Source organism: Poecile atricapillus, chromosome 4 (genome assembly GCF_030490865.1).
Source record: "Poecile atricapillus isolate bPoeAtr1 chromosome 4, bPoeAtr1.hap1, whole genome shotgun sequence".
Taxonomy (NCBI): domain Eukaryota; kingdom Metazoa; phylum Chordata; class Aves; order Passeriformes; family Paridae; genus Poecile; species Poecile atricapillus.
In genome coordinates, this window is record NC_081252.1 from 4,729,843 (window position 1) to 4,874,021 (window position 144,179).

At 41.7% G+C, this 144,179-nt stretch overlaps 1 long non-coding RNA gene across 1 annotated transcript; it reads right to left on the bottom strand.

Moving 5' to 3' along the window:
* Window positions 1-48,100: 48,100 nt before the first annotated feature.
* LOC131578411 (uncharacterized) lies at window positions 48,101-73,475 on the bottom strand. The gene is made up of 3 exons (XR_009277485.1): window positions 73,352-73,475; window positions 73,061-73,107; window positions 48,101-48,304 (listed from the first exon to the last, which is right to left on the bottom strand). It is a non-coding gene; the product is annotated as an uncharacterized LOC131578411 (long non-coding RNA).
* Window positions 73,476-144,179: the final 70,704 nt, after the last annotated feature.

Here is a 144,179-nt window from a genome sequence, read left to right on the forward strand (position 1 = left end):
TATTCCCTGCAGTATTTTAATATCTCAAGACAGACAAAGGGATCTCCAGAACTTTCTGAATTGATTCAGAACCAGGTGACAATACACATTTTATCCTCAAAACAGCACACTAAAGGAAGGATTTCCCATTTCTGAGTGACCCTGGAGCAGGACTCGGTGCCTTGTTGCATCCATTTGACACCAGGCACCTGGATGGACTCCAGAGCCACACGGTGGGGTTATTTACCATGTGTTGTACAGGTGCTGAGTCTAAACTATCTGATGATCTTAAGCCCAGAAAATCTCTTCCTCCACATAATCCTCGTGACCTTTTCCTCTGTCACTCATTTATCTGACTGGGACATGGCTGGCATGTGGCTGATTTTATGGATGGCTCGCTGCATGTCCTGGGATCAGCCTTAATGTGCTGTAATTCTTTATGCAGTCATTAAAGCACGATTAGAGACCTCAGTCTTGGGCTTTATACGGTCATTGGAGGAGTTTTACAGAGGTTATTACCGTGTTGCTCTGTCTCAAACTACTCAGCAAGAGCGAGGCAGCAATTACAAGAAAGGACTACTTAGCATCCAGCCTGTACACAGGGAGGTGGGGAGAGAGGTTTCACAGACATAATTCACCCATCCACCAGAGCACAATAAAACACCTTCTTTATTTCTGATTTTATTGGTTCTGTCTGCTCTCATCTGGTGCCTGAGCATTTTATCTGTTCAGGCTGCTTTTTTTCTAATGCAGTAAAAAGAGCAGACAGGATTCTGCCCTTTATTTAAAATGTTTTGCCACATTTAGAGGTAAATCACAGCCACTTTCCTGCATTGTATATTTTCAGACTTAGCGGAGAGAGAAATGTTTTGACAGCAAGCGTGCTCTACAGGGTCCAACCATGGTCAGAGAGGAAAAGTCTCTTCCTACCTCCCAACTTCTCTTTGCTCTGATAGAAACCTGCCCCTCTCTCCACATCTCTGGGGGTCAAGCACCCACATTCCTTCATGCATAGTGCAGGAAAAAAAGGAGAGGAAAGATCTGGCTCCCAGTCCCTCCACAAACAGAGTTTTCTCGCTGAATTCCTCATGTAAATGACTCAGAGATCTTTACTTTCAAGCAGATCTGTCTTTTCAGAAACAAGCTGACACTCTGGGCACCAAAACAGATCACAGGAACTACAACAAAAAGCAGTGTTCTGCCAAAGCTGCAGGCAGGAGTCTGTCAGGGAGAATGATGGAGCCACAAGAGTGCTGTTCTAACAGGCAAAGGGGGAAGGAGGAAAGAGTGAAAAGTGTAAGAAACTGGAAGAGACTTCAGGGGACACGACGCTGTTTAATGGGGCAGAAACTGAGAGACAAGTGAACTGCAGTGTGGGGTGATTTGCATTTTTCCAAGATGATTTGTAGAAGGTGAAAAGTTGCAGATGAAATGCTTTGATTTGCCTTTATCTCACTCTGCCTGTGCACTTGTGTTGTTCATTTCATGCAATAACCCCTACTAAACAGTCAGAGGCTGCAGCATCATTTTGTTGACCTTAAATTAAGGCAGAAAGCTGCAGTTTTGGAATTTGAAGTTTGTAGTATCTAATTGGCTAAAGGGCAAAAGAAGGAAGTAAAGATGAATGACAACTTTTCATATCAGATGAAAAATCAAGGCTCATGCATCAGGGAACTTCAAAACAATTAGTTTCATATCATTTCAGCCTAGGTCTCAATCCTAAAAGTGCATTAAAATGACACTCTCTAAGTCTCATTCCGTGGAGCTTAGATGAGCCTCAGATTTTAGGTGTTCCCAGGATGGGAGTTACAGGAATTGATTTCTTTGCAATGTGAAGTGCCTAAAATAGGAAACAGTGGCAGTTTGGGGGCCTCTTGCTGCTTTCTTCCCTTTTTATTCCTTTCTATCCAACATGGCAGAAATGCCATCTAAGTGAGTAGCAGGAAGGCAACCTACATTGTTAGCAAGTGAGGGGAAAAAAAAAGGTTAATCTTTCAGGCTTTGGAGGAGCTGATAGCAGGAGAAAAACTGTGCCTGCAATACAAAGCCAAAAGTTATCAACTATCCTGAGAGATGTTTTCACAAATCAACAAAGAACATAAACTAGGGGAAAAAAACAAAAGGAAGCATTGCTCTGGTCTTTGTCCCTAAGATGAGAAACTGAAAAGCTGTGAGTATAAAGCAGGTATGAGCTGGTTGTCAGTGGAATGTCAGCTTCCAGCAGAACAGGAATAACTCAGGAGTCTGGAGATGAGTCTCTGCTGCCTTGCACAGTGTTTTAATCAAAGCCCTGAAGGAGCAGTTCCCAGCCAGCCACAAAGCACCACGTCAGGCCGTGCAGAAAGAGGACTGCAGCACAACTGGGGCTTCACCAGATCTGTCTGAGATCTAGAACTGGTACTAGGTGAGGCTCAACTTGAAGAATTTTCTTAGTTCCTTCTTTTGTCCTCTCACCCCAAATACAGCTTGTATTTTGCTTCAGCATGCTTCTGTAAATCCTCAGAGGATCCATCTTGGAAGCACTTCCAGGATGGAAATGCTCTGACCTTTAGATGTTGACAGATGAGGTGCATATTCTCCTGTTCTGTATTTATTGACAATAAGGGCAGCTCTTCCTTTTTTTATTTTTTTTTTTTTTTGTGAACAATGTAACTTTTACATATTTGTATGACTTCATTGTATAGCTGCCCTCCTGTAACATATTCTATATGTGCCAATTCTTTTACTCCAGGGATGTAAATGCAGTACCACATATTGATGAACACACTGTACCATTTAAACCACTGTCTGCACCATCACCCTTCAGAAATGAGACCTGCACAGCACTCTGCAATTCAATCAAATGAAAAAGGCCATGAATTTATCCACAGAGGCAGCATGGCTGATAAAGCAGCTCCTGTCTCCTGTGCTCAGAGGTGATTCCTGTTCCAGACCAGCTCTGTGCTGGACCTGCCTTTTGCAGATGTTGTGGGGCTGCTGCCACATGATGTGTGGTGGCTTTGTACGGGGGAGTCTCCTCCAGTGAGGATTGCACAGCACCACCAGTCATCCCAGTTAGCACTTGGATGAAATGGAGAACTGAACTCCAGAGGCAGGAACCAATTCTACTCTATTCCATTGCTTGAAATGTTTTCCTTAGAGTGTGTTCAGGGGAGGAGGGGAGATAGACTTTTTACCTTTCTGGTTTTGTCTCTTTCCATGGTGTATCATATCCACCCTTGCCATAGCTGAGCTAGTAGGTCTGTGCTTTCTGAGAGGAATTCAACAGGAAAACGTTCCATCTTTTGTCCCCCGGGAAGAAGCAGCAGTTTTTGGGGCAATCTGTCTTCAAATGCTTCTGTAAAATTTTCCTTTTAGTTCTTGATCCTGCTCAGACACATCAGAGCGATACAAAACCCTCTGAGTAACGTCACCAGCCTCAGCAGAATGTCTAAACTCTCTAAACTCCAACTTTGCGTTATCACACCATAATTACATTAAAATGATGAACATAACGATGGCAGGTTCGAGGTCATTGGCTTTCAATCTTCCTGCTTAGGGCTGACCATAGCATTTGTCTGGATTTTCTTGTCTCAGGGACCGATCACTCCACGTTTCCTTAAGGGACCGAGCGCTTGCTCTCCACAGCTCCTTGGAGCTGAAGGTGCTTGCCCACACTGAGTGAGACTCTGTGATGTTTCTATTTGCAGATGTGCTGCTGTGATGGAAATTTCTGTTCCAGCACACTTCCACACCAAGAGAAACAGAGGAAAAAGAAAAGAGAAAGGAGTTAAAAGCCAGAAGGCATCATTTAAATGCCAGTGTGGCAACCAAAGAGGTAAGGGAATGAAACACCGACAGAGGGAGGAGAGGAAGGTCACTGTCCCCAGGGACAGCAACGCCAGATGGCCACAAGCACAAATCAAGAATTCCACAGACAGGAGTTTTACTCTCACCCTTTGATTTTTTTTTTTCAGCATCATTTGCATTGCCGTTTATTTTCATGGCCATTGGGAGGTTGGCAAAGGGCCAGATTGCCCTGAAGGGAGGACATGTTAATGTAATACGTGCAGGGGGCTGTTCTGAGCTATTGTCAGCACTAAACCTGCTCAGAGCAGCTCTCTTTGCTGGGGTGACAGCAGCAATGAAAGATCCACCTGAGGATCTCTTCCACCTGAGATGCAAATACCCTCTCCTTCCCTCGTGCAGTCCTAAAGCTTGCACATACATTTCCTGCATGGGGGCTGGACACTGCTTCCACTTGGATTTAATTGCATTTCCCTGCTGGGTGGAAACTTCCAGTGGCCAAGGGAGAATATTCTGGCTTTAAATAAGAAGAGACATTTCTTAGTAACAACCATTGACTATTGCACATCTCTCCTGGCAAAAATAAAAGAACTGACCTGAATGGTGATTGCCAGGGAATATTCCCAGCTTTACATTTGAGACACTTGCCTTTCCAGCCCCTTTTGCCTCCCTACAGGAAAGCTGATGTTGCACAAAGAAGAGTCAGGTAAATTGCTGTTCCTGTTAGTTCTGTGTAACTGGAGCACCAGTATCCCACATTCTGGGTAACTTCACAACCTTTGGAGTTTCCCTTCCGCTGCATTGCATTTGTTTTCTGGATGTACTCAGTTTTGCTGGCACAGGACACAAAAATTATAAAAGGAAGTTTATGATAGAAGAGCAGGAAACAAATGACACTTGTGCATTTGTCATTGATCCTTGAAAAATTAGCTGAGCCCCAGACTTGCTTTTGGATTTCTCTCTGCTTCTTGCACTCATGTGTTAGGGTGTTCCCAAAGAATCCTAAAGAAACAAATTCTCTGGTTTGCCTCCTATTCATGGAAAGGGCAAAGATGAAGTATCAGATTCAGTTGCTTAAAAATCTGATAAACCTGTAGGAGAAAGATGTTTTCTGCTGCACTGTTTGTCATAAACAAAATTAAGATTTAAAAAAAGCCCCACAACCTTAACAGCCTTTTCCAGAAATGAGGCAGATGCAGCAATCTTGAAGCAGTCATTGCTTCAGTCTTTCTGTAACTCTGAAGACAACAAAATTAACACAGAAACCAGAGCTCTCACACACCCTACAGCCAACAGCTCCCAAAATTATTAAAACCCTTATTGATTCAGTTTATTGCAGATGCTGTCCTGAAGCAGAAAAGGTGATTCTGCACTTCCTTAGTCCTTTTCCCTTGGACTGAGGTTTGGTTTGGCCTTGTGTGGTCCCGCTGAAGAGCAACAGAGAGCAGTGACAAGGCTTCCTTAAGCCTGGGATCATAAAATCTTGTTGTTTGGGCAGAGACAAATCCCCCCCTGGCTACAGCCTCCTGTCAGCTCCAGGGGACAGGACCAGGTCTCCCCTGAGTCTCACTGAGTACTTGGTTTATGCAAAACATTTGGGCTCGTTCCGTTTGCTGAGAAGAAGAGCCAAAGATGACAAACCTTGGGCACCGTCCCCTCCTCACCCCAAAGTGCCCCCCAGGATGGCCTGTGGCTCATCAAGTAACATTTCTGCAATCAGGCATTGCCAAAAGTGTTTCCAGCAACACATTCCATCACTTCTTGTCACTTGTTATTCAGTGCAAGCATGAAAATGCCTGAGATAGACAATGAAAGGCAATACATAAAATCCAAGACAAGCGATCATAAATGGCCCTGCTGAGAAAGCAGATGCCAAGGAACTGAATGGAGGTGGAAGGTCACTCCTGACACATGAAATAGAACAGCCAGAGCAGATCCTGATGTCACCGTGATACTGAGATAGAAAAATCACCTGCTTCAAATCATTGAAAAGGAGAACAAGAAGCAGGAGGACAGGTGGGTAGGTGTGTTGTTAACTCTGTTAAACACAGTTTAAAAACCCCCAAAATGCAGTAGTTATTAACCAGATATTTGAGGAGCCACAGCCACAGATCTCTGCAGAACATTTACAAAGTGCTTGACAAATGGAAAGCTGGATCTTTTTCAGCAAGTGCCATGGGTGCTGTGCACCCAGACCTGCAGCACCAGGGCCATCCATCTGCCTCAGGAGTCCTGCTTTCATCCTTGGAGTGTGCATCCTTCCATCCTCCAGTGTGCACCGGCACTTCAGATTGAGGTAAGGACAGCATTTAATAGGGGAAAAAGAACAGGAGCTACTACCTCCATTAAATATTGGCACCACCATGGGACACATTCACTTGAAGACGAGCACAAAGGGATTCCAACACAATTGTCCCCGTACAGAACACAAACCAAGCTTCTCCTGCTGCTCTGGGCGGTCCCTAAACACAAGAAGGAGCTGTGGGTTTTCTCCATCGCTGCTGGTGCAGCTGAAGAAGTTCCTTAAGCCTTTCCCGTTTCCCTGAGTTGCCTCTGATTTCCATCACCTCCAAATGGGCATCTGTGGCACTATGAGAAAGAGCAGCATTTTCCTTGGGAAACAGCCAGAAAAGAAGCAGAGCAGGTCCCAGACTGGGGGCTGCCCCTTCCCGGGGATTATGTGTCAGCTCTGTTAGAATTGCTAATTCTTTAGGCACCTCCTTGGCTTTGAGGAGTGGATGGGGGGAGATGGAAAGCCAAGGCCTGGGCTGAAGGCCGTGCCCGAGGTGTGCCCAGCTCCCTGCACACCTTTTCCCCCCAGGTGCAGAGCAGGTGCAGACGCTGCCCATGGAAGGCAAGGAGAGCTGGGAGCCAAGAGAGGAGCGGTTTCTCCCGGAACACCGGGAGCCGTTCCATGGCAGCAGCTCATTCCCAGCCCCTGCCCCACTCTCTGCTCCCAAAGGTCACCAGGAGCTCGCCCAAGGCACGGGGGGCTGGCCAGGGCTTTCCCACCTGGGCCGAGTGCCACAGGAGGGGCCCCTGCAGGATTTCTGTCTTGCTCGGCTTCCAGCAGCTCAGACTGGCTCCTGCATCCAGCAGGGATTGCCTGGGCATTTGCTTGGGGTTTTTGGTTTGTTGCTTTGGCTTTTAGTTATTTGGAGAGTGCTTTGAGGGTCACTTTTGCTGCTTCATCAGCTTTACCCCCTGCCCAGCTGCCTGTTGTGTGCATGGAAGGGTTCAATCTGCATTTCGCTTCTTCTGCACCCCTACTTTATTATTTTAGGCTCTTTCTTTTACTTTTTCTCTTTTCCTTTTTACTGTTTTTCCCCCTTTCTTTCCCCTTTTAAAAATATTTTTTTTTTGTCAATTTTTCTCTTTTTTTTCTTTTTTTTCTCTTCTCCTGGGGCAGCTGCACAGCCGGGGCCACTCCTGGCTGTTAGAGAAGCCGGGAGCTGACTGCTCCACGGGATTTGTTTGCTCCCAGCTCTGCGGCTCGGGGCTCTCTCTCATCGTGTTTTATCAAATAAAGTTGGTGTGGCATTCCTGGCTTTGACGATGGTGTTTTATTGGGATGTGCCAAGCCTGGATTCCCCGGGAAGCAGCAGGACGGGTTTGCCTGTGCCTAAGGACAGCCCCGGAGCCGCGCAGTGCAGAGAGAAGCCGTTCCTAAGCCACTGCTGATGATCATAACCAAGTTGAAATTAGAAGAAATGACAAGTCCCAGCTGAAACCGATGCAAAAGCAAGTTTGGATTGATTTTCAGACCCTCCTGCTTCATCTGCTTTGCCTTAGGAGCCGGGGAAATGGCTCTGATTCCCCTCCCGATGCTGCTGCTGCTGGTGCGGAGCTGCCGGCCGGGCTTCAGGGATGCTGCGGCTCCCAGAGTCAGCCGGCGCTGCCTTTGGGGGCTCGGAGCTGAGCCCCAGTCCTGCAGCTGTGCCTCACAGAGACCCTTGGCTGTGTTTTGGGAGCTCAGAACCAGACTCACCCCATCAGTTTTGGGCTTCACAAAGGGCGGCGAGTGCCGCGTTTGAGGGGCTCAAAATTCAGGCTCAGAGCTTAAAACCAGAGACCGAATCCTGCGTTTTGGACTCTGAAACCGGGCTCGTGTCCGGGCTGGATTTGGGGTTCAGGCACAGTGACTGAGCCCTGGTTTCGGGGTTTCGGTCCGAGCAAGCGAGTCCAGGCTTCAGAGACCAAGTGCCGCCGATTGACTCTCAAAGCCAGGCTGCGCTGGCCAAGTGCAGACAGCGATGAACCGAGCTGAGATTTGGGGATGTGAAAGCCCGGTCCCTCCGAGAGATCTGGGCTCACAGAGAGCAAGTTCTGCATTTCAGGGGCTCGAGGCAGAGAGCAAGTCCCGCGTTCTGGGGATTTGGCTTCACAGAGCCTCGTGTTCGGGGGGCTTGAAGTAAACGCCAGCTGCGGTGCTTTGGTGTTCAGAGCGGGCTCGTTCGGGCAGCGTCAGTCGCAGCCGCTCAGCTCTAAGGGCCGCCTTTGGCCCGGCCCCACGGAGAGCTCGGAGCCGGCGACTCGGAGCTGCCTCTGGGGCCGGCGGCGGAGCCGCGTTTGGGGCTGAGAGCGGAGCCCGAACGCCGCGTTCGGGGCCAGGGGCAGAGCCCGGCCCGGCGCGTCGGGCTCCGCTCGGGGCCCCGGGGGCTGCCCCGGCACCGGCAGAGCCCCGGCTCCCCGCGGCCGGAGCGGGACCGTGCCCGGGGCCCCGAGCGGCCGGAGCGGGAGCCGGGCGCGAACCTCCGGCTCCCGGCCCGGCCCCGCCGCAGCGCCCCGGGCTCGGAGCGGCCCCGCCGAGAGCGCCCGGGCCGGGCCGGGGCCCGCACAGCGCCGAGCGGGGATCCCGAGCGAGACCCCCGGGACAGCGGCACCCGCGGGGCGGGACAGGGGCGGGATGGGACAGGGATGAGATGGGGGCGGGACAGGGACGGGACGGGACAGGGGAGGGATAGGGACAGGCACGGGATGGGACAGGGGCGGGACCGGGGCGGGTCGGGATGGGACAGGGGCGGGCCAAGGGCCGGGGCGGGGCCGGGCAGGTGCTCGGGGTTTGGGGCGGGCGGGGCCGGGCTCAGGTGCGCGGGGCGGGGCCGGGCAGGTGCGCGGGGCCCCAGGGCGGCTGCGCGGGGCGGGGCCGAGGGGATTTAAGGCCCGGAAGTCGCTCCCGGCGCCATTTGCTCCCCAGCGCTCGGAGGTGCCGGCACGGGCCGGGCCGGGCTCCCCGGCGGGGCCCAGGTGAGGCGCGGGAGCCTCCGCTTCCCGCCCCTGCTTCTCTCTTCCCCTTCTTTCCTCCCTCCCTTCCTTTCTCCCGCTCACCTCCGTCTCCTCCCTCCTCTCCGCAAACCCCCCTTTCCTCTCCCCCGCTGCTCTTCTCTTCCTCCCCTGCACCTGGGTCCTGTCTCTCCTCCCTACACAGCCCGACCCTCCAGTGTATCCCTCCTCCTCCCCCCGCTCCTCCTCCCCCCGCTCCTTCTCCCCCCGCTCCTTCTCCCCTCGCTCCGTCTCCCCTCCTGAGCTCCCCTTCCCTCCTCTCCCTGCCCCATCCTGCGCACCCCGACCGCCCCCGGCCCTCCTTCCTCCCCTCTCCTTCCCCCGGGCACCCAGCCCGAGCGCCCCCCATTCCCGCTCGGCCTTTCCCAGCTGCACCTCCCTCTCGTGCTTCCCTACAAACGCCGAGCCCGCTTCTGTTCCTCTTTCCCCTTCTCCCTCCGCTCTGTGCCCCCGCTGAGCTCCGCTCCTGCTCCCTTCTGCCTCCCTCCCTGTGCGCTGTCTCTCGGCCCTGTCCCTCTGTGTCCCCGTGTCCCCTTCTCCCCTTGGTCTCTGTTTGCCCTTTGCAGAGAAGCCGCGAGGTTCGGGGCGCCGGATAATAAAGCCCCGAGGGCCGGAGCCGGCGCCCCCGGCGGGAATCCCCACACGGGGCCGGAGCCCGCGGTGCGGGTCCCCCCACGCACAACACCGCCCCACACTGCCGGGTGTCCCCACATCACACTGGGGGCTGAGGGGGGCCGGGGCTGGGAGGGGGGCTCAGGGTGGGCCCCTCCTCCGGAGGGGTCCTGGGGTGGGGTAGCGAGGGTTGGGGGGCCGGGGGGGTTTGGGAAGGGCCCCCTCGTTAGGAGGGGGTCCAGGGTGGGGGGTGCGGGGGGGTTTAGGGTGGGCCCCCTCCTCTGGAGGGGGTCCTGGGGGGGAGGGTTTGGGAAGGGCCCCCTCGTTAGGAGGGGGTCCCGGGTGGGGGGTGGGTCAGGGGGGGCCCCTCCGGAGGAGGGGTCCCGGGGAGGGGCGGGGGGCGGGGCCCCCTCCGGAGGGGGGGGTCCGGGGTGGGAGGGGCTGGGGGTTCCGCCCCCCTAAGCCCCTCCCACCCCGGCCCCTCCCCTCCGGGCGGGGCCCGGCCCGGCCCCTCCCCAGGACCCCTCCTCCGGACAGGGGCCCTGGGGGGGGGGAGGGGGGTGGGTGGGGGGGGCAGCAGGCCGGGTCACGTCACTCTGAACCGTAATCGCACATTTGTGTCAAACGACCGCACTCCCCCTCCTATTCCCCCCCCACCCACCCTCCCCCCCAGGGCCCCTGTCCGGAGGAGGGGTCCCGGGGAGGGGCCGGGCCGGGCCCCGCCCGGAGGGGAGGGGCCGGGGTGGGAGGGGCTTAGGGGGGCGGAACCCCCAGCCCCTCCCACCCCGGACCCCCCCCTCCGGAGGGGGCCCCGCCCCCCGCCCCTCCCCGGGACCCCTCCTCCGGAGGGGCCCCCCCTGACCCACCCCCCACCCGGGACCCCCTCCTAACGAGGGGGCCCTTCCCAAACCCTCCCCCCCAGGACCCCCTCCAGAGGAGGGGGCCCACCCTAAACCCCCCCGCACCCCCCACCCTGGACCCCCTCCTAACGAGGGGGCCCTTCCCAAACCCCCCCGGCCCCCCAACCCTCGCTACCCCACCCCAGGACCCCTCCGGAGGAGGGGCCCACCCTGAGCCCCCCTCCCAGCCCCGGCCCCCCTCAGCCCCCAGTGTGATGTGGGGACACCCGGCAGTGTGGGGCGGTGTTGTGCGTGGGGGGACCCGCACCGCGGGCTCCGGCCCCGTGTGGGGATTCCCGCCGGGGGCGCCGGCTCCGGCCCTCGGGGCTTTATTATCCGGCGCCCCGAACCTCGCGGCTTCTCTGCAAAGGGCAAACAGAGACCAAGGGGAGAAGGGGACACGGGGACACAGAGGGACAGGGCCGAGAGACAGCGCACAGGGAGGGAGGCAGAAGGGAGCAGGAGCGGAGCTCAGCGGGGGCACAGAGCGGAGGGAGAAGGGGAAAGAGGAACAGAAGCGGGCTCGGCGTTTGTAGGGAAGCACGAGAGGGAGGTGCAGCTGGGAAAGGCCGAGCGGGAATGGGGGGCGCTCGGGCTGGGTGCCCGGGGGAAGGAGAGGGGAGGAAGGAGGGCCGGGGGCGGTCGGGGTGCGCAGGATGGGGCAGGGAGAGGAGGGAAGGGGAGCTCAGGAGGGGAGAAGGAGCGGGCGGAGGAGGAGGGGGAAGGAGGAGGGATACACTGGAGGGTCGGGCTGTGTAGGGAGGAGAGACAGGACCCAGGTGCAGGGGAGGAAGAGAAGAGCAGCGGGGGAGAGGAAAGGGGGGTTTGCGGAGAGGAGGGAGGAGACGGAGGTGAGCGGGAGAAAGGAAGGGAGGAAAGAAGGGGAAGAGAGAAGCAGGGGCGGGAAGCCGAGGCTCCCGCGCCTCACCTGGGCCCCGCCGGGGAGCCCGGCCCGGCCCGTGCCGGCACCTCCGAGCGCTGGGGAGCAAATGGCGCCGGGAGCGACTTCCGGGCCTTAAATCCCCTCGGCCCCGCCCCGCGCAGCCGCCCTGGGGCCCCGCGCACCTGCCCGGCCCCGCCCCGCGCACCTGAGCCCGGCCCCGCCCCGCGCACCTGAGCCCGGCCCCGCCCCCCCGCCCTTCCCGCGCGGGGCCGCCCCCGGCTGCGGAAACAGGGAAATAACCAGGGGAATAACCACGGAAATAAAGAGGGAAATAACCAGGGAAATAAAGAGGGAAATAACCAGGGAAATAACCGGGGAAATAACCAGGGAGATAACAGGGAAACAGGGAAAGCTGTAGGCGGACAGAACATAAACACCCTGCGGCGCTTGGGCCCCGCCGAGAGCCCCACGGGTGTCCCGCTGCGGGAGGAGCCTCAGCCGGAGCTCGGCCGCTGCTCTCAGCCCCGAAGCCGCCCCCTGAGCCCGGGGCCGAGCCCGGACAGCGCCGGGCCGGGGCTCCGTGTTCCGAGCGCTCGCTCGCAGGATTTGGGCTCCGTCCCTGAGCCCCAAAATGCAGCATTTGGGCTCCGTGCTCACGGCCCGGGCGAGTCTCGTTTTGCACTCCCAGAACACGGGGCTCAAGGCGCTGTTCCACAGCCCTCGGCCCGGCCACACCCATGACTTGGTCCCTGAGCCCTCCACACCTTCACCCCCACCAAAAAAACACACAGGATTCAAGAGTCCGGTTCTGAGACCAGAAAAATGCTCAATTTATTAATCTCAGTTCACAGAGTTGTGGATTTCACTGTGGACATCCCCACAGGTGCTGACAGGGAACGGAGCTCTCACCCATCTGATTCTGCCCTGAGAACTGCTTCAGACCAGCAAAAAAACACAGGTGGGATAAAAAGGTTGGAAGGCTCCCCTGGAGCGAAGGCATAAAATTTATTTTCTATCCACCTTACCTTATTATCCTAACAATGTAACATCATATTATCAAAATATTTAAAGATTGGTGGAACAATTTAGCTCCTCCAGACAACTCTTTGCCGTGTGCAAGGTAAGAACTGGAAGAGTTGCTTAGAAAGCTGCTGAGCTGAGCAGAGGTGGAAGGAGAGGAGGAAAAGGCCGGTTCCCATCCTCATGTCCAGGCAGGGATGAGGCCAAGCCTGCAGGCACGGAGCCTGCTGGAATCCCTGGCAGCAGGCACAGCCGCTCCCGGGAAGCTGCGCTCCCGTTGCACAAAGCCATCCCCCGCCTGCGCAACCTGCAGGGAAAGCCCCGGGATCAGAGCCGGGAGACTCAGCTGGAGCCCGGCTGCGGCTCAGCTGGGCCAGGTTCCGATTATCCAGCGGCACCGGGAGGCGCTTTCAGGCCCGAGCCCTTCCCTCGGTCCGCAATGAAAGCCGGCTGAGCGCCTGCCCCGAGCCTGCTGAGCTCAGAGGAAGGCTCTGATTGTGCCCGATTGGGATCAGGAGCCCACTCCTGCCTGGCTGAGCAGCTCCAGCTGCCTCCTGCGGCACTGAGGAACAGCTCCCCCGGCAGGCCGGGCGTGGCTCCCAAACCTCTGCCGGAGCTGCAGCGCTTCCCTTTATTCCACAGCCGCTGCTGATGCCTGGGATGTGTCGGGAGCAAGGCAGATTGTCCAGTGAGGGATGCTCCGGCCCGGCTGCCGGGCGGCTCAGGCAGATTACCTCCATCGCTAAGGAATTTCCCACATCCCAACCAGTCCAGCTGGCAGGAATGATGAACTGGAGGATTTGACAATAGAAATATTGTTCGGGCATTGTCTCACCAGGTGTGGGCACTGTAACAATCTGATCTCACGGGAACAAACAGTTGTGATTTAAGGGAAGGGTTTTGGTGTGACAGGAAGAGCTGCCTGAATCCCAGGATCCCTGGCCATAGTTCCCACTACAAAATTGTTTTGAACAGAACAATTTGAACTGAGACTGCTGAGCATCACTGAGCAGCAAAGGACACATTCAGCAATCCCCATTACCTGGCAGAAATCACTGCTGGCCATGGCCTGAGCCCTGGGGTGAGAGTGCCAATGGTAACAGCAGCTACAGCCACCCTGATAACCCCAGGAATGTGAGAAGCCGCTTCTTCCCGTGGCTGGGAGAATCTTTGTGCATCTCCAGGTTCCACCCTCAGCACTCACTTGGCCTCTACAGATATTCTTCATTCCTTACACCTTCCTCACAAGGCATCCCCACCAGTTCCATCTCCTGCCTGCTGGGCAATGCTGCCCCTCCTCATCTCAAAGGTGAGAGCGAGGAACTCTGCCAGTGCCCTTCACTGAGCTCCTCTCACATCATCTCTCCCTCCTTTCATTTCCTTGCCAGCAAGGAGAAAGATTAAAAGGGGAAGGAAAGTGTGTTATGATCTCTGCAAGGCTAGAAAGTGGCCTGAAGAGACATATTTTGGATTAACTCTGGCTGTTTAAAACCAAAGTCTATTAGGATTTTGTAAAAACAAAAAAAACCAAAAAAAAAAAACCAAAAAAAAAAAAAGAGAGAGAGATTATTAAAGCCATTTCTAGAGTCAGATTAAGGTCTGTTCCCCACAGTTTCAGCTTTTGGCACCTCTGTAAGCAGCACGAAACACAGGCTGCGAGTAACTGAGACAGACTGCACAGAAGAGGACTCGGAATTCATTGCCCCATCCAAACCACTTGAAGTGACTTGGACAAGGACAGGAATTCCCTTCGGGCTGTTGGTGCTGCCCAGTTCCCGGCAGGGTGCCTTGCTCTGCCCCCATCTGCGCCTCTGCTGCTCGGCGGGCACGGCCGAGGGGCTGCCGGACCGCGCTGGGCTCGCTCCCGGCAAGCGAAACCTCGTGGAATCGCTCGGAAGATGCCCTCGCCTATTTCCCATTTGTCTCCTCTCCAGAGAAGCCCCGGCTGCTCCCGCAGGGTCCCGCCCGTCGCTCGGAGCCAGCGGAGCCGAGGCCCCGCTCCCCGGGCGCTCCCGTTCCCGCCGGGATGAGGCAGCCCAGGGCTCCCGGGGAGCGCCCGGGGGAGGAAGCCGGGCTCCGGTGTCCTGCAGCCTCCGGGCCAGCTCCGCTGCCAGGGAGAGGAGCGGCTCCCAGTGCCTCTGGCACCGCTGGGATCCAGTCACGGGCTGTGCTGGTGCCACCTCTCCATCGGGGACTCTCAACCTCGCCCAGCGCTTTCGGAGCCTCCGCGCTGCGGCTTCGGGCACGGCTCTGACCGGAACGCTCTGAACGCTCTTGGAAAGGAAATCACTGCAGTTCATGGTTTGTTTGCTTTAGCGTTATTTATCGAGTTAATTTTTTCTGTGTATCAGTATTAGACTGAGCCTTTACAGAGTCAGATGGAATTTTTTACAGGATGATGTGTCACACCACCCCTGAGCTGGGCTCAGCTTTGAGCAGCCTGCAGGGCAGCACTGCCAAGAGCCAAGGCAATCATTTCTTTGTAGGCAGCCCAAGCCCATTTAATGTTTCACCGTTTGACCCAGGGTTCTTAAGGGATTTTTTTCCAACCTAAATGATTCTGTGATTGCATATTCCCAAACTCAGAGGAATCCAGACAAACAGACATATTGTAGAGGAAGTACCTTTTAGGAGCGTTTAGGTAAATTACAATTATTTTCCCCCCAACAGATGGACTATTTTCTGCTCAGTATAAAAGATGTGTTTTCCAGCACAAAAGCTGTAATTCACCTGCCATCTTCTAGCACCCTAAACCAGAGCAGTAAGAGGCAGCCACAAGAAGCATGGAAAAACAGACAGGCACAGACTGCCCCTGCCCAGCCCAGGGACGAGTCCAGAGCTGGCTCCTGAGAGAGAGCAGGAGAGTTCAAGGCTAAAATCACCTGACTGTGAGGACTGGCCTGGTCTCTCCCAGGCTACAGTTCCCTTCTTACTGGGAATTTACTGGGCCATGGCAGAGGATTCTGTTTAGTGAGTATTGGCTCCTTTTCCTCCCCTGCCCATGAATGTCTGATGGATTGTTTGGCATTCCTGAGCTGCCTGCACCAGCAGCAGTCTGAGGTGCCACGTTCAGTGGGTTCAGGACCTCTCATTTCTCAAACTTCAGCTGCTGAACCCAAGCTCTTCAGCTGGGAGAAACAGGGAGCCACTGCTCCTGGAGATGTTCCTCATCAAGAGTTGTGGGCCACTTATCCTTCCTGTTCCTTATCCCAATCCACCCTGTTCTCACTCTTTGTATCCATACCAATCTTACTATGCCAAACATTCCAGCTAAAGCTGCAGTGCCACTGTGGACATACATGGAATAAACTGAGTTAGCTCAGGGTTTTTTCAAAATATTTAAAAACTCCTTTTTCTGTTTTTCAGCTCCAGAAACAGAGATGAGAAAAACACAAAGTACCTCTTTTGGAGCTCTCTGGACAGTGAGGTCCTGTGAAACCAGTTCTGCCTGGAGGGACCTTTGCAGATTTAATTCTGCAGTCAGGTTCATCGATGGAGTAGCGCTAAGTGACAGGAAAACCTGGCACCCCCTGATCCCCCTGCACTCCTCAGCTATGACAGCGACCACTCTGACACTGTTTCAGAGGAAGCTTCAGCTGAGCTTTTGACAGACTCAGGAATGCTTGTGGTGAATCTCCCCAGTCACTTCTCAGGAGCATCTCTCAGGCTCAGTTGATGAAGAGCACATTAACCTGTCCCGCCTGTCGCTCTCCTCAGCACCGACACTCGCGGTTGGCAGATGTTGCTGCCAAGGAGCAGCTTTGACCTTTAAGGCAGGAATATGGAAGGTGGTGTCAAAATGAATCAGAAGCTCAAGGTAGATGTGATCATCCAGCATTTCCAAGACTGGAGAGAGGGAGTTCACTCCTAATGCCCCCCAGGAGACCCCGTTCTCTAGAAACAGCAGCGGCAAACACCAAGGAATCCCCGCTTTACTCAAATCCACTGTGGCGGGTTTAGCAATAAAACAATAAAACAGCGAGTGGTGCAGACAAAGCCCTCTCCACTGGCAAAAGGACCTGAGCTTCTGCAGCTCTGTCACCTCAGCCTTGGAAGATTCCAGCCTTGGCACTGAGGACTGCTGTGCCTTGCTGAGTTTGTAAGGTGGGTTACAAGAGCTGACACGGAAAAGCTCTGCTTGCTGTGGATAGCACTGAGCTCAACACACCTCAGATTGAATCTCTCATTTTATACATGAAACAGCACTTGCTATTACCTCATTATGTGGTGCTTGGTAAAGGCATGGGTTTGAAAATTCTCTTACAGAGTATTTCTAGAAAAGAATCTATGAGTGATTGAAATGCCAGTGGTTTTTATTTCATATCATAACCCATCATGATGAAATGGAATGATAGAAGGCCTGGCTTTCTCTATCTGACTAATTGCACCCATCTTCCAAATCTGCTGAATGATCATTTATTGTTCCCTACTTCGGATGATCAAGCATTTTATGGATAAAGCTCATACAGCAGTGGTTCAGAATCATAGAGAAATTCAGTGTCAAATCTGGAAATTGAATAGGTGTCCCACAAACAGCAATCACAGCCATCATCCAGCCAAACCATGCCCCCAGGACAACCCTCTACTCAGGAATAAAATAGGAGCCCCAGACCTGGAGAGGGTCAGCCCTCAGCCCAGGACTAGCTGCGAATTCCTGTAATGGAACACAAAACCACAGGGATTGATTTTCACCTACACCCAAATTCACAGCTCTTGGGAAAGCCTGAGCTACTGACAAATAATTTCAACTTCTGGCACTGATGAACACTGCATCACAAAAGTGCACAACCACCCCCATTTCTCTGTCTGCTGCCCCTGCTCTGACACTGGGCCAGAAGACACAGGATGGAGTTTTCTGAGCAGGAAAGGCCATCAACCAGAGGATGTCCCTGCATCCTGAGAGTGTCAGAGAGCTGAGATGGAGATCATCACTGCACCATTGTGGCACTTATTTAGAGACAGGTCACCTTTGCCTGCTCCAACTGCGTGGGTCACAGCACCACTCCTACTTGCTCCAAACCTGGCAGCAGAGCTCACAACAGCTGGAAGAGAAACCTGCCCCTTCCCTGCCTACCTGGATTCCTCCCATGAAGTGCTGCAACAGCAGGGTCCTAGGCCCATGCTTTTTGAACCTTTGCTAGCCGCAGCTTTTTCAAAAATAAATTAGAACACAGCATTATTCTCCTTCCAAATCTGTAGCTACAAAATATTTCTGCTGTAGGAAGCAGCGGCACCAAACTCAAACACTGACCCAGCAGCCACCGGAGTTAAGGGCAAAGTGACGGCAGCAGGAAGGAAAAGGAGCACCAAGAGTTTTTAAGGACAAACATGGCAAAGTTTCACCCTTTACACGTCTGCCCTGGCCTGTGCCATGTTACCGGATACATCCCTGCTCCCGGAGGTGCAGGAAAGGATCAGCGGAAGCAGCCGGAGCTCCGGCAGTGCCAGGACTGCCCTGGGCAGAGGGCAGAGAGCCGTGCCCAGGCTGTCCCCACGCTCTTCACCCGCTGCTCCCGGGGCTGCCCGCAGCGAACCCAACCGGGCTGAGCCACAAATGAAACAAAACCCGAGCGCTCGGATTGCTCCCTGTCCTGCCAGAGCCCCTTCTGCTCTTTGTCACAAGGCAAGGCCCCAAGTCACCCCCTTCTGTTCACCTCTCCATCACTCGGTCAGAAAAAGAACATTTATGTTTGCAGCTTTCAATAAGTTTCCTTCTTCAATTTATTTCTTCAGATCTGGCACAAACCCCCTCAATAGAATAAATAATTCTAATTGGCTTCCTAACAGAGGATTTAGCTGGACTTTTCCTAATAAATCCAAACAGTTTCAGCACAAGATGTGCACGGTCATTTTTCTTTTCTATCCCTTGCTTCATGACTCAACTCTTCACTTTATTGTACTCAATTTTATATTTCAGATTTTAAGCTGAAGAAAAATCCTTCTCTCTGAAGAAGATTTTCTCATCAATTGAGCCATATATATTTTTAATAGGGATATCAAACCCAGCCTGACGGAACAAACACCTTGAGACACCTTCTGGACATGAATGTCTCTTTAAAAATATTAAAGCTCTAAAGGTTGAATTCTTTGCAGGTTTAACTGAACTGAAAGAATAAGAGACTTTGCAATGGGATGAAATGATGACTCAGGTCTCTAGGACATAATCAGTTTTATAGGATCTCTCCAGCAGCCCCCATCCATAGGGGTTTGCACTCCTGTTCTCCCATTTAACAGAGGAAATAGATACACTTAAAAAGGGTTACCAAAACCCTTTTACCTTTAACCTATTAACAAAAGCTAAACGAGATACTTGGGAAAATCCTAATGCAAAGAAACATTCTGAGTGTAGCATTTTCCTATTGAATAAGCCCTTATTTTCTTAGCCAGATTGCTGTGGTGGAATCTGGCCTTTAACAGAGATTTTTAACACTGATATTGTGGGATGGGACGAGAGGACCTTTGTTTCCAGCTGCCTGTGCTGGTTTCTGTTCACCCCAGACTGACACCAAATAAACACGGTGCTGGGTTTCCATATAAATTAATGTAGTAGAAAGGTACCTGTGATTCCTTCAGAAAGAGCCCCCTACAACAACACAAAATTTCTTCCCAAGCCAAGGGAAGTTTATTTCCCTCTGGTAATTTTACTGTGTGTGTGTGCGAGGTGGAAATAGAGAACTGTGAAAAGGCTCATTTTAGCAGGGATAACAGCTCACAGAAGTTATTCTGAGGCCTGGGCCGGAATGAATCACATTCCCACGTGTGTGTGCTGCCTGGCAGCAATCAATGCTTCCTCTTAGCAAGGGCACTCTGGGGGATGGAGAAATCAGAGCTGTGAAAAACCCAGCAAATCCTGCCTGACAGCTTCTCCAGGCAAACCGCCCTGCCGGGCACCGGGAGCACGCTGGGATGTTGGGCCATTCCACAGGGGCTCCTTTGGGATCCCTGGGCATCCCAAAACCCCATAACCCACTGCCCACCCCGGCCCCCAGTGCACTGACCTGGCTGGGAAGCAGGAGAGATGCTGGGATGGCAGAGAGCTGGGAAGCAGGGGAGATGTTGGGATGGCAGAGAGCTGGGAAGCAGGGGAGATGCTGGGATGGCAGAACTGGGAAGCAGGGGAGATGCTGGGATGGCAGAGCTGGGAAGCAGGAGAGATGCTGGGATGGCAGAGCTGGGAAGCAGGGGAGATGTTGGGATGGCAGAGCTGGGAAGCAGGAGAGATGCTGGGATGGCAGAACTGGGAAGCAGGGGAGATGCTGGGATGGCAGAGCTGGGAAGCAGGGGAGATGTTGGGATGGCAGAGCTGGGAAGCAGGGGAGATGTTGGGATGGCAGAGCTGGGAAGCAGGAGAGATGCTGGGATGGCAGAGAGCTGGGAAGCAGGGGAGATGTTGGGATGGCAGAGCTGGGAAGCAGGGGAGATGTTGGGATGGCAGAGCTGGGAAGCAGGGGAGATGTTGGGATGGCAGAGCTGGGAAGCAGGGGAGATGTTGGGATGGCAGAGCTGGGAAGCAGGGGAGATGCTGGGATGGCAGAGCAGGAGTCCAGAGGAGGATGAGGTACAGGTGCTGCACAAACAGGCTGGCACTGTCCAACACAAACCCAAAAATGGGAAGACCAATAAGAAAAGCTCATTTGAATGGAAGATAAGCAAAGCCTGGTATTCCAAGAGGAACAAACCCCACTCTATTTCCCCATCCTATTAAGATTTCTCTCTGTGATCCAGCTCAGCCCTGTTCCCTACTTGACACCAGTCCTGCTGCAGGTATTCCCTGGAGTGTCCCCAGCACGGAGCACGTGGAATGTGTGCAGGGGGAATGTGTGCAGGGGGAATGGGAGCAGGGGGAATGTGTGCAGGGGGAATGTGTGCAGGGGGAATGGGGGCAGGGGGAATGGGGGCAGGGGGAATGGGGGCAGGGGGAACGGGGGCAGGGGAATGGGGACAGGGGGAACGGGGACAGGGGAATGGGGGCAGGGGGAATGGGGGCAGGGGGAACGGGGACAGGGGAATGGGGGCAGGGGGAATGGGGGCAGGGGGAACGGGGACAGGGGAATGGGGGCAGGGGGAATGGGGGCAGGGGGAATGGGGACAGGGGGAATGGGGGCAGGGGGAATGGGGACAGGGGGAATGGGGGCAGGGGGAATGGGGGCAGGGGGAACGGGGGCAGGGGGAACGGGGGCAGGGGGAATGGGGACGGGGGAATGGGGGCGGGGGAATGGGGACAGGGGGAATGGGGGCAGGGGGAATGGGGGCAGGGGGAATGGGGGCAGGGGGAATGGGGACAGGGGGAATGGGGGCAGGCTGAGGGAGCCCCATTAGTGGTGGTGTTTAATGGGCCCCTTTTAAAACAGCCCCACCTCTCTGAGTCCAGCAGTGCCCTGCTCAACACTAATCCTGCCCAGAGTGGTGAATGTTCCTGCAGGCCACAGCCCGTGGCCATTGCATCTCCAGGCTGCAGTAGCCCCTGGGGAGCAGGGGAGAATTGCTGTTTCTGTCTGGGAAATGCTCCCTCCTGGAAGGGGAAAAGCAGCATTCCCTTGCCCACCATGGCACCTGTCCCTCTGTCTGTCAGCACTGACAGTGGCCCTGCTGTGGCTCGGGAAGGAGCAGAGGGGAGGATGGAAGGTGCTGCTCCAGTCTGGTGCCCAGAGCTCCTGAACTGCCTCTGGTCCTTCTCAGGAGAAATGATGGGATGTAAATTCAGGGTCTGATGCAGCCCTGTCCAACTTCACGGGATTGGAGCTGATTGAGCAAACCAAGGGGAAATCTCTGCAGTCAGAGGGTTGATACCAGCAGGAAAGAAAGAACTGAATGAAATTGAAAAATTACATATTTAACCAGTAGCTGGATGCTAATAACAGTTTTAGGCCAACACTGAATTCTGTCTGGGGCCATTAATTACAGGAGTCAAGCTGCTGATCTGAGTGGGAGTGAGGGGTTTGCAAACCACGGACAGCACAGGAAGGATCCCTCCCACCAGCAGCCTGTTCAGTGCCCTTGTGAAGGGTTTGCACAGAAAATCCACTGCAGAACGGGACTGGAGGCAGCAGGAAACACCCAGCTTTTATCCAGGGAGCCTCCTCTGTTTCCTGTGCTGCGGAGCACGAGGCAACACTGCTTTATGTGTAAAGATAAAAAGGAGCAACTGAAGGACAGGGAGTTGCAGGAGCACAAGGAAACCCACAATTCCAAAGGCAAACTTGCCTTGTTTTCACTCTCCAGACTAAAAGGACAAGTCTGTGTTTGCTCCATCCCCTCAGAAGTGCCAGCCCTGGCTCTGCTGAACAGGATCCAGCCAGTATTGATCCTGCTCTGAGAACAACGCAGCTGAACACCAGGTGGGTGACACACAGCCCAAAACAAGGAGCAATATTGAAGCTGGAATAGCAAAGCTGAGCCCTAAGTGAGGTTCAATTCCTGCCATGGAATCACCAGGGTTTATGGGCTCAGAGCTCTCCTTGTCTGGCAGAAGAGGTCACAGAGAGCCCCAGAACTGAAGGAGCCATGGAGGTGCCTCAGCTCGAGGTGGATGCACTGCCAGGCTCTCTCTGGTGCCAGACAGGAGTTTGGGAAGGGCTCCAACACTTCCTGCCATTACCAACCCCACAGCAAGGGCATCCCTGTTTCTCCTAAAACACACATAATCCCTTTCCCAGAGCTCCATGGGAACTCACCATGGGTCACTCTCAGTGCCTGCTCTCACTGCCATGTTCTGCTTTGCTCCTGGAATTCCCAGCCCAGAAATGTCTCCGTGCCCCTCCACTGCCAGGGAGGGTGTCCCTGCCTGAGATTTCCACTGCCTCTCCTATTCCAGGTTTCCCGGTTCTTCCTTTTTCCCACTTCTGTGTGCAGACCGGTTCCTCAGAATTTACAAAAGCAAAAAGTCCTTTTCCCTGTTGCTAAATGCAGCTTGACACCACCCAGTGACCCTGTTAGCCCAGCTCAGCCCTAGAGAACACATCTCAGTGATGCTACAGACAAATCACAGCAAACAGAAGCAGCTTTGAGCTCTGCAGTCATCGTAGCCCACAGTCATAATTATGTGAAATGAATAAATAAAGCTGGATTAAGTGATGATCTCTGTGCCAGAGAGGGGCACCAACAGTTACCAAAAGGAATCAGAAATGAGCTTGAGGAAAATCCTGGGCATCTTAACTTATGTTCCTTGTGGTTTTTGTGATACAGAATGTCATTATTATTTTTCATTTACCATCATGTTGATAAGCACCTCCAAACTGCACATGAAATTTCCAGCAGGATTTCCATGGCAGAGCTTTGCTCTCTATCCCATGCTCAGGGCTCCACTGGATCCACAGAGAGGCTGGGAAAGAAGGAGGAGCTTCCTTTGCTGAACGAGCCTGGAGGCTCAGGAGAGACTTTGAAACGGTGGACAGCGAAGGAAGAGGGACTTTATTAGAGCACGGTGTGGGATGCACAGGGCATTAAAGTATTGCTGCAGTTGGGGTCAGGCAAGAAAAGGCCAGAGAGTTCTTCAGGAATTGTAACAAACAAACAAATAAATCTCTTGGAAGCACAGAAAGAGATAGACCTTAGACATATCATGACTTAACCCCAGTCAACAACTAAATCTCACCCAGCCCCTCATTCATTCCCCCTCAGTGGGATGGGGGAACTAATTAGGAAAGTGAAAGTGAGTGCACTGCTCAGCAATAACCAAGTCAGCCCTGAATTATCACCACTGTTTTCAGCACAGATCTAAACCACAGCCCTGTGCCAGCTCCTATGAAGAGAGCGAACTCTTTCCCAGCCAAAACCTGCACACCTATCAAAAGCATCTTCACTCAGAACAGCAGATTTGATGTGTCCAGATCAAGTATTTTGATTTTATGTTGACTTACAGAAAAATATGGCCCAAGAAATCTTTGGCTTCACAAACATCCTTTCCCTCACCTCCCTACAAAGGGAAATGTATTAGATGTGAATTTAGCTATAAATATTTTAGTTGTTAAGATTTTAGTTCCTGCTACAGCTCTTGCTGTAATGCTAACTTTAGCATAATACTTCAGCTTCAACAGATTTTTAAAACACAGGAGGTCTTAACACAGGGTTTGCTACAAGGAGTGACTTTGGGATTATCTGTACACTTCACAAATTCTTGTCAAAATTCAAATTGTCAGATGAAATATGTGTTCTTGCCCCTGAAATGTCCATATGGAGTGGTGGGGGGAAATCAATTACTACACCACACTTAGTGCCAGATAGATGAAACACACTGGAATAACTACACACAAAGAACAAGAATAAATGTGGGCAATTCCTACAAGTTACTGCAAGCAAATATTGCTACATTTTCATAATCTCTCGATGAAGGATGTGCACACATCCCAGCAGAGTTTTCCATCTCTGGATCACTGGCTGCAGGCGAACAAGGACCAGCTGTCTCAATATTCTACCTCTCCTAGTTTATTTTGTGTCTTTAAACCAGGAACACAGTGTCAAAAATGTCACATATCTGACAAATCCAGAGGCTGATGCAGTGGATGTGTTAATTTTTCTGGGTATTCAGCTCACAGGCCATAAAGCACACCCTGGTTGTGTTTCACAGTTTCTCTCCAAGAGCCAATCAACCCTTCCTCATAAACAAAACAAACCAAAACATTTAAACATGCTACAATCTTTGTCTTTCTCACAAATCCCTCGATTTCTCACTTTTATCCACAATTTCTCCCCCTCATTTTCCAGCTTATGCAGCTTGGATTCAAAAGCCCTTCCAGAAAACATGAATAAAAGAGTAACAGATATTTCAGAATAAACATTGACTGTCACGTCTCTTCAAAGCCTTTTCTGAATTTCTGTCCATCCCACCAACACCTGCAGAATTCCTTGCAGACCTTCCAAGCTGCTATCTTTTTCTAGCCTCTCTAACCAGTATCCCATTTAACTGCTGTGGTCCCACCACCCAAAGGGGAATGACAGCGTCTCTGGTGACACCCAAGGCACATCCTGACATTTCTCTAAGCATGGCCAAGCTGCAGAGGAATAATTCACAAGGATGAAAATATTCCCTATTGTAAATGCCAAAGCAGCCTGGGCTGCTTTTCACTTTGCATTTCCCAGGGAAGCACTTGCACAGAGGATGAGGCATCTGTGAACCCTCGCCCCTTGTTTCTGCCGGGGAGGGGCCGCCCACCCTTCGCAGGTCCAGTCCCCGCCTGCTTCCACTCCCTGCCCGAGCCAGCCCGGGCTGCTCCCAGTTCACAGCACTGCCCGCAACGCCAGACTAAGGAAACGCCTTTCCCACTCTCCTGGAACAGGCACCAGCTGGCACCCATGGGAAGCACACAGCGATGCCTCCTACTTGCCATTACTCAAATGCCACATCTTTATTTAAAGAGGAAAAACCCACCAAGCTCATCCCCCAGAATGTTACACCCACACTTCTTTCAAACACGGCAAAACCATGTGTGCCTTCCTCTGAGAAGTTCATGGCTATCACTTTCTGATTTTCCAGCTTTTATGTCCAGAATAATTTATTGGGGAAGGAGAAGCTGCTCTCCCTTTTTAGCCCCTCTCTGTGCTCTGTGTACGAGCCTTTCTCACCTCCTCAGCCACCTCGCTGAGCCTGGAAATGTCCCTGCTGCTGCTGCTTCCTTGGCAGAGCTGCTGTCTGACAACAAAACCAGGCCAGGATTGCCTTTAATCAAAATGCCATCAAATGCTTAAAGTCTGTAATAAGAACATTCTGTCACTCAGTTTTGTATCTAAGATTTTCAATTGATGGCATATTTAAGAAGATGACATGAGAAGAGAATGCAGTCAGAAGCAATCACCATTTGTGTTTCAGAACTCCCAGGTTCTCCACCACTTTCCATCACTTTGGTAAATGCCGTTCCTCACCACCTGTCAAGCACCTGGCACTTTTTTAAAACCAGGCAAATTATTAAGGAGACTTAACAAGGTCTTCAGGACATACCTGTCAGTCTCTTTTTTTCCTTTTTAAATATCAGGAGCTGTTTTAATTTACTACATTTTCCATGTAGGTGGCAGTTTTCTTCCCAGCTACACCAGGCAAAATCCCTGGGTTCCCTGAACTGCAGGGTAAATTGTGTGAAAAGTGCCTCAGCACCACATATAACTAAGTTTAGGATATGGCAAGGTGAGAGCTTGAGGCTGATTGAAAAAAAATACAGATGCTGAGATTTGCTTCAATCACTGAAGTGTAACTGGAAACTTCTCATGTTCAGGAAAACTTACATCTGAATTTTCCAGTTAGCTTTCAAGTCATTTAAAAAAAAATAAATAAAAAAAAAAGCAGTTTGATGCTCTAATAATTCCAAACATATGGAAAGTTTGCCAGCTGGCCTTCAAGAGAAGCTGCAAGCACTTGGGCAATACCTTTCCTCATAATTTTAATTAAAGGCATCTCTTAGAGCATACCTTAAGGGAAGAAACCTTTAAGAAGCTGGATCCTTCACACCAGAGCAAGGCTTGGTTTGAGATTTGCTGTGTGGAAAAGCTGTGGAAAAGGCGGCTGTTGTGCCAACAGTGCTCTGAATAAACTGCTTTTGGTCTCTTGTGGAAGAAAGTTCTCCTAAATTACATAATTAGTCTCTTTGAGGAAAGAAAGTACAAGACCTAAACACACTTTGAGAATAACCTTCAGAACCTGGTTCTTCCTTTACAGCTCACACAATACAAATATAAATGAGCATAAATGAATTTAAGTATTTTTTGCTGTAAATAGGTCAGTCCCTTCCCAGGGACAACATGTCACAGGCTAAGGGTACTCCTACACCTAAAAAACACTTGTGATTTATTAAACATGCAAAAGGGGCAGGAAGGAAAATTGATGAATACAAACTAATAAGGCCAAAAGAACCTGGAGAAAAACCCAATAGTTGCATTGTGGGTAAAAATAATGTTTCTTCCAAGACAGCAGAATAAATTCTAAGGGATAATGCAGCAATACATTTTTGTTCTGACAGGCATCCCCTTGCCCTGATAATGTGCACATATGGCAAAAAAACAGAACTCACAATCCTTACAAATTTATAAAATGGAAACATTGATTGCACTAGAAAAATGCATTAATGACAAACTGCACCTGCATTATTTTATTAATAATGTTTAATGCCCAACAGAATGTAGTTTTGGAACCGATAGATTGCTGGATTGTTATCTACCTTAATTTCTTTTCAATAAATTAAACCCCACCAATCTGCTATCAACACCCTTATAGGTACAGGGAAGGCATTTGATTTATAATGTTTCTAAAGAGATGGCACTGTGATGAATTACCACTTCACAAGATTAGGAGATTATTAGGTTGCGGGCTCTATTTTCTACTTCACTTTTAAAGCTATGATTCCAAGTTGAAAACCCTGTAGATGTTGCTGATTTTACAAGAAAGGTGATGTGTGGTGATACTGAAAGTCATGTTTCTCTCTTTCTAGGCATGGGCACAATGGGAGTATTTTGGCAGCCTGCACCAAAACCTTGGGAGAAGCAATGCCAGGTACAAGACTGTCCTTAATCCAGGCCAGCAAATTGTATTTATGGCAAGGCAGGGGCTGGATTTTAACATGAGGATGGTGCAGGGAGACAAGAAAGGAGAGAGGATGAATAGATGTGCATCACTGCCATTCATTTTCAAAAACCCACTGAAGAATGCCTGTATGTGCAGAAATGTGTGGCCATGGCTTTGTGTATTAGGAAGAAATAGGTGGAAAGGATTTTAACCATCAGCCTGGGTGGTTCTTTTTCAGAAACCACATCCATTCCCATAGTTTGATTCAGTATGTTCAATAACAGAGATTTCTAAGACTATTTTTTTTAAGCACACATTGCAGTGCTTGTGTGCAAAGTATGCGCTAACACGAAGATGTTATCTGCAAGTTTGCTGGAAGTAAGTACTTCAAATCTGGAGTTTGTAATATCAAATGTTAAAAGAGTAGTGAATTAAAAGACTGAATGCCACTTTTCAAGCTGCCAGTACCCTTCAGAAATTAATTTTTAATATCTCTAATGGCATGTTTTCCTATGGATTACTAAAACAATAGCCAAGGGGAACCATTATTATCAACATGAGTCCAGGGCATCAGACAGCTAATTAACAGCAGATCACTCTTCTCCCAACTCCATGTTTTTTTTTAAATGTGAAGATCTCCATAATTGAATGTCATGCAAAATATTATGCAAAGCATCCAGCTTTTCTCCCAAGATCAGCAGGAGCCGAGTGCCATAGGAAAGGATGTGCCAGTACAGAGATGGAGGAGCTCTAATGTTTACTCATCGAAAGGCTACAAATGCAAATCACAGTAGGACTCAGAATGGAGCCTGGGGGAATGCAAGAATAACATAAGCCCAGCTGGAATGAAAAATCCTCTGGAGCAACAAATTCAATATGCCAGGAAAAAAAAACTAGGTCTGAATCGAATAAAGTCTTGCAAGCAGGCTGGCAAACACAGCAGCAAAAGTTATGCTCAGAGATGCAAAGCAAAATAAAAAGGGGGATTACCATGATGGATCTGGAGACCTGAAACACATTAATTAATTGCATTCTCCCAAATTAAAACAAGGATGCTGCCATCCCTAAACTCCTGCATGGAACCAAGTGTCTCAACCTTCTGTTGTCCACACACAATCAAGCTTTCTCTGTGTCTTCCTAATGAAATATGTGTAATATCCAATTACCAATCAGTTGCCAATTAAAACACTATTTCCCAATAATATGATCCCGCTAACAGAATTTCCATGCAGCCCTTGGCACCCTGCTTTATGAGCAGCTCTGCCATCCATCAGTTCCTGTGCTGTCAGGTCCAGGGATGTGCCGAGCAGATGGCCAAGGATGCTGCCTGAATTCCAACTCCTGGTTTCCACACAGGCCGAGGTGGAGGGGGTGGCGACAAACATTCCCAAAATGGAACACAATTAAAATTGACCCACCAGGTGTCACTGTTGCTCCAGAGAAATTCAGCAGCCAAGGGATTTTTCTGGGCATAAACTGAGATGGGAGTGAGGGACTGACTCCAGTGGGGAAGCACCAACAGGAGCTCTGGTTACTCTTCCTCTCTTTCCCAAACTCTACACGTTTAAACTGTACACCTTCAAAGAGAAATCCAACAGCACCACCTACCCAAATGCCACCAGTTGCTCCTTCCTTCTGCCAGTTGTTCCCTGCTTGCTGTCCTGCTGCCTCCTGCCGAATCCCTGTGTTGGATGGAATCAGATCTGCCCTTGCTCCAGCTGGTGGAGCTGGCAAAGTGAAGGCAGCTGATCTCAGCTGCTTTCAGACCCCACTTTCAGCTGCCTCGGGGAACCAGAGAGTAAAGCTTACAGGAAACAAATGCACTGCTGATCACAGCACACAACAATGACCACGGGCTTCCTTGGGCCTGGCTGCCTCATTCCACTGAAATATTTACAGTAAAAAAAAAATACTTTAGTAAAACCCTCCAGAACATGTAATTTCAGAGCATGATTGGCTGTATTCAAGCATACATATTCCCAGTTTTAACCAAAAAAGGGATTCATAGCATCTGCCCTGTATGGAAACACACCTACTGCGAACATTCCAACATTTGTAGGAGCAAAGATTCAGACTAAGCCAGAGCACATCCTCACAGTATCAGTGTCAGGCTTCCCTGAACAGCTGTCCAGGGATTAACTGTGCCAGTTGGTTTTTCCCAAGCTCTGAGAGAAGAGAGGTCAGTGGCTCCTCTGTGTGCTGGATGATTCCACTGGAGCTTCTCAGCACAGCTGCTATAGGGTGGATGTCCAGCTATGCCCATTAGTGCTGCATGTGTGGATCAAAGGAGAAATAACAGTTCCTTGGGAACACTGAGTTTCCACTGGGATGAAGACACTGGCATTCTTAAAAGGAAAAATTTGTAGTCTTCATGTTAAACCAGCCTCAAAAGAAACCACATCTGCACCGTTTTGCACCTTTCTCATCTTTCACCCTTCAGGACCCCTCATGATACTGGGATTTCTGGACATAGAAATGCCAAGGCTCTGTGATTTCCAACACCCCCAAAAGCCAGTCACACTCTCCTTTGCTATGGAATTAATCCCTTGCTATGGAACTGCCAAGGATTTTGAAGAACTGGAAACAGAGTGAGCAGAAACCTGTTCTCTCTCATGAGGCCCCTTGTGGCCCTGGCTGTATCTCTTCTGTTTTGGGATGGAGAGGATGGCCTAAGCACCTCCGTGTTACAGGGCTCCCATATAAAGGGGCATTGCTGCTGTGTGGCTGAAAGAATCAGAAGAATTTGCTCCCCTCAGAAGGAACCCAAATTTCTAGTGCAGAGTTCTGCTAGCTGCTATTTCTTCGAGTAAGACCTTCACAGAGCTAATCCAGAGAACCACAAGCTGCAGAAACACTGGGGTTTAGGCCATGTGCTGCAAAGGCACCCCTGGGTTTGCTGTAAGCCCCCAAATCACACCAAAACTGCAGAACAAATGGACAATGATGTGTAAGGTAGAGCAGTTTCAGTGTGCCCTGAACTCTTTCTCTGTTTTAATCTGAATGCATGAAAAGCTCTCCAGAATCAAGGCAGTGTCTGTGCCCAGATATTTGTGCATTTACGGGGCACATCAGACTTCCACTAAATAAATTCTGGGATCTCTCCTGGACTCGAGAGTTCCTGCAGCTCCTTCCCACAGTGCCAATGGATCACAGCTCTGTCGAGCAGGGAACTGGAGCCCAGACTGTCAGGACATCATTTATCCAGTGTGGACATGAAGATAAAGCTGCCCACTGCTCCCTGCCAAGTGTCCCAGTCACATCCTATGCCAGGAATTCTGTTTCCCTACAGCAGTTACAGCTTCCATCCATTGTCCCCTGCCACTCATTGTCCCCTGTGCCTGCAGAAGTGGCCTGAGGCTGCAGGGGCTGTGCTCAGCCAGGGTCCTGGGCACCTCTGCCACTATGGACAGGCAAGGAAAGGAGGAGGAAAGGAGCCAGTGCAGGAGTCATGTTTGGAGCTTGCCTGGACAGATGGATTAGTGCTTGCTCAAAGCCCGGCTCCTGAGCTGTTAATAGCCTCAGCCTCTGCCAGTGTTAGTCACAGAAATGCTGCTCACAAAACGGGGCCATTTCCCTTGCTGAGCTGGGAAGAACAGCCCCTCTAGACTGGGAATATCTTTCTCCTGCCTGATTGTCTCAGGGCTGTCTGAACACAGTAAAAACAGCTTTGGAACACACATCTGGCCTCTGGACTGAACAGTAACAAACCTAATACTAATTAATTTTGCTTTAAAGACTACCCAACTATTGCTCTACATTTGTAAGCACTTCCTATAAATATTCCCAATACTAGATGAATATGGAGGATGTTTAAAAAATGGGTTGCTCCACTTGAATATGTTAGGTTATGCTTTCTGTAGACAAAAGAACCACTAAATAGTGAGCTTGCCCAGAAGATTGACCTGCTATATTAAAAAACACAAAAGCCACTTGAGTTACCTCAAAGACATGGGAACCTTCTCTTTCCTAAAGGGAAGAATGACCCATGGATACTGCAGCAGGAATTGCTTTTCTCCTGTTCATTATCCAGGGGAGGCCTTTCCCTATCATGGTACAGAATCATTCCATTCTGTTTCAGAGTTAATTTTCCTCCAGGTGCTCTCCAGAGTGCCTGACATTAATTATTTGTGATAGTTAACACTTACTGAACAGTACTGTAATTTACCTCCCAGCCATGGGGAAAGGGAGCCAATACCTCAGGTAAACACAAAGGGATTTTTCCCCTATGGAAAACCAGCTGTGCAATGTGTGAATCACTGATTTCACCAAGGGCTGGCTGCTGCACACCAGCACTGACCCAGGCAGGAGCTGAGAGGAGCAAAAATCCATCTCCTGCCTCAGGTTGGGCTGAGATCTGACACAAGGAGCCAGCACAAATCAGTCCCACTTTGTATCTGCTTCCTCCTGTGACTCTCCAGGTGTCAGCGAGGTCACAAATCTTCTCACATCCTAAATATTTTTATTATGTCCAACTCATAGCAATGTAGCAATGAAATACAGTTTCACTGAAACTTTGAGTCAGGCCTTCCCTGACAGCAGTGATCTCCTCATGCACAAATAATTAAAAATAATGAAATGTCGGGCTCTATTTTCTCAGAACCCCTCACATTTACTCATTTTTCATTAAAGCTTTCTCCAGCCCCTTACATTCCTTGTGTTTCTCTTGGAATAACTGCTGTAGATTTGACAGGGGCCTGGACATGAAAGAAGCTCAGCTCTTGAGGAATGGCTATCCTAAATCATAGCAAAAATCTGCCCAGAACACTGCTTCTGGAAACAGGTAATAGCCAGGTATAAGGGATATGGATCAAGCACAGAGCCAGAATTGTTTTCTGTGCCCACCCAGCAGCTAAGAGATTTCACAGTGCAAAGATGTGATCTTTGAATCTAGGAGATGAGGAAATGGATATTCCCTTCAAGTATTTGTGTGATCTCTTTGTCACCCTTATGAAACCACAGAGGGAAAGAAAGTGGACACGGAGTTCCTGCTTGAGCAGGAGGGAAGAGCCAGAGCTCTGGTGGGGCAGTGTCCTGGGCACAGGCATTGAGTGGGGACAGGAGCACATGCAGGAGTCAGGGATGGAGGAAATGGGCTTCAGCTCCAAGCCAACATCTCGTTTGTCACTTTTTTATTCCATTGGTGGTAGATAAAATGAACCAAAGTTAATCACTCCAGTGGTACACATTAAAAAGAATAATGGATTGCTGTTTATAACCAATCCCTTCAGCTGAGCCAGGTTTGCTGATACCAATTTTAAAAAAAGTTTATTACAACTTGATTTCTGAGTTGTTACTAATGACCCACAATGTCCTTAGGTGAGAATACTTGTTATTCATAGTGCAAGCAGAGTTTAATCCCAGGTATGAAATGATAATTGATGAGCAAGTAAGTCCTCAGGATATAAAAACACAATTTATCCTGGATTCATCACAATGAACTACCTGAGAACAGTTCACTGCAATGTTTTTAAGATGTAATACTCTTTGAATTTGGTTTACTGCACTTTTCTGAATTGAAAAACGCACTTCCTTGTCATCCTGCCAGTATTTAGGTACCTGAAAAATAAGTTACTTAAACTTAAGTAACTTCAACCCACTCATATATATCTTTTCACAATAAATATATTTTCTAAAACACTCTAACACATTGGTATCATTTCATGTGGAATTTTCCTGTCATTCTCTTTGGCAGCAGTGGGGCTGTTACTGAGTGCAGTAAAGGCAGCCCCAGTTGTTCTCTGCTTTCCCAAGAACCAAATCATCTCTCCTGATTTCCTTCCTGGGCCCAAGCAGGTTTTGGTGGGATGGCATTTATTTTGATTAAACAGTGAGCAGACACAGCTCAGAAGTGCAAGTATCTCAAATTACTCACAAATAACTCTAGGAGGGTCTCTGCAAAAAGAGCTCAATAATGAATTAAAACTGCATTATCATTCCCAGTGCCTTATATGTGGTATCCACACCCACATTACAAATTGGCATCACAACTTCCTGACCATCAGCAGGAACTAACGATTCCCTGTGAGTTTCTCTGCCCAGAAATGTTACAACCAGACATTCTTAAAAACAAACAAGTGGGAGTTCAGTGGTGGTCACACAGACATTGCTCATGGCTTGGTTTAAAACACACAAAACCCCCCAACTAAACAAAACCAACAAAACCAAAAAACCCCAAACCCACAAAAACAACCCCAAACCTACAAACAAACTGAATTGTGTTTAAATTGGAGCTGCTCATACCAATGTAAACCCAGAGAAGTGTCAGGAAAGTCAAAACCCACCAGAATTCCAGCTTTAGTCTGGAACAGAAACAGCAAGGGCCTTTCATCTCACTTCAATTTCAGAGTCCCAGCACTTGCTCAGTATCTTACTTGGGATGCACCTAAACAATCTGAATCCTCAAATAACACCATTACCTGGCCAATAAAATGGAATTTTTGTAGATTGTTTAGGATCTCCAGAGAATGCACGGCAGGGGGAGGGTGGGTGAAGCCTTGTGAGTGGAAATACAAAGTGAAATTGGAATTGAGGCGTTTTGGGAACATTGCTGAGCTGAATGGCAGTTCAAAGAACCCTCACTAAGCGAAGGATAAAAGCTCCAAAACAGCTTTATTTTAGGCTTGGCTGCACAGAGAAGTGTGTGCTAATAAACTGAATCATCAAAATTAAACTGTTTCCATGTTCATTTCTTCAGCATTAATACCTGTAACCAGGGTTTCATCACATTCATTAAAGCCTGTGCTCTGATGTTGCACAGGATGAGTTTGGAGGAACTCTGTTTTCTCTCTGTAGATTTGGGCTACCTGCTTTTCTACAGGGAAAGATTTTCTCTCCCAGAACAGCAGCTTTCCACAATGATGGGTTTTAATTAGGGACAGCTTCATGCTCAGTATTTAAACTGCAGGGGAAACGTTCTGAGAGGACACTGAGGAATCCAGGCACATAATGCCATTAGCTGAAATACCAAAGGACATCAGTGGTGTTCTGGAACAGTAGGGGAAGTCTGCTCATTTCCCAGTATGCACCGATCTGCTCTTCCAGGTAACATTACACAGATTTGCATTGTTCTTATCTCAAACTCAAATAACTCCCGAAACCACAAAGCAAACAATTCTGGGGGTGCATTTACGTTAGCTTGATGGAGAGGAATGAAAAATGTATGCTCGAGTCAGTGCATCACAGTGTTCAGTTTGTACTGGTGCCATTTCCAGTTCTGCTGCTACAAGCTATTAAAAATGCTTTTAAAAAAAACTGGCCCAAACCAAAATAAAAATAAATATACCATAAGGCTGTAAGGCTGTAACCCCACTCCTGAGACCCAAGCATGGCCGTGCTTGATGTGGGAAGTGCTGATGAGGGAAAGAAACTCCACACATGTGTGTAAATGGTCCTCTGGGGCAGTGCAACAAAGTGCCTTCATTACACTTGTATGATAAATATCTCCCTTGCACCGCTGCAATTATCAACGGGCTTGATTAAGGGACTGATTTGAATGCAAACAGCATAACTGAGAAAAGAGGAATGGATATGGCCAATGCAGCCTTTCTGTGCTTTACAAATAGATGGCAGCATAGGGAAATGCCACTGGTCACAACTTATTATTTTGCCATTCTTCTTCAAATGAAAAAAAAAAGAAGATTTTCTTTTGTTGCATACAGAGTTTATACAATTTTCCAATATATGTGAGGGCTTTTAGAACAGCCTTCAGAAAGTTTTAAATGGGTCATTTTATTTAGTGCATCCATAAAGTCATGATCTATATTGGTTGGGATGTGGAAAAAATGGTAATGAACATTTAGCCAGAAGCCCTTTTCTGAACAACAATAAACAAAAAGGTTATTGGATTATTACTTCAGTTTTCTGTCACTTTCTAGTGAGTGGGGATAACAATGAAACAAAGAGCTGGAACTTTTTGAACTACTGAGATTTAATTTCTGGAGCATTCAAAGGATATTAAACTTTACACTGAATGTACATATCAATTATCTGGGACATCTCTCCTTTATTTACTACAGTTCCAGCCCTGTATTGACTAGAATCAATAACAATTAGCATGTCTTTAGTGCATTTCATTTTCAAATTGCCCTAAGGCATAGTACCTTTGAGAGATGAGTAAATGAGGGCATTTCATTACCCCTCACCTTAAAGGTGGAGAAACTGAAAAGTGAGGCAAGCATTTATGAATTGTTAGGCTCATGTGAAAGAAATTTCAGAATTGGGTCTAGCTTCAGTTAAGATACATGAACCTTGCATGGGCAGCTTAAAAACAGGTAATGTCCTTAACTGTTTATCCCTGTGCACTGCAGGGCTTGGGAGGAAATAAAAACTGCCACAAGAAGTGCATAGCGAGGAGTTAATAAACAAAAGAAAACATAACACCTCTCACATTTCATTGTGAGTGCACCTTGCAAAGGGTAGTCCCTAACCTATTCCTGTGAGCAAACTAACTGATGAATTTGGTTCATGTACAGGCAAATAACAAAGCTAATACAATTACTGAAATGGCATCTATCTTGCATCCTAGAATTGCTGATGAAGGATGAGTGACACTCTTTGAAAGGTAAGAATATTAATAGTGCTGCCTTCATTTGTTCTGGAACACCAGGGAAGTCTGCTCATTTCCCAGTATGCACCGATCTGCTCTTCCAGGTAACGTTACACAGATTTGCATTGTTCTTATCTCAAACTCAAATAACTCCTGAAACCACAAAGCAAACAATTCTGGGGATGCATTTACGTTAGCTTGATGGAGAGGAATGAAAAATGTGTGCTCGAGTCAGTGCATCACAGTGTTCAGTTTGTACTGGTGCCATTTCCAGTTCTGCTGCTACTTGTAGCACCTTTACATACTGACAAATAAATCTCTGATTTATTATATCTCTGATTTATATTAAAATGCCACCATTTTAGGTCTGTAGCTAACCAAAAGATAAACAGATTAAAAAAAAAAAAAATTAGAAAAACACTTGTCATGTAGTTTGAAAGCAAAAAAGCCCACAAAACTAAGACTCCATAATTATTAACCAATAATTTAGGTATTCTGAAAGGCTCAAACCCTTTGTGGCAATTCCAGTCAGAAAGAGAACCACGTGACCAATGCCAAACACAAAAACCACATCAGTGTCATTGCAACACCAAAGGACAGGAAAAGCCTTTCTGCACTATGAAATGGCTACTTCAGGGCCCTGCTAGAAAATCTTCAGGCCATTTAGAAACTAAATTATGGCCACTGAAGCATTGTAACTCTTCCACTGAACAAAAAGCACAGCTCTCCAGTTATATTTTTTACACATTAAAAAAAAAAGGCTACAGAGATAGAAGTCTTTTTGAAAAAATGCCTCATCTGAAATTCCATAAAAAACATGTGAATTATAGAAATGTGGTAAAAGAACAGCAGGATCTTCATGCATCCCAAGACAGCAGCAATCATGATGCATGCTTGGAATACCTGAATTTCTGTCCATACTTCAAAAAACAGTTAAAGAGATGTGAGTTGACGATCCAGCAAAACAAATTAAGCTCATGACAAAATGTATTTTTCCCATTTTGAACTGCCTGAAGAATTCTGGCATCTCTAGAAACTGAAATGCAGAAACAATTCCCTTCTGAAGAGCTGAAAAAGATGTACTTACTCAAAATTCATCAAGTCCAGTGAGTTCCTGGCCTCCAAGGAGGACACAGTGAATGTCAGCCCCATAATTCATTTGATCAGACTCTTAAAAACTGCCTTGTCCCATGAGTCCCCAGTTTCCAGAAACAACCTTTGCCAGCTAGACGTAGCTACTGATGTGTAAATCAAGTGTACAGACAGCCAAGGCTGCTCCTGGTGAGCAACCACTGCAAACAAACACTCCCTCAACACTCAGTGATGAGAGGGAGGCACAGCGTAGTAGTAACATGGTCTCTAAGAATTCAGCTGAAAGAAATGCATCCATATTCTCTACTTTACAATAGACTCAAGTATTCATTGAAGTGGCAACTGGAATCCAGATCTTTCCCGTGTCTCAGCAGACCTTTTTGACTGCAGGCACTCATTCCCACTATCCTAATAAATGTTCACGTATTTTACATAACCTGGGGTGGGCTCACTGAAAACAGAGCCAAACAACCCTCTGAAAACCTATCTACCTATTTCTGACAGGGTTTCCCATCTCCAAAGGTGTTAAGAGCAACATGGGGAGGACAAATGACACAACTGTGCACCCATATCCTGACAGAGAGCTCTAACTGGAAACTTTTGAGCTCAAAAAATGCCACTATTACCTGAAGTCAGTGATGCCTCAGCAAAAGCTTGCTTGATTTTCTGTAAGAAAGCTGCCAAGCATTAAAATAAGCTGATTTATGTTCTGAGTTTTGTGCCTGTGCAATATTCAGGTTGATTTAACCAATCAATAATCAAACCAGCCCTAGAGAGTCAGTAGTTACTGATTATCTCCCAGCTGGCAAATGAATTCCTGAGACAAGACGGAGCTGTGAAGAGCAACTGGGTCCTAATGTGGTAGGAGGGAACAGAAAAGATGAGACCAAATCAAACTCACATCGCTTCTATGATATAGAGTGCCTGAAATCTCGCTGCCCAAATAAATGAGGCAGCAAAATAATAAGTAGAGGAGCTCTTAATTGGCTCACTTAACCAGCTATTTAAAAAGAAATCCAGCTTGATGGACCTAATGTTGATTTTTCAAGCCAGAACCCTTGATTGTTATGATTAATACAACTCTACCCAGGTTTCCCAGGCCGTTTATTACCATGGAGCAGGGATAAAACTGAGCAAGGGGAATGCAAATTATAGTGGTAAGAACCCTTTACAGCATAGAGCTTTGCAGATAGAGGTCAACTCCCCACCCTTCATGCAACATCAACAGCAATGGCAATACATCAGCTCAACTCCCAGCAGCAGCTGAAAAATACAGATACACCAAACAATTCCACTGCCTTGAGCTACGTGAAATCCAATTCAAACAACAAGGAGATGAGAAGATTTGAAACTCTAATGGTTTCACTTTGGGGTCCAACTCAGCCTGAAAAGATATGCAAGAATGCCTTGTCACCATCTACCCCCCAGTTACGCTGGTGCCAGGACACAGCATAAGCAGCCTCAAACTGGACTGCATTTTCCGTTCTCTTTAATGTGGGGCTGGTGCATAAATGTACGGATCAGATGCCCCTTTCCTTCTCTTTAGACAGAGGCTTCTTTCCTCACTTTCTTCTCTTTTTTTCTCCTTTTGCCACCTTTAATCATTTGAAGACTCAGAGTTTAAACTATAAATTATTTATCATGTGCACATTCAGAAGGATAAAGATGCTTTGGGTAACTCTTGAATAATTCCAGTCATGTTTTTAAGGGGAACACTTCAGGTATGGCAGCAGCCACCAATACCCAGGTGCTCTGCTCCTGCTGCTGTTTTATCTCATCCTGATCTCCAGTTGCCCTAAACAGGCTCCACTTACCCTAGGTTCCCTTTTGTCTGCTTCATTTGCAGAAGTGTTTCAGATGAATAAATAATACAGAGGACGAGGTAAATGCACACAGGCAAAGTTGACAGCTGCCAAGCTTCCACCACCACCACATATTAATGTTCTCATCTCTTCATCCATCTTCTTAATGTGTTACTGACGTTTGTACTGAATGTGTTAAGCACAGATGTGAAAAGGCCACTGCAGGGAAGGCAAAGAAATATTCAAATGCTAAGCAGCTATGTAAAACCTGCAAATCCTATGTTCTACGTTCAACTTAGGCTTTCAATTCATAAGACAGAGAGGAAAAAAATTAAAAACTGAGAATCCAAAAATATAACTAGCATTGCCTGCTAAGCTCTTAGCTGAAACACTGGCCTAATGCTGTCATTAACAATATGAGTGACATTTGTTATAAGAGTGATAAAGTAATTTAATTACTAAGGAGAGCTTTGGAAATGTGTGAGCTGCCTTGAAAAGATGTGGCATTCGATGACAGGGTGCTCTCACCACAGGGTTGTAGATGCAGCTGGATGGTTTAGAAACCCAGATTTGGATCTGGAGATCATCAATCACACTTTAAACTTATTTAACAACATAAGAAATATTCAGAGAGATAGATTAGGCTATTTTAAAAATAGATTACACACTTCTAGGACTTTTGTGTGTGTGCAGATGGACTGTTAGTAATATATTGAGCTTTCTCTGCCTCTCTGTCCATCACAAGCACTCCTCTGTGTGTCACACACATCTAAAGGAAACAGCTGAGAGGAGCAATTTTTAATGCACCAAGGATCAGGCACACAAGAAGGATGCAGGTACCCTGCAAACACACAGTTTACTGAGGCAAAATTTACAATTATTCCCATCCTGTCTGGTTTCATACACCTTCCCTGTGCCAAAGTGGGCACTGACACCACTGGGACAGCTGCTGTTGGAGGCTCAGACCCTGCTGCAGAACTGTATCCTCCAATGCATTCTACCTCTCTTTCCATTGCTCTCTGAGGAAGAAAAATAGGAAACATATTTGGGGAAAATGGGTGACTTGCAAAGAGAAATTTAAAAAATAGCTGGATGGTTCCACAGAAAGATTTTCTGACCACTTCTCCACGCACACTAACCACACATCAGGTATCAACCTTCCTGAAGGCCCAGAAGGAGCATTTGTCAATGAAGCTCTTCCTATCCACGTTTTTCCAATGTTTATGGCACTTTCATGTGTACTGGACATGATGTGATGTCGGTGCAGCATTTTCCCTCCCGATGTCTTTGTGATATTATTAATGACAAGAACTGTGCTGTGTGCATAGTAACAGCTTTTCAAAGGCAAATAACCCAGCTGCTGGGCCTGATTTTTGTTTCATAAAGGGCATCAGCTAGTGACTAATTATAAAATAAATATAATGAAGGACAGCCCAAGGTATCTGGCTTTGGAAAAGCTATTATGATGAAGGTAAAATGTCCATGTTCCCACGGTGAACTGTGTTAAGCAGACACAAAGTGGGGAGTATATCTTCAAAGGAACACGTGCTTAAGGTGATGGCTGACCTCCCTGGTCCCCCAAATCCTCCCCATATTGTCCACTTAAACCTCTGGAAGCTGCAACTCGATAAACTCCCAGAGTTTCCTAAAGCTGTAGCTTCCTTTTTAATTAATGTAAAGACTTTTAGCACTGTTACAAGCTTTAGGTACACAAAATATGTCCTCACGAATCTCGGGTTCCAGAATTGAGGCTTTTCAGCAATTAAACACCCACATACCTACAAACAACCTCTGCATACCTGTCCTGTGTCTCTGCTCCCCTTGCCAGCCCCCAGACCACTACCTTTGAGTGAGGATGGGTGACTTTAAGTGACTTTTCACTGGTAAAATCACAAAAATCTGCACTGAGTTTTGACAGACTTTTCCCAATGGTTCCAGTCCATTCCCCTCTCCCCTCAGTTGGCTTCCCCAGCTAAGAGCCTGGAATAAGGAGGCCTGGAGAGCCAGTATGAAAACAGCCACAGCCAACAGGATTTCAAAATCCTACAGCTGGAAATGGGATGAAAAAAGGTTTTATCTTAGCAAATCTCTTCTGATTTATTCTTTTGTGCCAGCAGATTAACACACCAAGAAGTGCCAGCCCTATTTTAACACAAGGTGCTATTGCACTGTGCCTTAAGCTGCCACATAAAATAAACTTAGAAGGTGATTCATGGATCATATTAATTAATTTAGAAAAAAAAGGGGAGAGAAAAAAATAATACATTTACCTCATTGGTTAATGGCATAAGGAAGTAGTTGCATAGAGAAGAAAAACTGATGGAAAGAAGATAAACTCATGCCACACTTCAGATTGGAAGCAAAGTTGTGGTTCATGAAAATGACAGAAATGAAGCAATGCATTGAGATTTACCTTGAGTAATGGGCATTACCTATCACCACCAAATGGCTTCATGTAAAAAGCTCAGTACAGAATCAACTTCCTGTATTTTGATTTTTCCTCTGACTGTGAAAACAGCTTAAAATAATCAAGTGCAGAAATTTCTGTGGAGTATTCACTCCATTTATGTTTTCCATGGGAATCCCAGGCACTTATGTGTTTCTTTAATTATATAAAAAAAAAATTAAAAAAAATTAAAAATAAAAATAAATTATTAAAAATAAAAAAAATATTTAAAAAATAAAAAAATGTTTCTTTAATATCATCTAATATTGGCCATTACCCTGATATTTAGAGGAAATTATCTGGGTTCATTTCTGGCTCCATCTGGCTCCATCAGGATCAGGAGGTGGCTACCAGCTCTGTGTGGGTACAGCCCCTGAGGGTATCCATAGTCCAGCATCTCCCAGCAGCCCACCGATGAACTGCAGAGCATCACCCCTGGTGCCTGGATTTGGACACAATAATCCATTCTCTATCTTTTCCATACCACTAAAGCTACCGTCTAGCACCTTTCTTATCATCTCACCAGTTATCTGGAAGCTATTTCAAACAATATCCTTTTTTAGCCACCTTATTCTGTTGGTTCACCTTTTAATTCTTGATCTAAAGTCCACAGAAATCACTGCAATTGTGGTGAGCTTTTTCTGGCGTGCTCAGGCCTAGTTATAGTTTCTCTAATGAAATGTTATTTGCCAGTGTCACTTTGAGTTAAGCACGTACCAAAACCAATTCCAAGTTCTTAAACTTCCTAAAGGTTCTCTGTTTTGCTTCTATTCTTAAGGCAGTTTTCATCTAACTACTGCAGTGTATTACTGAAGCTAATGGTTTAGCAGGCTGCAAGGATTGCAAGGATGAATGGGCTCTATCTATAGATAATAAGAGCCTCCAGTGTTAACTCTTAGCTTATCATTACATAGCTTGAGAAAGAATATAAAATCTCTTACTACAGAACTGGAGTTTCTAGGTAACAAGGGTTTGAAAGAAATTCATCCTCCTCAAAGGTGAATCTGTAATTGCCCACTGCAGAATTTCTGTAGCTCTTCCCAAATAATCTAATTCTGGTCATCACCAGTGATCTTGTAGTCTGAACCCATTTTCTTGCTCACCTCTTTCTCTTTGTTGTATTCACAACCTGCTTGCCTTTTTTTTTTTGTTCTGCTGCCATGCAGGTTCACTTTTCAAATTTCATTTGAAAGTATTCTGAAATGCAGATTTCCTTATCTCATTACTCTTCATATCAGATACAAATATATGATTTAGTCTGGAGCCATACAAGTCAAAGGAGTAATTTCCCTCATAATTTATTCATGGCCTTCTCAAAGTGGGGCTGTAGTAATTAACTAATAGGTCAGAACATTCTGATCTATGTATCATATTGTAAAGGGTTACTCTTGCTGGTTTTACTTCTGACTTCATTTTTTTCCTTAATCCCAATTTTCAGGAGCTGTAAATATTTCTTAATTATTATGGTGTTCCCTCCTCAGTCTCTGCTGTTCAGTTTGACTCACCAGTGATCATAGCACAACCTGAATGTGACTTAGCATTTTCAAGACAAAACCAGAATATGGAAACCCTCTGAGTTCTCCCCAAAGTTCAGTAAATTCCAGAAAAACCTAATCAATACTTGAAGTGGTCTCCAAAACAAAAATGTGGTTCTTTTTTAAGGTACATTAATACTGGACAGACTTGCAAAAATGGTTAGTGATGTTGTTCTCTTTTATGTGCCTGTGATTTTACTGTGCAGCTTGAATAACAGAGCAGCAGCTTGCTCCATCTCTTTATTCTGTCAGGCTGGAGTTAAAAGTGCTGGCTACAGGATGACATATCCTAGAGAAAGGGAAAGAAAGGTGGGATTTGTGGCAGCTCCACAGATCCCTGACAAAAGAGGAAATGGGAGGAAACATGGGAGGAATGAGCAGTGAGTGATATCCACGTTCTGGCATGGCTAGGAAGGGGGAAAGGGCACGTCCACAGGGACCCTGGAGCTGAGCAGAACTGAAAGCACAAACAGCTTTAAACACGGATGAGAGAAGACAACTTGAGAAGAGAAAAAACAACAGCTCAGACACAGCCTCGAGCAGCCCTGGCTCCAGGAACACAAGGGTGTGCTCCTGGGGTTTGGGCAATGTGCCACTGCCCTGCCCCATGGTCTCAGTGTTACTGAGGCTGTGAACACCACCAGGGCACCACACAAAAAGCTCTGCTGTGGGGCCCCTCAGCATAGAACAGTTCTCTCACAGCGAATGCAAAAATTTTACTCACTCCCACAAGTTTGGGGAAGCATGTAAAATTTACACACTTAAAAACACAACTGTAGTAAATTGTAAATTTACACACTTAAAATTTTAGTCTTACAAAACTAGTAAGCCCTATTTCCCTCTCCAAATTCAGCTTGCAGAAAGCCAAATGTCATGTGTTGCATCAGTGGGGTCCCATTTCTTAATTTAAAAAACAGAATAAAAATTATGGGTTGCCGGCGTGAGCCTTGGAAGCACTCCTGAGGTTTTCCTGCCATGGCTGCCATGCTGAACGTCGCTGCAGCTGATATTCATTATTTCCTTATTTAACCTGAGAAATAATTAGCTATCATATGTCCTTCCATGGACACATCCAGAATGGAGTCATAATGTAGTCCATAAATAAAAATAGCAATAGTTCACCAGCATGATAGTTTGACATTCTACAAATGAAGAGAAAAGGACAAACAACCTAAAAAGGCTTTTTGATTATTTTTAAACTGTAATTAATTACATGTGTAAATAGATTAGCAGCAGCAACAGCTCTGGACAAGCAATTAGACAGCTAATTATAGGGAAAATGCAACTGAAGGCTCCAACAGATGACCACCCGTCTGCTCCACATCCCAGGTGTTCAAGAACTCTCAGGTTTGTTTAGCTTTATAAAAAACATCTATTCATGTAACTCAGACACAGCCATGAAATGCAATATACAGAAGTAAAAGAGAAGCTCAGCTCTCTCAGTTTCCTTTTCCTTTGTCCTGCCACTGCTGTCAGCCCAAGGAACAGCTCTTGTACCCACCAAACACAACAGATAGAAACTAGCACGTGAGTTTTGCTCCCTTTCTCCCATTATAAAACCACTTTCCTGTTGGAAAAAAATTTGTATGATCCTTTACATGGGAACATGCCATTTTTTTCCTGGATTACTGCAGCTCTTTTAAGATCTGCTGGGTTTCCTCACTAAATACAATATTTGAGAAGGGATGTTTTGCAGTAATTTATTCCCTCAGGAGAAGTTTACAGCAACTAAACTAATTAGGCATGAGTCTAAGTAAACATGAAAATGCTGATATGCTTCCAAGCGCCTGCTCCTACTTAATTATGTTTTGTTTTATATTTATCTCTCAGCCTGTATGAAAGTCTCCCATGTGACAGGAGCACTTCATTTCCTTCCCACGTTCAATGCCAGCTTCCACAGCTCCTGTCCCACTTAGGAGGGGAGAGGCTGCCCCAGTCTGTGCCCAACACACAGAGACAAGAGGATGTGGACTGAGAGCTGTCCAATAATGGCTGTGCAGCTGCTTCCAGCCCAGCTCTGTCTCAATCACCCCAGCAGCTGAAGCACTCCTGGTGCTGGGGTTATGTGACACAGCTCAGGTCAGCACAGCCGGCCTAAGGAGAGACCCCAAACGCAGCTACACGGCCAGACCTGAGAGGCTGATCCCAGGGAAGGGGTGGCCAAGAGCCGAGGATGAGGTGTGGAGCAGCAGCAGGAAAGCTTTAACACCAGCTCCAGGATCCCAAATGGCAGCCTGGCAGCAGCGGCACTGCGCTCTCCAGCCCGACACCCCAGAGAGGCTCTCTGGCCATCGCTGGCTCCTTGGCAAAGCCCCTGGGCGAGCAGCAGACCCCGCCGGCCGCGTTTCCCTCCCTCAGAAGGGCAGGAGAGACACGGGCACAGCACAGACAGGGGAGGAACCCGCTGGAGCCACACGGGAGAGGCTCCCGGAGCTCCCTCCGGCTGCCCTGGGACACGGCCGGCTCAGCGGGAGCGGCGGAACCGAGGAACAGCTTGGAATCGGCCCAGAGCGGCTCCAGGGCGCTTTCCAAGGCACCCCCCGGCCTAAGGCCTGGAGTCAGAATGGAAAAGCTCGGCCGGGATGGTGGGAAGGAGCAGCTCTCGCACGAGTGGAACAGGGCAGAGCTGACAAAGGCATTCCCACAATAACCAGGAATGCTCTTCCCTGCCTCTGCTGTGCCAGCTCAGCGCATCTGCCCAGGGCCCTCCGTCCTCCCTCAGCTTTAGGAACACCTTCCCACCTCCTCCAGGGGCCGGGAAACACCTCCCAGCCCCGCTGAGAATCCCTCCATCCCTCCCTCATCCTTCTCCCTGGCTCTCCCAGCAGCTCCCAGCCAGCGCCTCAGGAACTCGGGGGCTCCTGGTTCCTGCAGACACCTGCAGACCTGGCTGTATCCCATGGCTCTGGAACAACATCCAGAACTACCTCCACAATTCTTATTTCATTTTAAGAAAATGCCACAGAGTTCTCTGCATCAACAAGTGAAACCGGAATTCTGTAACTCAGAAATCCCAGCTCTGCTAGCTCACATTTTTTAGAGTTTTACACACAAACAGAAAAGCATCACTTAGCTGAATACCTCTAAAGATCTCTTTTATAAAGATATGTAACACCAAGTCAAGAAATGCAGCAGCAAAAGAAAATAAAAATTCATTTTTGTTGGTTATTTTCCTTTCAATTGTATTTAAAAGCCCACAAAGGTGTTCCTGCGGACTTGAAAACAGTGGATTTCTTACCTAAAAGATGTGCAGAGTCACAAATTAGGTGCCTTCCTCCTTTTCAAAGTCGTCCTTGATACTTGGATTCTTTGACAGGTTTCCAGTTCATTTTAAAAATAACTCCTTACCTGTGTTCACCTCTTTTTGCCAATTATTAGCTGGCACTAATTACAGGTCCCACTGTAGATAACCTTGAATCCCAAAGGATTTAAGATTTCACTCTGTGAGTATAATTTCTTTAGGGAAAAATGATCTCTCCTTTTTTCTACCTTCTGATCATGTTCTCAGAACAACACCCAAATACCAAAATCATTTTCACAAGTGAATGGCCTCTTTTTCCAGCCTGTGATTCTCAGCCTTGCCACGAGAAATGGTGGCTCACAACCACTGGCTCTCAGCAGGCACCACTGTTTGTAAAACACTGACATACTAAAGGCAGAGCAAGAGTTTACACAATAAAGCTTAATTTAAAATTTCCCTTCTTAAAATCTAAATGTTATCTGGAAACAGCTGGTTTAAAGATTAATGTCAGTTCTGGATAAATAAAAAGATCTCTTGATATTTTCAACAAGAGAATGCTATTTTTTAGTCTGGCTCTCTTATAGTTTATATTGGCTGTTTATTGCAGATTTAGGGCTGGGAGACATTTTGGCAATTAAAGCCTGAGATATTTTCTAGCTACCCAGGATCTAAAGTTCACAAGTTACCATCAGCTTCAGCTCCCCTCAAATTCCCCCATACCAAATAGGATAATTATAATAATAATACTGAAAGTTTCATAAGAGCTTTTTTCCTACTGCAAAATAGTCATTCTATAGATCACACAAAACCATCAGAATTATTACAAACCAGAAAAACTCCAACAAGTTTTGAAGTTTGGGCATTTTTACAATTGCTTCTTTTCTCAGCTGTTGCCCATCTATAACTAACAGCTATAAAAATATCTTTAAAGAACGTAGCACATACCCGGTCACGCTGTCACAGGCCCAGCGTCAGCAGGAGACAGAGGCAGAGGATGAGGAACTCTGGGGTGGGACATTATTGGTCCTTTGCACCTTCACCCCTTGTGTCTGTCCAAAGCACTTTGATCCAAAGCATTGTGATCAGTTTTCCAGTCACATTTCAGTGACAAATATAAATAAAATAACAAAACATACAAAGTCGGTGGCATTTCAGGAACAGTCTTTGGCCGCGGCTCCCGCCTTCCCCCTCACACACACACGGCGTCTGTTTAACGCTTGCTGATGATTCAGGCAGAAAGCACTGAGTCAATTCACATTTAATGACTTCTTTAAGGATAGTTTTACCACTTTTCGAGCTATAAACTCAACTATACATGTTTTTTCTCCACACTCCACGAGGAAATTTCTGCTCTGGAGCCGGACTGTAACACGTCCCACAGCTGACGAGGCTGCGGCAATGGCGGCACTCCTGAGGCGGCACCAGTCGGGCTCACTCATGATTTAAAGAGCAGCCGAGGTTCTCACAGAAGCCTGGGACCCCCAGCCCCACAGCAATGAGGTTTTCCAGGGAGCAGCCTGGGAGCAGCGCTGCCAGGGACGGCAGCTCCCGCAGGCGGATCCATTTTCATACCGACACCGGAGGCGCTTCTGCCCTCACGGCTGAGGCGGCTCTGATCCGGCCCGAGGGTTTCAATTCTTTCCAGCCACACCAGCTCCCACCGCCTCGGAACCCAAGCTTCCAGCACTGAAATAGGAAGGTCTGGAAAATTTCTCCATCGAGACCAGCAAGTTTTTGGTGGAAAACACGAGATAATGAGCAGTTTCACAGATCCACCTCTGCCTACCGGGGTGAGCCCTCAGCAGCACCCGTCAGGCCTCAGAGCCACCCAGCCCCTCAAAGAGCAGAACCAGCTTTTTTATGCCCCTGAAACAAGTTTTTAAAAGTTCTTTTTCTCCAAAACTTGGCATTTTATAAATCATCCACGAGTCTGAAGTAGACGGCAGCATGTGTGGGCCTTCCATATACCAGCATTTGCTCACTGTGTTTGGACTGACACTTTCAGTGCTTTTTTTTTTTTATTTAAAAAAAAAAATCCTAATTAAAAGTCGCACAGAGAAGCTGTCAAGTTAAATTTATGACAAAGGTAGCTGCTTCTGCAGGTCGGTTTTCAAATCCATGGCTTGAAATATGACTGACAGAGTGACACAAGCTGACAAGAAAAGAGCTCCTTTGGAAGAACTTTTAAAAATCAGTATTTTTATAATTGATCTGAAGTTCGGGAAATGGGAAGACAAAGACGCTTTGCTGGTTTTCCATGCTTTTAGAGGCCGTGTTTCAGAAAATTAGTTCCTCAGGAAAATGTCTTCTAAGGGCAGCATTTAAGGATAAGTTTAAGTCCCACAGAGATTTCAGCAACACTGAAGGCTGAGTACAGATTTAAATGCTGTTAAAAGGGTTGATTTTTCTGGCAGGCTTTCAGAATCCACTGAAGGGAATATACATTTAAAAAGGGCTTCACACCCCTAAGCTGTGCCAATGTTGCCAGCAATAATAAAGTGCTGGTATGCAGGCATTTTTGAACCACAAAGTTCCAAAATTTCTTCTTAGCTGAAATTTGCTCTTTTTTTCTTTTTTTTTTTTTTGTCTGAAATCTTCTTTCCAGTACTCATTTTAACTGAAGTTAGTAGATTAGCTTATTTTATCAGCTGCTGGAGATCCACCTTTGACTGTAATTAAGTTCAGGTCAGGTCCTGAAAAAAAAGGACAGGTTATTTCAATAAATGTATTTAAAAAGTTTTCATGTTTTAAAAGTAATCTATAACGATGATTTAAATGTATATTCAACCACTTCTTTATATAATTATTCTAAACAGAAAATCTGGTTTTCCTTGTTTTCAAGAGAAATCACTGAGGCTGAAGAATTGTCTTAAAGAAATCAGAGCTGCTCTTTAAACAATGTCTTTGCATTTAGCAATTGGTTTATTGTCTTTTTTTTTTCTTATGCATTTCTTTAAAAACTGGCTGAAAATCCATTCTACTTCCAAAGCTTCTATTTTCAGAATTTTCCTTAACTTTAATCAACACATATGTTTTCTCCAAAGCCTTTCAGAAAACTCCATAGCAATCAGAACTTTAATTCAAAATGAAAAAAAAACAAAACAAAACCAGGTATATAGAAAATGGTAGAACAGATGAAGGAAGAAAATAAACCCTGACAAAATGCAGGTTCTTTCCACTATTACTTTAACATGGCAAGAAGTTTTTATTTTTCCCAGTGACCCAAGGAAAGGTCTCAGGAACGCTGGATCCTCAAGCACAACCTGGTGCTGCTGGAGAATTGTTTTTAAATCCTGCTGCTAAATGTGTTCAACAGATGTGACTGATGCAGCAAGGTGCACAGTGAACTCTTTTGATAGTGTAACAGAAGGGAAAAAACCAGAGGAATGGTAGCAACAAAAGCTTACAAAAGCCCATGGATCACTGAGAATGGTGATCATCTTGGCCTTGGGGGCAAGAGGATGTGCTCGTTTGGGAGCTTTCCCAGAATAGAAATAATTGGCTCTTTTCTCAAAGACAAGATGCCTTGTTCCATCGACTGGAATGGTGAAATGTTCCAGGTACCTGGACAAGAGTGGAAGAGAAATATGGATTAAAAAGTAGAGCTATTCTAATCCCTGAATTATTAACTATAAATATTTCTATTTAGTATACATAGGTTATATCTCCAGGATATATTTATATGCCTGTAAATGGTGAACATAACTGAAATTAGATGTAAGATATAAAACCATGAGGGCTGTGTTTATAGATAAAGCTTCAGTCAAATCTAAGTTGCTGGTGTTGTGACTATTTTATAGCAGAGTAAGGTGAAAAGCAGATATCTGGGTTTCCACTTCAGTCTGTGCTTCCTCCCAGGAGAGCCCAGAGTAACCAATTCATTTATCAGAGCAAAAAGTACCTGAAATTTTAGTATTTCCTTCATATTGATTCCTGCTCACTGATGAGCTTTATAGGGCCCTGATTTACCTCACATTCAGTTAATATCATCTGTTCATTTATGGCCTACACCCAGAGTAGTTTATAACTTCACATATGGATAGTGACAGAACCAGTGATAAAATGAGATATTTATGAAGCTTAAGAACTAATTATTGGAGACTGGGCTGGCTGAAAGATGCCTTTTATCTGCAGGGTATTGCAGATAGACAAGTCTCATCTGTTAAGCTTCAAAACTCAAGCTAGGGGTTCCAAGCACAAACTAAGTTTGGTTTTCCCACACCAAAAAAAAAAAAAAAAAAAAGAAATATAGGTGCATGAAGGCCTGTTGTTCCTAAGAAGTAAAAAGCATCTCTGGATGCTGCAGTGGTCTGCTTTGTTTATTTAAGAATTCCTTCTTCCTGCTTGACTTGTGACAAGAAATTGCTGTTGAGGCAGTTCCTTTGATTGAAATTCTCAAGCTAATCCCAGCTCCATTTTGTCTAATGTTTGTCATGAAATAAACACTACTGGTATCTGAAACAGAGCCATGAACAGCAGTGCTTATTAGATTAAACCAGCACCTTTATTTAAGCACCCTTTTTAGCATTATTAGCTGAATAGTAAATTGAGTATTTATACAACATCCAAAAAAAAATGTGGATTACACATTTCTCAAAAAAATCTGCACCCATCTTGAAACCATTACAACCTATGAACTGTGTAGTTGATAAAAAAATGAAGTTAAGGCAGCCTGGTGGTGTAAGTGCCTGACAAATGTTCTTTCTCAAGCACCTTTTCCAAAATGGGCAAGAGTTACATGAAACCAAAGGGATTTGCAGTGTTCCTGATAGAGGCTGCTATCAATTTGTAATCCTCAAATTCCAAAATACTGAGGGTGGAGACAGCACATAAACACGGCCTCAAGCATCTTGTATCCATGGATTTTCCCAGCTGTGAAGAATGGGTCACTAGGAACCAGCACCTTTTGAAATTAAAACCAAAAAGGCAAAACAAACCGGCCTACACAAACAAGGACCGCAAGTTTGTCTTGTTTTTCCTTAAATTTAAGTGTTCTGACAGTCATGAAAGTAAATCTGTGGTCTGAGCAGACCATCTGTGTCAAAGTTTTACTCCTAATTAACATAGATAAGATCTTAAATTTCTAATTTTTATTTTCATTATTTATTTTCATATCTCATTTACAGGAGTGGAATATTTTAATCTTGGAAATATTGAATTGGGTGTTGAATATCATACATTATTCTAAGAGAGGCTTTATCAGAACATAAGTTTTAGAGTAAATTTGGCTTATTCTTATCAAAACATGCACGCTGTTGAAGAAATTCCTCCTCCAGTAATCTAAAAAAGGCTGATAACTTTGTATCTCCATGTCTTTGGCACACCTTCTGTAAAAAGGGGGTAAAAATGCTTCCCAGGGGCTGCTCTGGTGTCAGCTAATCAGACACATGAGGCACATTTACGTAAGTGGTTTTCATGATGTGATGATAATAAGGGAAGTCATGGATTATAATGCATTTCATTTCACTATTCACTTTATTGAGTCCCAGTTAATGGATTTATTTCTCTTCACATGTGTTATCTTAGTACTTCACAATACAGTATGAGCTCTGGATTTAATTAATAATTTAATTAATATTCCCTTTTCACAGGATTGTTAAGAAAAATATAAATACAAGATCTAGGAGCTGATCATGAGATACCAGAATGAGGCCACTTCCTGAGTAAAGCATTCCTCGTTGCCTTTTGTTTCATTCTTTTGCTCACTTAATTAGTTTCATTCCCTTTTGTGCATTTCAACCCACTGTAAAATTACTGTACACTTATGATATTTTCTACAGAATAAATTAATATCACCAAAATCCAAGTGGGGATAAATTAAGTATGCCCTCAAACAGCTAGTATCAGCTATTTCCTAATTTTTGAGGCACTGACTGCTGATATGGGTTTAATTGAATCCATTTGGATAATATGTACATTCTTGTACATAGACATGCTTTTCTGAATTATCTTAATATGTGTTATACCAACTTATGACTATGTCTACAGGGAAAATACATTACTAAAGTTGTTATTTAATAATTAATCAGATATTAATCACAGTTTTTTTGTGTTTCCAGCCAACTCAGGCATTAATGTTTTTTCAATATTTACCAAGAAATGACGTTTTTATATAGAAATAAATTTTTCCAGTAGATGGAAGTGTTGAAAATGCATACAGACAAAAGCCCTTTATGCGTCACCATTCTACTCAATCATTCTCTCTTCATTTTTGCATTGCAAAAAAATCTCTTGCCTTGATGAGCACTTTAAATATATATATGTATTGAAACCTCTCAGTGTTGTTAGCACCAAGTACCTCATATACTGGTGCTTGTGTGCTGCACAAAAAGCAGCATTGTAAAAGCTGGAAATAACCTTCCAATTGTCTCAAACAGACATTAATCACTTTGTTTAATATTGTTATTTGTACTTGATACAAGACCAGCCAAGACCCAGTGCACAGCCAAGAAACAGAGAAAGATGGATGCCCGTGATAAATATTAACCAACACATTTTTAGGCTATAAACTCATTTTGTAGCCTTCTCTTCCTGAAGGATTTATTCTCTAACTTAGGAACTCTATACATCCTGTCCCATAATGGTTCTCCTTTCAGACAGCTGTTGTCTCATCTCATGATATCTCTTCCCAAGCTTCTTCCTGAATCTCATCCAGGACAATGCCCATAATGACATCAGTATTTCAGAAGATTTTTGCAAGTTCTCTGAAACAGCTAATTAATCTCTTTTTTTTTTTTTTTCCCCCCCTGAAAATTTCAGCAGCATACAAAACCATGTGGTGAGCTAGGGATCACAGTGAAAACAGATGTCATGTCTGGAGCTGACCTTTTTGGTAAATAAATTACAGGGAAAGAGCCACCCTTCCAAGGCTGGTGGCATTACCCTGCTGTCCCCATATGCCCCTGTGTACTCAGCTTTTTGCACAGTAGAAATGAAAAAGCAGCAAGAATACACAGGATTTTTTTTTTTTTTTTTTTACAATAGGATTTTTCAATACACAGGATTTTCAACCTGAGTTTTCATTTTGCTTTGCCCCTTCCTGTTTACTTCTTTCTTTCTGCATTTGGAATTCTCACTTTTTAGCTTGTATCTGAATTCTCCAAAAGCTTTCCAGAGGATACCAAGAAAGTTAAAACTGAATTCTCTTTCTCTAAATTTCTGAATGATTTCTGTTCCCAAACCTTAGCACCATTGGAGAGCAATTTTGTTCATAAACAAAAATCTTTTTTTCCTATATAGGTGGCATCAACCAAAAACTGTGTTACCTTGTCTACGTGTTACCTTCATTGCTTCTCAGTACAACATAAAGTAAATTTTCCTGAAGCTTGTAATTAGAGAATTTAATAAAATTTAATAGAACTCTGCATAGAAAATTCATAAAGCTTATATAATAAAATGAATTCAGGAGTATCTAATTCTATCTGATGCTTTTTAGGTTTCTAAATGAGACACTTGTTTTGGAGTTTCTCAGTAAGATGAAATACACATCTCTGTCACGTCCAGACTTCAAGCAGACAGGAGATTTGCTCATTTGGATTTTTCTCATCACATTTGGAAGGATATGCTCCGGTGAAAATGAATGAGGTTTAAGATCCCAAGCCAGTTCTAGTTTGAAGGTCACTGCCCACATTTATCACCTCTTAAAGGCCTTCCCAGAATCCATAGAAGAAAAGCTTTTCTAGATGTTTGCTGAGAAGAATAGAGTAAATTATAACTTGATACAAGTCAGCAGCTTCCCAGATGGCTTACCATAATATTTAAATCATTGCAGCAAGCCTCTCCTTCCCCTCAGAAGGAAAAACAATCACATGGAATAAAATGAAGAACTTAAGCGTATGTTGAAAATGACTTTTTGTTTTTGGTGAGATTTTACTAAGAAACAAACATTTAACTTCACTCATAACTGGGGAACTTGAAGTGTGCTATTAATCATCTTCTCCTGGTAAGATTGCTTTCCTCAAGTACTGCCTCAGGACCACAAATCCCTTAGACAAAACACTGCAAGTGCAAAAGAACTGCTCCAAATGGATCATTCAAATAAATATCCAGCTTGAGAACTAAACTTGAAAGCTCACCTATATCCTGTAAATAAATGCATTTTCAGATATAACAGAGGTGGCCTTTCAAACGAGAGGTGCGTGCATAAAGCAATAATTGCAGAGCATAGCACTCTAATATGCTTTGTGAAGTCAAAGCTAGCAAGTTATCAAGAGACTGAAGCTTCCTGTTCTCTACCCCATGAGCCCAGAGGAATAAGATGCATTCAGTTTACTTTATTAAGAAAGGTTATTAAACCAATCAATCCAGGGACTAGGACTTCTATGAATCAAAACCAAGCATTGGTCCTGCATGTTGCAACCTGCTGTATGTCCTTTAAATTAACTTTTAAATCACAGAAGTGCCCTATCTTGAATCTGGTCTCCAGAGCACAGCTGTATGAAAGAATTGGGGTAGTTTTTAAGTAAAACCTGCACAAAAGGAAAAATAGATGGTAACCAACTGGATTTTGGCACAGGCAACTTTCTCTCCATCGAGTTTGCTCAGAAGAATCACAGTGGAGCACAAAAGGATGCATCACAAACTCCCAGCACATTGACTGACTGGAAACTACATTTTGAAAGACTGGCCACTATATCCACTAAACTTTTCTTACTCCTACCTGGACTTCTTTAATTTCCTTAGGGGTTTTATTTAGAAGACTGATGATAGTCTTCAGAGAGAGCAGACTACAAAGGTATGTGAAAGGAGTAGGGCTACAATAAATCCTGAGGAAAAATTTTCTGTGCAAGAGCACTAAGCAATAGGACATGAAAGACAGGCAGCTTCTCAGATGCTGCACAAAGCTGGAACTATTTAGACCAGACAGAGCACTCACAAAAATGGATCAGATGAGAAGTAGTAAGGTCAGAGATAATACAGATGCAAGAACATGGTTATTAAGACTTTCACTCTGGATCACTGGCAAAGAATAACTTTGACTTGAGTCACTGCCCATTCATTAATTTAGAAATCTCACAACTGTTACCAAGAACAAGAAATGTGCCTGTCCATGTGACACAGAGACACGCTGTCACCCAGACCAGCTGTGCTGAGGGTCTCAGCTCATGGGTTTGCCTTTGTGGGAAGCAGGGCCCCTGTGCTGGAGCTGCCTGGGCTGTGTCTCTGTGGGTATCCTGTGTTGGAGTCTGGAATACAGTGCATGTGCCCTTGTTTCTGATACTTAGTTATAAGATCTAGAAAAACACTGAATTTCATATAATATGAAATTCATGAGCATGTTTTCATGGTGATACATGAAAACAAATGTTAAAGTTAGATGAAAAAAGCTAAAAGTGTAAGTGTGTAGATTAGAAAGTTTTTTTAAATCACTGGGTGAAAAAGTTAGTTTAGAGAACAGGAGACTAGATGGAGGATTTAGGGTGTTGTCCCTTGTCCCTTCTTCTTTCTTCTTCATGTTCTTTTCCTAGAGGTTTTTGGGTAATAGTGAGTGATTGGATAGCAAATGCCGCAGTGCATCACAGAGGTGATGGGTCATTGGGTCATTAAGAAAAATAATATACGTGTTTATTGTTAATTGGGTAAAAATAGGTATAAAGATAAAAGAACTGCGTAGTTCGGGGCCATTTTGTGCCTCAGACACGAAGTGTGCCACAAGGCCTTGTTTGTACCATCAGAAGAAAGAAATGTGCCAAATTGCAAAGATTAACCTTGTGTAACCAGCCTGGAGAGACCTGTTAAGTTTTGTGATCACCTGTTAATAAACATGAGAAACAAGATTCTAAGGAGCTCGGGAGTTTTCTTCGAATCATAAGAACTGAGATAAGCAGGGCTCCCCATGAGGGAGGATCCCAAAAGAATTCAGTCCAAAGGAGGCTGAGAAATCCAAGAATAAAAAGAAAAATACAGAAGAGATGCAGCAGAAACAGAGAAACAGAAAAAGGACTTTTTAGAGAAAAGTTACATCCTGGGACAGTCACTCTGTGCTCTTCAGCAGGAGGGTTCAACAGAGCTTTAGCAGGGCTCTCCCAACACATAAATCACCAAAAGAAATCATCTTCCCTAGGTGATATCTGCTTGGACATAACTCTCCTCATACTGCCAGCCCTTGTGCAAGGCAGTGCAGTCCTGCCCACTCACAAAGCACGTCTGAGCCTCGTGCTGCTGCAGCAAAGCAGACTGAGCCTATTGATTACATACCTATTTATGTTATGAAGGTGCAAAGTCATTTTTTAAAAAAGGAAATCCTATTTCTCCATGGAAAAAGAAAAAAGAATCCTTTTAATATGTTTTAACCTAAATAAAATGGCCAGTTTGAGAAAAATTAAGTAATATGTCTAATGAAATCATGACATGCAATTTTAAGCTACAGTGAGCTGAGTAAAATGTGACCTAGGAGCCTGCATTTTTTATTAGAGTTCATTAATCTTGTTAATGACTTATTGAATATCATTGTAAAAATTGATCCCAGTGGCTACACTGTTGTCTGCTTTAGCAACCTCATCCAGCAGCCACGCTGAACTGCCAGAGTATTTCTCCAGTCCATTCTCTGCAGCTTTGCAGGGAGCACTGCAGCAGGCGTGCTTTATGGCTGGGCACGATTGAAAAGGTCTCCCATTGTTCTCAGCTGAGCAGGAACATCTATTTTTCCCTCTTTACATGGATATGAGGAGTGTATGTACACTCAGAGTAAGTTACCTATAAATGCAAACCATCAGCTTTGCTTTCTCTGCTGTCCTGAGCTAGGCTGAAATTCTATTTTTAATGTAGAATATTTCAATAAATCTTCCATATAACAAGAGAATTTCTCTCCCAAGCTTAACAAGTGTAAGCATACACCCTTTTAGAGGAAGGGATTCCAGCAGGACAGACACAATGAATCTGATTTTACATGAAGAGAAAAGATGGCCTAGGACTACTTCCTGGGAATGCTTTTGCTGCCCAACTTGTCATACACATATTTGGTTTTTTGCAATAAATTTACTGAACACGCCCCCTCATTTATAATTCCTTGCTTAAATGAAATATATTTGACATATTTGGAAATAGCCTGGATAGAACTAGACAAAAATAAAACTTCATAGTACACTTTAAAATTAATTACTTCGAGCCTTCTTTCTAAGTAAAGCAGCAGCACTTGACAGTATCATTAAATACTATCAATACTATCTATTATCAACTCACAGTTTTAGGACACACAAAAAAGCAGAACAATTTTTCCCTAAAAAGGGAAAGACTTTGTAATAAAGACAAAACTAAACTACTTCAGGTAATATATCACTACAGGAAATACACTGTTAACTGTATCTTAATTCATTTAACGAAGTAATGACTAAATTAGGAGCACTGTTGCTTTATATTTAAAAAAAGTAAATTATTAAAACTGGAATCTATATTCTAAGAAATGTGATTATTTTATTCAGCAAGGCACTGGTCTTTTTAGCTTTGTCATACCAAGTATGAAGTAGCTTTTTATGCAAAGTCTTGGGATTATTTTAAATTCTCCAAGGTGATTCACATTCCCTCAGTGGGTCAAAGTCTTCTCTGAATTCGTGGACTTTCACCAGAAATATTTTGTGGAAAAATGAAGCAAGAAATCACCTCCATCTCATTTCTCTCACAAACCCTTTTATCATTCATACTCTCATTCATCATGTTCCACGGGCACCCAAGACTGAAATAAAAATAGATGGCAATTAATAATTGAAACATCCGGTCACATTTAAAAGGAAATTAATTTCTATTTTTTCTCAGAGTTTTCTACCTTGCTGCTGCAGTTTTTGTATTTCCCAGTTTCCCCCTTGCTCTTTTTGCTTATGGAAGTCTAGAACCTTGATAAAATATTGAAGTCAGTGATATGCCTGCTAAAGCAGTTCCCTGGAAAGCATGCCGTGCCAATTGATTTGTAGATGATCCAAACAGCAGAAATAAATACACTAATTTATTTTGGATAGTTAGGAATAAATCATATGTTTGCCAGAGTAGCCAAAGCAGATATGATGGAAACAAGCAAAAGCTGCACACCTGTTGCAATTGTTTGAGAGGGAGGATTCACATTTCATTAAAATACCACATTTTATGTTCTTGAGATTAATCCTATTACTCTTTGGCTGGAATCCCGATGCTGCTCCCATTTAGTGGACAGCACATTTAATCATATTTTTATATGGCTCATAAAGCAGATGGAGTCTCTTCTATGCATGTCACAAAGTCCTGTGTTGCCACAGCTCCCTGTACTGGAGATGGAAGGTGCTTTTTTGGAATAAAAGCATTTTCCATGCAGCCAAAAGGTTCAGTGTGTGGTATGTGACTCACCTTGCTCTGCTATGGGGTTCCTAGCAGGAATGATCCCAGTGCTGTAAGAGGTTAGCTCGTTTGGTGTACGTTATCACACTCTAGAAAATCCTTGCACAAGTTACTGGCTCATCTTTGGCGTTTCAGCCGGCGTGATCAGGCTCCTCAGAGAAAATGGGATGGTTGCAGTGCTGCACCTCTCGTTTCTCGCTTGTGCAGGCTGTCGCTAGGGTTTAGCAGCACAGTCACTCAGGGGACCATCATTTTGTTTTCTAGATCTTTCTCTGCTGAACATGGAAAGCACAATGGATATTTACAAAATGAAGAAGATCTGAAAACTTTAGAAATGTACTTACATAAATTTTATTTTCTTTACAGCTAGCTTTGCTTCTAGCCGGATATCTTTCTACTGAAAGTAGATGACCTCTTATTTACTCTCCTCTTGCCCTTCCACTTCAAATTCTGTATTATCCTCCAAATTTGTACATAGTCCCACCTGTGTTTCTGCCAAGTCCAACCAGATCTTACCACCTCACCTGACAGTCCTCAAGTAATTGCAAGCTCCCCTTTAGCACCACCTTTAACTTTCGCCACTAAGCATTCTTCATTCTCAAATGAAGCTCTTAAAATAGCTCTCAAAAAATCTCCTAAAAATATTTTTGCTACTGTTGAAAAGCAAATTTTTTGGCATTTCACATTTCTTACAGGTGAAGGAAAACCACTGCAGCTCCATGGAGTTAACAGGACCTACTCACGTCTAACTTGACAATAGCACAGAACCTGTTTTTGTATTCGTCTCCCACTGTACTATTTCTTGTGAACTTCCCCCAGGGACAGTGGAGATGAAGAGGATGCTGACAGTCCTAACTAAATTCTAGCCAGAAAGTGCAGGAAATGGACTGCATTTACATTGGTGCTGCAGATCACCTTGGCTTAGTGCAGGAAACTGTGACACATCTGACCTCTCTGTGATAAACCTTCACCTCAAAGGAGCAATTGAGCTCTGCATTACTGTCAAAGGGTGTGAAAAGTGCTCACCTGTCCCAAGTGACTCACTTGGATCTCTGCAGAAACCACTGCCAAAGCAGTGGTGAGATATGGAACCGTCACAGCTCTTCTGGTGTCCCTGAGTCACCACAGAGAGAGAAATATTTTCACAGATTTAACAACAGAGCAAGGGGATAAAAGGGGGCAGGGGGAAGACGCAGACGGAAAATCTAAAAGCCTCCCTAGAAAAGACACCAGTAGATTTCATCCAATGGCAGTTGCAGCAAATGAATTTATAACCAAAGGGAAAAGCAGCATAAAACCTTCACACACATACAACATTCAAACCAACTGAATCATCAAAAGGTAAGGAACACTTGCCCAGAGCTCTGGGTGTAAGCCAAGGGCATGTTTGTTTGTAACAAAACAGAAGTTATTAATTGTGGCTGCTCATGATGATAACTGAGTTCATTCCTGTCCATATGTTGGGAGCAGAATTTGATTTTCCATGTCTGCCTGAGTTTTTTTCTACTTCACTTATGCAACATCAGGCTGTGGGTACATAGTTGTCAAAACAGAAAAGATAACAGAGATGGAAAAAAAAAATTGATTAGAGCAGACCTGCAAGAGATTGGCACAGGAAGAACCAACTGGGAGAGGACTGGGAGATTTCAAGAGGTAAAGTACAAGAAAGAATGCAAATTTAAATGAATGGTTACTTTCCACAGTGTTTTGTGTCTTCAGGCAATTACTAGCAACACGCAGCAACACTTCCAAAAGAAGCAGATATTTAAGGAAGGAAAATACCAGCTAGTGCTCCAGTGGGTTACAGACAGTTGCAGGCAATCTCAGTCCTTGTGTGACAAGGTACTAATTATTGGCTGGGCTGGGAAGGAAATACCAGGCTCTTTTTCCTGAACTCTGCATATTTTTGTTTAACAGGCTAGGGACTAGAGAGATTTTTATTCCCTCTCTTCTGAAATGGCATCCATGGAGGATTACCCTAAACTGGGTTAACTGCATTTCTTGTGTATTTCTTTGACAGAGGGAATGGCCACTGGCCTGACTTTGGCCAGCTCTCCTGCTGAAGGAAGATCATTCCTGGACCTGTTTGAGCAAGAATATCCAGTTTGGTTCCTTCATCAGGAGCTTCTGAGCAGCACACTAAGGTAAACTGCATAGCAGCCTCCCAGAATCCTCATTTCTCCATCTTTACTAAAGGTTAATCTAGAATTAATTCAGTACTTGCCATGTAAAAGAAGCATATTTTTCTTAATAAATATAGGATTTAATAAATGAAAAAATAAGTCTCTGAATTCCAATTTAGGTAGGATTTTCAATTAAAAAATAGCTATAAAAATAAAGACAAGGTTTTTCCCACTGCATTACAGTCTCTCAAACCGTTCTGATCCATAAATGTTTTAATGAAGATTCATCTATCAGACCTAATTTCCACTGCATGATTCCATCATTGATTTGATACATGAAGCAATTTACATTAATAACCACAATATTACACCAATTATTTCTTTTCTAATGAAAGCAGAAAAATATCAAAACCTTGCCAGAAACTGATATTAAAGGGTTTCTAAAGCCTCACATTTAAACAGCTGTAAAATAATTTAACTGTACATATTTGGCAATGCAATTCCAGTGGTTTCAGAGGAATTCCCAGATTGTATAAATTAAACCAGGATTTAGGAAATCTAACCATAAAGCATTTTTCCCCCCCTCTTCTTGATTACGAATTGTGAGGATACTTCTCTGAGCTGGTAGGGAAAAAAATATAAAAAGAAAATAACAAATGCCATAATCTTCTTCTGCTTAATTTTTATGTCATAGCTTGTGTACAGCTTCATGGACCATATTCCTGGGCTCTATTAAAATTTAATTCCTGTGTGCAAGTAAAAGAAGTAAAAGTATTCTGTGAAAACAGTGGATCCAGGAGTGAAGGCTTGCAAGGTGAAGTGAACAACTTAAGCACAAGATGGAAAAGAAAAAAAAAAAAAAGTGAAAAGAGAATGAACTAATTAACATTCTAAGGATTAATTTAGCCACAGAACATCTGTTCTCACATGTCCCTCTGATGAGTTCCAACGTGAGGGCTTGTGTTGGTTGGCTTTGAAGCTGTATTTTATTACCCAAGAAGAGGTTCTGCGTACAGATTTTGATAGGGATTATGGATACCTTAGTAACAGAGGGACCCCTGGGCCCCTTCTAACTACTCTTAGTTCCTCTATTTCCACTTGACTTCTATCCATACAGCATTCTCTATTCCTTGCAGAAAAACTCTCCACTGGGCACACTTATGGTTTATATTCTATTTTAAGAACGTTAAATGTTCCATCCCTCATCTGCTCTCCCACAAAACAGGACATTTTCATTCTTCTTTCCTGTATATTCTGCTACACAGCCAGCTCGTTACCTAAAAATCAGACAAAGCCCTTCCCAAGTTCTTTAATTCTTCTGCTCTTGCTATTCCCCTAATTTAATAGCTGGTTTTCTTTCAAATCATGTTCAGTCAGGTCCAAATAAGATCCCAGGGTTCTAACAATAAAGAAACTATCTGCACCACTGTAAGAAATACTTTTTAATCTGGAAAGTTTCTAAGTCTCCTCCTTGCCCTTCTGGTTATAAATATGAAATATAAACTATTTTAAAATCCAGAAAAATGTTCCTGGTGGATCTCTCTGTGGACAAGGCTTATGGATTTCTATCAAAGAATATCCATGCGGAAGTTGAAGTATTTTAATGCAGCAAATCCAATAAATTCACACTGACCACAGTAATTAAGAAATTCAGACTCATGATCAGCAGAAATAATTCTTGCACACACAGAGTTGTCCTTGTAAATTAAGAATCAGGAAATTTGGTGGGCTCTCAGCAATGGTGGCACTGATGTTTTTTAACTTCCATTATATGTGGAACAGATGTCTCAGGCTTTCAGCACCAGCCTACCAAGACCTCTTTATGAATCAAAAGTTATTTTCCTTAATGAACAAAACTAATCCCACCATAATTATTAAGTGGCTTGTTTTCCTATCTGCAGGTAGCAGAAACTTGCAGGTCATTAACTTCTCTCCCACTCGATAAAGTCATTAACACATGCAATACTGATGTTTTCCGTTGCTCTGTGTTACTTCACTGAGCATCACAACTACAAGAAAAAGCATTGAATTTGACAGCAAAGTCATTTCAAATCACCTACCTCCAGCTAAACATCAATCAGCCCCTAACTCAGTCATCATATCAAAATAATTTCCCAGGAAAAAAAAAAAACACTAAACTTGTTGACTGCTGAACAAATTGAAGCAGGAGATAGCTTTTTGTATTTTTAAAGGAATAATTGATTCTGTGGCTGCTGGTCAATACAACAGTAATTGGAATCATCATGACTAACACACAGATAATTTTACAGGCCTTTCTTATTTGCATGAACATCTCCTCAGTTCACCTATGGTGTGCTAGGCCAGGATGTTGCTCCCATTCTTGAGAGATTTAGTTGTTGGGCTACATCTGCAGTTCTTATTAGGTAGAGCAAAAAATCCTATGTATGCTTCAGTTTATTAAAAGCATAATTTAACTTGCTATTAAGGTACTGTTCTGAGTGTGTCTGTCTAATTACATGGGCCCACATAGTGAAACAAAAACCTTTATGTTTGATCTTGTGTTGTATTATTGGTCTTGATTGCTATCTTTATATCAAAAAAAGAAGGATTTTCAAAATACTGTCCACCTTCTTCTTATTCCCCTTTGGAAGTGCCAGTTTGGACCCCTGGCATCTCACTGCTCACTTTTGGAGAAGCTGAAAATAAAGGCTAGAGTACTCTGTCCTTGTCAGAAATAGACATTATCCCACACCCTGCATAAATCATGTGTTCCTCCTGCATCTTCTGAAACTCTCATATCTATTGGCAGACAAATAATCTGTTCCTCAAAGACTTTAATGCATTCCCTTGCCCTCAACTTGTACCTGCAAAGCAATTGTGATTCCAGTCGTGTCACTGTTAAATATGCTATTAATTACTTCAGGAAGGCATTATACCATACTCAGAACAGACTGTAAACATTTTATGTCATTAGGCAATGCACTGAGGCTGTTTTTAATGCCATAACAGCTCTATTTATATACTGTGTTGCATAATTAGCTACTAATGAGGCTCTAACTTTCACTGCTGTAAGGCCTAGGTATCTTTTCCTCTTTCAATGAATTCATTTTTGCTGTCTCATTAACACACTAAAAAACCTGCAAATTGTATTTTAATTAAAAGCTAAACTACCTCTGTCTGGAGACACTAATGAACAGATACACTCCAAGGGAAACACAAGAACTTTGTCAGTCAAGAGGACAAATACTTTGCCAGAAGAGCAACACAAAAAGATAACACAGCTCACTCTTATTTTTCAAGGTCGAGCTCTTCTCTACTTTGTTCCTTTTTTTTTCCCCCCTTAAATTTGTCCTTTTGTATCTTCAGCAAGGCTGCCTACCCTCACATTGACAAATTGCAAGCTACGAAACAGCAAGACTGTCTTAAAATCATGAGGGGGGTGTGTGTGTGTATTTTGAGTCTTCCTAATGCTTGCTATTCCCGTCAGTCTTCTGTATCACATTTCCTGGCTTTTTTCAGTAGCTGCAAGGGCTGAAAACACACCAGCAGAAACTCATCTATCTACATGACTTCACAACCATTGCAGTAAAATCATGAGCACTGACCACAGTGCTTCATTTCCCCACTTCTGAGGTCACTTTGTGCAGTTAATCAAGGAACATTCTCAAATGCATCAAGTCATCAGTTGGAGACGAGGTTTGAAATATTCTGGGGAAGGAAGAGCATCCCACTGATCTTATCAACACACACATACAAAAACAATTGATTGTACAGTGTTCCAGTGGTACAAACAGAGACACTATTTTTTTTAGAAAGACCTGTTAAGGCAACATAAAAAGAAAATGGAAAATGACATTTGGAACTAATGTTCCACGCTGTATTAAAGCACTGTGAAAACATCCATCTGCAAGAAAATAACCCAGGAGCGGGACAGAATAAATAACAGCACAGGAGAGAAGGAAGCAGCACTTTGAAACAATATAGACAATTCTAGAAATATTCAGGAAGAAGTTCATCATAGACCCTCCCATTAGTGCCAAAGAAGGGACTGCACTGTTCTTACTGGAAATTGCTGATGGGAGCTGGATCAGAGAAATACAGTGGAGGAAAGGTCATCATGTAAAGATTTCTGGATTAACTGCCTGCTTCCCTGGCAGACACAGGATTCTGAACTTGCTGTTCTGCCTCACTTCATAGGATAATTGGAAGCTCGCTTCTTAGGATGATTGGAAGCTCACCTAGTAGATGACACCAGACCTCTCTACACTGCCAGGAGTTCTGGTTTTTAGTCCTAAATTCAGGTACTTCATTCACATCTCCTTCGTGTGAAGAGTTCCTTAATCTCTTCTGAAGGGTTTTCTTAATATTAAACTAAGTGGCGGATATTAGGAATGCTTAGCAGCCTATTCTCCCTAAAGATGAAAATCCAAAGTAAGCCAACTTAATTAAGAATTAATTCCCTTTAAATCACAGCCCAAATTTCTCTTGCTGATCAATTATTTGCGTCGTGAAATGATTTCCGGGACACAGGGGCAGATTAATTTAGGTGACAAAAGTGATTTCAACTCTCATCAGAGATATTCCATCCTGTTTTTTTCAAAATTTACCTGTTAAATATTAGTGTTGGCCTGCTTACAAGGCTCTGTGTTTTGACTCTGATATTTTTTCACACAGGGCCCCAATGCCATTTTTGTTCTATTACAACTCCTTCTCTCTTCCTGCTTGAAGGGATAATTCTGAAAAGCGTGCTTTAAAAAAGCACATCACCTCCTTGGAATCTCTGAAAGTTTTCCGAGATTGCTGGAAAATTACTGGCTCCTTTCAAACACTTCACACTGAGACTCTGAATATCAATAAATTTGCAATCAATTAACACTGTTATTGCCCTTTAGTGGAATAACTCAGCCCAAATGCTGGGCTTTCTTTTCTGCTAAATGAAAGACTGTGCTATTTAAGCAGCTGAATACACAAAGATGGCTAACACAGTTATGTGAGAACATTTTAATTTCTGGCTACTACTTTTTAAATCTCTTTATTTGAGCTTCTGGAAACTGCAGCCAGAGGCAGTAGCAGCTGCTAATACTTTACTTTTTTTAAGAAATAAGTCTTTCTGACAAAAAAGCAAATAATAAAAACAAAATCTCTTTTTCTCATGATCAGCTATGAAGGCTGAGCAAATAGGATTAGAGCAGCAAGCTGGTGTTAAATAAAAAAAAAATCTTTAAAAAGTATTTTAATGTATTCCAGATATCATTAGAGAAGGATGTGAGACAGATAGTAGTCTTCAGCCCAGACTTATGGAGAAGAAAGAGTCATTTAAGAGGATCTATAGCTTAACTCTTCGAATATTCTCTTGAATTATGCACCTTATTGCACAAATCTGATCTATTACAAAAGCAAGAAAATTGCTTTAGGAAGCATTTCCCTCTCTCTTGTTGATGAGGATTATCTGTTTATAAATTACAGGATGAGTAGCTGACATATTTTATCGAGTGCTTCTCATCACTCCCGAGGAATCCTGTTCAATATACTACCAGATGATGATTTTTAAATGCTCAGGAGAGTTTTCATTTCAAACATATGCGTGTTTCAATGAGTCACAGAAACAATGATGCAAGCAGGATACTGTGTGTGAGGAAGAGCATTCAAAAAGCAACAGCTGCATGAAAGCATGGTTAGAAAAACTAGAAAGTGTTTGAAATATGGAATAAAATATGCAATAAAGGCTAGGGCTATGGATCCATATTTAGGTCATCAATGAGTATATCCATTGATAAAGGAATACAAGTTATTTGAAATTAGCTGCAATGCATCAGTTAAACCACTTTTTCCAGTCTGTGTTCCAGAGCTTCTTTGATGTCCATGGATTGCTTTTGGAGTTCCACAAAAGACTTTGCTCATAAAAACAAGCATTATTTGTCAAGAGACTAAGACTAAGACACACAACTCTTCAAGCAAACTGGTAGTAGCTGGCTGGAATTTCCCAATGTCTGCTGTACTGAACACTGGAACAGCAAATTGCATGAAAAGAACCATTATCAGCAAATACTTTAACAAAGAAGGATGGAGTTGGTATTTTTCACATGAGTAATTCTTATACTTGTCCCAATGTCATCTGATTATGCTTGAAAAATGTCATTAATCAATGGGACTTCTTGTGTGAATAAGGATAATTCTCCTGAGAAGCTGAAGAATTAATTCCCTGATAGTTAATTTTAATATACAATGGGAGCATTTCAAATGGCCTATTTACACAATTTTAATCTGAATAAAATAGGAAATGTCACCTCAATGCTAATACAACATTCCTGTAAATTATGCACATTTTTAAAGCTAATGAAGCTGTCATTATCTTATTAAAATTTGGCACAGCGGTTATTTTTAAGTTATCATTGTGACTTTTAAAATATTTTGCAATTAAATTAGTTTAATTCATTTGTATTACTTGTAGGCTTGTATGAAAACTATTTTTTTTTACTGTGCATATTAGGATGAATGAGCAGACTATGCTTTATTACACATGTTCAATCACATTTAAAACGTGGCTGCCTTCATTTCCCACATCAATATGGATTCTTTCAATCCTGCTCTCAGTGAGAGCAGAAACTAAATTTCAGTTGATTTCACTGGAAGCAGGTCTAAATAATGAATTTATGCTGCTAATAATAAGGAGCAGAAATTACATTTACCACCCTTTTTCAATAGTTTACTATGTATGGAACAAAAAGATCACAGATACGCTGCTTTTAATTTAATTTAACTAGATAATCATAGGTCAAGCCTTAACTGGTGTAGAGACATTTCCTCTTTTGAAGATTTGCTCTTTCCCTTTATTTCAGTGCATACTGTCTGCATGTATAATCAGGAGTCCACAAACACAATAATTGCTGCTGGGCACCGTAACCAAAGCAGTAAAAAGTAATCACCTGGTAAACTCCTGTAACTCTAATTACACATGTTCACACAAGTGCCCTTTTCCCTGCACATCCCTGCAACTCTTGTTCCTGTGTCCCAGCACAGACACCACCGAGAATGTGCCCATCCAAGTGAGCCTTTTCCATGACAGAAATACCATTTTCAGCTGGCTGAAGGTAACACCAATAATGTTATTGCCATATTCCCATTCTGTTCACAACAAGGTAAATAATCAGCACTAAGTGCACAGTTCAGTTCTATCAGTGCTGTGAGTCGAGACAAAATTCCTCCCACTGAGATTTCACACGCAAATTCCTTTGTCTGGGGATAAATTTGGGGGAAATACTGTATTCCTCTCACAGGCAAGTGATGGATTAGGCAGCCCCAAAGGATGTTCTGGCTCTGTCCTGATGCTGTTGTGCTGTCTGCTTTCAGATTTAGGCAGCTTCTTAGCAAAGACTTATGAGTGTCATTTGCTGCTACCAACACAGACAGCTGGAAAAGTCCCTGAATAATGGGGAGCTTTCAGTCACCAGAAAGACTGAAGCAGCAATTCAAGATTAATGTGCAACTAAGGAAGAAAAAGGCCTGCAATTAATCAGATGCTTCAGTAATTCCTAAACACTTTTTTTCTATGATTCTGCTTTCCTCAAGAATATGTAAATGAGACTTTAAAAATACACTTAATAATTTTTTCTTTGTAAGGAAGATAAAAATTCTGCCACTAAAATGGGAGGCACTCTTGTAAGGAAATTAAAATGCAGCTGGAAGGTGTGGTGGTATTTGCTGTCTGCTGTGTCACCATGTATTTATTAGCATGGCAGCTGCCACTAATCAAACAGAGGAAGAATGCTGAGTAAAAAATATTTGTTGATTTCATCACTCATTTAATACTTTGATAAGAAGTCAGCTAAATCACTGTCCAGTATCTACTTATGAAACGAGGCTTATAGAGAGGCTTGCGAGAGTAACACTAGATTAGAAAAGTTCCTTGCAGGCTTCATTAAACTTAAGATACAAGGCAGTGTATTGCATATACAACACATTATTTCACAAGAAGAGGCTGGAGATATGGAAATTGTCTCCAAGACAGTATAGAAACATAAATGGAAGCAATACCTTGCAAAATTAGGAAATGGAACACGCTAAGCTGACAGATTTAAATTCAAGCATTCACAAAGATGTCATGGTGAAAATGGGGTTTGTAACCAACCAACACCAGCAAAGGTTGTAACTGAGAGAATCCCTGAGACAAAACCCATAAAGTGATAAACACCAACCACTTATTTGCCTTTGAGGATTTCAAACACGACCTGCCATGTAATCTTAAACCCCCCTGTGGTTTTCTGTTACACCTCTGGAAGAGCAGCAAAGGCTCCAACAATACAACAGTGTGAAGAAGAGTCTGAAACAGTTGCTCACCTGAATCAGGTTTTAGTTAGAAAGGTCATTTTAGTCATTCAGGAGTCAACAAAAAAATTAACCATGCCAAGAAGAAAGTATTTAGCTCTCTGGCAGATGTGTTTTACCAGCCAAATAGTGCACTCTTACCTGTGGACAAGTGGAGGAGCTTGTCCCATTCCCATTGCTCTGCATGGATCTAAACAGCTCTATCAATGGCTTGCTCCCATCAAACTGTATTTTGTGGTACCAGCAATGCAAACACCTCCTAAAGAGCTCCAGAAAATCACCTGGTAAACACACAGCAACCTAGGCTGGGCACTTACCGGCTCTCATCAAGGGAAGTGCTCACTTTGAACCCTTTGAAGGAGCTGACCAAATTCCCACACCCCATTAAGGAATTTCTTGAATAAAATCTAGGATAAGAAGCAGATTTCTTCAGTATTTTCCAAGAACTTGGAATAAACTGCTCCTGTTTGCCAGAGGGTTAGGATTCCTGCAGGCTGCCCTTCCCCAAAGAAAGCCTATCCCTCTGTGTGGTATGAAATATTTGGATTCTCTAGTAGGACACGTAAAATGTAGAACATTTCTGTAGATAAACAAGTGACTGGTTAGGGAAAAATAGACACTCATTTCTGCAAGTGATACAGACTCTCAGAGTGAGAAAGACAATTCTCCTTTACAGAGTTTTTCTCTGCAGTTTCAGAAGTAGAACAGAAGGAATTTTCCACTGGGGTTTAATATCTTATCACATCATTATCTCAAGCTTATTTCCTCATTTGGAAAAGTTACTTTTCTATAACAGGTTCTTCAAAAATGGAATTAAGATGAGCAAATACATATTATGAAATCAATTACAGTCTTAATGACATTTTCCACTGGCAGACCAGAGAACATCATTATTTTATTTAGCTTGTCTGTTATACTAATTTCTTTGAACACATAAAATACACTGTACACTGCAAGAAATAAGATGGATGGATGGATGGATGGGAGAGACTGACATATTTTCCTTGCTCCCTTAAAAATTGCTTCTCTCTTAGTAAGTATAATCCCTGTTTTTCCACAGACTTCTGGTGTGATTTTTGCTATTAATCCTTTTAGGATGAAGTCCACAAGAAGTGCTACATACATAAACTGATTTGTAGCTGACATTTAGATACTCAGCACCAAAATTACAATGCCCAGTTAGCTCAGTTCATATGAATCCACTAAAAAAACCCCAACCTGGGTGAAGTGACCCACACAATCAGGGGATTTAATACATGCTCCACCTTTTCAGAACAAAGTGCAATCCCCTGATGTATACCTCTAATTGATTTTTCTCTGACAGGACACAAATGATATTAATGGACTCAAGGAAATTCCAGCCCTACTATATTAGACTGTCCTACATAATTACTCTGAATAACCTTTATTTTTACATCCACCAGGTAATTTACGAGAAGTCCTCATGTATATCCTTCAAGGTATTCAAGTGCTGCTGGAAGGGGCTTCACTTCTTAAATTATGGCAATATAAATAATTTTTGTCTGTCTTCTCAGAAGATCCTTCTTACCACATTAAAACAGACATAAATCTACATTGCTGACTCATCTCTATGGCTTGCACTAATTCAGATTTTATTTACATGCATGAGCAGTCATATATATTTTAATGAAGTCTTTTGCAGTAAATACCACACGTCAGAAACTTTTTAAAAACAAAAAATAAAAATTAGAAGCAGATTTCTGTGTATGATTGGGAATATTAATTTGTCAGGTTAGTACCCATTTATTCAGGAGCCTTATAAAACTTGTTATATAAACTAGTTTCACCAGGCTTTAAAAAACTTTTAAAACTAGTTATAGAAACTAATTTTATAACTCCTGCTCTGTGTTTTGCAGGGTCCTTGTTGGACAGAGAGCTGTTGAATGTTCACTCAAATAAGTGATATATTAATATATGATAATAATATGGTGGGACCTTGAAAGATAAGTGGTGATCTGAACTGAATCTCTGTCAAATCAGCTGATGATATCCTGGACCTCAAAACTGATACAATATTGGCGAAGGTAGGTTTTCATTAAAATCTTTTTATAATAAATTCTTGGTGAAATTCAAGCTTTGTACAGTTTGTAGAACTGCTCTTCTATAAACTGAACCTTTAGCACTTTCTTTAAAATATGTACTACTTTTTTTTTTTTTTTCATACTGTGAAATCTTTCAAGAAATCATAAATTATCATTCAGCAAAAGTATTGGTAACAAATCTGACCTGTCTGAAAGTCTAGGGATGGGTTGCCATGGCCAGCTCTACAGGGCGGCAAAAGAGAGGCAGAAGCAAAAGAGTCATAAAGGAGGAGCTTTCACTGTCCTAGAAAAATCCCAACAGGAGAGGCAACACCCTGCAGAATGCACCCTGCCATAAACTGAAGGCATACCTGGGGTTTATCATCCCCCTTTCAAAGGTCTGTTTTGATCTCCATCTGATCTTAATGAAGGGTGGATTTAGCTGCTGCCTTTACAACAGGGGAGATAAATGCAGCAGCTCCACACAGAGACAGATTCTCAGAGTTTTCCAAGTGTTTGGGGCCTGACCAGCTGGAAGGGTTTCCTTCCCCTGTGGCTAGATTTCCATGTAGGAAAACCAGAGAAGATAATTCACTTAAGAATAGCTGCTGGTTGGAGAGTCTCCCTTGGAGGTGTACTCAGCAAGGCAGAAGCTGTGATATAAATAAGCTCCTGTGTCTCTGTGGGCACTCAGCCTCCAGCCTTTACAACCCATCTGTCCCTTCCAGAAGCAAGCACAATTCTAGGAAATTTGTGTGACAAAAGCCTGCAAGGGAACTCCTGTCTTTTTTCATCTCTCTGTTCTTTCCTCCAGCCCTGCTAGAAATTCCCCATCTAATCTAATAATCTATTAACGGATTTTGATATTCTCCCCAGAGAATTTAGTTCTCAGCCTCTGAGAGTGGCAGCTGATCTCTCAACCTGAGAAAAATCCAGTCTGATACCTCATCTACCTGGTCAGGCTTCCTGCTGTGAAGAGGATCTCGGTGGAACAGGGAGGAAACAGCATCTGAACCTTTTTACACAGCCATGAGCTTTGGGTTGGGCAGAGTCAGCTGGCCCGAGTGCAACTCAAGAGCAGCTTCAGAGGTGCTCTTAATCTCAGGCAGCTGTGGAAAATGCCCATAAATAAAACAATAAATAAAGCACAAAATGCTGTACAGATAGAACTGAGCTGAGGGTCTCAGGACTTATCAGATATAATTAATCCTGTCATTGATTTCTGTGCCTGATGTCCCAGTCTGAAAGCAGCTCCCTTACTTCCCACCCAGACATGAAGTCGGGCAGTCCACGCTGTCTGTGAGAAGTACTCTGAGCCCACTTCCACTCTGCCCAACACCCCAAATTCCCAAACCAAACTACAGTTCTCATTTGAAATCAGAGCCTACCTTTGGGGTGAGGTTCTGCATATCCAATATGAGGAATAGAGTATTTCTAAGCAATGAAGTGTCCTTGGCAAAGCCAACTTTTCTATCACTGAGTATTAACTGATTTTCCATAAAACTTCATTTGTTTCCTGTCTAATTCTGCCTAGCATGAACAGTTTTACACAACCTATTGCAACCGCTTCTCTACTTGCTTGCCTTTCATTTTCTCCAGAAATTAAAATAGCAGCATCTCTTTAATGCTTATTATAGAATAAAAGACATATTCAGACATAAAAATATTTTGAGCCCCGCTGTTATATGTACAATGGTATAATAGATAATCCAAATTCAGACAGCTAGAAAACACAGAAATACTAATTTGATTGTGGAAAACTTGTGCTCTTCAGATGTAGCTTTGATTTAATATCTCTTTGGGCACTGTAGTTTAGCTGATTTAACTTTTAGTCAAGAAGATGAGTAATAAGGATTTAAACTATATGATTTTCAAACTGCAAATTAGTTATCTGACTGACACTTAGAACAATGTAAAAGTACTGAAGTATTTAATTTACTAGTATAGCAAACAGTGCCTTAAGCAATTTAAATTTCTTCTTCTCTTTCCATTCTTTCAGTAGATTTACAGAGCTGTATAAATTGATACAGTTCACATTACTTGGACTGAGTTTTTAGACTGAGAGGAAAGGAGGTGACCATTTATAATGTTAACGTAGGGAGGAAAATTCTTTTTGAAATTAGGGTCTCCTCACAGATCCTGACCTGATTTGTACTGTTGCTGAAATCAAGGCTTTATAGACTAAGAATATTGTGACCACAAGATGAACTTTTGAGAACATACCAAAATTCAGGCATGCATATCAAAAAGAATGAATCAGGTGTGTCTTGCAGAATGAGTTCCCTGGCCTGATCACGTGCAATCTGCTGATCTGGGACAGAAAGATAATGGATGAAACTTACAGTGATCATTGGGAAACCTCAGGGAAATAAGAATAGCTTCATATTGGAGCAACACATTTCTAGTTTTGATATTACTTTCTTAGTAACCTTGACTAAATATTACAGACTGCAACATGGGCCTGTAACCTGAAGAACAGACTATGCACATTGGAGGAGCTGAATCAATGCAAGATACTTTTTATTAGAAGCACAGTTGTTAATCTAGCATTCCCCATGGCTGCAAAGCAGGTATTTTAAAGGAGTTACTTTAAGGAAGGGTGAGGAGATCCATTTTGGCAATGGGAACCCTGTAAATAGTGCTGGTGGGTAGCACTGTGCACACATTTCTGAGCTTTGCACAACCCTGGCATTACCCGAGGTGAAGGAGCCCTGTGGTCCATCTTGTGCTGGTGATGGATGCCTGTAGGTACAGGAGCAGAGAAGTGAGAGCCAGCAGCCCCAGAGCAGCATTCATCCAGCACTCAAGCACAATTCTACTCTGCATTCCGTGCCTTTTTACCTAAGTGAGCTGCTGTCGGTGTAAATCCTTAGGCATGGTTGATTCCCCCAGTAACTGAAATAAATGGCTGTTCATTTCTAGGCCTGCTGCTGCTGCAAAGCTAATGGACACCTAGAAAAGGCAGCTGCTTTCAATTTTGGCTTACCAGCACTGGCATCAACTCAGCTCTCCCTGCAAAATCTTCATGACTGATGAGGCAGAAAGCAGGAAAGGCACAGCTTTGGCTTTTAGACCACAGATGAAGCTTCCAAAGGTTTCTTCTCTTTCTTTTGTTTCTGACAATTAAAAAGACATTAAAGAAGAGTCACTGTAACCAACAGATATGCAAGCACAGACCATCCTCGTGCTGTACACAGGCAGAATCACACTTTGAGATGGAGCACTGAATCATAGAGTCCCTTCCCATAGCCTGTGTATTTTAGAGAGGTGTTTTAGAGACCCCACTGATGGCATTTCTGACACGGGATCAACTGCCAAAGCCTGCTTTCCTGCTGCTCTCTCTCCCTACTGTGTCTGACAGCATTTTTAGGATTTAACTGACCTAGAAATGGCTTCTGCCTGTTACTGAAAATGCAAAGAAAGGTTCCACTAAAAACAGCACTTAGGGAGAAATTAGGATTAAAGAGCAGCCAGCACTTAAACCATGTAAATCTGAGTGATGTCAAACTGACTGCAATGACAGAGCTCAAGAGCAATCTAATGGATGCTTTCTGCTGTTTCAAGTGAAGCATTTAAACATTTTAATGTAAGGCTGTTTAAAATGCATATTCTATGCCACTTTAATTCAAGCTACAGCAGTGGCTTGATAAATTTCCTGTTTCTGATTGGCACATAGCAAAAGATCTCCCACACCTCTGTGTGTGTTGAGTCCTGTAAATTTAAGAGCATTTTTTTTCACACCGTGTATCCTGCAACATTTTTGTGTTGGAAAACCTGGACTTATAAAATCAGCATCTTTAAAATGTTTACTGTACCCTGCATCTAGACTATAACATGTGGCACTTTTGAAGGCCTAAAATTTGCAGCTTTAAAATTTCTCTGACTGGAATAATTAAATACCGTCTTGTATGCCCACTACACTGTTTTGTACATAAATTACTTACAAACCACTGTGAGATTCAAACAAGAATTTGACATGGAAAAATAAGTATTAACTCCTATGAGTAATTTAGGCATGTCAAAACTATAAATTGGTGCCTTACTTTTTTTCTTTTTATGATTTGTGACACAAGAATGGATTACCTCTGCACCATTTTCTACTTCAGTTATGATTTTTGTCATTCAAAAAAAAGGCAGAGCAAGAAAGAATGAAAATAAATTATCACAGCTCAGTGTAAACTATTTGCATGATAGTTTTAAGAAAGGAAATTAATAGAAAAAATATATTCTTAAATTTCAATTCTAGCAATGAGAATGGAAACCTTAATGGAAAAAATCATGTAACATTAACTAATGTATATCTAGTTTTGGTACAATTATCTAATTATCCATGCTGCAACATCCTACAGCAACTCACGGTGACCTTGAAGTTCTAAAAATAATGACTAAAATTTTTACCTTTCCTCTCCATGACAGTTAAGTGTCACTACAATTCATTCACCTGGTGCCATTTTCCCGTCTGGTCGTAGTTCCTGTCACAGAAATAAAGAATTTGAAACCTTTTCCAGATAATTTTTAACGTTCTGCATTTGGTTCCGTTGCTAACTCTATCTCCACATTCATCTACAGGCACGATCTCTGAATATATATGCAAGGGTTCACCGAGCCAACCAAATGAAATATGGAATAATAACAAGATGAAACTTCTTTTTCCTTGCTGAATGGTGTGTCACTACATATCACTAGAAGACATTCCAATTCTTATAAATCACGCTGTGCCATGAATTAGAAAGGGGAATGACTCAAGAGAAAAGGAGAAATATCATTGGTGTGCTCTTAAAATAATGCTAGTCACTCGTAGATGCCTCCAAGTGTGATTGGACTGTGATATATGTGTGTATTTCACTAGACTCACAAGAGATTATAACAATGGAACGATGTAGTCCAGAAAACTCTGCATCCCAATTCTGAGCTTTACTCAGGATTCCATCACAAAGCCAACATTCCATGAATTCTGTTGTACGAAGGGTCAGCAAACTCACCGTGCCAATCACAGTGCCTGTTAAGATTTCCTGATGTGACTTTTCCTTCAAGTACTCAGAAGTTTCAGGAGGAGGGTCACAGTGTTTTGGTTTGCCAGTGAATTTGTCCTTCAGCTAAACCTCTCCTTGCAAAGAGGTTTCTTACAGGACAGAGCTGCCCCATGCCCCTCTTTGTCCTACAGCAGCTCTAAGTCTCAAGGCCTAAATCTCTCAAGCACAGAATTAGTAACAGATTGCCAGGAAGTACCACAACCCAGTTCCCATCCCTTTTCCCTCCAACACACATTATTGAGGTATGAAACAGGCTGCAAACACAGGCTGAAACCCCGGGAAACGCAAAATGTGGGTAGATTGTGCTACTCTAAATACAAATTTAACTGCCTGGGGCAAAACTCTTGGAGAGGGTTTGTGCTCAGCTCAGCACAGGGAGCGGTCAATGCTCAGATAAATGGGCAGGCAGGCAGCACTGGTGCCATTCCCTGTGTTTAATGGGTGGCCCCAGGCTCCCTTTGCTCAGCTATCCTGCCCTGAATGCAGAACCTGCGATGTTGGTGTGATTCATGGCCACTGAGCCACTTAAACAAACAAGGAGGTGCATATTGACATCTGGGAAAAAAAAACCTCTCATGAGTGCCCCTCATCATTCCAGACCAGGATTTTTAAAATGGGAAGTTTCCCTGAGAACTGAGTTGCTTCATGAGATTTTTCTCCTATTTTAAGATGTTACCCATCTTTTGTGTGGAAGAAGGATTTTTTTAACCTTGTTCATTTTTAGCTTCGTTGCTAACTCTGGTATAAGGGATTTGTACAATGGCATAATACTTACCAAAAACCCTGTGGGTCCTAAACCCCACACAATTTTGCAATTTCAAAACTTCACCGAGTCATTTTAGTATTTTCCCAGCATCCCTCTTTACAGAGGTGCAAACCACACACAGCATGTAAGAATTCAGTCACTCAAAGAAGTGTACTTTGTATCACAAACCAGGGTTCCTAGGTGTTTGTAAAGGTTTCAGTATTGTTACTCTACTACTTAAAATGCTTCTGGTTTTATGTCTAGCGTGAGATGCTGCTTCAGTGCTACCAATAAGCCAGAGAAGCATTTGCAGTATCTCTGCTGCATAAAGAACTTTTATAGGTACACAGATCTGTCCATCCAGTCACCTACAAACCTGATGTAACAACTGTCTGCCATCTTTCATTCCATCAGAGGTTCACTACTTACTCAAAGCAATTTTACAAAACTATTTTCTACTTTTACTCTTAATAGATGGATAACAGCAGAAGGTAAACAAGATGAATTTAACTTCCTTTTTCTAACAGAAATAACATACACTGTTGTACTACAACCTAAAATAATAGATTTCCTGATATTTGAGATCCACTTGCAATTCTATTTCTCTTCTTAGCAAGGATAGAACAGAGCATCACGGGCTGGGAAGTTTGCCTTTCTTTTCCATTCCTATATATTATCTCTGCAGTTTAAACAGCAGTGTAGTGTTTAAAAAACACAGCATAGTAGCTCTGGAATATGATATTGCATCTGGATACCATCCATTTTCAAGAAATGCCATCTACATGACTGAATTTGGATCTATTTTGGGGAGAAGCCAGGATTTCCAACACAATCAGTTTAAAATTTGGCTATTTTTCTTTTCCTTTTTTTATAAAATCCTGTTGATTTATGGGAAGAAAAAGCTGTTCTGAATATGATGTGTTTATAATCAACAAGATCTAGAGAGATTTGTACTTTCAGACATTTGGATTGAATTTCAGCTGCGTCTCAGCACAGTAATTGATTATCTCAAAAATAATTCTACCTTCAGCTCAAGTCTATCAGACCAGACAATTCAAAATGTTTTTAAAAGCCAGGCTATTTTAACCACTTTGCAGAATACCAGTCTACCAGATGGAGAAAGAAAACCCTAGCAAGAAAATAATGGGATTATTACATTACTTTAGACCGTGGAAGTCTCTTCAGAGAAAAAAAACATCTGCTGTGTCTATGTGTGTGCATATGTTTAACAAAAAAAACCCTGGCATGTCTGTGTGCACACGTGTACATGTCTGTATATAGTCTAACAGCTGAAGGCTTTTCATTTCAGAAAGCTATTTCAGAAAAAACAATTTTTTTTTCCTTCACATTCCTATATATTTTGCTGATGTTCCCATGGGGAAAAAAATTATTAAAGAGTGACAGAAGTTCTGCTAACACATGAATTAACAAAGTCTAGATTTTTATGAGTTGTTCCTTATGTCAGGGAAGTTCTGGCTAACATCTTCCCAACTGCTGGAGAACAAAAAGGGACCTCTCTTAACCAAGGGGAAGAGAGCAGCCAGTGGCACAACAGTGGGGTCACACAGACAGAGACAGACAGACAGGACCCATTCCTGTGCCCCATCTCCCCCACCCTCCCCTTCTTTCCTCCATCTCTGCAATTTCCCTTTATGAGTCTGCAAGTCTAGTTTCCATAGGAAACCATGCTAAAAAGTCTGTCAAAACATAAATATCGAGTCTTACCGTTCCCCTGTGGGAAGTGCGTCACTGTACAGCGTGGTGAACGCTGCAAGACAGCGGGGTGGTGTTATTTTCTGTTCCACAGAAGAAACAATAAACATCACAAACATATTTTTTTTCTTTTTTTTCCCCCACCAGCAACTCTGGAGTGAGAAAACACATGATAAGTAGTTCATTTAATGGTGAGAGACATCACTGTGATCAAGGGGAAATAAAGCCTTAGAGCTGCAATCCGGCGAGGAACCTTTTCCCTTCCTCTTAGCAGTACAGCTGTGCTCGTGCTGGCAGCCAAGCTCTGCCAGGGCAGAGGTTTGGGCACAGACCCTGGCACACAATTCCTCTGCTCCTACCCCAGGGCAGTGCCCACAGCTGCATTTTGGCCTCTCAGGATACTGCAGGGACCTCTCTCCTCACGCAGCCTTGGCACAGCCTTCCTGTCAGTGAGGAAAGTTCAGCTCCTTGAGCCTGGGGGATGTTGTGCCTTTTGCTTCCTGGGTGCCAAGCAGCCTGAAGTCATTTTTCTTTTTATTTTCACATATACAAATGTAGGCTGCAAGTTCAGCTCCTAAGGCCAGCACATTGAGAGAAAGGACTCTTCTACCACAGGTCAAGTAAAGCAATTTGTTCTGTACTGACTTGGTTTTCAGAGTGTTATTTTAAGCAACAGATGGATTACTGAGATCCCAGGCAAAAAGACCCAGACCTGTGTCAATCAGTCACATATATTGAATCTCCTACTTATGTGAAATATCACTCTTATGTAGCATCTCAAATCTCAGCCAAAATTTCAAATGGTGGTTTCCTCTTCATCAGGTTTCTTTCTATTTCTTTATCACAAAATGTGCTTACCATCATACCCTCTTACAGTCAGAGTCAGCATATTTCATGGGGTTTAAGAAGCTGCAAGTGAAATTTGTAATTTTTTGGACTAGCACAGGTATGTCAGTTCCCCCAGACTGTTACACAGTTCATTTCAATTGAGCTGGCATCTATTTTAGGTAGGATTGCAGATTAGTTAGTGGATCTTAATTCCAAATTGAATCAAGCAATGCCAGCTCAAAAATGTAGCTGGTGAGGATTGCTTCACACAGATTTGAAAATGATATACTGTGTATGGTATTAATCAACCCCTGACCATCCCAATTCTGAATAAAGCAGGTGAATGAAAGGAAACAAAGCCACTGGGCAACACCAGAAACCAGGCACGACTCTGGTCCAAACTGCATCTCCACAGACAAGACTGAGCCAACAGCCACGTTCTGCTGCCAGCACCTCTACAGGGCTTCAGAATTGATTGCAAATTAAAGAGAATTTACAGAGACTAGACCACAAAATTAATGATCTTCAGAGAGGAATGAAGAGAATTACTGATTCTAAACATCATTTATTTTATTTTTAACTCTTGTTGATGATTTTTTGTTTGGCTTTTTAGGGTTTTGTTTTTTGGTTTTTTTTGTCTGTATTTGAGGTCTCCCAGGTGCCAATGTGTGGGAAAGAAATAGCAAATGGAAACCCTGGAAATGGCACAACATGCAATATTTTGTGACTCAAGAATAATGCTGCCTTCAGGATCAGGCACTGATGCAAAGAACCCTACAGAGTTAAGAACACTGAAATTAGTTCATTGAATTTCTTATAGTTGCAAAATATAGCAATTTCATACCAGTGGACACCACTAATATTATTTTGCCTTTTTTTTTCCTGGAAATCAGTGAAAGAGATTGGAAACAGAACATACATCCCAATTTAATTCTTGCAGTTCAAATAACCATGGGCAATTAGTTGTGTCTATGTCCACAATGACTACAAAAAACTGACAGAGAAAAATCTCAACACTGTTTATCCTGACCAGCATTACTCAGATTATATGGCTATTAAAAGTAAATTTTATATTTATCTTTTATAAGAGTGTGGTCTCTGGGGAAACTTAAGAAAAATCATGATGAACAATAACATAGGTTTAAAGAAAATAATAATAATAATAGGGATGTAGACTAACCTGATTTTAGTCATGCTCGGTACATTTGAGAAGCATTAGAACCAATCAATAGGGTTCATATATCTAATAGATAAACTCAATTTTCCAGCATTTTCCTGCATACACTAAACAAAAACTGTTAAGGAATAAAAAATGAAATAAACAACAAAAGAGGACTTTTTAATTTGTAAAGAATGCAATATAAAAGTCATAAGAAAAATTTTAAAATTAGAATAAATTCATTTTAAGGACTGTTATTTCTAATGTTTTGTCTTTAGCATCCAAATCCTGAAAATAAGAAATAGCAGATGCTTGGAAGCAGGGTCTAAAAATAGAACAGCATTTTATTGCAATGGGAGGCTGAAAAGGTATAGATTGGTGCTGAAATAAGAGAAACAATTTAAGGAATATTTTTACTTGATGTGATTTGCCAGGAACACTACAGAAATTCGGAACAGGTGTCAGGAACTCCGTGGGAACGCACCTCCTAAATCTACACTCACATCTGCCCTCTTGCTTTCACAAACCAAATGTTCAGTGGGAAAACTCAAAAAAACATATTCCAGCATCCTGGTCATTTCTCAGATAGACTTCCTAACAATTTGGATCTATGTAGACTCTGATTTTGCAACCATATTCTACAGCATCAGGAAGCTCTGCTGGTTTCAACTAGAGTAAGTTTAAGCATCCCCTTTGCAAATAGCATCCAAAGGTATGGGAGGATGCTTTTAATTAAGAGCTCTAAAATTAGGATCAAACAACGCATCCAAGTCTTAGTCTGATCAGGAAATGATGCTTGGATCTCTCTTTACATCAGTTCTTCACCTTCTGCCTCTCTTGTCCTTGTCCTGTATTCCACCACAATTTGCCTCAGCTAATGCTGCATGCTCAAGTGTGCAGAAAAGCAAAATGTGCTCCAAAGGAATTCAATAAAAAAGCTGTTCCCCTGCATTAAGCCACCAGTATTAAGCTTCTCTAATTCTTTTAATGTACTGTTCTTTGATTAAGGATTTTTTTTATTGTACCATAATATTAAATGCTCCCCATCTGTTCAGGGGTTCAGGGTAGTGCCATTCTTCAGTGGAATAAATAAACTGAGACGGATTTGCTCTGGAGGTGACTTTTGGGGTTTTGCTGCTGTTGGCTGATGCTTTCATCACAACTGCTGTATAAATATAAGCAATTGTATGTGGCAATTGGCAACAGATAAAAGAATGGCACTGATTGAACCCTATGGGTAATGTGTGAACATGCTGGAATGAGACAGCCTGCTCTGTTTCCCAGAAAGATCCTTCCATTAGTGATATTGTGATCATTTCCAGGATTATGAGGAGTTCATTTTGCTAAGGCAGTAAAAGCACACCCCCCGAGTTTTATTTATTGTCTGCTCTGATTTAGTTATTTCAGCTTAACACATTCATGTTCCAAGTGTAATAGTGTTTTGAATTCATGCCCAGCTTATATCATAAAAATTTGTTTGCTAAGATGGCTTTCTTTTAGTATCTAGTGTCTTCTAAAAGGACAAATATAGCTCTGGCATTTTCCTTCTCTAATGATGTAACTAAAATATATAAAAAAGCCCTTCAGAGATTCATGTGATTTCATTGTGCAGATATGATAGAGTTCTTACCACCTAGAACCTTCATTAAAAAAATCCACATAATGAAGGAGAACAACAGTTCTCCATAAATCTAGTTTGATATCTGAAACCTCTATTAAAAAAAAAAAATCTATTACTAAGCAACAAGAAAAAAACATTATTTTCACAGATCTCAGATATTAATTTGAAAGATAAAACCCTGTTTCATACAGAAATATTGGCATGTCACCCTAGCTATTCCTTCAATTTTTATCACTAAATGCATTTCATATATTCATAACACACAAGTCCATGAGTTACAGGACCCAACAATTTAAAGCCTCAAACTCCTCCTCTAAAATAATCAAATTCTATGCATCATCTTCCCTTCAGTGTGGAACTGCAGCTGATAGTGGCAGTGTCTCCTGGGCACTAAAGCAAACAAGTGAATTTACCCCACCTCTGTATTCCCCCACTCCTGTTTTGTATATTTTATACATATATCTGTATATTTTATACCTGGCTGTCAAGTCCTTGTTCTGTTTGGGCTGGAATTGAATGTGAGGATGAGCTGGTACACCAGAACCAGCTTTTCCCCTCAGATCTGCACCCCCTGTGTGATTTCACTGGCCCTTCTGGATGCAGGAGCTCTTCTCCCTCTGGCCTGGAAGCTCACTGTTTACAGAAACTGCCTGAGGCTCCTTCCCCTCCACACCAGCCAAAATCCAGCTGGAAATAGAAATTCCTCTTGACAGTCTGCAGTGACTTTCACCTTTCCAGGCTCTGATCCATCACTAGAATTCCATACTCTGAACCATCAGTCACCCTTAACATTCTTCCTTAGTTATATTTCTTTTCATTCTTCTGCTAGCCTGACTTCTCTCATCTCACCTTTTGCTTCTTATCCTGCCTGTGGCCTGGCTGTTCTTTTAACTCTTCCTCTGCAGAAGCTGTCTCATTTCCCTTCCAGTTTTCACTAAGGTGCCTCATTAGGTTCAATCTCTGACTGAACACATTTTCCTCTTCACACCAATAGCACCTGTAATCCCTTTGTCCAAAGTTTTGCACCAGGATGTCAGTTTCTAATTCAGTTCTAATTCAATTCTAATTCAGGAAGTTCATTTTTGATGCTCTAAACGAATCACTAGAGTTGAAATTAGGAAAACCAAGCTCTTGGTTCACGGGAAAGCTGTTACCGCTTCTGAGCAGAGCAAACAAACTTAATACAAAAAATCAGATTATTCTCCTACAGATGATGTTACCTGTGACTCCGAGGAAGATCTTTTGAAATGTTAATAAATTGTGTGAGATTAATGTGTCTTGAAGATACCAACATCCTCATGAATTCCTGCAGTAAACAATGACAGAGTAAGGAAATGATACTATGAATAAAGATGCTGAGTCAAGTCCAGCTTCAAAGGGATCAGAGATGAGGCATAAAGGTGCCCATTTAACAGAGAAGCTGAACCATTTTACTTATCTAGCAAAATATATTATGGCTATCTCAGCGGTATTTTTATAATAGCAGAACCATATTTAGCTCATTTGCTCCACAAATGGAACTAATTAAGCTGCATTTAAAGTATTTTATTTATAATTGATAATGCTCTATTTCCTGCAGATCAGACTAATGAGGCAAGTACTTAATTTTTGAAGTTAGTTTTTAAGAATTTGCATAAATTGGCATGGCTACAGAAACTTAATATTTACTTGGAAGTTCTAGACTGCTCTGTGTTGATAATAAATTCCAGAGGTGATATGGTAGGTGAGGGGGGCAACCAAGCCTTTACTACACATTGCTGATAATACAGGTAAAAGTAAATTTTATTTTTACTGTTCCAGGGCACAATCTATCAATTGCCTGCCCAGACTAAGAGCTAACTAAACTTGCAGAGAGAAATGGAGACCAAATTTTTCCTTTTATCTTACTTATTTACATTGCTGCTCTCCATCTCTTGAATCTGGTGGGATTTTTTTCATCAAGGCACACACGCCATTGCTTACTTACTAAACCAAACTCTTAACCTGGAGTCTTAATAATACAAATTAAAGAAAAAATACTAGATGAATGCAATTAGCTCAGAGAACTTCTTGGAAAAAAAATGGTTCTAGAGAAGACAGAAAATCTTCAGAACACTGTTATTAAATCACCAAAGTCTCACACTTACATCCACACGGAACACGCAGTCGAATCAGTTCTGCTGCAGAGTGGCTCCAGGGAATGCCTTGTTCTGCCCCCATTCTTCTGGGGCAAAAACTTGTGATTAATGCATGTAGTTACATGAATGACTGAGTTAGAAGGAGCACAAAGTATGGGTTAAACCCAATTCTGCCCATTTTTGATATTCCAGGCCAGTATCTTTCTTCACGCTTTTGAAAGAAGGGAGATGTTTTTGTATTTTTCAAAGCTGCTTTCCCTGCCCATAAACACAGAAGAAGCAGAAAAAGCTCAGAGAAGGAATTGGAGCCATTCTAACTCCCTGTGGGCACATACCTGATGTTCAAAGCTGTCTCCAGCCCACAGCACCTGTTCACAGAGCCATGTTTCTGGTCTGGTTGTTAAAGCCTGTGTAAACCTAGAAAGAAGAAGATGAACAACATGCCAAAAGACACACGAAGGCAAATTAATTAAATTTGACTAACCTAGCCTCCTAAGTCTGGTTTGCACTGAAAACATCTGGCTGGTACTGGAAGACATATTTGTAAATTACCCACGCAATTTTTCACCAATATAATCTTCCTTTCCAATGTCTACTTTAAAGAACTCCAATTCTTTTTTAATTAAAATTCAGTAAAACCAAAGAGACCAATTTAAAGCTTGTCAATACTATCCCTCCTTTCAGGCAGCACAGTTTGCGACAACACAGATAAATCAGGTGTCGTCAGACAGAAACCTCAAATCAAAGTAATTTGTTTAAAGATCACAAACATTTATTTAGAGGCCCTTATTTAACCACAGAACAGTTAGAGCAGCTTTGAAGCACTTGGTAAGTTGTAAACTGGAGTAAAACACCTTTAAAGAAACATGGCTTAATAAAATGAACAGTTTCACCAAATATTCTTGTAGCAGAAATCAAACACAAAATCCCATTTGAGACATTTGGTGATCAGAATTATATATATACACACATATATTATTTTTTATTATTATTTTTTAATAATTGAGAAGTCTAATTCATTGAAATCAGGACTGATCTTTCCCTAAAAATCAATGACTCCCATATTGCCTACTATGAAGGATCTGGAATTCCTTCTAAACTGGCTTCAGATAGCAATGCACATTCCTCACTGAGCCTCTGCTGGTAAATAACTTTTCGAAATAAAGCCATTTTGAGGAAAAAACAGTTCCCACTCATCTAATCATACCTTTTGCTACACTTGCAGCAATTTTTGCAGCTCCTTATTGCTCGTATCAAGAGCGAATATTCTGATTAATTTTGACTATGGCTTGTACAGAGAAAAGTGCTGCACAATCCTAACATGCTATTTTTGGAAAGTTCTAAATGTTTTCTGTTTTAAACATACCTCTGTAGAACTGTAATAAAAACCCTGCAAGATCACAGCTAACAGAAATTAGAGCTGTTATACCAAGATCTTAAATGTAGGGAGTTTGTTAATTTTGTAAGGATTCTATCAGTTCATTGCATTATTTTCCTATTCTCCAGCAGAGCTTCCCTGCTTTGTTCAGTCTAAGAAAGAAGTTTAATCTACTTGAATGCCTGACAATCTGCCAGAACTCTTCTACTAAAGCTTTCATTCAGAATTACATCGAAAAGAGAAACTGAGTAAAAGAGAACAGAACTGTGAGTGCTTTGAGGCATTTTCCCAGTATTTCTGTGTTTATCCACATCTTCTATGAGACATAAATCAGTGGTAAAAGTGCAGTTACCTGGTGCTATTGTCCAAATGAGCAGGCTCTAACTTTTTTGATATTACAGGCGAGAAATCTTTCTCACATCCTTTTCTATTTTGTTGCTAAAAGAAAAAAAATAAAAAAAATTCAAGAAGTCATTAAAACTTTTCAGGCTGGCAAGGTATCACAAGAGGAGAGAGAAAACATGCTGTGAACAGCACAGTCTGTTTCTCACAGTCAGAAATGAGGGTCACTTGGAGGGAAAAGGACTGTAAGCTCCAAAGAAAATTTAGCTGGAAGTAAGTTAAGTGTTTTATCATTTTTACCCTTTTCTCTACATGCTTTGAGCTTTGGGGGAATGGAGGGGACAGGCAGAAATGTTTGAAGATGCTGGTTCAGAGTCAATTTAATCAACTTCAGAGTTCCTAAGACTTAAAGAACTTACAGGTACCAATTTCAGCTGGATTGATGCCATGAGCCCAAATTGATAAAAGACCCGGCGCTGGAAGAAGCGGGTCACATCATTTCACCCTCAATGAGATGCCAAATGTCAGCCCCATCACTGGAGGCCAGAAGAAATATGTGACCACATAGCATAGACAAAATTCACCTTTGCTGCTCTCTGGGAATTAGTTCAGTCCCACTGGCTGCAATCTCAGACACCGCAGGCAGAGCTGACCTGCGCAGCTCACGAGTTTCACAGGTGATTTCAGCTGAGAGGGACCCGCCGTCCTTCTGAGCCTCAGTGAGCCCTTGTCTCCTCTTTTCCCAACCCTCCAGCAGCTTCTATCATTCTCCCCAGGAAGTGGAGATTTCCTGCACCTTGCAAGTCCGGGCTCTCCTCCACTGCAGCCTGATGTTCATCCCTTTTAAGGGAAAGAAAAGTAATGACTTTTTCTCTCTCATCTTCCTGGCTTAGACCTTTCCTTAGGTCAAAGAGAGGTGGAAATCCTTTCTGTAGAGCAGCATTATCACCCTGATGAGTGATAGTTGTTTGGGCAGCTCATTTCACAGCTTATTTAACCATGAATAGATCTGAGTCATTCTCCTAACACAACACAACAACCTGGAGCCTGAAAAATGCTTGGAGCAACTGGAGCAATTACACAAACACTAATTAGGGAATACAGCCCAGACCTTACCCACTGGAGGTGTGGGGGGACGCGAGAAGCTCCCTGAGCTGGAAAGCCATTCCAGGAGCCAGCCATTCCAGCTGGAGCATGTGGCAAAGCACCTCACACTATGTATGGAAACAGCAGCAGTACACACATGGGGAAAAGAGGGGCTTTTTGATAACTCTGCTTTGCAGACAGAAGAAATAATAATGCTGCTTTCTTACAGCTGTCCACTAAGATAGCTGAGTTCATAAACAAAAAGTTCATAATCTAAGTGTAATAGATTTTGCTTCCTCAGGCAACACAGGGCTATGAAAGTGTTTAAAATGGACTTTTCTCTGTGTAATCAATAAAGCTTTCACAGAGATTGGTTCTGTTCCAAAGGCTTTTTTAGCTGCTTGCGCAGGACTCCCAAACACCGAATAAGCCTTTTATCAATTTCTATTTTATAACTTTCTCCTATTTCTTTATAATCCCTCCTCCAAAGTACACAGAATGTAATGGTGAAAGATTTATTTGAATCATAATCTAAACCAAAAAATCAACTCGTAATTTGTAACTCAAATTGTCAACTACGTGCAGCTTCAGTTTTAGTGACAGAAAAAGTATTTGTATTGTACAGTCTATTTCATGATATCTGCATTGGAAAACACATGTCCAGGCTCAGAACCTCTAACTGCCATTGAGTGTATATTGACTTTACACGAATTTCCATCAAACAAGAGTGGTTTAAATTAACCAAACACAACCAAAATCAGGATATTCACATTCTTATCAAAATAAATCAATTTGCAAAGATTTATTTTTCTTTTTTTCCTCCTTTTCATAAAATTTGACTTGTCACTGCAATCATGTAGTCAAGAGTTTTGACTGGGCACGCCACACCTAAAATTATAAAACCTTAATTTGGGCTTTGATGTACAGTAACTCTGCAATCAATTCAGATGGAAATGTATTACCCCTTCTCCCACAGCACTGTTTGCTCTCTCAGCACTGACCCCAGGCTCTGGCAAATGTAATCCACTGGCTGGGCATTTAAAATAAATAATTAGGAAAATTTTTTTGCATATATTTCACAATCATTCATCTGATTTTCCATGGCTTCTTCAGGCTTCTCTTGTGGTTGTAGAGGTCCAAACTCCACAGTGGTGCAGATCTGTGTACAACAGAACCAAAACCAGCTCTCAAATCACCCATCCTTGCCCATTTTCCCAGCCCACACGCACTTTCCTCCCCACTGAAGTCAAGCTGAGTACGCTGCTAGTACTGATCTGGTATAATAGCAGTAGAATTAAATTAGGCTTTTCAGATAGTATATAAAAATCAGAATCTGAAGTATTTTGGAAGTTGCAGTGAGTGTAAAAAATATAACTCCAGACCAACCTATGTTTGTACTATAGTTAAGGGTACGAGGTTTTGATGTCCTTATGCAATATGAAGATTCATTAAAAAGAAGAGCTTCTTTACACTGTTTGTACAATATGATCTGTAGAAAAGGTAGAGATAGTCTGCTAATGGTATTGCTAAATTATTAAGGGCACTTCCTCCAATATAGAAAAATAATATACCCCAATGTCCCCATCATCCAGAGGAAATAAACCAGCATAACCAAGTATGCTAATTAACGAAGTTTCAGGAGCTAATTTTTGTGCACAGCGTCCTTACAATGACTGTTAAGCATACAGAACTAGAACAGAAGTTTCTTGATAGAAACAATTTCCAAATTCCCTTTTCAGGCTACTCAGAAACCACCCTCTAAAACAAGTGTGCAGTATTTGAAATCCAAATCACCCATCCTTGCCCATTTTCCCACTGAAATCAAGCTGAATATGCTGCTAGGCAGAGTTTTTGTTCTCAAGGATTCTCTCCCTCTGCCAAAATCATTACCCCAGATTTCACCCAGGGAAAATGGTGCAGTGGAGAATTTAGTGGATGTCTTACCCTCCATTCCACAATGCTGAAAACTTCCATGCAAAGCTGACTTCACCACTTTTGCAATGAGAACTAAGAGAAGCTGGATAGTGCTAGGACTAGTTAACGTGTTAATGTAACATTTGGCTTCCCTCGTATTCCAGACATTTTCCCTAATAGAATTATAACACCAGGAACCCTGAGAATCCCTTTTTCAAGAGCTGAAGGCTTGTCTGAATGTGAAGGAAAAATAAGTGCCTTGAGGCTCAGTCCTGCAGGTGCTAAGTGCCCACAATCCTCAGAGAAATCATCCACATTCTGAGATTTAAACCTACTCACATTCTTCTCTCGACTTCTCTTGCAGGAGTTTGCACAAATGAGGCATAAGGAATCAAGTCAGATTGTCTGCAGATGGAAACCATGGTGGGATAAATCAGGGAGGGAATTTCAAGTCTTGTCCTCCACTGCCCCTGGATGTGGCCACATTTAATCCATACAAAAATATTTCTGGTGTGGAAATGACTACAGAATTGCCACACAATGGGAACTGGGGCTTCTCAGCATATTTTACAGTGGGACCCATGCATAAATTCCAATTTATTCTAGATTACATGTTTCTTTAACATGATCAATCTCCAAGTAAATATTATGCTTTTTTTTCTTTAGTATCAGTCAATGAGCGGTTACCTCATATTTCTGATTTGGTATTTTTACCATCTGAGCACTGACTGTCTTTTTACCTTCCCCTACCATGCACATACTCTTCATCTACCCCTTTGAACTCTGAAGGACTCAGAAAAAATCAATTTTTTTTTCTCTGATCTGTGGAGAAACTACTAAAATTGTATATAATCTGCTCTGAGAGGTACCAGGGACTTGAAGGGCTCTACTATTTTTTTCCCCATTGAGAAGACATGGTCAGTGTGGTCACAGGAGAGAAAACAGAAGATGGACTATGTATTAAGAAGGCAGAATATTTGGCAGTGAAATAGTAAAGTGATCTAGAGTAGTAGTTTCAATTTATTTCAGCTACTGATTTCCACATCCATTTCAACACTCAGGAGGTGGTAGCTGTAGCTGTGACATCTTGGTAGCACATTTCTGTACTGTACCATAAAGTGCCTACTGTCCCTTCTGTTTCAAATGTCACCATCAGTGTGTTCATCTCCCCTGAATTAACAGCAATAGCACCGAGCCATACTGCAGTATGTCAGAATGATTAAAATGCAGCACTCATGGCTGCCTGGATTTGCCATGACAATCAAGTTACTTCAGATTCATTAAACAACAATGAAAAAATAGCTTTGGATTGCTGGGCTGCTGCTGCAAAAAAAAGTTCTTGTGATTCTGTGATATTCCCTGCCACAGAGATTCATTTTATCTTAGTCTTCCATTGCCTAATGGATTTTATATGTACTCTTAAAAATAGATATTTTTTTTACAGTCCAAAAGATTGCAATGCTAGGGAATATTGAACCCAAAGCAAATATTTATGAGAAATGTGGGCCAAGGAACACCCCTAAAAAAGCAGACACAGTTATTATAAGTTAAATCATAAACTGCTTGCAATTCACATATAGGATGCTTACACAAAAAAGGACAAATGCTACACTTGATTATATTAACAATAACAGTATGTGTCAAAGCAGCACAATAATCCTTCTCCTCTGCTCAGCAATGCTCAGGCTTCAGCAGCAGGACTGATTTGATTCAGTTTGGGACATGACATTTTAAAAAGACAAATTGAAATCCAAGCAGATTAGAACAACAGAGATGACAAAATGGCTTAGAAAATACGATTCAGAAGGGTTTATGCTTTGTGTTCTTTCCACATGTATAAAGCAACTGGGACTTGAGAAATATCCCTCAAAGAAAGATGGAGTAAGAAAAAACAGTAGCTTCACTGAATGCTGAAATTGCTGTGCTTATCCCTTTCTGTTTAATAATCTGAGTGAAGACAAGAAAAATGAATGGGCAGAAAAGTGAGGTTATCCTCCCATTTGTTATGGCACAACATCATATAAAAAGAAGTCATAGCCATGGAATGTGAAGAGGTGCATACTGAAGGTGCTCTGAATGCAGGAGTATTTTCATGTGTATGTCCTGTGGTGGTGAAGTGAGCACTTATTCACCATTTAATTACCTACTCTCACTCTGGGGCCAAACACAGGGCTGAACAGGCAACCTTCCATTTCCTCAAAGGGCACCATTTCTTTTCTGGGCATTCCAAGTTCTTCTGTAATGATTAACACTATGAGTAAAATGACACAGAATGGTACAGAAGATAAAATTCCTTAAAATAAATAAATAAATTAATTAAAGCCAAAACACAATTTTGTTCCCCTCCTTCCTTTCCCTAGGGATGTTTTGCAGAAGAAAAACTAAAAAACAAAACAAAAAAAGCCACATATCCAATGCTATCCAAATTAAGACCCTAAATGCTTCATCCTGTAGTTGACAACTTGTGACAGCATGGACAGCCAAGGTCGGTCACGGTGTCTATGGTTCCAATCCCTGCAGGAAAACCAGCTGCAGTGGGAAGGAGTGATAACAGCAACAGTTCACTCAGAAGCTGTATTTCTGGAGAAGGTTTAGTGCCCAGGGCATATTCAGAGGCTTCAGCTACCAAAATCCATATGTTTCTAGTAAATGTCCGTAAAATGGGATTTTTCAGAGACTAGTGACTTGATAGGCAAATTTCACAGAGATGGAAAGAACTTATCCCAGGCAAAAGATTGTTCCTCTGATCTCAAGCCTCTGCTCCACCATGCAGAGGATATGAGATCATTTGGATTAAATGCTTATGTGATTTTATTAGCATGGGTAGTAAGAGTTTTCCCTTAATTCAGTTTGAGAAAATGGCTGTTTTAGCTGAAATAGCAGGAAGAAGTTATCTGAAAGGAAACAGTGGCTGGGGAAGGAGGGAAGGCCACATGCACTTTGAAGCTACAAATGTACCTGAAAATAAGGTCTCACAGTGAAATGTGATGGGGGTTCGTGACAATAAGGAGCATTAACAAGTCCACCTTTCCTATCTGTGGCATACCAATTACCTGATGTAAATATATAACCACTCACCATCTCTTCCAACTTAAAGGCTGAAAGGAAATAGCCTAAACTGAGTGGGAATCTGACTGCAGTTTAGAAGACGTTAACCCAAAGGCAGCAATATTCACTCCTTTTTTTATTGGGAAGGTTGCTTGGGTTTTTTTTACAAATATACTTATGCAAAACTAATATATGCATTTTGAAATATTTTTTTTTATACTAAACTTTCATTTAAATTCCAATTTTCATATTATTTATATGTGAACTTGCATGGAAAATATGCTTTCAGGAAGAAAATACTGACCTTATTCTGTAGTCACACCATGTTCCCTCCTCGCCTAGGTCACTCCACACTGACACTTGAGGAATGTTCCCTTATTTACCTTTGGCTACCAGAGGGGACAAGAACATTATGGGCTGCAAATGCTCAGAGTAACAACAGCAACAGATGTTTATTGCTTCAGAGGAGTCTACTCCCCCAGCACTAAATTAAGTGTCTTAAAATAAGCACATAATAAACCAGGAATACCAGGCCATAGATCTGTCATTCCTAAAACAACGTAACCACCTGGTAGCTCCTGCATGTTTATTCAGGAATGACACTGCAAACAACACGATGGTGAATGTTTGTATTCATGACATCCAAGAGCACACAAGTAGCTTTGATGCATCACAGGCTTTAATGAATAAATGTGTGACTGCAAGGGTTGAAAATGAGTCTCAGGGGATGAAAACCTTAATTTCTGAGTTACTCCTCATAAAAGGTTAAATATATGTAGTGAGAGAAGTTAAACCAAGAAATTGACAATTACGTAGCAAAATATAAAATCCTTCAGTTGCTGCAAATTTCAGACTTGGACTGCAATTATTTCACTGCTATTTTTTGAGAACTGCTGCAAACTTGGCCACATTTAATGATTGGTAGCCCACTTCTAATTTTCGGAGTCAATTTATACGTAACTAGCTGAAAAATATTTGTTAGTTCTTCTGCCTCTAGTATCCACACTTCTGATGCAATTTTAATATGTTTATATAATATTGTCTGTCGGTCTCCCCTGTGTCTAAGCCTATCAAACACTGTTCTGCTACTCATTTTCCATTCCCTCCTAGGCCCTCTATGGAAATAGAATAGAATCTCCATGGCAGGCAGAGCAGCTGGGCTGGAGGCTCCTGTGATTTCCATGTCCTGCTCGGCTTCCTGAGGTTGGGGCTGGACTGGGGCCACTGCTCTGGTCTCAGTTCACCTGAAGACAGCTGGAAGATTGATTTTTTTTGCTTGAGTCAAGAAAACCAAGGTAGCCAAGCAAAACCAAACTGCATGGTGGCACTGGGCTGTGAGGCTTCTGAGGCCTGGCCCTTAAAGATCCAACAATCATTTTGGGGCATAAAGCTGAGGATTGTGGAGAAGACTGTCATCAGAAGTCACTCCAATACAGCTTGAAAACATGTTTTAATAATCTTTGTAAAATCTGACTTGGATGTACATTTGTTAAATCTGGTTTTAGCCCTGTGTTTCTTATCTCCAGGATATGACTATTTTCTTCATGGGTCCATTCATTCTACTCTTTGGGGGTTCTTATTCAATCCTACACTTTTCTGGAAATAATCTTCTCATTATTTTTAGACTTCTTTGTACATTTTCCCTCCCCTTTTCCACACTTTTCATATACATTTATGATAGATTTTCCTTTTAACTCAAAGAAATTCCAGTCTTTCCCCATTTATATCCACGCAATTGACTTCACACGAAGAGCTCCTGTGAATCAAAATATGTCCTATTAAAAGTGACAGTTTCAGTCACAGATATGTTCTTGCCCATAGTTCTCACTTATAATGAACCAACTCATACTGAATCTGGATTCTACAGACTTTTCTGACTCCCATTTTCCTTCCTCATACTATGCAAAACCTTCAAGACGTGTTGTGGATGTTATTCCACCGTGTTGCTTTTTTCAGTAGTACAATGCTGTGTGTTTTCATGAACTTACCAAGTGCCTCCGTTTTGCTCCTTGGATTAAACAGCAGCCTCTTTTTCCTGCTGATGCCGCTGTGACTGTTTATCCAGCTACCATTCTCACCATTAACAGGTTATTCTGTTTCCATGTTGCTCTTTATGTCATCCAGGAATATTTAATTTCCTATTGTCATAAAGAAGTATAAAAATTAGTAGCAGCTTTTCCCAATTACCAGCCTTTATCTCTAAACATGGCACAAACCTCTCAGCCCCCGTGCAAGGATGGGTTGTTTCTCAAAGCTGACATCCAGTCACACAAACAGGGTCCTGGAGCCATGCAGGAGCACAGAGCTTGAGGCTCAGCAATATATTGATTAGGCCAAAGTCACAGTTCAAAGGGGCATTTACAAACAAACCAACAGAACTCAGGCTATTTTATCTAGAAAAAAAAAATCCTAGTTTCATTTAGAGCTGAAAAAGAATTTTATCTGTGAAAGAAAAAAAAGATTATTTTCTTACTAGAATTTAGGAAGTCGGTGAGGAGAGCAGGGAAAATATATCAGCTACAAAGCAAAATTATACTGCAATAAGAGAATTTTAATGGCCTTTCATGTGAACACATTGATCACTTTGCGCAAGTTTTCTGTTACCAGAGAAACAACACTGTTAGGTTCCTTTACCACTACATTCAGCTTTGACTGATTCCTTTCTTAGCAATGTTGATAATAGAGTGTGGTCTGATTACTCAGTAAAACCTAACTTTTCCCCCTCAAAGAAAACAAATATTTTTTAAAAAATTGGTACAAGACAATCCAGATAAAATATTGACTTTTTTTTTTTTTCACAAATGTTTAACACAAGCAAAGGAAATTTTGCCAGTGCTAGATACTCTATTTTCATATACACACTGGGTGAAGAGAACAAAATTAAATTAGAACAGCAACAGCTGGAAAACATCCAAAGATTTGCTTTCCTCCTTGATGTACCCATGGTCTGAACTGTGTGTGCTGGTATTTTTTCTCTGTTACTTTTTATTTCTCTCATTACTCAGCTCCTCATTTATTCCTGTGTGCTTTCTCTTACCAGCTGCTGTGAGGATCATCTTTGCAGCATCCGTCTCTGCTATTTCCATCTTGCCATTATTGCAGAAAAACGTGCAACAAAACACATAAAACTGACCAAAGAAGCAAACAGGAGCGAGAAACATGCTAGAACCTCAGACTCATGAAAGAGCAAGCATGATTTGATGGAAATCTGTTCTCTTTGACCCATAGAAAGGTACAAATATCTGTTTTCATTGTCCATTGGCAGAGACATGACTTTATTTAATAACACAACCTCCCCATTTCTGGACTTGGCATTTCACCAACCCCACTCTACACTCCAGTCTGACTCCAGTTCTGTTCTTTGCTCACTTCCCATCTCCTGTTCCCCTCAATGTCAGTACAAGTCTCTTTACATAGACACATATCCATGTCCTACATACGTAGGAGAAACCATTCCATACTTCAGATGCACTTCTTGAGATAAAGAAACTGGAATTGCACACATGGTACTAGATGTATTTTTGTAATCTCTACTCCTTTCTTAATGACCTCTAGTGATTGATTTGCATTTTTTACCTTTAATCCATGAAGATGATCAAAGGAAACGAAAATCAAACTGCAGTAAAAACATTTGTAAGGGAACATTTAAGAGAAGTGGGAAGCAGTCAGTTCAAAATTGAATTCCTTAATCAAAATTCAAGACTCCAGAGCTATCAGCAGCCACAAATGTTTTTGAAATGGATGACAAGACGGTATACTATCAACAGATACTCTCCTATATTGCAAAAACAAGCGTAATTTATTTCAGAGTGGCACAGCCAGCCGACTGAGGAAAGTTATTATATACTCAAGGCAAAATAAGCCAAGTGTGCCTTACTTGCTTGTTTTCCATTTGGCAGATTTTAAATTCTTTTGACAACAGAAGAGAGGCTGAGAATAGAACTCAATTTGTGAAGCTGATTGTAGCATTATTTACAAGCAAAGAAAGAACACTTACTGATTATCTATATATTATCCCACAAATTTTTCAACCCAATTGGGATAGTTAAAGAGGGCAGAGCTTCTTTGGTTTAGCTTTAAAATCTTCACTATCCCATGGATAATGACCCATGCTGTTTCCATGGAGAATAGACCAGAATTTTCCCCAGTGCTAGCTCTGATTGCCTGTATAATGTTAACATTTTAAGGGAGCAGTGCAATTTTAGGGATTTCAACTGAATATTGCTTCATAGATTGAGTAAGAAAATACTGTGACTTTCTGTTATTCAAATGAATGTGAATAGGTAATAGCTTCATATATATCTAGGTAAATTTTCTGGCAGATTAAAATAATTTGACTGCAAAAGCCTTAAAAATTAACCTACGGTTACTTCTGAACTAATGAAAGAACTTCCTCTCCAGGGAAAGAGATTTTCATTAAATTCTTATCTCTCATAAATGAAGAAACACATTTTCCAATACAGAAATGAGAGCTTCAGTGCCAAAAAATCTCCCTCAGTTTGACTATAAGGAATATTTTCTAAAGATGAATCCTTGATTCTTGCTATGACTATCCAGATTTTTCACTGACTCAAGTGGTATCTTTGTTGCCTCTTTGAGAATTGACGATAATGTGCATGTCACAAGACTCTAAATGCTTCGTTTCTTATGACAACTTACCTCTGAGATAAGAAATATCCACAACCAAGGAGCACTGCCTGCTGCTTATCTCATTGTGTACAAAACCCTAGTTAAAAACTGTAACTTCATTCCAGGCAATGGAAACTTTTCATCTCTTTTAATAGGGCCAAGATTTCACCCACACACTTTCCTTTCACAGACATTCTGTGGAGTCCTCCAAATAAACCTGATTACATTCTGCACATGGAATATGCCATGGTAAAAAATCAGAAGAGCCACATTCATACTTCAAAAGCAAAATGGATTGGTACAAAACCTTGTTGACGTCATGTCCCCGATGGAAAAGAACAACTAATGCTCTGTCCTAAAATTGTTGTGGGTTGTGGGACTTATTCATCACCACAGAAATCAATTGGATTCAGGTGGATGCACTTAGCTGCAAATATTTTCCCTAATGCTGTTGCCATTATGGAACTGTAGCAAAGAGAGGGAATTTATGGGTAAGTTTTAGAAAAGAAAGATTTAAAATTTGACACACAAGGTGTGGGCAACCATCTCATATACAGAAGAAAATTACTATTGATGACCACACTTTAAAAAACCCCAAACAACGCTAGACAATACCAGAAAATGCAGAGAATTTTCTCAGGATACAGCTGGGTCAGTCTAAGGCAGCACAAACACCCTGTGCTGGGGCAGGAAGGGGAATCATAGATGGAGCCAGTTTTGTTGGAGCTTGCCAACTTAGACAGAGATGGGAAAATGGCTCATTTTTTCCGGAGTTCACTGACTGTGCAAACTCTGTGCTTGATAACATTGCCCATTTTTCTTGCTTTATGCACATTGATTTCCAGTCCACAAAACTTGGGATGTTCTCATTTGTCTTCCAAAGGAAAATCTATCAGAAACCTCGTTGTCCTCTCCTTTGAGGAAATGGAAGAAGGAAGAAAGAGCAGCCACTGCCTTTATTTTTTTAGTCCTTTCCTCCTGCAAGTTTTGCAAGAGTAAATTAGAGAAACTCACATTCATTTATGGAAAGGAAGATGTGGCGTGGCTGGAGTTGCCTGGTGGTGTTTGGTTATGGTTTAAGTTTGTTTCTCTTAATTGTGAGAAACGTACAATTCATTGCAGAATTCACTCATTTCAGTGGAAAACGTGACAATGGAATAATGACAATTTTTTTTAAAAAACAAAGCAAGCGTGGCAGGAGCAAAAAAGGCACCAAAAGCATGCAAATTATTGTAGCAGAACTCTTAAAGACTTGTTTAATGAGTCTTTAAATCTATTTTAAAGGTGAAAACACAGAAAGCTGTCTTAAAGCATGAAGTTTTTCACAACCACCTAAACAGTAATCTGGTAGTGAAAGCAGCAGTGAATAAATAGGATTCCTAAAGCTAAGAATCACGGCTCAGTTGAAAGCATTGGGGTTGTCACTGAGATCAGGGCTCAGAGCAGCAATTTATAAAACACTAAAAGATATTAGTTTGCAACTTACTGCACAGTGTGACTTAATTCTTTTCTTTGATACTTGAATTAAAATCTTCTATCAAATATTTCACCAGATGAAGCCACAAGGGCTAAAATACTCAACAAGAAAGACAAGGAAGGGAAGAATGTTTGGACTGAGCCCCTAAGGCTCGAATTACTTGAGTCTGAATCATTTGGCCCACAGTTCTTTCAATATGATTTTTGACAGAGGGTTTTAAGAAAATTCTAATTACCCTGAAACTCTTCAGTCAAGTGTCTTCTTTTAAATATAGCAAACATATTTTTGCTACCAGCCTACAGAACATAGTGATTAATTTTTTCAAGCTTTCTTTGAGCACCATCTGGCCGTCGTGATTGTTGCTATTTTACTTATCAACATGTTTCAACAAATTTTCTTTTGACCATTTAGTCTTTGGCAGTGTTTTTTTGACTGAGAACACGGGGTACTTGGTATTCTCACCACATTGGTGTTACCCACAGCGGATGCTGGAACCTGTCAAATGAGATGGAGAATTCATGGGTAAGTTTTGTGTGGGGAAGCAATTTCAGATGGTGCTTTCTTCAAAGGAAGGGAGATGATTCCAGTTCAGAAGTGGAGGGTTCTTTCTATAGGTGTTGGGGTAGCCCCTGAATGATCCTCAAGAAGGTATTTTCTCCTCACTGAATAAATCTTGTATTGAATAAAAAACCAAAAAAGCTTTGGAACAGATGGGAACACCCATACCAGAGTAGTCATTTATGGCTGGGAGAGCCCTGAACTGGAGAAATAACAAGAGGACTCTGAGGAATTAACTTTTAGGAAGAAAGATGCCCAAAATACAAGTAGGTGAGGAAGGAGAACTTAAGATATTGTGAAATTGCAGAGGAATGCCCCATTAAAACAAGTAAACTTGTTGTTGAGCATCGATAGGATCTCTACTTTGAACTAATATCTACCAGCAAGGGTCTGTGTCTATTACAGATAATGTTTAAATTATCTATTTCAAGGAAAAATGCCTTACTATGAGCCATCACCTAGTGTTACCAAGCCACTTACCATCAACAGGGAGAATTAGGAAAATATCTGAAGAACAGTCTAGAAAACACAGAATAAGTGCTGGGTTTAAACCTCTCAAGCAATTTACTTTTTCAGCATCATGAGGCTGTGGAGCAAGATTTCAGAGTTTTTCTGAAGCACTGTCGTAAAGGTGCTGTGAAATGAAAGCTGCTGTTTTAAAGCTGTTTGAGGACTTCATCAATCGTTTCCTGTTTTTATGATCAGCTCAGCAGAACAATTCCCCCATTATCTATAATCCCACATTATTAGAGGAGCATGAGCCTCTTATGGAGGATAGATTATAAAGATGTATTGACAAAAAGCAGAGTTTGCATTTCCTTTTTCTTTTAAATTTATCTGAGCTTTGTGTTGAAACTGAATTCTATCAGACTCCAAATGAACCAGGTCAAAATAGCTCAAACAAAGAAAAAATGAACACATGGCAATGATTTAACATAACAATACAATGAGAATGCCATTGTATTAATTTAATTCCATAGGGAACTCAATGCTTCAGAACATTTGTATGATCTTCTTGAGGAGAATATTGCTTTACATGAAAGGTGGAAAAATGACAGTTTTTTTAAGTTCTGATTGGAAAAAAAAAATATGTTGCAACTAGATTACATCAACAGGTATAAATCTGCTGGAAAAAGGATATGAAACTGATTAAGAAAAATAATGTTTACACATATTTGTTATTTTTATATATATTCACCCATCATGAAGCTGATCAAGCAGAAGTTGATTCTGTATTTCAATCAGAAATTGATTTCAAGGTCCTTTTGTTATTCTCAGCTGTGCTCAGAGGAATCCGTGTGACATCCAGCCAGAATGGCCAGACACAACAGCCCCAGGTGTCCAATTTTGCCCAAAACGCAGAGGAAGAAATATTTCCCTTCAGACTGGGAACATTTGACTTAAAAACTTCCTAACTTACCTGCTTGCACATGATTTCTAGAAAACTAGGAGAACAACTTCAATATCAAACTACTGATTCTGATAGCATATTCCTTGTACCAAATAGATGTTTGAGAAGAGCCTTCTTAGGAACATATTTCTAAAAGATAAAAGACATGGGATAGTGATGGTACATACACCAGATATTGAAATATCACTTATATTCAAAGGCCAATAAAACAAAGTGTTTAAAAAGCCTAATGTAATCCCATACTTTTAATGCACAGGCACCTTCTTTGAGCTGTACTGGAATGTGGTTTTAATGAACACCTAGTATAAGCACTTGTCTTGTACTTTCAGGGCTCAGAATTTTAACTACTGAACTTTTCTTTGTTTCAGAAGTCTGAAATCACACGTGTCTCCCGCTCATAGCTCCCTGAGGATTAACATAAAATTTTACTTCCATCATGTGCATGCTGATTTTTTTCTCAAAAACATGTTAGGAACTAAAGCCAGAACTGTGTTGGTGATACAAATTATCCAGCATTCCAGTCCTGAGCAAAAGTACGTCCTGCGGCTCACCTAAAGGAATTTAGAAGATAATTGCTATCCTATTTCTCACTGTACACTGAACTTTCAATGGCTTGAAAATAATCAGCCTGATTATGCTTGAGTATTCAGTTGGGCAGACAATTAACTGCTTAAAAACAATCTGACCCAAATACTGCACACTGGTATAGCCACAGACAGCAAACACTATCAAATAATGCAATTTCCCATCAATTTTATTTCTCTTCTGCAAAAAAAAAACATCATAGGCTTCTTAAAATTATTTCAACTAATCAGAACAGGAACCACAAGCAATGGCAAAAAAAACCACCTCAACCCTCAAAACTGTTTGAAAGACCCAGAAGGTTTCAGCAGTGTATGGTGAAGAGAGAAAGGGCTGAGGAATACTCAGTTGAATGGATGCCCTTAGAAAACAGGGAAGTGTAGACATATATTTCAGGTACTTGATGTGAGACTTCAAAACTCCACTGCTCAGAGGCATGTCTGTGAAGTGAAGATCCAGATTTGCCTGCAGTTAACCCAGCCTGAAAGATTGTAACATGTCATCTACCATAGTTTTTCTTTCTTGCTTCTCTGCTAAAGTCATAATTTAAGGAAAGCACAATGGCACTGTATTTTAAACCTTGTGTTATGAATAGGTGGAAAAAAGACCTAGTAAATGTGTTGCAAGTCTTAAAGAAGGATGTGTCTCTTCATATATCCAGTTTCCCATCCTTGATGCTATCTTTTAGCCCTGAGTTATGATGAAAAAGCAATTAAATATTCCGTTTTATATGAGCAATCAAGTCTTAGAGATTAATAGACTCATCTGTTAATGACACAGTAAACATTTTAGTAACATCACTACAGTAAGCCAGATCTTTTTAAATTCTTCCTTTTAACTTGATTTAACCTTTCAAAATTTAACCTTTCAAAAGATCCTTTCCTCATCCACTTACCTTCTATTTATTTCTAGCTGAAGATACAATGAAGTCTGTGGGCTGTTTTTGAGGAGGGTTGATGCTATTTCCTCAAATTTTAAGTGGAAATGTAACATTTCAACAAAGAAACTATCACAACAAATTCTCACAATATCTTGCTTTGGATTTTGGGATTTATTTCTTTGTTTGTTGGCTCTTTTGAGGGAGGAGTGTTTGTTTTGAAAAGGGAACCTTTTCTAATGGACACTTTGACTTCCATAACATATAAAAACAAAACAAAACAAAACAAACCCAAGAAAAACCTGTTTAGAATAAGTCTGGCATCCTGCTGCACAGGACTTATAAATTTCTTATGGCCTTGTTTTCTAGCCACATTGTACTTGGAATGCCCCTCGATGATTTAGAGCGTCTAGGCAGAAATACATACAAAGCCAGATGCCCAGGATGCCAAGAATTTTACAGGCAACCAGCTGGGAAATTGTTTTGAAAGTCAGGTAGGAAAAAAGTGAAGTTTTTCATCCTGTTAAGACATAAGGGCTACAGTGAGAAGATTAATAACTGGGCTCTCTAGATTATAATTTCTGTGGCATAGTCTAAAGCAAGATCTCTTTCCCTCTATGCCAAATGTCCTTTTCCTGGAGTTAGGAAGGAGAATGGTGGTTTTTTTGTTTTATGTCTCATACCTTTGGGCCCAAATGAAGAGGACTTTTCAGCATGAAGCTGTCAGCAACTAATGGAAAAATGAAGGTGCTGAACAATTGAAGTGGATCATCCCAGTTCCCTTCACAACTCAGACTAGCAATCTGAGAATCTTTATCATTAAAATTCACAGAAAATCAATTAAAAGAGGCCTAAAGCAGAGTTCCCAAAAGGCATTTTGCATTGTGCAGCTTTGCATTGCCTCAAAAGGTAGCAAATGTCAAGGGACAGAAGATGTCAGTCCCAGTAAGCTGGCTCTGTTTGCCTGGGAAAAGTTCATTAAAGAAATTAAAGACTCAAACTAAGGAGTGAAGGACCACTCCTAAATGGGATTTTCTTAGCCTGTTGGTTCAATATTGAAGCATATAAATAACTGTCAGAGTCAGTGATTTGTTATGGATTTCTAGTAATTTTGGCTAACCAGAGGCTGAATCAGAGATAAAAATACCAAATGAACACAGCGAAGATTTTATTATTAGTATGGTAGCTAATTATACTCTGTGTGGATAAACTTCTTAAAACAGATCTTTTCATCTGTTGCAAAAGCAAGGCACCAGTTGCAAGAATGGACTTTGTTAATTTTCACAAAAAAATTAATTTTAGAGGAGCAAGTGAGACAGATAAACTGTAACTGGAGCAAGATTTAGCCTCCTCATAGTCAGAGGCAGTGTTGTGCTAAAGCAGTGGTGAAAAAGCAGATGCTGACCTTGGTACTCAGCAAGCATGGAAAGAAGAGGCTTTGTCTAGTTTTCCTGGGGCTTTGATGAAGAGAGCACCTGTTGTGATGAGACAAGGTTGTTTTGGTCCACATCAGAAACTGGGATGTGAGCTGCGACAGATTTTTCTGTCCGTGTGTTGGGGTGAAAACAATGAGTTGTGCTTCTGTCCTGCTAGAACCTCTTTGAGATGGGTAGGCTGTGCTACAGGAAAACCAAAAACCACCAATAATTTACTGCAGTTTGTAATGTACCTGAGGAATATGGAAACAATCAATTAATCTGAAAGAATGCTGCTGTGTTAAAGGATTCATTCAGATAGCATGAAATTCTGCCAAAGGGAATGTCATTGTGTGTGCGAGAAGCTAAACATTGCCCTTCTCCGTGTAAGGAATTAAATTCTCTCACAGAAAAGGTAGCTCATCATTAGATTTCATGAAAGCACCCAGGAAAAGCAAGTGTTCTGAAAACCTTAACAACTCTGCTAATGATTTTTTTGAGATGGATGTGCTCTCATCCCAAATTGACATCACCATAACAACGGGCTGTAAGAGCCACATGCGTAAATGGAGAGTTAAGTGCTGAACTGGCCATTCATGCATGCCCCAGCATGGCAACGTGAAGCTGCAGTAATTGCATGGCCACATTAGATGGCCAAGTGTTCTTTCACAGTTTTGAGGAAAAAAAAGTAAGTAAGCATTACAAACACAGGTACCAATTAATATAATCAGGCATATTGTCCCACAGGCTCAATTTAATCTTTTCCTTAGCAGTTCAGCAATAACTGTTCTTCCTAACATAATTATGTTATGTTCAGTACAGCATTTCCATCTACATTTGCTACCTCAGGTGTAAGCCAGCACTAGTACTCAGGCAAAGATAAAAGTGCAAAGGGGATTAAAAAAATTGCCAAGGCATTTTAATGAAGTCAATTAAATAACATCATCTATTTCAGTGATTCCATCTGACAAGAAAGCAAAGGCGGGCAGCAGAAAGCAGGGGAGCTGCTGCACTCAGGGTAGGGATCAAATGAAGTCTGGTGGTTCCATATGCACTATGGGAAAAGCAGGCGGAAGAGAGGAATAGCTCTAAAATCAAGATGGAATTTTAACCTCTTCCTTCTCTGTTGACACTGACTGTAGGGTTGTCTAACAGCTTTTCAGGCAATTGGGTTTGATTTTGTTCCACAAACCTCACCTAGATCCATGTTCATTAGCTGACTCGCTGCTGCCATCAAAATTGAGGGAAGTAACACCTTTTAGCACTGCCTAGAAACAGAAGAGATCAAACTAAACTCTGCAGCTCCAATGAGCTAAGGAATTATGTCCTATCCACCTTCATGAAGTCGCAAAGACCAAAATCTCTTGAGAGCATGCCATTTCCTTTCAGCCTTGTGCACTGAGCCTTCAGCTCACCATGGATCAAAAGATGCTTCACTAAATGACAAGAAAAATGACTGCATTCTCTTTAGTTGCAATCCTGCTAGTCATAACAAATCTTGTGGGCATCAGCTGGGCTCCACAAAAATCATATGCAACAGCAACACCATCTTCAGAGCCTCTCCCACTACCTTACCTAATCATTGCTCCCTGACTGTACAAGACTTGTCCCCACCCTTCACACCTACAGCAACAAACCTACAAATCTTCCAAAGAGTTCTTAAATTCCACATCCCTACGGAACATTCCCGCTTAAAACCGCACAGCTGCCCACGGGACAAAGGTCCAGTGTTACAAGCTTCTGCTCTCCCTCCACACAAACCCCTTACACATCTTGCACTGCTGCTCTGAAACTGCAAAAGTTGTCAGCAGCGCCATTAGACTCACAAGTGGGGAAACAATTCCTTCTGCTGGCTTAAGTTGGAAACAGTTCAAGCTACAGGAGTTATTTATTATCATCCTCATGGAATGCCCCTGCCCTTCAGAGCTCAAGCACTACTGTGCAGAGCATTTCATGGAGCCAAACAGAAAGGACTGCTGTCCCAAAAGAAGAGGCTGGGAGGAACTGCCAGTGTCCTTCATGCCTTGAGAAAATTAAGGAGCACTCACTGTTGGCCTAAAGGGTACAAATTCAGTTCAGATGACAAATTTTCCAGGGTGATCCCCCTCCTCTTTATCTTCTAACACAACTACAAACAAACCAAATGATAGATTGCACAAGGAATAAGGGATGGTTAAAAGCAAATCTCTAAACTAAGCCTGCCAGGCTCACCCAGGAGTTCAACACAGCAAGGCAGGCACTCTGCACTACCTAGTTCATGGGAAGAGATTTCTAAACTCTACCAAGTGAAGTTAAGAAATGAAACAGAGAGCAATAGAACCATATTTTAATTCATTTAAAGGGATGGAATAACACAGAATCTTTGCCATGAAACTAGGGGATTTTTCTCCCTTATCTAGTGCCCAAGTAAGATTAGAAATTGGGAAAAAAACCCACTGAAACCGTAAATGCATTTTGCCCCCGGATAGAAACAAAAGGTAATTATTTGAAAACTAGAAAAAACTCCAAGAGGAAACATAAAACATGATGGAATATGGATTATTTTGATCACCGAGAATTCCCCATGTTCAAGGCATGGAGAAAACCATCATTCACAAGTGGGAAAAATGAGGGAGTGTAAAAGTGAAATGGAGTTCTGACAAATGATGCTGTGTAGAATATGGGTTCCCAAAGCAACAGAAAAAAGGCACCCCGACAGCAGCAGCCTCAGAGATTGTATATTGCAGCTGAAGCACGCGGGTTTCTGGAGATTCACCTTCTCAACTGGCACACTTACTTGCCAAGGCTGCTCAACTTCTTTCATCTTCAACCACAAAACCTCCCAGTCCTTCCACAGCAATCACTCCATCAAATCAAGACAGACCAAAAAATGTTCTTTTCGCTGTTCACAAGAATATCAAGTTCTGTGCCCAAGAGATACCATTTGAAGTCAGAAGGAACAAGCCAGCAAGTGTAGAAAACTGCTATTTGAAGAAGTGATAAAAGACAGCAAACTGAAGCCCGTGGTTAATACAAAACCCCATGATTAATGGAACACAAATGCAGAGGGATATGAGAAGCTTGCATTATCAAAGCTAAAATCATTTCTAACAAAAATCACCAAATTTCCAAGAATTGCACAGCACTTGTGGTGGCCACTCCTGATCTCTACATAATATGGCAGCAGTTCAACTGGCACTAATCTGTTCTTTTGGATACAAGCAGGGAAGAAGTCAAGGTCCCAGTGATATGCAATCCTGGAACTTCATTAGAAACCTTGCATCTTTCAATAGTTTAAATTCAAGCCAGAAAAGAACCTGCTTTGACACCAACTATCCTTAGTAGCAACATTTTGCAGCACCCAATTTGAAAAGGTTAACCTGCCAGGCAATAATACAGAAAAGAAAAATGAAAAGGAGGGCAAGGAAAATCATCTGCTGCTGAAACTGCTCTTCTACAAAAACAAAGTGATAGGAAGATTCAGCCCGTGAACAACACATTCCTCCAGCAGGAGAGAAAAAACACAATTCTTAAAAATCTCTTCGCTACATTAGAGATAGAAAATTGACTACAAATCAGCTGTTCAGGACTTGTTGCTTGTTCACTACTCAGACATCAGAATTACTACCACAATATTAGAAGAACAATCCAATCAACATCTTCCAGGGATGCATTTGAATTCATTTGCTGGTGCCAGCCATGCTGGGCTTTGCTTCTATCCATCCATCCTGCTGCAAAAAGCTTCAATTCTGTTCTCACCATCACGTCAGATCAGCTCTTGGACTCACAGCTCACCACAGACCTCAAAACAGGAGGCAAAGATCCACACCAGTTGGCCTTTCACAACTTCTCACCCATCTATTACCTTTCTGGGGCCAGCTGCAGAAAATGGGGGGAAGCCATTCCAAAGAACACGACCAAGGAAATCACACAGCACTCGGCACTTTTTCCAGGCATCAAATTTTTAATGGATGATCTGAAGTAACACAGAAGCAATTCCTGTCCAGAGAAAAAAAGATTTCAAATGGTTTTGTCTCAAGGACAATCACTGGATGCTGAAAATTTCTGGTGCTGAAAGTCACATGAGGTCCTCAACATTGAGCAATCAATATCCCCACAATCTAAAAGGTGAAATTACGACCTCGGCAAGGAGAAAAGTTTCAGGATTTGCAACTCATCTCCAACCCTCAGTAGAACTAAACCAGCAGAATTTCCCTGAGATGGCACTGTGTTCTGGAACCCCTCAAATACTCACTAAAACAGACTTGACTTTCACTAGGACAGCCGTTCATGAAAATCTGGGGGGAAACCTAGGGGAAGTGGCCATGTGCACGCACATCCCTTCCCACAGCAGGCACAACCAAATCCTCCTCTGAATGGCCTCAAAGTTGAGCAGCACTCATTGGCACAGCCTCTTCTCCCACACACAGGCCAGGGAGCAACACGGCAGCGCCAGCCAGATGGGCAAGGACAAGAGAGAGCAGATGCCAACGAGGCTTTCAAGCTGTGCCAAGGGAGGTTGACGCTGGCCATTGGCAAGAACTTGTGCCCAGCAAGGGCCATTAGATCCTGCAATGGCCTGACAGGGGGCTGCTGCTGGAGTCATCATTGTGGCACGTGTGCAAGGCAAGCCAGGCCGCAGCGCTCGGGCCCCGCTCTGCTGGCCATGCTTGCCGCCATGGCTCACAGCTTGGACTCAACATTCTCTTCTCAGGGCTCTCTGCAGCCAGGGCCTTCTGTGCTTCTGTGACATCACAGCCCCTGGGCACGGCACGCTGGCTGGCAACTGTCCCCAGCTGTTGCTGCGCCCCAGAGCCCAGGCAGAGCTGCTTGCACACAGACGCCCAGAGCCTTTCTGCTGCTGCCACAGCACTATGGCTGCTCACGGCTCTTCCGCGCTCCTGCAGCTTTACCTGCTGCTGCTCTTGGCCCATCCCCTCGACCCATCCACCAAACCCGAGCGGAGCACGGATGCCTCTGCGACGGTTCCGGAGGATTTCCACCTGGAGGAGACGGACCCTGCGCTCATCTGGTGGGCGTCCAGGACACTCCTCCTCATCGACGTGCTCCTCATAGGAATGGCCATGGGATGGGCCCTTGGGAGAAGATTTCAGAGACGCTGGGGAGAGGTGAGGCAGGGGTGGGGGGTCAGGCAGGCGGGATGGGGCAGACCTTGAGGGCCTCTTGGGCACCCTTTGGCCAATGCCCTGCGGCAGGAGGGGCCTGAGCTCCTGGCTGGGCAATCCGGCCCAGGGGCTGAGCCCCATGGACAGCACCAAGCAGAGGCGGCCAGAGCTCTGCCTGCTGCAGCCTCTTCCCCGGGGCAGCCCAGCCCAACTCAGCCCGAGTCTCTGTCTCCCAGGCCAAAGGCAGCCCCACACGTGCCGGCCCCGCTCTGCCCCTCTGCCTCTTCCATGGCGATCCCTGTGCTTTGCCTTGCAGCGCAATCTCCAGAGCCCTTCCGGCCCTGCAGGGCCCCGCCGCCAGCCAAGACTCGGCTGACCCACGAAGTCGATGCAGCTGCTGAGGGAAAACCGTGACCTGATGCGGCTGCTCCTTCGCTCCAGCTCTCAGCCGAGGAGGCCAACCACCAAGACGGCGGCAAAAGAGGGCATTGGCAGGAGACTCCGCACCTCCCCGCAGCTCTGACCTCCAGCGCGGCACTCCGTCCTGCAGAACCTTACGGGGAACGGGTGACCAGTGCCCAGCCCAGGCACTGCGACGTTCCTCACTTTAGAAGTTAGACACACCCCTGTTGTTCTTTTTAGGATTCCCCACCACGTTTCCCCCAAGAAGTTGACCTTTCCCTTAGTGTTCAGTTCTAAACAGTTCAAGTCTTGAAGATTTTTAGGCTTAAGATTCTTACCCCATAGTCTTCTAGTAACGTTGGACTGTAGAATTTACAAGTAATCAAGTGAATAAAGTTCACGTTTTCTACACGTTGCTGTGTCATTTTCTTGATGTTGCACCTGAGACCTGGGGACTCCTTGAGAGATGGGTTTGCATGGCAGCTCCAGACTGCCTGCAATGGAGAGCCCCAGTGCCCCAGCAGGCTTTGCAAGAGTCCGGAGGGCAGCGGGAAAGAAGAAGGTGGCCAATGTTCACCTGCCTCCACCTTCCAAGGAAGCTTGGAGTCAAACCCTGTCTGCACTTTAGGGGGGACCCTAAAGGCCCCGGCAGGCATCAGGATGGCCCCAGGACGGGGGGCTCACAGGACTCTGGGGCACCACGAAAGGAGCAGGATCATCCCTGCAATGCTGCGAGAGAAATCCAGAGACGGCTCCCCTGGCATCCAGGCAAGGCCTGAATTCAGGTAGGCAATTCGATCCACAGGCTGCCTGGGCTGTGGCAGCTATCAGTCCTGCTTCATACATTTCTGGGGGGTTCATATATATAGATCTGTATTTAGTTCTTTGTATTTATCCTGGTGACCCTCAAAATAGGATTAGATTTCATTTTCCTACAAAACAAAACATCCGTTTTTTGATTTCTAGGAATCAACCATCTGTGCTCCCAGTTCAAATCACTTCTCTCAAACTTCTTCTGCATCTTGCTCCTTTACAGCACCATCAAATACCTCTGTTAAAATACAGAGCATCAGTGCAAGGACCACAGTCTTGTTACTTTCTGAAGAAAGTTAACTTGGATGACATACCTGCTTTTAAAAGTCCAATAGGAACAAAACCTACAGATCAGCTTTAGAATTTCAAAAGCTGGCTCCTCAACTCTTCCACACCACTTTACCTTTTGGGGACATTCAGGAGCCATACCAAACAAGCACAGAAAAGAAATGGAAGAAGAAATGCAGATAGTCAGCAGCAGACCACCTACCAAAATACATTTGAAATACAGCTCCAAGTTCTCACAGAGCAAGTTTGAAGTGTAAATGGAGACACTCACACAAAATTACTACCAGTTGCTACTTTTGGCATTTCCTCTGGGTTTCCTCTTCATTTTTTTATCTCTCACCTAGGGGAAGAGAAAAAAACCCAAACAAACACAACCTTTCAGGCAGAGAAAAGATGGGGTTGCTCTTGAAGAAAGCATTGGATTCTGCCTGTAGAAGAACCTGTTGGGAAAAATATTAGCTTTTAGCAAAATGCCACTGTGCTGTTGCACTTGTTCTACCACTGGGAGAAAGAACAGGCACGTCTGTAAGGCTCCTGCAGCTCACCCTGGCTGAGGCTCATTGACCACTTAGCACTGCAGGCATCACTGGCAATAACCATGGTGGAAAATGGGGAGGGAGCTGGAGAAATAAATGCTTGCCATTGCCTTAGCAAAAAAAAAAAACCATCAAAAACAACCCACCCTCAAAACAAAGCTATGAAAATAGTTTGCCTCTGAATTCAAAGAACTAAAATTAACTAGATGATGTCTGCTTTTGGTTCAGTATTCATCAATCTGAATCTGAATATGCATAGGGTAATGAAAGGTAACTGAAGCTTAAAAATCATGTCTATTTACTTGTGCATAGCCTACACTGAAGCACATTAAAAAGCAGTGTTTTGCTTGAAATCTGCGTGGTATTAACTCCATTCAATCTTATACTCACTAGGTAATTAAATACATGAAGAAATAGATATATTTTTTAATGAAGAATGCATTATTAATTAGGAAGGCGTGGCTTTATCAGTCTGCTGATACCAACATTACTGAGCTAAGTTCAAAGTATTAACACAAGAACTTGATGACAGAAGCAATGTTCATCACAGCCTCAACAATAAAGTTGCAGTTCCAAGTTTTTCACATGTCCTACACTTGCTAAGGCATCTCCAGAAAGAGGAGTCAACTGAAAATAGCACAGGAAATTTGAAACCCATTTCTCCTTTTTTTTTTTTCCCCTGAACTTTCTTGTGGGCAACAGAAAACTCCTAATATGTGGAATGAAACGTAGTTTTTATGCCTGAGTCATGAATCATCCCCTCAGTTCCAACCTGATCCAATGCTCACTTGAATCTTGGAAATCAGGGTCAAATCAGCAATATGAAATTGCAATTGTATTCATGAAAGGAGCTCTTTTTTCTCCATTCCCCTCCCTCCCCCAAATACATCAACACCAAGTGAGAAAGGCTCGATTTGAAAGATAATTATTACAGAATTCAACTTGGACATAGCTAGCTTGCTACAAGTTCCAGCAGATAGAGAAACGAGAGCAGAATCAGAGGTTGTCAAACTCAATAGAAATTCCAGCTCATGCTTTCCCCAAAAGCCTCATTTAATTGATCCAGGATTAAAAAGAAAAGAGAAATGAAAAAAATCACATAAAAGCATTTCACATAGTATGTAGTGAAATACTATCATTTCCACCTGAAAGATTCATCATTATTATGTTTTTCCATAGTAAATTACAAAGTCTCCTGCACCCATCTTCCCAATAGCTGATTCTAAGAGCTTGCTAGTTTCATCCCTTAGGAAGCAAAAGGAGCCCCAAGTGTCTCTGGATCAACAGAAACTAAACAACAAAGCTTGACAAAGTCTATTCAATTGTCAAGAAACTCAAGAAAGATTTTCCACTCCAGAGATAGCTATCACCAGCTGATGAATTTTGCTAGGGCAGGTTTAGTGAAGAAAAACTAGGTCTTTATTACCAAATCAGGTAGGAGTTGTTCTACCGTACTGCCAGGAGGATGGGAGTAGAAACACCATATTCTTCACAGCCTCATCCACAAAGAATTCCACCTGAAAATTAAGGCTGCTTTTCAGTTTGACCAAACAAATGAAAATTCACTCCTAAAACACAGTGATGGCAGCACGCTCAGTCTTTGCAATACAAAACTGGGAACTAACAGCAGATTCCTGATCACATCTCCAAGGCTGAGTGTACAGAACTGGAGTGGTGGCCAGGCCCTCGCTGACTGCCAAACCTCCAGCCACCATCCCTTCCTCTCACAGGGACAGGGCAGAAAATAACAACAGCAGAAACTAGCTTTTTAGCTTCAGCTAAAATCAGGAAGGTCATGGATGAAACAGACTGGAGTGGTTTAGAAAGTAGCACGCAGATTTAGCTTCAAACAAATCTTAATGATCAGCAATGACAATGAATACTTCATTCTATTATGATGCATTATTATTAGACAGTCAGAGACAGCCAAGCTGACCTCAAGCATGCTGAAGCATCGGGGCCAGGCAGTGCACATCTTCCCAGGAGCTGATTTACCCCTCCTTCTCAAGTCAATTCACCTGCACACAGCCCCACAGCAGAACTGCTAGGCTGCAAAATCAAAACATAGCTCTGCTTAAGAGTCAAACCCCAGGACACAGACCATAGTAAAGGAAGAATGACACCTGCAGCATTTGATTGACCTTCAAGGCCCTGAGAAGATGACAAATTCCCCAAGATGAACAAGTTCCCAAAATACAAAGCAAAGGACTGATTTTGATGGATCAAATGTTAAATAGGCCTGTGAAATTGGAGTTGTTAGGTTGCACATGAAAGAAGGGAAAAAAACCACACCCCAACCCTCAAATGCAATTTTAGATCCCTCTTGGAAAATTGGCTTTAAAAAGAGAGGAATGGATACAATCTTCCCCTCACCTGGAGATTTTCATCCATTCAAGCCATTTCAAATCTGGCAAGAAAGCCCTACCACAGTCCCCGTCAAACAACATTTGCTTTCATTTTTGCTTCTCATTACTCCTTCAGAGCACTCTAAATAACAGCAAAGAAGGAAATTCAAGTTGCAATTCAAACACTAAGCTCTGGAATCCCACATTGCCTTCAAACAACTCTATGAAACACTAACTTCATGCTTCATGCTCTCCAATACATAGAAGCCATTTCTTTGCACATCCTTTGGCTGCTAAAGCTGGAACTCGCATTTCTGTCAGCAGATGGGCCTGATTCTCACCTTCCCCTGACACACATGAGCACTGTGGGCCCTGACTTTCTGGGCAGCTCACACTTCCTTGATTCAAACTCTTGACTTTGCTCTCTGGAACACCGCCCTTCCTGAATCCAGCCGAAGGTACGAAGCAGCCACACACCTTCTCAAGTTTCCATTCTTGAGATCTGCCTCTCTTTCCCATTAGGATGCTTTGCAAAAACAATTAGGATCCCATGCTGCCCGTGTCTGCTGCAAGGACGAGCTCGCTGGCTTTTTTACTCCTATTTTTACAACATTCTCTTTCTAAGCTCATGACAGCTGTGGACAAATCCAGAGCAACACCTTGAAGCATTAACAAACAGAAGCAACAGAACACAGAAGCTGCTGCTGCATTTCCTGTGGCCATTTGAGGCTGCAATTGCAAGTGTGAAAATATTGCAGTTCTGTCATTCAGGAAGAAGTACACCTTCCAAAGGAAATCCATTCAAAGCAGATTATACAGCATCGATTTGTTATCCACTTGAAGTTCTTACTGGAAGCCAAAGAAAGATTTCTTTGGTAGTCTCACAGCTTTACCTTCACCATTTAGAACGGAACTGTTACTCTGCTTGAAATTTAAATGGTCTTTCCCCCAACAGTTTCATCTACCTCCTCACCAAGCTGATACGGAATAGAGGAGCACAGGTAGTGTGAGGAACAGATTTGGAATTACATAAATGGACTTACCATGTGGCTACAACTGATATTTCCAGCTCTGTGGGCTAAGAGCATCCATCCAATGTCCTGCCAGTCCAGCACTTCCTGATGCTATTTGCAGCCACTGCTTCCACACAAGTTAGAACAATGCACTTCTCCTTTGATGTCATGTGGCTGCTGCAAGTGCAACAACGGAGACACCAATTTCTAGTTGCAAGGTCAGGATCACAAATTTAAAACCTTACTCTTACAAAAGGTCAAGACCCTCCAATCCTGCTGGAAACAAGAGCTTTGAAGAAACCTAACTCTTCCAACTTCAGCCTGCTTCCAACTTTATGGTATTAGCTTTTTTAGATAATAAAGGATTGTCTGTAGATTATTGTGGATTAAAATTATAACTGCAGACCTGAGTATTAGTCTCAAGTTTGATGGTATGAGGAAGGTGATGGTCTTCTTATCCATCCCTGTAATCACCATGATGCACTGTCTCGACTATCTCCAACAGGTTGTTTTTTGTTTCAACGTGGATAAACTGTTTTATGAAGGTTGGAACAGGGAGAATGGCTGCCTTCCATACCAATCAAACAGGTTCGATTTTCAAGTGATTCAAATTGGATCAAAGTCTTCAGACCCAAATAGGTGTAGCCTCTGTGAAATACAGAAGCCCTTATGAAAGCCTCACTCAGAAGGCGTGAATAGAATAAATAAGAAATTCATCATAAAAAAATGAAGAAGGAAAAAACCTCCATTCCCTAACACTGCAGAATTCCAGCCGAGTAAAATCTCACTCACTTTACAATGAAAGGAAAATAGTTTAGTGGTGGTGCCAGGGACAAGGCGAGGATATACGGTGCCAGGGAGGATTCTGCACTTAGAGATGCTGAGTATCCAGCCAAGAGACAGAAATTCATAGCAGAGAAAGCTTCTACACACTGAAAATATGCTTGGCTCAGGCAGGTTTCAGGCCACAACTTTGATCCTCCAGAGGCAAAAATAAAGAACAGTTCAGTCCTTTTTCCTCCCCAACTCATTCCTTGGTCCACTCCTCCACAGCTGGTAAAAGAGAAAAAGAGTCTCATACAGAACAAGGATGTAGGAGCTTTTCCCCCTGTTGCAATTAATGTGAAAAAGGTGAAAGAAAAATACCTGCTATACATCTTGTGTAAATCTGCCATTTTAAACCACATTCTGAGTTCATCTGTTCTCAGAGGTACTTTCTAAATTTTACTTTTATTTTTTGGGTCCAAAAGCTATTACTACAAGTAAACTTCCTCCTGAACAGTCTGCCAGAGAGGAAGAAACAGCAGTGTTCGCTATCTGCCACCAAATTTTACATCCTGTCCTATAATCTTATTTCCATAAGCTCCAAGTCATTGGGGAAGGCTGAGAAGGGTCTACATTTGAGCATCCTAGCAGGATTCTGTGCTGGAAAATATCTCTACCGAGTGTTCTTGGGTCAGTGGATCCAAATGACTTTATAGCACTGAGGGTCTGCACGCATTTGTACTAAATGAATGTAAGGACACTTCCATTGGAAATACAAATTTACAAATGCATTGCCCCACAGGCTTGTAGGAGTAGCTTTACTTTAGGGGCATTATCAGATGATATGGCTGAAGATAATTTATGGTATCTGTCTTACGAACACATTCCTACAGCCTTGGAATAGAGTTTCTAGCAATAAAGTATTTGGCATGCAATATGGAATGGTGGCCAAAAAGAAAACTACTGTCACCAAAGTTAAGGGACCCTACCAGCATTTTAAGAGAAGCCGTATTAAGATGAAATTCTCTATTTCAGCTCATTGTGAAGTTGTTTGATGTTTCAGTGTCACATCTAATACTCCTGATCAATAACACGAGACACTGCACACAGGTTTCAGTGAGTGCAAAGATGTGTTTCTATGCATCAGTTTTCTACTGGAGTAACCATTATGAGAAACTCTGCTGTTAACCTGTCTTTGGATTTATGCATCTTTTCTCTGCTTTTGATCAAATCTAGGATAATTTTTATAAGATAAAACAGAGAGAGAGGCTGGAAGAATAGCTCATCTGAATGCAAATGAGCTCCTTCTCCCCCCTACACATCTCTCAAGGCTTATCTTTTTATTACTCTCACAGAAAGCAGGACAGTCTGCTTAGAGCCAGGGGCTAAATCAGAAATGACTTGACAATCCACTGATAACATGGCATTTTCAGAATATATTCTCTACTCTAAGCTCCAGTGACTAAGGGTGAATCATAAAATTGTACAAGTCGATCAGCTTAGGATCTGTTTTTTACATGAAGACTTATGAAAATTTAAGTGTACTTTATCACCTGAAATGAACTTTTATCTTGAACATCTACAACACACTACAGTCATAGGCCAGAAATACGACTGCCAGGGAATAGAAATGAAAAACAACTTTTACTTACTAGATTTGGGGTTTTTTGCCTTGCTTTAATAATTTGAACTCTGCCATGGTGCCAGTGATGCAGTAGTAGTAGCTGGGTTTCCCAAGAGTCCTATAATTTTTATTTAGGTTCCCAGAGGAAATAGAAGTGAAGAGCTAAATCAGTATCACACATCATAAAGCTGGGCATGCACAGATGTATGCAAACACACTCAAGCTTTCCAAAGCACCAGCTTTCTACCCCACCTCCAAACCCTAAAGGAGCACCCAGACCAGGCACCACAAGGAGCTGATGGTTGCAGCTCTTGTCTCTTTGAAGCCTACACCAAGCAGTCAATAATTCCACCTAAAATCCATTCTGCATCTACCGTTCCCCTCTGGAGTTTTGCTGCTACGAAACAGCACCCAGCAACAATTTCATTACAAATGTACTGATGCTACAATTCACTTCAAAACAATACATGGGCCTGCTTCTTTTCAAAGCCTGTTCAATTTTTAATTTAAAACAGAAAAATAACCACTCTTCACACGCATCATCACTGTTAAGCCTTGTCTACGTTCTCAGCTTTTCTTATTTCACTTACAGGATAATGAAACATATTGAAATGGGATTTCAAGGCAGGTGGTAGACAAGGTATGGGAAGGTATGTGTTGTTTGAGAATCCTCAATATCAGCAGATAATTTGCTGAAGCTGAATCATTTTTTTCCCAAGCAAAATAACCACTTAGTGTTTTTATCCTCCCTGGTGTTTCCAGCAAGAGCACTATTAGCTTTGTAAATACAGTTACTGGCTATTTGAATATACACATTTAACAAACTATTTCATTATTAGGACACTGTGCTGAAGCAGTATTTTATTTTTAAAAATGCTTTAACAAAATACTTCCTTTATGAAGGAAAAGTGTTTCGAATCACAATTTTGCCCTCCTTTATCCTTATTAAACAGCATTGATTTCCTAGTCTATGGGTAAATGGTTAAACTGAATGTGGCACAGATTTGCTGTTGCTGCTGAATACATCTTCCGCTACACTGCAAATTATCAGAGGAAAATTTAAAATCAAAAGATGTTGTTAAGAAAAATAACAAACATTATTTCTGCTTGACCCTTGAGTGCTAAGGTTACTTTTCAATCTCTTCTATTATTCCTCACTCTCAGAACAGAGCAAGCCTGCTCTTGTTATATCTAATCCGAGTGCCATTTTTTTCCAACTAATTTTCACAACTTACACCTCTTTCAGTTGTGACTTTTTTATCATTTGTAGGTTTTGTTTGTTTGTTTCCCTTCAGCCACAGGTAACAAATACTAGGTCATGTGAAATGTAAACCAGATAGATGCAGTACATCAGCTATGGGGGGTTTGGGTTTCTTTTCCTTTTCTGGATAGTTATCATAGGTAACAACAATTTCCCTACTTCTCCCACACAAAAACCAGCACAAGCTTCCCAAAATGCAGTTTTTGAAAAGGCATGCATGTAGGACCATAATTACATGTAGACCAGTGGAATTGCTTCACCAAAGGGGAAAATTAAAGGAGACCAACTAACCAATAGGTTAGCAAAAGGGGAGCGTTAATGGATCGATTGATCAATTTAAGTGCCAAGTGTCCAAAGAAGCTTTCAAAGGTGATAACTGATTTTAGTATCACTGTAGGGACAGATTTTAATTGTGCACTCTAACAGCGCTGTTTCAGCCATTATATGACTGAATTATTACTATTTCTGTAACAGTTTGGATGTAAAACTTGACTCTGGGCTGAATTGCGTCACTTAAGGGAATTCAGGAGGAAATCATTTTACAAGTTCAATGAAATTAAATGTATTTTGCATTCCTGATGTCACCATTTGCCAACCTTGAACAAATTCTGTGCCAAGCTTGTTATACAAAACCCATGCACTGGCATAACCTATGCTGGTATCTTCCAGACAAGGGGAGAACCAGAAGGAAGCCTCAGTGTGCCCTAAGAGGTTTAAATCCATGTGTTCATTAAGAGAGCAGAGAAGAAACGAATCAAGGAAATAAACAGGAAGAGAGCGAGGTAGGCTGACATAAACACTTTTGCATAACTCAGGTTATACCTCCACAAATCCATATGCAGATACAGTAATTCTATGAACAAATCCTAACCTCCCCCTGCCCCTCCCAAGTAAATTAGCAGGTTTAAACTTTAGAGCAGGTAAGACAGAAATCTCCAAAGGCTTCGTGGCTTCATCTGTTATAATTATACCCTGATACATCAAGTTCCTTAATCAATATTTACTCCTCCTCTTTCTGTTTTAAAATTAGAAAGCAAGCACCATATCCATAACACAATGTTTCTGAAACCTAAGAGCTAAGACTCTCCTCCCAGTTAAAATGCAGCAAGCAGATTGGTTTTAACACTCAGTGGCATTCTTTTTATGGACTCTTATTCCTTCACAGACCACACCGTTATAAATAATCCATGCATAGAGCAATTAGGCATTTTTCTTGTTTTATGAGTTTCAGACTCTGTGCCTGTGCAAGTGTCATAAAATATTCTAAACCACTACAATGCAAAAAACCACATTTAAATCCCTACATTAAGAGTAATTGAATAATTTTGATATTTAATTGCTCTTCTTTTGTCATATGATTACAGTCCTTTGAGCAAATCATACAATTACTGAGTGCAGACCAAAGAATGACTGTTACCCAAAGTCATTTTAGACAAGGGCATCTTTAGCACCTGTAAAGGATTAAATGTGATGATTGAGTAGGACACTGACAAATTTGAGGACCTGAAATACTCACACAAACGAATCAGAACTGAAACAACAGAAAGTGACTTCCACACTTTTCATGGTAGAGAAGCAATAGTTTGGATTTATTTTCTAAGACTGATCTCATGTGCTTATAGGATCCTGTGAATGACAAGAGAGTTGGGTGAGTGAAACGAGAGAGAAAACTCTGCTGCAGTGGCCTCACACCAAGATTCACATGGTTCTTCTATTCTGTGCAGAACTTAGAATTAAACTGAGGCAGAGGGGAAGCCACAGAAGAGATGTACACTTGGCTTTGCCTTTATTATTTCAAGCTAAAATTTCTACTGTGCTTTCTCTGCTCTTGCAGAAATGCTTTTTATAACTTTTCTACTTTAAACATACAGTAGGCTAAATGGAATTATACAAGATAAATATCTGTAGAGATGCTTTAGGAGACTTTGCAGCAACAACTGACATCTTTGCCCTCCTCTATGCAGAAAAGATTCAATACAGCCTGGGGAATCATACTGATGGACAGAAATGGAGTGAGAAAAATCTTTCTTAATAATTTTCCAAAATAAATTTAGGCTGTGAAAGACCGGGAAGAACATTAATCTGTTTGATTGATACACACTCTCTTTTAAGACAAATTAATTATGCAGCAGAAGCATTTAGCATAAAAATACAAGCTTTGAAAAGTGAGTGCTAAGTGTAGTACAGGGAAATGAAACTGATAGAAGGAGATGGAAAGAGGCTAATTAGAAAATGTCTCCAAGAGCATAACCATTTGACAAAAAGTACATAAGATAAAGCACTGTGGGCTTTAGCAGATTATTAATGGTTTGCAAGATTTAGTATCCAATCACCTTTGGAGATCAGTTTTTTTCCCACCCAATTTAGTCTCAACTACAAAAATGCAAAATAGCAAATGCAACTGTTGGTTATAATGAGGTCACAAGCTAATTGTGTTCTCATTTCAGATTTTTGAGTAACAGCCCTAGGAATATAGTGCCTTAAAATAAACCCTAGTTCAACAAGCCAAAACTCTGAACTGGAAAACTCTGACCACATTCTCATCTTCCTTGGTTTTTCATAAAAGGTGAGCATAAAATCTTTGTTCTTCAGTGGGTCTCAATCCCATTGAAGGTATTAATGCTCTGGGAGGAATTCCCTTTAGTAGGTCTAAGCAGATTCCATTACTGCCATGATTTTTTCCCCAAGGAAAAATAGAATAGCTCATGTTTCACTCCAGCAGTCACTCATTTAGTCACATGGCTGAGGAATATTACTTCTCTGTGTGCAAGGTTCTAAAACCAGACCCATAAGAAGAGTGACTTGAGACCTCACTACCAATTTTGAGTGGAAGTTGTGTAATAGCAAAGCCTTCAGAAATTACGCAGCAATTTTAAGCAAAACTGGAAGATTTAAATTCATTAGTTTCTCCATTTAAAGGAAACAGTACTTTGGATATTTGGGGGCAGATTAAAAAGATGACTTCTGCATCCTCTGACCCCATATTTTGCCTATTAATCAGTTTTAATAAGCAGGAGAATGTTACTGACATTACACATTAGAACAGGGAGTCAAGTAGAAGTGGATGTAAATTACTGACCTAATGAATAAATCTGCAGTGCTCTGCCACTCCTGTGAGCCAGCTCTTCTGATTTACCTGAGAGCTTTACATTCCAGAAAATTAATACAAGTGGTTTTTTCTCAAAATTTCAAGCCCACTGGCTTATTGTTGATCACGACACAGCATTATTTGTTAATAATCACACTCTGGGCTCACCACAGAATTACAATCACCTAGCAAGAATCCCATATGCAGTTAGATACAATACACAGATGCATTTCTGTTAATTATTCAGAAGTAAATAAAAAAGTAGAAGGACTAGAGTTTCATGAATGCTTGTGTTTCACTTACTAAAACATAGGCAGGGTGCCACTGGGAATATCCAAAGCAGGCATGTTTCTGGAATTACAGCCCTACCTCTGTGAGAACTCTGAAGTGCATGGGTTTTATTTTTCTATGCAAGCATTAACCATTCACAAAAACCCATTTTGATAGAACATTCATAGCAAGAGATTCCATATCATAGTAGTGTAATGTTCATATGAAGAAATGCTTGAAGCATTTAGGCACTTCATGAAATAACTGAGTGAAGCACACAGCGTCACTCAAGGAATTTTTCCAAGTGACTCAAAGGTGGTAGCTCTTTCATAAAATGACTGGTGTCAGAATATGACCAACATAAATATCATTTCTCCTGTTTGTTTCAAAAATCTGCAGTAGCACACCAGAGAATCAGACCCGCACTGTGCCACGTCATGACCTTGAAAACAGAAACCAAACCCTGGCACAGGAACTATTGGTGTTTTGTCAGCCATAGATAGTGTTCACAATAATTTAAAGCACAAATGGCTGCTAGGAAGAAGAACAGAAGGCAAGGATGATAAAAACGGGGCTATTTTCCAAGAGAAGTCTAAGAGCTGTCTATTACTCCAACAGCAACCTCAAGTTGATCAAGTTCTACAAGCACTGTTTTGTCTGGAGGATGGAATGAATTCATGTCCAACAATGCAAAACTTCCCGAGGAGTTCTTAATAAAACAATGAGGGTTTTGGGCAAAAATAAATAACAGAATATACTACTTTTTAAGCTAAATATTGAAACAAGGACTTATTTTCAGAGTGCTTTTCAAATATTCAAGATTTGTTTTGAAAACAGAAAAAAACCCCTACTGATTTGCATGTGGTATTTACAATAAACTGATTAAGTGGCAGCAACATTATGTACACATTTGTAACTGTTGCCATTAAAAAAAGGAAATGATGAAATTTAGTTTCAGCCCTTCTCTGAAGTTATTTTTGTAGGGTGAGTTAGATCCTTAGTGCATGCAATAGTGGTGGGAGGGAGAGGGGGAAGTTGCAATGTTCGTGGATGATTAGGAGTCTTTTTACAAATGTCGCCATCTGCGTTAATAAAATGTACATACTTTTATTTTGCTTAGAAACCCTGAAAATGGCATTCATGTGGGCATATTTCATGGCTGGGGCTCTATAAGTTATAAAATAGTTTGCAAAATACTGATCCTCAGCACCATTCATCAGAGGATCCAAACATGCATTAGCTCTTCAAACTAATTGGTGCTGGGCATCTTGCTTAAAAATTCCACAGCAACACTTTCTGTGTGAGGTCTCCTGGGATAAAGTTTGCAGAATCATATCCCTTGCTTTTCACAATTCAATAAAAGTCCTGCAGAGAATCAGGTATGAATGATCTTATATTAATTATCACACTCAGCTTTACCTTTGAGACCTGCCACCCTGGAATTTAAAATTAATCTCTAAGTATGTGATAGGGAAAAAAAAAGTTATGCATTACCTTATGGATGTTTCCCTCTGAAACACGTCCTTGTTCCTTAACTATTTAAATTGACTTCACTTGGGTTCTGGTTTTATTCTTGGTTTTAGTATGTTTTAATGGTTACAGGGCTATTAAACGGTGAAATAGCTGTGATCTCAATTTTCCTTTTTTGATCTCATCCATGGAGATGACAAAAGTCGGGTCAGTTCTACTAAAAGAACGTTGACCCTGCAGAGATGCTGAATCCAGGCTCTCCAGCTCCATCTTCTGGTACAAAGGTACCTAAGAAAGCAGTACTCCCGTAGGTAATTTTACCAGCCATAATGTCTTTAATTTAGTGCAGGATTCCAGCAAAAATGAGATTATTCATAATGTATGACAAGATCTGAGTTGGTACTTACTTCATTGAAAGACAATAATTTGCTCTCCTCATTTCTCACATAATTTCCCCATTTCTTCTTATCCCCAATATATAATGTAATTAGTCTCAAAGATGCTTCAATCCACAGGGACTAGATAAAAATAATTTTGGAATTATATTCAAGATTGAAACAGACTCAAAATAAATCTTAAAATCTTTTGGGATTCACTTACTACAGATGTCATGGAACATGCACAGAGTTTGAACAAATCATTCCAATCTGCACCGGAATAACAGAACCAACTCAAAACCAAATCCTTGACCCCTTAGAATTTAAAATTTCACAGAATTTCTATGGGTTTAGCTACATAACTCACATTACAATGAACACTAAGAACAAAACTCTATAAACCTTATTCTTGTATATATAAATGCTAAATGATCTAAACTATTCCAGTGCTAAAACAACTCAGTTTTAAGCAAAATTTAAACTAAAACACAGGAAAAAGCAAATCACGTTGTTAAATCTGGTTCAAACCCACCTTGTTAAAGCAGTGTGTTACTTATGGTCTCTTTAAGATTAGGGAGTGCTTGAAGCTGCTGCTGTTCACACTAATACTTGCTTGAAGAACTTGAGCTCAGAAAAGCCAAAGGAGATTGCCCTCAATGCACAAACAGCTCCACTGTGGGTGGCTTGCCGTCACAAAAGCTAAGGAAATATTAATCCCCAGGTTTTTCAGGATCAGTAAAATTTGAGTCCTTAAAAATTGCAGTCTTGGAGGTTAACTTAGGAATTTAGATTTCTGTTAGTCATTTTAATTATTTATGATGTTTAGAACCACTTGTAACAGGCACCAGTATCGCAATATTCCACTACTGCTGCAGCTTCATTTTTTTCTGATATTTATAATTATTCATAATAGGTACCAGAATCACAATATTCCAGTATTGCTGCTACTGCCAATTTAATTTAACAAAGTCAAAGCTCTCAACTGTGCTGAACTACACTATTTGGTTCAGAGTTTTCCAAGATGTACAGCAAGAGACATCTGAAGGATAGTTCACCCCACAGTTTCAACTCTTACGTGCCTGCCCAAATCATTGTCACGTGAGCTACAGGAATGGCTGCTAGACTGAAAGAGGAAATGCCAGTGGCTCTCTTACCTGCCTCAGAAAAATTCTTTCTGCTTTGAGGTTTTTGAGTGAAGAGCGTCATTGAAGATCACAAAGAGCAGCGATTTCTAGATTAGTCCAGGTAGATGTCTACAGATTCATTTTTCTGTAATGGAGAATACAGAGCTCTGTAAATCTAAAACTGTATTTCAAGGGGGCAAGGGAGAGCAGAGTTGGCAATATTTTCCATTTGAATAAAGCTTCCATTATTATTTCGAATTACAAAAAAATGATCATTTTTTAGTTATGGCTTCTTACAGTGTCACAATGGAAAAAGCTAGCACAGTAAACCATTTGCAATCAAAAAATGTAACAGGGAAAAGTTATGGAGAGTAACAATAAAAGCACATTAAACAATGGCTGAATGCTTCAATGGAACTTAAAGGAAGACAGCTTTTAAAAATTTTCTTCTAACATTTACTGTACAGTCACACCAAATGTGAAGCTTTTAAGTTCTAGGAAGTTTTGTTGCTCCCTGCCTTCTCCTAGTTTACTGCACAGTGCATTATTTACATAAAACAGAATTTCTTCCATGGCAAAGGCTTGCATGGTACTTCAAAGCCTGAATAAATCAGGGACTTCAGCTTGAATCTACAAAAAAATCATCCAAAACTTCCTTTCAATATCTGCATTCTATTACCTTATCATGCTACCTGTCTAGCTGAGTTATTCAGGTATCCACACCAGAAATGCCAGACAATGTCTCTCTAGGATGATGTGATGTTACTTCAAATGAAAAAAACAATAAATAAAAAATCACAGATTAATTTCCCATACAAATGATGACTCACTACCCCCAAATCCTTCCTATAGCAGGATGCTCACTTCAGTCTGGAAGTCTTCACGTTGCAGTCTGCAGGAATCAGCTGATTTCCTGTAAAGGGCTGGAAAGCCTTACAGGAACTGGTTTTGGTTGAAGAACTTCTCCAAGGTGCTTACCTGTGGGACTTATCCAGGTGAGGGATGTTAGCTCCCTCTTCTTTGAGGTTCAGTGTCCAACCACTCCTACTGCTGTAAGAAGAACAGAAGAAACATCTGCCTATAGCAAGGACTGCACAGGTGGGCAAAGTCCAAATTCCATCCTTCAGGGAAAAAGAAACCAAGACTGAGGAATTCATGCCTGTTCAAAATTTCATCCTTGACTACTGAAAGCACTGGAAGCACATGTGTATGTTTAAAAATGGAATTGTCCTAATTTAAGAACAAAAAAAACTTGATTCCAGCACCATTTTTCTTTGTCCAATCCTGAACTGGAGATCCAACAGCTGAGACAGCATGGAATAGTCTGCTGGACAACATTAAAAGGGGCAACTCCTGTATCTTCCCAAGTTAAGAATACAAATCACAAAGAAAGGCACTCTGAGAAAAAATTTCTTAGAGGAAGAGCCCAATTATTTTCCAGCAAGGCAGGTAATATGCATTTGGATATTTGTCAAAAAAAAAACCAAAAAAACCAGTTTTATACAAGATTTTACTCATATATTAACTATCACATATTTTGCAAACCAAAAAGAGACCACAGAAAAGTAAAATCCCAAGTATTTCCTATATTTAAACAGTGATTGTATTTGTGAAATGGGAATCCAGAGCCTCACCAGATTAATATCACCACTTTGACCAGGGAATTTGCCATATCCACTTCTGGTTTCGTTCAGTTGGAGTTTCTGTTTCTACAGTGATGGCTCTTGAACATTTCAGGATTTAAAGTAGTCCCTGAAGAGATAGCTGACAAAAATATGATGTTACTTTTAAGATGCTTTCTAATTATTTCAACCCTCACATCTGATCTCCTTCACTATGCTCCAAGCTCATTAAAATTGGAACGCTAAATAAGAACATTCAAAATATTTTGTTTTGCATTGCTAAAGGCACCACTACAGGTACTTGACTCATCCTTCAGACTGTAAATAAATAAATGAAGTCTAGGAGAAATCAAGTAAAGACACTATGTCTTCTAGGTTTTGTTGGGGGTTTTTTTAGAAGACTTAGTAGATCTGAAACAGGTCTTTTATTAAGGAATAGTTCCAAAGGGACTTGACTTAGAGAAATTACTTTATACTTGGCAGTGCATCTCATTGATTGCAGTTCCTTTTTTTTCCAAATATAATCCAACATTTTCACTACCAGGTGTGGTGGTTGGAAATGTTGGGACTGTAGAACACTGCAAGGCTAATTTCTCCTCCGGTCCCCATTATTTTTATGTAGCTCAGCACTTTCTCATCCTTACTGAGATCTGCTGCAAATTTAAAACACCCTAATAGGGCTGAGAGAGTCTTGCAGCAGTGTTTATCTACTGTATCATTAGAGTTCTTGTTACCATAATTCCACGGTTCTGAGCAACAACTCTCATTTTATGGGCAGGTAATTGAGCTCTATGATACATGAATTGATTTGCAGGGAAAATACATTAAAACCTGGTTGGAAAAGCAAATTATTCAGGATCTTCACTCTCATTGCCTTTTAGAGCTACCACTCTAGGACCACTGAAAGAGTTTACTTTAGCTCGTGTCAATGAAGCTGCAATTCAGTGTTTGTCCAAAAAATGTTCACATTCTAAAATGAAGGTGAGGTTACTGTGGTTTCATGAATTATAAAGACAGAATTAAAGATTACTGCAGATTCTTAGATCAGGGCCACTTCCCAGCTCAAGAGCTATTTAGTGGGAAGAGCCAAGGCAAAAGGCAAAATTCAAGCAAGTGTTGCTGATAAAGTGAGTTATGGGTTCTACATGAAAATGTTAGCAAGGGTGATCCAGTCAGATCTCATGTCTGCCTGTGGTTCAGCACTGCAGCTGGTAACACCCAGAGCACCAGATCCAATCCCTCCTGGGGAGCAGGTTTGTTAAAGCAAGCACTGTTGTTTCAGGACCAGTGAAAGACAGGACAGAGACAAAATTGATAGGACTCCCTCAGTGCAAACACAACTTGCCCAGCGACAAATTTCCTCCTCTCTGGCCCTACTTGTAACATCCCTGTTTTCAAATTCCTATTTTTAGCAGCTTCTCATTAAAGGCATTCTTACTCAAAGAAGTGAATGTTACAAGTGTTCATTTGAATGAAGCCAACAATTAAGCAACATCTTCTAACAAGTGACTTTGTAAAAGTTATGGTTTAATTTTCTTCCTAATTGCTTGGAAAAATCGGATCGGTGCAGGAAATGGGAAGGGTTGGCTCAAAGGGATGGGAACCAGCCAGTAACTCCTGCTGCTGCTGACCTGCTGCAACTCCCAGGTAAGAGGACAAGTGCTTCATTTGTAATCAAGTCTATCTAAAAGACAAAAAAGGCAGAAGGACAAACCTGGTTCATAAAGGCAGCAGTCTGTGACCAAAAGCAGCAGAGTCAGCAGCCAGTGTTTCACTCCTGATGAGAGCCCACTTGCAAAAGTTCCACTTGAGCACCTGCTGGAGAGCAGAGGCTGTTCTTCTTTGATGTGTCAAACCATAAGAGCCATACTTCTGTTGCTATTCAAAGAACAGGGATAAACTCTGGGGTTTGTTAGGTTTTAAATAGTTCCCAATTTCAGGCCTAATAGAAGGCAAAATGGAAAATATCACATGTAATAGGACTTAAAAATAGAAATGTGGAAGAACACAATGTTATACTCATGTTACCTATCACTTTTTTCAGCTGAGCAAAGCCTTCACAAACATTGTAAATACATATATTTTTTTCCCCAATGATAAAAAAAAAATAATACTAATACTAATAAAAAATCTGTCTTGTAACCTGAAAGAAAAGACATAAAACCAAAGCAAACCTGATTCTTGTAAACAGAAACTGTTGCTTAAAAATTCAGTTTGGGGGGCATAAATATTTAATTGCCTTGAGCATGTCTTAGGAGTTCAGATTTACTCAAAATAGTGTCAAGAGCAAACAAAACTGCAAAACAATCTCTTTTAGTAGGAAATACCTTGTGAGAATCAAGTGTTTTCTTATCATCTTTCACTGTTTCACTTTATGACTGAATCTTGTAACTCCAGCTCCTATAACAGCATCAGTGGGGGAGAGAGACAATGAACACTCCTTCTGGTATTTGACTGACTGCAAGGTTTTGACATGTACAATATTAATAAAAATAATTTATTCTCACAGGGCTTTATTAGAATAACAAGGTGGTAACTTTAGATATGTTTAAGAAACAGAAAGAAACATTTGAAGTAGCAGGACAAAACCTTCATAAAAAAGGTATATATCAGATATTTATATTTATATATATATATCTCCAATTTCCCAAAGCATTGCTCTAAGAATTACACAAAACTGGCTGCAAAAGTTACATTTTTTAGGTTATTTATTGACTCTAAAGTGCATCCTGATTGATAATAAATATCACTGGGGAGCATTTATTATTAAATATACATTGTCCAATCTTTAATAAATCAACTTTAGTAAGAACAATTTTAAATCTAAAATTAAAAACAATTTCTAGGACACTTATTTTAAGTAATTGCACTAATAAATAATAAGACCTTATATACAATTAAATGACTAGCAGCTAACTCCCATAATCATAGTAAGAATAATATATATGTACTGCAATTTTAAGTGTTATGACTTCAAGAATTTGTAGTAATAACCAAGCATTACTTGCTAAATAACACAAGATTTGTCTGATTAAGTCTTTGTTTAAGAAAATAGGCAATGGGAATAACTAAGAGCTGAAATTAATGGTAAGTGTTAGCTTGTAAAGACAGAAATTTACTTCTGACAAGTAGGAAAACATGCAATATATTCCTAGAGTTAACACATGTTCATAGTGCAGACATTACTTTTAATAAATTTCAGGTTAAAATTGACAAATGTGACATGTTTTGCTATATGGAATTTTGTCAAGTGACTATTGTTCCGTCTGACAACACAGACTAGAAAATGTCCTGCCTCTCAGAAATATTATTCTGTTTCTACTTTTCACTTAATTTTTTTCAGTTTTAGAAAAACGCAGGAATTTTTTTTTGCTTTTTTATTTTCTTAGTTTTAGGAAAATACAGGACAAAAACAAGGCTTCTGTTGCATTTCTGGTTTTGTGGCTCAAAGTCATTGCTGCTATTATCATTATAATTAATAATTATTTATTTTAAATTACCTCCATTTAATTTGGATGAATTCTTGAAACAAACAAACCAACTCACGTATTTCAAAACCCTCATTTTAAAATGTGATATTCCAAATAATCCAGCTCCGTGCAGCTCCTCAGGGTTCACTTCCATGCATATTTTCTGAGTTCAGAAGAAATTTGTCAACTGTTTTACCTGGGTTGAACAAGACATATAGATTTTGAGGGGTGACTATGGCTCTCATATCATATTCTCAGCAATGATAATTTGATTTCTTTCTCTGCACAGGTTATTTTCATTCTAGCAGCAGCCAACCAGTTGGAAATGGTCAATCACTTTGTGCTGCTCCCCAGGCACAGCTCATCATGGGAATCTAATCTGCTCAAATGAACCCTCTTGCTGCACTTCCACAGACAATTAACCCTTGTATTGCCATGGGTTGTGCAAATCAAATCTCACCCATCACCGTCATCTGCACATTGCTCCAGGAGCCATAATTGCAAACAACAGCTCCTCTTTTCCATGATTACTCCTGAGGTTTGAATCATGTCTGGGTACAATTCTGAGCAAAACAGACACCCCCAAATCCATCCATCATCTCAACACGTCCCAATGTCATTTCCAGGTCAGCTCCAAAGCTGTGCCAGGGAAGCAGCCCCGTTTGCTGGTTTCCCAGGACAGCCTGGGATGTGAGGATGTTTTCCTACGGCAGCCTAACGTGGCTGAGGACAAAATCCTCTCCCCACAGCTACTTCAGCAGTGCCTTTGACATTGCTTGTGCTTCATGGCCTATTAGGTGGCACTTCAGAGAACATATTAGAACTGACCACCAGACAGACTGTTCACCTTCTTGACAATTAGTTTGACTTCCCCAGGACTTAGCTGAGTAAAAAATCACTGCCCTTTGTCTATGACTCATGTCTTTGTCCAAGACAGTATGAAATAAGACCAAAGAAGATTTCCTCCTGGTCAAAATCCGTACCCTTATCTGTGTGTCTCTCAAATCCCTGGTTTGGAGAAGGATCTAAATTGTATTTGTTTACATAAATACCTGAACTGAAAAACAAGAGGCAATAAAATCTCCTTGAATAGCCAATGTTTTGTCCTCTGGTGAGTTTTCCTGACACTGGACCAAGCTTGCAGAGTCATGAGAGAAAGAATTTCCCAGAACAGAGACAACAGAGAGTAGAACAAGACACCAAAGAAAGGAAGGCTCTGGGAAAAGGTATAAAAAACACATTTTGTGATATATACTGAAATGAATATTGACCATCCTTGGGCGTCAAGAGACATCCTGATGAGCTGAATAACACATGGCCATAGAGAATCCAAGCCGAGGGATGGGATGGGGGAATCTCCTGGACTATCTGTGTGATCCTCAGGTATTGATTTATCACACAAGTAGATAGAAAGCTGGCAGTAGCTAAACAGAGTTTGAGATTTTATGACAGATACATGAACCCAGAGACACATTCCAGACTGTGGACTGCTTACAAATAGCTCACAAAAAGGACCTCTAAAATTAGCTTCCACAAATTCTATGGCAAAAATCCTTTATCTCATGTCCTTCTGCACGTTATACAGAAATTATTTCTTTCCAACTAGTCATATTTAAAAACTGAGTTTCTTTAATGTTAAAAAGGATATTTTGTGGGGTAAAATCTGCTGCTTAAATTAGCATGGCTCCTGAAATCAGGTTTTTTCAACTGTGTTTAAAGCCTATCAGACCTTATTTGCAGATAATATCATATAACCACAGACTACATGCATTTAAATTCTTGAAGGGTACTTTTGTAACTTTCTTGCACTACACTGCATTGGCAACATTTTTATTCAGTACAAGACACAGAGTTTCAAAATTGATATAGAGCAAGCCCTGCACTCAGCAGCAACAGGGAATTTTGGAAGCAGTGGCTGTTAGAAGCACATGGAGGAGCCCCCTTGCATTACAGCTTACTACTCTAAGGCATACCTAGAAATGGATGGAAAAAAATACAAATTACATTTCAACAGCCATTTCCTGGGTTGCACTTTCATAGGCCAATGCAATGATTAGCTCTGCCACGCTCTGAGCAACTTCAAAGTCATCATTAGTTGACAGTAAATAACCAGAATACTGCTTAAAAGACAAAATAGTTATCAACATATTCCAAATGTTTTTACTCTAAGAGATTATTTGAAGATCACAGGATAATGGCTGAGTCCCTTGATGATTTTTCCATCTGACACTGCATCCCCACGCTTGGTGGTCTGACACATAACTCAGCTTCATGCTGCATTATCAACACTTTTGGGGCAGCAGAGATATTAAACCAGTCTGAACACATTGATGTGCAGGTTCCTGCCTCACTGTCCATTCAGTCATCCCTTTCAATTAGAAGCATTCACCATTCTGCCATACACAGGGAGGAGTTTGTGTTGCCTTGTTGAGTGCTTTAAGAAATCTGTCTCTGCAGGCAACAACGGTCTGCAAACACAGAGATACAGAAAAGCTCAGACATTTGAGAAAATCAGAAAGTTTGGTTGTCTCACTGCATTTAGCCTGAGACAGAAATGATAAGTCAAAATTCTCTTGCAATTACCAAGCTAAAAGGAAGAAGTAATGGGAGAAGAAATCGATGCAATGCTACAACATTTTAACCTATTCTATCCAAACATTATCACTTTTCCATCACATTATTCTGTGTTCAACTTGAGTATTAAGCTGACCTTTTGGACACCAAAAGGATAAAAATGCATTAAAACTTCTTGTCTTTCAATCACAAAGACACATCCAGTTACTTGTCTTTGATCAGGGACAACTCCTTAAGCCTTAGGTTGAAATTTTTCCTGCCAAACTCTAACAACACACTTTTGCCTTCAATCCTCTCTTATTTGTTCTCCCCAAAGGCCCAAGAGCTGGGATCAAATGAAGCTTTTCTAATGCTCTTTGCTGCACGGCTCATGACTTAGAAAGGATAACAGTGGAGCTTATATGACATTAACCTTAACTCGAATTTACACGGAAGGAATTACATCCCAACAACAGCGTTTGGTTTTCTAAATCTGATCTAGCAGAGCAAGTGCTACAGTTCCTGACTTCAGTCATCAAGCTCAAAGCACAACAATCACAAGTATCTGGAGCAATCCAAGAGTCTGGGGAAAAAAAAGCAAAACAATATGCAGCAGTACCAACACAGAGCAACTGAGCAACTCTCAGGAAGACATTTAAGAGCCCTCAGATTGCAATTAGACTCCGCCAAACGCTCCAAGAAATCTGTGTATGGAAAGTGTTCTGCACACTGCACGTAAAGATCAATCTTCATTTGTGGGGAGGCCTGTTTGGAATACTTGAGTCCCAAATCAGCTACAATTGTGGGATCAAGTGTTAATTCCTTTATGGCATTAAATTAAGAACTTCGTCTTTGTCTTGGAAATGTTCTCAACTAATTCCACTTTTAAATATGGAATGGTAAAACCATATCTGGGCTGGAGGGCACTAAAAATTCACAAGGATATGAACACATCTTACAGGCAGCTGTCCAGCACCACTGCAGCTGTATCCCAGGAATCCCCCTAACAGAGCTCAAACAGAGTTCTTCACCTTGTCTGTTTTACTGTGGGGATCACTTGAGTATTCCCAGGTCAGGACTCTGCTGTGAAAACCCACAGAAAATTAGTCACTGCTGCAGAGTTCGCAACCTGAAATTAACACCAAGAATTAATTAAGCATGAGAACACAGAACACAATGATAAGACAGCTGTGGTCACAAGGCTGGGATGCAGTGGCAAATATATGCCAATTGAGCATTGGGGTGGCTTCTTTTAGACATAACACAAGTGGGGAATTACAGGAAAAGATTTGAAGGAAGGCGATTCAATCAGTTTGCAGAGATTTAGAAAGCTAATGGTGAAAACAGCATTTTTTTTTGCAGCAATGAAATGGATGATGAAGGATGGTATCACAGGTTTGGCATCAACTTTTTAATGACAATTGAAGTAAAGCAACACAAGTACCCAGAAAGAGCGGACAAGACCCTTTCTGATACATGATACCATGAGAAGATAAATTTCAGAGAGCAAAGAGGAAAATGTGATTAACTCTGATCCCTAGCAGAAAACCAGAAAAAGCAATAGAGAGGAGGAGGCTATGTCCCCTGACAATGGCTGGGCAGAATAAGCAAGTAGAAAACTTGACCTATATTCTTCCCACAGAGGTAGCAAAGATTACATGAGGAACTCTTTCCTTGCGGAAAACTGGCTTTGTGTTTCTTTAGGAGTAACTTTCCATTCATACTGGAATTGGTCAATTAACATGAAAAATGTAAAAGGAAAGGCTATAAAATCTGCCTCTGGGATCATTCATTTTTCATCTTTTTTTTAATGGGTAAACAAAAGCAAAAAACCAACTCTGTCACAGCCCCTGCTTTGAGGTGTGGAGCTGCATTACAGCAGTTACCTCTCAGAGCCAGAAACACAAATATAAACACAGGATCCTGTACAGAAACAAAGCAAAATCTGATAAGACCCTGCAGGTCTTGTTCTTAATTCTGAACCATTGAGCTTTTGCAGACACCAAGGTATTCCTCTCCACAACTAAGCTGACAACAAAAAACAGAGGCACTGATTAAAGTTGTGACTTCAGAACATTCCTATGGGAGTTGGTCCTTTAAAATCCCTTCAATTCCATTAAAATGTCTTGAGAATTAAAAAGCAACTCCAACTTTGACTATTTCTATGACTATTAATTTCAAAAACATCATTACTGGTCTTTTGTCCAGACTCCACATCATTATAAGATGTTCAGCAGCTAGATTGCATAGCTATCTAATTGTGTCACGGTTCCTTATATCATTAGAGATTGGATACTAGGAAAAAGCTCTTCACCAAAAAGGTTGTCTAAGCATTTTCTGTTGCAGAAACTTTGAAGTGTAATCTCAAGCAATTGTTAAAGCAGTGAAGTTACCTATGATGAGCTACACAATTTTATCCAGGTACAAAATAATTTGAAGTAAGATTTAGAAAAAACTAAACTGTCTTAGCACCCAAGCTCACAAAGGTCATTATATTTGTCAGTCTCAAGGAAACTCTCTGGTAGTGTCAGAGTAACAAATTTGCTCTCTGAAATATGAGGAAAAAAAGTGTTAACAGTTCAGCAAGTTTTGTCCTTTCAATTTCTTCAACCTCATTAATTTCATTTTGGGTTAATGACAAGCTCCCTCATTTTTCCATCTTTCAAAATGTACTTCAAAGGAAGTCTAAATTTTGTGAATAATCAAAATATAATAATATCAAATTACATTATTTTCTTTTCTTTTTGTGAATCAATATTTTAGAAGTACTGATGTAAACAAAGGTTTTATCACTCTACACTATGAAAACTCATGTATATTTACCATTAAAAATGAATTGCAATAATCAATATCCAAGGACAATTGTTGTCCCTGTTACTGTAAAAGAAAAAGTGTAAGTTCTTTCTCTAAATAGAAGCTTAGTGGCTATTTTCCAGTTTGATTTCTGCTGACCACAGACACAGAATAAACCAGCACAGCAGGATAAATAATTGTGGCTGTTTCTCCATAGACAGATAAAGACTCATGATCATTAACAGTAAACAATAACTGCCAACAATAAACATTTAATGATACTCATAAAAATAATTGGCCATCGTGAAGCTCAACAAATTTAAGACAATTTTGCATTGAATTGGTGGTTGTGCATTGAAGAAGACAGTAGTTCACTGAAGGGCAGCAAGTGATAAAACAGACACTATTCTCCTGATTCTGGCTGTTTAAAAAGGCATTTTCTCAAACTGAGCATTCTGGTTTTTTCCTCCTGCATATTCTCCAGGGGATCACCTTGCCTTGCTCAAAAATTTAATGGGCGCTACACTGGCAGAAATGTTGTGCAAATAAAGCAAAACAAGTGCATTTTATAATTGCCAATTTTGCAACCGGGCAAAACTACGACTAATGCTCTGTTCAGGGAGCAATTTTGTTCCGTTTTCACCAGTATGTGTGGCCCTCAATTCAAGAAATGACTTTTCTCCTTTCAATCTGCAAAATACACGGAGCAGATGGGCGGAAGCCGATTGTTTTCCTCTCAACATGTTTGTACTAAACACGTATTAAACTGGCTCTGTGTACATCACAATCAGACCAAAGATTCGGATTCAGGACAGGACTTCATCATTTGTTAGCCCCAGTCATCTGAACGTCCCACAGTTAGCATAAAAATCACAGAAACACACGTTTTAAAGGAAAAACGGGAAGGGATGAACTTTAAACCTTTACATTTTTTAAACCAAGAGATGGCAGACCAAGAAAATAATTAGGCACAACCAGCTCACAATACAGTCAGCCACTGGATTATGCATAAATTGATTTAAGATTTCCAACGATGACAATGTGGGTTTTAAGGAAGACAGCTTCAACTAACTTGGCTTACTTTTCTGAGATCCACTGGATGAAACCAATTTTTAAATGCAAAATGCAATTTTGCCCCAGGTAAAAAGCTGTGAAAATCTTCAGAGTTCTGTGGCCTGAATTAAATCCATAAACGAAATAAAAATTGAATAGAAACTTACATACAAATGTAGAGAAAAAATGAAGTGCTGCTTCAACGGAAGCATTGACTTCAGTCATAACCAGGTTTTAGGTAAATGATAAGAACTGGAGAGGGAAAGTGAGGAAAAAATATTGCTCACATTTAGTTTCAGTTAAGGTACACCTAAAATGAGACTTAATTACCATATAAAAATAACTCTCCTCTTGCAAGTCTCAACTCAAATCGAGTGCTAGAAATTAAAGTACCTAAAGCCCTTGCAATTTTAACATCTTTTCACTTGACTGCTGCAGTATTGCTCTTAACAGTAATCAGCATCTCTTCCTCTTCGTGATCATTATTTCTTTCAGCATCTGCTATCATGTTATCAAGGTTTTGAAGCATTTTACAGCCTTATGGATCATTACTTGGTACATCAGAAGTCAGGTCCAAGGGATATTTAAGTTTTAAATGCACTCAGGAGAGAACTCTGGTAGCTGACGTCCACAAGAGGAGCAACCTCACCGGCCTCTTTGTTCTATTAAAAACAAACTTTGTTTTGACAAATTAGGCTGCCTTGGAAGAAGAGCGTGACAATATGTAAGTGTACTGACACAAAAACCAGACTGGTAATTCAGCTGAACTTAAGCAATGAAATCACAAAAGTGATTTTTACAACCCAAAAGCAATATAAAAATAACTGCATTTAAAAAAAAAAATTAAAAATCTTATTTTCTCTTCATCCAACACTCTTAAGATCCTTATGTTCCAGAAAAATCTGGTGTAAAGAACAGGAAAAGTCAGATTGCAGAACTGAGGAGAAATCAGTTGATTGGCTTCCTTTTCTACGTGGACTCAGCAGGCTAATTTGTCAAGGACATTCTCAGGGTGGTAATATTGCTTGGCAGTAATATGGATCTGTAAAATTCCAGCAGAGCAAATAGCTGGAATAAGTGTCAAGAAAATTCAGCTATCTGCTCTACTAATAACCACAAGGATGTACACATCATGCTGAGAAAACCTCCAGACGAAACAATGTCATTACCTTAAAATTTCAGGTTGGCTTGATGAGCTGTTTATTCCAATTAACACAGAAGGAAATTGCTGGGTAACTACCACCCTCATTTAGGAAGTCTGTCTAATGTTCACACTACGATGAGTTCTGAAACACTTTTTTTTTTTGAGGATCACTACATTTAAAGCAACATTTAAATCACATATGGCAACTACAAATTTAATTTCCTCATCCTGTAATCATAGACAGAAATAAATTTCTGAGTGTTCACACATCCAATAGAAAAAGTAAAATACCTGAAACTGCCTCTGATCAGAACGTAACTAAAATTTTTATTCTACAAAAAGCTGCCAAAATTCTGTTTCAATGCTCAAAGTCTAAATTCCTGGTCATTATGCAGTTAATGGAATGAGCAAAAAACATGAAATGGTCACTTCTACCATTTTCAAAATGTGTTTTTCTAAGGATTAACAAAACTGGTGCAAAAACTATGTACCATTACATCCTCTATGAATTACCATTTCTAACTACAAATATATAACTTTTATAAATGAGTACAATTTTATGTGTACAAAGACAGACTTATTTCACAGGATATTGGATTAGAAAAGCAAATCCTCATTTCCAAATAATATAGTTGAACACTAATTTATTGATCTACTTTGTGCTAGTGGTTCTTTCCTCTATTTGAAATTTTGAAAATTATTCACAAGAGTTTTCAAAATACTCCAGAGAAAAAAGTTTCTTTATGCTACAAATAAATGTATGCATGACTAAAGGTTTCATTCCACATGCTTACAAAGCTGAGCCTTGACCAAATTAAGAGGGGGAAGGACACGTTCATTGCAATGGAAAGATGCAAATAACCAAACCCTTAACACAAGAGAAAGGTTTACAGGAAAATTAAAAGTCCTTGCTGAGCCAAGACAGATGGAGGAGATGATTTTATTCAATAGATAGAAAAGCCTAGGTCAAAATAATGATCTTGTTTTCTCAAGAGCAACATCCATTGAAACACACAGGCTGAAGGGAGAATAAGGTTAAGCCTTCCCAAAATGGCAAAGAACCCTCAAATCTGACCTAGATGACGTCATCATCTACACCTAACATTTACAATTTAGAAAATAGTACCCAAAATTGTGAATCTTAAACTTTGAGCTGATTGACTGATTTATGTGTTCTAATGATGTCCCATTATTTCACATTTTTTTTCATTTTAGGCACAATTACTACAGTTAAAAAATAGCAACAACAACAAAAAACACGAACAAAAAACACAAACAGGAGAGAACTATGCAAAGTTGCTTAGGAAGAAATAAAAAATTACCATCTCAGGATGCTTTTTCTTAAACCTGAAAATGAAGGCAATGAAGTTTACTCATGTCTGTAACACAGAAGGAAACATTTCAGTCTAGATAAAGGAACTGGACACATACAAACATCTACACATATGGGAATTATTCTGGAAGCTGGATGGCCCATGGGCACTGGGATGTGCCTCACATCAGAGTTTTCAATGCAGCTAAGGGTGCAAGTGACTACCGAGTTCTCCTGACTTCAAAATTTACATCTGAAAAATCACTACATGAGAACAAATTGTAGATCAGGATAACCTCTCACTGAAATTACCCAAAAGAATCGGATAAGGTGAAATGATCACGCTGCAGAAAGATTCCTGGCTTTTACAAAAGAAAATACAGTCATATTCAGTGACTTTTTTAAAGAAACAAAACATGGACACACTACATTCACATCACTTCATGGTACAGTGAACAACATTCCTCTTCATATCTCTCACAGTAGTAATGGCAGGATAAAAGTACCGAAGTGAAAAATGCTATCTAAGAGCTGGTATTCTCCCACACATATGGGATACCTGTGCCTGCTTCAGAGACATCCAGCCTGAGTTTTCTACAGCCCCTGTAAAAACCATAAACATCAGGCAAGCACTGGACTGTTTCCTAGGTTCTCTCAAAGCTTATTACATTGGTTTATGCTTCCAATGGGTGTCAGAAGGAGTGGAAATCAACATCAAGGGGTGGCATAATCAGATGAAAATAACAGCATTATTTGCACATGAGAAATTCAAGTATTGATTAGCTACAAGATTTGAAATATGCACCTTATCTAGTGCTACTTCCATACTGTGGCTTTGAAACAGGGACTGTAATTTACAGCATCTAATTTTTAACTCCTGTAGAAGTGAAATCCTCAGCCTCCCTCTCCAGAGTAACCAACTGTGACATATTTACTCCTGAGACCTTAAACCAGGGCCTTGTTGTTTACAATGTTTCTTGCCAGCAAACATACTGGTTGCATGAGTACCTAAACTCAATGTATCCCCCACCACTTGTAAACTGTTACAAAGAGCAACTGGGTTTTTTTGTGCTAATTGTTGACATTCTACATTATCAGGAGTAAAGTGAATGTGGAAGATTTTCCACAGCAAAATAAAGAATGCACATAGTAAACCCTGGATCCCAGCCCTGAAATCCAATTTTATACTCATTTCTTTGGCTTTGGAAGACATTAGGACAGCCTGTAGCTTACCAGAAATAAAACATTGACACTGACAATCCTAGTTTAAGCAGCTGTTCTGCAGATGCAAAGGAAGATTTTGAATGTTTCCTGGACAAGCAGCCTGACAATTACTCTCTCACACATGAATAAGCATCAATACAAGACACACTGTTACAAACCTTGTATTTCTGTATAACAGATAATGAAAAACCATCTGTCCATTGTGCTTATTTGCCAAGCAGCCAGCCCAGCATACCATTTTACTACAGGAATTTAAAACACCCTACCAACAAAACAATATTTCTTAACTATTTCATTCTGTCTGCAAATGCTGATTAAAAACTTCATTATTTAACGCACCTCCTTCAAGGTCAGTCATGAACATAAAAAGGAGATTCATGCCTGAAAGTATAACTGTTTTCCTCTTTTGGATTTGGAGAAAAATACGAGACCTTCAAATTAGTGAAAATTAGTGCTGACATTTTATTCTACAGGAATTTCTCAAGTTAAACATAATATTTCTGTGGACTTGTAATGATCAATACCCCGTGCTCTCAATATCCTGTTCCACTCCTAGTTGTTTCATGATGTCAGAAGCCAGTGGGTTTTAAGAGATAAACTGTACTCAGCACTGCTTTGGCCCAACAAATAACATGAAGAATATGTTTGCAATTAAAATTCACACAATAGAGTCTTTCAAGTGAACACATTTTAGTATCAGTAGCAGCACATGTCGATGATGAAAAATACACAATGGCATGGTACTCGGCGCTGTATTATGCAAATGGATGCAGCAAAGGTCAAAGCTTATCTCAATCTCATAATAATGTAGTCTGCAGAGAATAATTCATTTACACTGTGCTTTCTTATATTGTGTACCACAACACTAAAAGCCATTTTATTTGGGAATTTTCTTTTTTTATGCTGCAGAGAGAAATAACATCAAAGGTTTTCAATTTTCTCTTTGGGGACCAGGGGGAAGGGAAGGCACACTTCTTCATTTTCTATAGCAACACCAAGCTAAAATAAAAGCACTAAAAATAATGCCTTTTAATTGCTAAGATGCTGTTCATTTTTGGTGTTTAGGAATGAGATTTCTATGCCCAACAGCTGCCTTACATTACGAGAGCAGAAGTGTTAGAACAATTTCCATGAGGCAAGCAGTACTATCATGATTCAGTTATACTGCACAGTTCCCTACAGAGGATTACAGTTTAGATGTATTATCTATTTCTAAACTGCCAAAGCCCTGTGCTGGGGATTGCAAATGTCATCCAGAGCAGAGAGGTTATCAAGTTGGAAACAGAAAAATTCAGGATGCTAACCTGAGTCTGAGGTGCTGGTTGGAAGTTGGGAAGCTGCTGTTCTGTCACTGTAGCCCGACCTTCTACATACACTGGTCCAGTTCTAATTTCCCATCTACCAAAAAGAATAACAATTTCTCAGCTTTGCAAGAGAAATACCATTCAAGAGTTGATGTTCAGAGCAGCCCATGCTACGTTATGCAAACACATTTTCACACCTATTTTTAAATACACATTACACATAGAGAATTGTTTAAACAAGAGTGGTCCTCTGACATAAGCCTCAAGAGAGCAGATCTCTAAGCAATAGGATGAGATGTTTGTGCTCTTTTAAATCTGAGGCATCTTATTCTTTACTCTCAAATATTTGTACTGTCTTCTCATTTTGAGCTGGAAGCTAAATACAGCTGCTGGGGAATCAATGGGGTCACACTGCACAGATGACAGAAAACCACCATGACCAAGAAGTAGTAACTACGTTACAAGAAGCCGTGTTTTACACAACCGGTTTAAAACAATTAACTGAGGGTTAATTGGTACCACTGGAAGTCTGTCATTCATCAGAAATCTTAACTCTCCAATTCCAGCTTCACTTCCTTTAGCTTAGTTTTCCTCATATTTTCTGGGAATCTGCACATTTCTGGTTGTTTCAGGGGATCCTGAACATGATCTTCATGTGATCCAGAGGTCTCTGAAGCTCATTCCCTGCTGTTTACACAGGTCAGAACAACTCCTGTGTGGTTTTTATCTCCTTTATGTGACAAACTTGCACAAAGGCAAGTACCTTTCTCCATCCCTAGAAGTCCTCTGCCACTGTAACCTCGAGTGTTCATCACAAGATGCAGAACTAGACCAGTGGCAATGCCATCCAAACTAATCCAGATCCAGTTGTTCTTATGTCAGTTACCTTTACACACTCCAAATGCAACGCCAGCAATTTCCAGGGAAGGTGAAAATGCTACAGAGTACTTAATGTAGACAGTAGTTGCTAAAAGGTCACTTGGAGACATTCATTAGTTGTTTGCTGCAGCAGACAGTCATTATTATTGGCAGCAGAAATTGGCAGAAAGCACTGTTATTGTCAGAAAGCATTAAAAGAGTCTCATTTATCAATATGTGCTCTTCTACAGAGCAGCAGGCCAAGAGAATTCCATCTTTCAATTTAAATGGGAAAAAAAAATAGCATAAATACCCTGACATGCTTTCCTGATACCAACATTAAAGATTCTTTAGGAACTCTGTATCAGCCCACTATCCTACCTGGGAACAGAAGAGCAGCAAACATGAAGAATGATTTTATCCTAAATTTCAGTTTTTAGGATTCCACTCCGAGTTTTTCCAGAATGAAGAATCTCTTTGACTATCCACCTGTCAGTCAGGCACATTTAGCACCGCCTCTATTTCTAAGCACAGATACTTAGATGTTGCTATGTAAATGAAAAATACATTAATCGTCAAGATCCCTTTTTTTTTGCTCCATGTATTTGAGCAAATGCAACCATAACACATTAAAGACTTGGAAGGTGGAAGTAAAGTATAAATCGAAGTTGCATCTCTTTATAATTTTCTATTACAGCAGTCCAATAATGGAATTAATAAAACTTGCATTTTCATGCTGTCAAGTTACACTAAAAAGCATTATTTAGCCCTCTCCAAACCTACACTCTAATAAATGTCAAGTTCCCTGTTATTAGGTATTTCAATATTTGTACAAAGATATAACGCAGATAATGAGAACACACACTGCAGACATGTGTGCTGTTATAATATTAACCTGAGATAAATAACCTGGGACAATTATTCCCAGTCTTAATAAAGCTGATTTTCTGATCAAATGTCAATAAAATGACTTGTTTTTAATATGGACACAATTTCAGTAATAACTTTGACTCACTGAATAATAACTTTCAGAATGAACAAGGAAGCACTGTTAAATTTTTTAAGACACTGTTCATTCTCCAGCTGGCTTCCTTCACCTCAAGCACTCAGAACCCTCTCCATCCACGAAGGCAGTCCAAGGCTGGCACTTCACTTTCACTGCCATCTTTGTCCCTGTCACAGGAGAAGTGACAAGCAAGAAGATGGGAGATAACAGAATAAAGGGAATAGTTTATAGGACAGCATCTTTGGTTTGTAGTCCATTTCACTGCTCACCAGGCAAGTCTCTGTTTTCAATTAGATTGTTCCAGTGCTTTTCCATAAGAAAGAAGATGAGCAAATTCCTGTAGTACACCTTCCCTGGCTCAGTCCTTCATTTGGCTGTCTGCTGGATGCATTCAGTTTTCTAGGAGAAGCTGACAAACTGAAAGTCAGTGTAATACCACGGGACAGGAATTACAAAGCAGCTAAATGCAAACTGGCAATAGCAGCAGAGGTGATGCAAATCTTATGTCTTCAGGGCTCCTGACAGCTTGGAGTACTAATTTGGACCTTGACCGTAATTCTTCTCCTAATTCAAGAGCTTTCCTTTTTATTCTAGTCATTAACAATAAAATGGAATTTTTAAATGAATTTACATAGTCAAAGAGGGCGACATGTTTTCAACTTCAAACATTTGCATATTCTTAAGGGACTTGCTCATGTACCCTGCTGGTGAACCATCGAGGAAAAGATGGTTACCGTGTTACAAACGCAATAAAACATGCAATTTACTAAAACACTGTCTGAAATATTATCCATGGAAGAACGAGTCTGATTAGCTAACAGGAACAGATAGGTTTATGATTGCAAGTTTTATGACTATTTGATAACATAAAGCACTTTCTTTTCTCAAAAGGAAGTTGCAGCACTTAATGTATTTGCTGAGCTTAGTCTTGTCAGCACTATAAATCACTCAAGTTGCACTCCTCAGAAATAAAATCTGCACTACATGGTTAGAAAATTACAGTGTGCTAACAAACTCCTTGAGAGATAATTTCTGATTTTCAATATCTAGCCCAAAGAACACTTATTCCTACAGTCAAAGGCATTTAGTGCTGATAAAAATATAAATAATATCACCAGTTACTCACATTTAATAATGACCATAACTGATCTGGAGCAAGTTATTCCTTACATTTAAAATCAGAAAAAGATGATCATCTTTGATGATGGGTTTCAATTACACTTGCAAGATGCAGTAATACAAGACAACTAGGCAATACACTTGGCTGACAGTTTTTCATAACATTTCCCTGCTTGGAAATTAAAAAAAAACAAAAAAACCAAACTTGTTTTCTAGTCTTTCCTCAGCTTTTGGCCAGACTGAATTATTCAGTTGCTTCAATGCATCCACAAATCACATTTTCTCAGTGTTTGGTTCAAGCTCTGTTGTGTTGATTCTATCACAAACAAATATTAATGGAATGCCACAATCACACTTGCACAGCAAGGAAACCTTGAGGCATTACATCCTGGCACTGTCATACAGTTCCCAAGGGCAAGGGAGTCCTTGACTTCAGGAATAATATTTGTTATTTCTCTATTATGGCTATTTTAAAGACTGATGTTTATTTGAGGACTACTAATTATTATTTTAATGCCACATCAAACAACTTACTGACAAAACAGAGTTTGATATTAGAATGAACTTAAATTAAAATTACTGCAACATCATCTCTAAAAGTACCTGTTCGACCTGATTTTATATTAAGGAAAAATTAGGCAGAGCACAGCTGAATAGGTGATGGCAGATCAGAATTCTCCAAGCACTAAAGAAAAACAATTAAGAAACAATAACCTGGCAGCCAATTTAGTAGAAATGACAGGATAACCTTTTCTAGGTATGTGGTCTGAAGTTCCATTAAGGCAGAAGTTCCCAGACTATTTTCACTGGAGATGCAGGTATTGAGACTGCAGATGTTCCACAGACAGCTCATTAGTCACACAGTGATTCCATTCACCAGGTTCCTTCCAGATGACAAACTCAAAAGACATACAACAAAAAAAATATTAAAAACTGCGTTAATGATGTCACATTTGTCTATGAGCCATCTTCATTATTACAGAGAGGCCTCTGTGCCAAAGGAGACACTTTCAGAGTGTCTCAGAGACACACTAAGTCTTCCTGGAACAATCTCTATTAAAAACAGGGCTCGTCCTGCAGAAATCTTCTGCATCCTCACTTCCAGCTGCTCCATTTGCCTCGTGGACACATCTCACTTCAGCCATATGGAAGCACCCGTTCACTCAGTCTGCTTCCCTCCCATCTCACTTGCATTAACTGCTCATCACCTAACCCAGAGATCAGTCCTGTCCCATTCTTTCAGCACCAGCCCTGTTGATGCTAACAACAACAGCTTTCCTCTCAATTCTGACACCAAGGCTCATGCTGAGCACTACAAATGAATTTTTCATTTTGTTAAATCTTGAAGGAGCACAATAAGATAGGCAAACAAAGGCTGCAGAACTCTGGAGTGCCTGATGTTGGAATGATGAGCTACAAACATCTGAAGGAATTGAACAATATCCTTTGGTTAGTCTGAATTGTATTTTAAAAAGTATAAAAAAATATTCAGATTCCTCTCAAATTCATCACAGTTTTACCTTGCAATACTCTGGTCTCTCTGACACACAAATCTGCAGATTAATTAGTCCTCCAAAGGAGCTATGTGGGCACAAGGTTTCTGCCTAAGACCCCTTCCAAGCCGTTTTCCCTGCTTCTGTGGCTCAAGAAACCACCCGTTAAACTGGAAACAACAGATTATTAGCCCATAAGTGCAGCTGCTTGCATGCTGTCTGGTCTATTTACATATCCTTGAAACTATTATGCCCAATTTGTAGTTTGGATTGTTTCTCCCTTCCAGTGGTAAGAAGGGAAAAGTCTCTTAAAAAATGTCATCTCTCTTAGGCTTTCCACTGAATATGCCACTCAGTCACCCTTAGGCCACTGCTATAAGGTAAAAAGCTGTGCCTTTATAAACCAGGTGCTGTTTTTCCCTGTACCTAGTTGTCTGTGCTGGGTGCAT